Below are 133,464 nucleotides of genomic sequence, written 5' to 3' on the forward strand. Positions count from 1 at the left end.
ACATCTTAGTTAATATACCTGATATGTCTATTCTGATAAGTATGATCTAGCTATTTAGATAGATAGATATACACATTATTATATAAATCTATGCATATATATATATATTGATGCATCCTTATTTGGGTCTCAGATTTAAGTTATGGCCAGTAATTTAAAACTATAATGGTAGAACTTACTTTTACACATAAACAGGAAAAACCTCCCAAATCTGGGGAAACACAGAGGTATGATACCATCGGTGTTCATAAACAAAATGAAAATAGTGTATTTTGTTTCTAGTACAGAGTCCCAGGTTTATTTCACGTGTTTTACTTTATTAACATATATTTATTTTTTGTTTATGGAGCAGTAAGTGCTTTCTCTGAGGTGATTATTGGTACAGGTGATTTTGTTCTCAGTGCCAAATGTGGAGCTTGATTTTTGAGATATGAATGCTGATAATTGCGTATGAAAAAACACCACTTATCTAGCTTTCTACTGTACAATTTGGAAGGGACAGGTGTGTGAAGGTTCTTCTTCAAAAGACAGAACTCATTTGACAACATCAGGAAGACAATGAGAAACATTTGTCTTCCTTTTTTTAATTGTGTGGTGGCTTTTTCCTAGAAAAAAATGTTACATTACCTATGCTCTTTGCCAATTATTAAATCTGTCATTTTTCTGTAGATTCCCTAAGACTTCCGATAAAGCAAGAATATTATTCTTTTTATGTACAATGAATTCTAACAGGGAAGATTTTTGCGATGAAAAAGTCAAGAAGTTGGAATGACATTACAGGACTTCTGCTGATTTTACATAAAAATTGAAACTGGCAAGAGATAAGAAACTACTTTAAACTGCTTTTTAAAATAAAGTTATATAATCTCTGAAAGTGCTGATCAGGCTGGTGGATTTTTGCTTAAAAACTCAGTGCATACACAACCGCTAAGTCCTTTAAAATATGGGAATTCAATACAAGGTTTTTTTATATATATAAATATTTTTGAAATATAAAATTCAATATAATAGTTTTACACATTGCAATGCAAGCAAGCGTTAGAGCGCCGTCAGGTTTCATGTCATCGTTCTTAGCACCTCATGAAAGATCTGTCACAGCCTAGACTAAAAGAAACCAGTGGAAACAATCTTCAGTCTGAACCTGGGGTAAAGTTTTTAAAGAAGCTGTTTGACTAAGGAAACAGGAGTAGACAGTGAATACTGGAACTACACGTTCATGTCATGAAACGGTCACCGAGTTCCCTTTGTCGTGGCTCTGGTTTGTTTCCTCTAACGCGAGCAGCACCTAGCGGCTGGCGCGCCCCACCTCTGCCAACACGGCCGGGACCTGGAGCCTGCCTGGCCGGAGAGACACTTCCTGATCATGCATGGAATAATTCCCTAGCAATGACTGTAGATTACTATGGCTCACTTAAACTCTACAGTAATCTACATAATTTTTTCTGCTGAAGTATCTTAATTTTTTTTTTGTTTGCGAACAGCAAAATAAGACTCGTAGTATCTTCAGCTCAATTTCAAAACACGTTGGGACAAACCCGAAGCATCTAATAAGCACTTTGAATTCAGTGATATTTATAAAATAAAATAAAAAAGTAGTAGATGCTCAACATGGTTTAGGATTTATATCTTTTCTATGTAAAAATAGATTAGGTTTGAAAAGTGATGTTTAAATATTAAAATATTATTTCATGCTTGTATTCTGCCTTTGGCCTTTGTGGAAAATATACAACAGCTCTATTTATAGTTTGAAACCAGTATTCACTTTGATCCTGGAATATCTTCCTTCCCTTTTTCAGTTAAGACAACATTAAAATCCAGGTGCTTATCTGTTTGTCTAGATATTATGTTTGTTTACAGTAAAGATTTGTAATTTTGTAAACTGTTGTGCATCAGTTCTGCACTGGAATGCAGTCAATGCAGTCACTATATACCTCTCTCAAACTCAGGACGATTTGAGTGGTTGTACTGGGGGAAGAGTTGGAAAATGTCATTTGTATCCTATTCCTTTATTTGCTGCTTTTATCTGATGTGACGGAGCTTGTATCTGCTTGAGGTTGTAGAAAGTCTTGCAGATTTTCATGTTAACAATTTACAAGACTAAAAAGCAAGACCATTTCAGTCTGTTTTTATCTTGGCAGCTTCTAACACTTTAGCAAGATAGAGGACTAGGAATAGATTATTTTTTTTCCCAAAAGAACTCAGAAAAAATCATACGCTGAACTCTTAAAGACCTGGCATTGACTGTCGCAGTGGCAGCTGATGAGTTAGTTGTGGAAGTTTGACTACAATTATATGTTAAAGTTGAAACCAAGGGGTTTCCTTTTTCAATTTATTCCAGTTGTATATACATGAACATAGGTGTCAGTAATTTTGAAAATATGACCACATGTGAAAAAAATAGAATCAAGACAGGATTTTGGGGCTGCATTAGATTCCTTTTTGAAATTAATTTGCTAATGAAGTGTAGTCTACCATATTGGTTATTAATAAGGAAAAAATGAACGTATCAGTATTTATTTCCTTCTTCAGCTCAACAGTGATTTGTTAAAGGCTCTTTGGCATTGGTCTTTTCTGAAGGTTTGCACAATTACAGTTTTGTGCACTATAAAGAAGTAACTGCTTATTTACAATCCTTTTTGAGGGAAATTTACATTTTGAGTAGTGGAATGATAGCTCTTGATCTACTCTTAATTAACACCGACATTCACATTTATTCAAATACAGCTAAACACAGAGATGCGTAATTTTTATGCCAATTAGTCTGGTCAAGTGAGGTTAGTTAATTAAAGACTATTTAACTGATAAAGGAATTGCATATTTGTTTATTTTTTAAAAAAGTCTCTCACAGTTCAGCCCCTTGCATCATTTTAGAACATGCAGCACTGATTACAAACAATATGAAGGTGCTACACAACACATATCTGGAATCTTGGGGGAAACCAGGACACGGCAACAAACCTGCTTTATAAATTAATGGGAACATAAAAAAGGTCTTTTTAATGCCTAGTGGCTAGCCAGCATTGTATTACTGTTGGTTCTAGTTGAGGAGAGGTCTGGTGTTCTCTGTAAAAGCCTGAGAATATGGAATAGGTGTAGTTGTCAATTTTGATTATAAGCAGAGGAAAACTAAAGAAGCAGTGTCTGCTTGCTAGAACAGTGGGAGAGGCTTGGATGTTCAGATTGACTGTGTTAGTGTTTTGTCATAAGACATTGCCTCAAACTTAGTTTTTGAGAATCTGTGCCCACAGGAATTATTTAGAAAAACTGAAATGTGGAGAATGATCATCCACAGGAAAGCAAAGGACTCAGTATTCTGGATACTTGGGGTTGAAATTAACTAAATCTGGTCTGTGCCATTTGTCAAATTCTGGAAATGCAGAAACTAAGACAGAATTGATCCAATCATTGTTACACAAATTGGTAGAGAAATTCAGCTTTGTGTGTGAGCGGGACTCAGGCTGATAAATGGCAAAACCTGTCAGTAATATTCGTACATATTATCTGTGTGCCATCTGGTCACATCAGTCTGTATACGTGTAGCAGGTTTCTAGCATTCATGTTTGTCTTTTGGGGGGCTGATTTGTAGTTAAGGAATGTTCATTTTGTTGAAATTTGACTTTTCTTCCATAACTGCTAATGGATTGATAAAGTGAATTATTAAGTTACATGTAGCATACCTTTCAGGTGATTCGTATGAGTAGAAAACCAAAAAATAAAACTACAGTGTTAAACAGAAGTGCATTAAAACAATACAGCTGGCTTTTGAAATCTAAAAGATACATTGTACATCTAAAAAGACTGCCTCCACAGCCTTATTATAGTTCAGAGACAAAATTAACTTTAACTTTAAAAAAAATATATCTCTATTCCTTGCACACTACCTCCTGCTCTGTATCCAGCAACAGAGATCTGCTTCAACGGTATGTGTACCAGACTAGAAATGGTGCCACCTTAATGAACATGAGTAATTTGCTGTTTCCCGGAGATGGTAATACTGTGGGCTGTTTGCCAGGCAGCGCCATAGGGAAAAGCCATGCTCCACTTTGGACTGAAGTACTAAATATCAGGAGAAGATTTCAGATGTTCAGTGGAGGGGGCCTCCCTGATCTGAAGCAGACTGTTCCAGCTATGTCTGCTGAGGCTCAAAACTTGAAAAGGGCTTGAGTAGCCCTGAGGGAGGATAAGGAAAAATCAGAAGAAGAAATGTAATAATGGTTCTGTTTGCACGGAGTTTACAGGCTGCACAGCTGCATGAAGGGAATATAGTTGGAGGCTTTGCCGGTCTGTGTGTCAGTTTGGTTGAACAAATGTCCTGTAAATAAACAAGAAGCCCTAGAGAGCTTTTGCTAAACCTGGTTTTCCTATGAGCCCTCTTGCTAGCTGCTCAGAGCATGACTATTACTGTCTGTGCAGCTGATGGGGGCTTGGCTGGTAATCCATGTATCCCAACCATAAAAGAAACAGGGCAAATATTGGCATCTGGAAGCATTAAGAGGATTTGGAGCAATCAGCAGTGAATTTCAGTTTGATTAAACAATTTTCATATTTAAGAAACTTGTGTTGTATAATTTTAATCCTACATAATTCGTGCAGTTTAAGAAAAATACTGTACATGAGGTGATAACCAGTGCTGCAACACTGCACACCTTTCAGTGTGATTAAACTGTGGAATTATATGCAACATTGATGTGGAATTTGATTTGAAGCTTCAGATATTTATAGTGGTCAGATTTCTTACTCAAATAAATTCAAATTCTCTTCAATTACTTTTGCATTTTAAGTGGTGCTTTTGCCAGGCAAAGTAGCTGCTGTGCCCCTCCATTTTCAATAGCTGATTGTAGGTTTCCTGGCAATTTTAACAACTAGAGTGTGTTTAAAAAAAAAAAAAAAAAAAGAAAAAGAAAAAAAGGCAGACTTTTTTAATGTTCTTTTTACTGGTTGTGCTCCACTGTGTGTGTGTTTGATTTTATAATTTGTTGTGTCATATATCTCTAGCTATATTGTACCACATAAAAATGAAAGGAGGAAAGCACATTTTGGTTATAGGATACTCACACTAGTGACAGTACTCATTCAATATTGTTGTTATAAGCTTTATGAATAATTATATGGCACAATTCATTTTAGTACATTTATCAGAAACTAAACTCTCTGAAATCCCAAAATACCTCCTGTATCTTTCATAAAAGTTCTTTGAAGTGCTAGCCAGATCTGATCATCTGTACAGTCACTGAAAGGATCTGAACTGTAGCTGGGAGAGAGTGCCTTTACAATAAGTCAAAATGCAGTATAGTAGAGCCAGATTGCTACCAATTATCTTTGCATATTTGTTGGCATGGTTATTTGACCAGTCATTTTAACTTTTATAATGCAGTATTTTCATTAACATTTTTCTACCCCAAATTTTTCTGTTCTCAAGTACTTACAGAACCTAATAGGGGAAAAGTCCTGTTTTTCCAGTGTCTCAGTATAAACACTTTGGGAATCATTACTATTCTAAGGAAAAAGCTATATTTTTAAAAAGTATACTAGCTTCCTATAAGCAATCTGGCTGCGTTTACCTGTTTAATTATTTTTCCGAAAAAGATGGCGTATTATGAAGGTAGATTTACAAAGGTCATAATGGTAACTTTGTTAACAAATTGCGTAGGGTATTTCAAGACTAAATAATAGTATGAAAGGTGACACTGATTGTCTTGAAAATGAAGTGGGTACTGAGGGTAACTGGAGAAGAGGTTAAGGAAAAAAAAACCCCAAACAAAACACTAGTAAGTAGAGACCAGGCATTCATTAATTCATTATGTGTTCAGATGCTTTACTCAGGGTTCAGGAACAGTTGTGCTCACCCTGAAGCTACTGAAAAGAAAAGCCAGAGATTGTGCTAGAGTAACATTTTGGATAGGCTAGTACAGTAGAAGAGTGAGCATCCGTTGTAATGGGAAAAAAGGCTGCTAGAGAAGATGTGAGAACTCAGTTTGAAATAATATCTATTCACCCCAATTTTTTGTAGTACATGGTGACATATTTCTTACTGAAGAGAGAAATCTTTTTAAAATGGTTCACTCATCCATAATTAAAAGAGAATTTCACTATTAAAAAGAGGTTATTTCAAATATTTTAAAATAGTTTGTGCTTTATATAGTTGTCAAAAAATGTAATGCATTGTGGATGCCTAGGCCAATTGATCATGAGATTTAGGTATAGTTTCCAGTTTTGTCTTGACCACATCACTTGATCTGTCCCTGTTTCCAATCTGTAATGAGAATTAGTACTTCCTTTCTCCAGCCTTTTATTTGCTTTGATTTGTTTTTTCACACTCAGTCTTCATCTTAGAACTGTGTAAATGAGTTTGGATCTCAGTGTTAGCTGAACTATTAATAGAAAAAAAAAATGGTACTCACATCTCAGAGTTTTAAGCTTCTTTAATAGCAGTGGAAATTTTAGCATAAGATAAAAATATAATATTACAAATGTTTGTATTCCTTTGGGAAAAAATATGAGTGTTTAATCACAAAACCAATTACCTTATTGTACCTATGAACAGAATGGCGTATTGAGGAATGACAGATGATCTTGTTCTTAGGTCTTGCAAAGTAATTGTACAGACGTTCACAACCAGCAGTTGGCTCTACTAGTCAAAGCAATGCTTACACATACTGAAGACTTGTCTGCAGGAAATATGTAAAATATTGTTGTAAAATATGTTATATTAAAAAATAGTTATTTCTAGCACACACAGGCCATACTTGGAGGGCAGCTACGCTGGCAGACCTCTGACTCTGTATCTGTGCTCTGTTTCCTACAAATAGACTATAATTGGCATGACTGCAAGATGTTAACATTTATGTCTCTTTGCCATCCTATCATTATGACACATTGATCATTTGGAATGTGTGAGAGGCATGTATGATTTAAAGGTGTATGAGATTTGTTCATGCTACTTATTCCTTTTGGGCTCTCTGAACATGTTAATAAGTGCACTAGTAATATTAAATATGGTTAAAAATAAGGACATTCTTTGAAATTTTGCTGAAAGCTACTCAGAAGGTTTCTAATTTTAAGAACGGAACATTGATGTATTAGAGGACCAATGTAAAAATTGACCCTACCCAGTTAATTCTGCTGTTACAGGACAATTTACATGTTGGATTAGCCAGTTTCACTACTCATAGAGTTTATAAATGTCCATGAAAATGCACAAGTTCTTAAACTTTTTTTATTAACCAAAGATAATAAAACCTGATTTAACCTGTGATGATCATTCAGCTGTGAGTGGACAAACAAACACCAATGTGCTAGGATAATCTTGTTACTTGCTGAATAGGCAACATTCTTTGTGGTTTGCATGTGATTAAAGATGAAGCTTCTAGACTGAATGTTATTTAAAGCATGCACAGTATCTTTAATAATACTATTACTTTTTAACAGAATTTAAAGTATCTGTATGAACTGTGGTCTTGCTGCTACATCTACATGTAGGTCTTGCCAAGACATAATCCATTATATCTTCAACTGGAGTAAATTTTGATTCTGTCTCAGTTCCTGTTCTCACACACACACCTGGAGAACTCATAATTTAACAAGAAAAAAACCCACTGATATAATTATTGGAAAATCATCTTTTGATCTTTTTTGTCTGTAATGGCTCTGTTGAGGAAAAAGAAGTGACTAATCAAAGTAAAAGGCTGTTTAAGAATGAAGCAATACAAAAGCTCATCAACAATAGAATTCAGTGATAGACCCAGAGGCAATTTCTAAGCTATTAGAACTGCCTGTGGAGACTGCCAAGCTGCAGCAGCTAGGAAAGTATCTTTCACAGTTTGATGTGAAGCCCTGTGTTTTTCTGGCCTCTCTTCTCATTTTAAGGAGATATTGCATAGTTATTGAAGGCAATAGACAGTTTACTGTGAAATTTTAAGTAAATATATGTATATTGTAACAACACTGACAATCAAGTAGTAATGCTACTATAGTGTGTTCATTTCTCTATGCTAATTTTGAGTAGGTGTTTGAATTTTTATTAATTTTATATGGAAGTAAGACAGGTGAAAAAAGGCCAAGATAGAAAAAATGCTTATTGCATATCAGGTTGTTATTATGATTTGAAATACTTGCAGACAGAAAAAATATTAAAAAAAAACCAACAACAACTCCCAAAACAAACCCTAAAACAAAAACTGGAAAAACCTCAACTTGAAGCACTAACCTGAGACTGTACAATGATGATGATGAAGACAAAACTAACACACTTTATTTATTTTGAAGGAAGAATTCTAATTCCTTTTATTCAGTGAAGCAAACTGAGATTCATATTTTTCTTATGCATTCTAAAAATATCAGTTATATTTACATGCACTAAACATCCATGTTTAGAACAGCTACTTTTTTTTTTTTTTAGCAGTACACAAAGTAATCAGATTTGTGGCATACTGTACTAAATGTGATACAGATACAAAAAGAAAATACAGTCTTTGCATTATCCTTAGTGAAATTCTTCCAGGCTCATTTTGGGAAGATATTACAAGTGAGTTTAATAAGCTATAGAAGGGCATTAATGTGAAATGAAATATATATTCAGTAACAATGGCATATACATTAGCTACATGTATAACTTTGTGTTGTACAAGAGCTCTCTGCAAAGTACAGACTTCTATACCCCTCCTTTTTGTTGCTGTACCTTGGCATGCCTGCAAAATGCTGTCTGAATATAAGTAGGATAGAATGTGGCCCAAGAGAATTAAAGTCTTGAACTGCGTGGTATAAACAGTGGTTAGAATAAGAAATTACATGTGACAACATAATTTAACAGCAAGGTTAACCTGTGAATAATTTGTTTTACCTGGATGATATAAGGTAATGTCAAATATTTTGATGCAGCACTTAAAGAAGGAGAGCTCCAAGCAAAAACAACAAATAATGCCACAATCAAAGTCATAAAGCTCACCAGGTTATCTGTTTTAACTGCAAACCAGAATAATGCATGGTTGAATAACAGCATGTGTTTGGCATTTTCATTAGCTAACTTTTTAAACCTGAAATGAAAACAAAAATGTACATTCAGTTTTACATAAAATGGTTTTTAACCTGAGTAGAAGTTTCATGTCAAATGTTCAAGTGCTGATTTTTAAACATAAGCTTCATGAACATTTTCACTCAAAATACTGTGCAAGCACCGTTTACTGAGCAGGCATGTTGGTTACGAACTTACGAAGAATTAGCTTAGATTGCCACATTTTTGTAAGGGAAGTACTAAGTTCTGAACAGAATCTGGCAGGTCAGGTGTTCTTACTACTGTGCTCCCTTATGATGAAGATATTTGCATTAGTATGTGCTGCTTGGGGAATTTTCTGAAGGACACTCTTTGTTTCCAGCTAAACCAAACCAGTTTGGGAGGCATTCTTCTTGGGCATACTTGATCTTTTCTCTTTTTACCGAATGCAAATGCACATGTGGAAGACCAATATTTAATGTGGTAATAAACCTGTTGTTTGCTAAGTCTGGCAGACAGGTGGGTAAACTTCAGTACACACATTGAAAGATAAATTCTGTGCAAGCATGGAAATCAAAGCTGAAGTTTGTTCAAATGTAGGAAAGATAATTATGTAACTTATTTCTGTCTCTGTATACAAATTCAACAAGAGGTTAGCCAGGGACCTCTGGAGAGGGTAAGTTTCATAAGAATGATCCTGTCTTGCTGAAATTGTTACAGGCCTCTATAAATTTCACTTACACAGACAGAAGTGCATGTGATATCTTCACTGTATTTGGATAGGATCCACAGTTCTTGAAGGGGCAAATAGTGTACAAATTTGAGATTTTTACAAGTATAAAGGACTACAACTGAATATAATAATGCAGTTTAGGGTCTTTTTCTTATTTCTGAGAATCAAATTTCTGCATGGATGTGAAACTACCCTGTGTAACATATCTGTCAGATAATGAGAGCACCTCTGATCTGCACAGCATACCTTGGCTGTATTGATATCTCACTGTTTAGAATCCTGTTAGGTCAGCATGTTTTAATTAGCCTAATGATCTCTGGTTACCAGTTTAAACTACAGTACTTTCTCTACTCCGTTATGCTGGGTTCTGGACAAACCTTCTTACTATGCTTTTTTAGATAGCTTCCCTGAGGATACACACAGCAATACCTGTTGCTTTAAGAACTCACTAATGAGAGTCACTGAACCTTATCTTTTTAAAAGGGTTCTAGAGATTGCTTAAAATTCAAAGGTAAAAGTATGTACTATGTTTAAGAACTGGCACAGTGAGATTTGATTTAATGATGTTTGTTGAATTCTTTTGAGGGTCTGTAGTGAAACCAGCAGCATTCCTGTGGTTGCTCGTTTTCTAAATATAAAAAGCTCCAGGATCTTTGCTGTTTGTGGCATGGTATCTTTGATGGAAAAATTCTTTTATCACTCAATCAAGGTTTCATCAAAGTCAGTGGAGATAACAGCCTACAGCATCCACAGCTGAATTTAAAGGCACCTATCTAAATAAGAGCAAAAATGAAACAAAGAAAGTTCAGTTGTCTGTCTTACTGGTTGATAGTTCTCTTTTTTGTCATGAGTGTGAATTACACTGAGACCTTGCACAGAGGAGGCTATATGAGACAGCAGTGGTGATCTGCTGATTTTTGTTCTTGCTAGTTCTTGCATAGTTCTCAGAAGAAAACCTGCAACACAGTGGAAACACAAGGTACTAATTCCATGTGTCATTAAAACTCCTGTGTGTGAACCTCAACTGATAATTTAGTAAAGGTACTGCATCATGCAGGTGATTTGAACTGAAACTTTGCAATCTGTGTACAGTGACAGTTCTCGGATGATTTGTGCTGTAAAATTGTGCCTGAATGTCCCAAGAACGCAGAGCTCTATATATTCTTCCAGCCTCCGCTTTACTTTTTCTTATCAGCTGAGTTCTGCTTTCAGTTTAGAGCAAACTGAGTCTATGGGCTTATCTCTCTTACTTTAAAAAGATTTAATCCTTTGAAGGCTACAAGAAAGTAGTCCCTATATTTCCTGAGCAGAGCAACAACAATTTTATCTAGGTTTGGCATAGTAGTAGAAATTTTGGACAGCCTTCTGACTTCCACTTTCAACAAACACCTGTTTTAGGAGTCTAGCTTAGGACATCTTTAAAAGCCTGTTTGAGGGAGTAGCTACCAGTATTTGAAATGGTTGCCTTTAGGTTATCTCAGGTCAGTTGAAAACTCTGGCCACACTTGCTATTTCTGTACCTACTTTCTCCTCAGGTCCTCCCTGAAGGTTTTGGCATAGAAAAATATTACTAATACATTTTTTGTGTTCAGAATCTCCTGTCAAGTTTCGGTACTCATGATGCATTAGTAACAAAATAACGCAAGGCCCTCTTTTGCAAAATTGCAAAATCTCTCTTAAGATTATTTTGTGTCCTTTCATTAGTGATGCATTATTAATATTGAAGTATGACAAAACATACATGAAAAACAAGGAAAGTGCTTTAATTGGTACTGGCAGAAGGGGAAAGAAGCTTGAAGAATAGCTACACATCTAATCAAGCATATGCCCTTCAAAAAAACCCTGGGTTCTCTGGGGAGCTGGTTGAATGTGAGAAAGTATCTTTGAATTTTCTAAATTCTTGCATTGCTGGATACTCTCTGTTAAGTGCTACAGCAGCGAATTTCCAGTCACTTCAATTTGCCATTCCTGCTAACCTGGCCTATTTCTGGATCTTTGCTAGCTGTAGGACTCTGGGTGAACAGTAGTGGTTGACATGTACGTCTGTAATCACACTCTGCACAGATAAAGAGACTTGGCTACATTCAGCAAAAAATGGTTTTACCAAAGCCTGAACGCAGCACTTTATACAAAAACCACATAATAATTGACAGCTTGCCATGCTGGATGTGCTTGCTATTTAAGATACTTCGTTCTACAGTTCTCAGCTTCTGATAAGCCTTTATAAAAGAATCTGCAAAATTGGAGTTTAAGAATAAAATACAAAAACATACACTATGAATCTCTGTAGGTCAAAAAAAAGGGTAATTCAAATCGCTTAAAATATCTTGAAAGAATAGTATGTCAACTTAAAAAGAAAAACCCAGAAATAATAGCTGTGATAGCAACTGCAATTAGCAGAAAAGGAAAAACAAGGGCTATTTTGGCAAGAATAAAGAATTGAAACTGCTGCAAAAAATTCCCAGCATGAAATGGAAGGCTTACATCCAGTTCATCCATATTATTAGAAAAAAAGCTTCATTAGTCTGCCAGTGGGAGTTGTATCAAAGAAACTCATTGAAGTCTGTAAGATCTGTGGATAAATGGAAAGAGCAGAATCATATGGTAGTCTTTGTCTTTTACTGCAGTTAGAGTTTATGTAGTAATGTATACAATAGCTTTAAACTTGCCTAAGGTTAAAATATAGGAGTAGCAAACAACTTTATTACAGCTTGTACAACATCAGCATTTATAAAGCAGCTTTTACAAGTAACACTGTTGAAAGTAAAATAAATTTCTTAAAGTCTTTCTGTTGTTTTCCTAAGTAAAGCAAAAAAACCCCAAAATAAATGCATGAGAGTCAGGATATCAAGGATTTGATGATTTCATAGCAAAGCCTACTACCTCCACTCAACTCTGTGACTTGTACATGAAAAATAGCAACTTAAAGCAGATTATAGGTGGTGTTACAGATTTAGGTTACACAGAACAGCAGTTTTACTTAAAGACCTTGTCAGAGGTTTTTGACATTTTATGAAGATTAACTGATTAAGGGGCTTTTATAGGTAGTACTTTTTGTAATAAAATAGAAAACCTGATGTAAAAGACCGAGATTCGTATAATCTGCTTCACATACTTATAATGCAGGTGTCTGCACCCAAGCCTTTTACAAACAGTGGAGCTAACTACACACTTCTAGAGGACTGTTCATCTGACACGATTCATGCATTTTATCTCAGGACAGGACAAATCTCACTTGAGTTGCTGGTTTTCCCCTTCAGTTGTTAAGGAAATAAAGATAAATATTAAATAACTATTCCCCACTAACTGTAAAGAACAAAGTAGTTGCTTTACCTTGTAAAATAAATTATCAGGTAACACAGTGTCCTGGTTTCAGTTGCGTTAGAGTTAATTTTCTTTTCAGTAGCCAGTACAATGCTGTGTTTAGTGGATTTAGTATGAGGATACTGTTGATAGTGCACTGATGGTTTTACTTGTAATGTTTATACCAAGTCAAGGACTTTTCAGTTTGTTAGGTCCTTCCAGCGAGAAGGCCGGAGGGACACAAGAAACTGGGAGGAAATACCTCCAGGACAGCTGACCTGAACTAGCCAAAGGGATATTCCATACCATAGAACATCATGCTGAGTATATAAACTAGAGGAGTTGGCTGGGGCCAGGCGATCGCTGCTTGGAGGCTGGCTGGGCATCGGTCAGCAGGTAGTGAGCAATTGTATTGTGCATCGTTCGGGTGGCCATTTTTTCTGTTTGTATTTTATTTCTCTTTCCCTTTCTCCTTTTCATTACAATTGTTGTTATTATTTTATTTCAATTACTAAATTGTTCTTATCTCAACCCACATGTTCTACCTTTTTCACAATTCTCCAAGGGAGAGGGGGAGTGAATGAGCGACTTCTGTGTGTTGTGGTTTAACCCCAGCTGGCAAATAAGCACCATGAAGGAGCCTTTAATATTGCCTTTGTAAAGAATAAAAGAATAAACCCTTTAATGATGCTTAGTATGATCATAGTCACTCTGCTGATTCCATAGACAAAAGTATGTTATAGGGTTATATAGATACTTTCTAGCACAACAGTTTTTGTTATCCAAAATGTTGTAGTTCTCCTTTAAAAACACAGGAACAGAACCATGATTTAAATCTTCACTGATCTTCACTCATACAATGATAGACAGGAGTGGACAAAGACAGGACAGCTGAAATAGATGGCACCTCTTCTACACTGCTTTATCTTTCTTCTCCCCCACCCCCCCACCCCCCCCTTCTTTTTTTCTTTTTATTTTAAATTGGAAAATGGGTCTGAGGAAGACTGGTGTTGTATAAAGCAGTTTTAGGACATCTCCTGTAGTAAATCCTTCTGCTTCATAGAGAAAAGGCTTTGGAACTACAGGCTTTATGCAAGGCTCTCTTGTATCACACAGATGCCACCTTTACTGTATTGAGTTATAAAACTTTTGTAACAATTTTATTGGTGTATTAGTTAAGTACTGTCTATAAGTTTTTATAGTGTTTAGTTTCACTGTCTGAAAATTGCATTTTGACCCTTCATACTCCCTTCTTCTTCTAACACGTCACTTTCTATTTGATATAACTTTCAATTTTCCTTTTTTTAATGCTTTCAGACTTTTGTTTTAGGTTTCTGGATAGCTTGGAAAATTGTAGCTGCACTAAACAGAATTACGTTTTTTCACAGGCAGTATAAAGTTAAGTTACAGAGTATGATTTTCTTGAGTTTTTCAAGGTATGTCTGAGGTCCATATTATTGTAACCAGATTCAGGTGACTGTGATGTGCTTCTTGTTGGTACATCTCTTCCTCTAGAAATAATATATTTAAAGTTCCTGTACCCTCTATGCATCTGTCAATTCCTTGGATTGGAAGGGACCTTTAAAGGCCATCTAGTCCAACCCTGCTGCAATGAGCAGGGACATCTTCAACTAGATCAAGTTGCTCAGAGCCCTGTCCAGCCTGACCTTGAATGTTTCCAGGGGTGGGGCATCTACTACCTCTCTGGGCAACCTGTTCCAGTGTTTCACTGCCTCACTGTAAAAAAATTCTTCCTCATATTTACTCTGAATCTACACACTTTTAGTTTAAAGCCATTACACCTTGTCCTATTGTGATGGGCCCTACTAAAATGTCTGTCCCTGTCTTTCTTCTAAGGCCCTTTAAGTACTGAAAGGCTGCAGTGAGGTCTGCTTGGAGCCTTCACTTCTCCAGGCTGAACAACCCCAACTCTCTCAGCTTTTCCTCATAAGAGAGAGGTGTTCCATCCCTCTGATCATTTTTCTGGCCCTCCTCTGGACCTGCTCCAGCAGGTCCATGTCTGTCTCCAGAGATGGATGCAGTAGTCCAGGTGGGATCTCACCAGAGCAGAGTAGAGGGGTAGAATCATGTCCCTGAACCTGCTGGCCATGTTTTTTTTGATGGGACCAGGATATGATATACATATCTTGAGTTAAGAGTTTTGCATGGTTAAAGCTCTAGGTGTTTTCTAAAACCCACACTTGATCAATTTAAGATATTTACAGTTAAGATAGAAGTCAGAATTGTCACTTTGATTCTTTGGGAAAAGGGGTAAAAATGTTGCAAAGTACATGAAATATTTCTTAAAATTAGTGGTTTAGAATTCTCAGTTTGATTAGTGTAGCGGCTATAGTAACACCAGTGGTTATTGTGAAATGAGGTTGACAAAGACAATAGAAGAGGGATGTGCAATTACTGAGATAAGATGAATAAAAAGGTAATCTGCAGGAGGATTTGAGAACAGGATTATATGTCATAATTCTCTAATAGTCAATATATTATAAATATGCTAAATCTGAGCTTTATGGCTTATATACTTCACATGTATCTACAACTATCCCTCTAAGAATCAGAAATGAACTAGAATATTATTGATATACTTGTGCATATACCTCTGAGTGTTGCTTTACCTAGGAAGTCAGCCACCAGTTGCTGAAGGCTGAAGAGCCCATCGTCAGCGCACAAAAGGAGTATTACAAAACACAGTGAAACCTAGAGATGGAATCTTAAGAACACATTGAGGGAGTAGAAGTAATTTAAGACATGAAATATGTTTAATGTGCTGTGTACCTTCTGAGCAAGGGCATTACTACTTAATCCTTACTTGGTTTTCATTCCTCATAGGTACAGAGCATATGGGAATGGAGAGTATAATTGTTTTTTAATTAGTGACATTAACGTAAACTTGGCCTAAATAAAATTGGAGTAAGAACATCAAAACTTAGTTCCTATACAGGGGAATATCTAGCTTGATGTTTAACAGCAACATACAAAAGGGGAAGATTCACATTAAACAAAATTATTCCTGTGTAGATATGTCTCATGCATGATGTCTGAGTGACTTTTTATTAAATTAATGAATGAGAGAAGACTTATTATGTGTTTATAAAGAGGAACGACTTGAGACTGCATAAACAATCTGGACCTTTTTAAAAGAACTGGCATTCAAACAGTCAGCAACACACATTGGGCATAAATCCAAGAGGGACTGTAAACATTCTTAATGCACATGTAAAAATTTCGGTGGGTCTCAGTCCTTTTTTTAGAGAGTGATCAACAGAATAAAACTATTGATAAAGGTATAAAACAACAACAAAAAAATTCCAATAATTCTAGAGAGCAATTGCCATTAAAACTAATCTTTTATTTAAATAGCCTGGAAATGCCCCCACCATTTCTGAGTTCAGCTGCTGATTTCTTTTGACAATGTGCTTAACAGCAACCAAGATGTTCCAGATTTTCTAAGTCTAAAAGCCTAGTGAGATCCCCAAGTGTTAACTGTTTTACCTGCACTTTGTCTATACACTGTTCCTTTTTTCTTTTCTTTCTTTCAATGATTTTCTCTACTAAAAAACTTTTTGAAGAGGAAAAGGAAACAATCTGCATCTTTAGCTTGTAAATCTTTCAAAAGTTTACTAAGTTTTGTTTTTTAAAAAATACATTCTCTAATGTAATGCCTTTTTCTCATTTCAAAGTTAAAGCAGGGATATTTATCTGAAACAAAGAATAACTCAGTCTGATACTGTGCACCTTAGTTTTGAAAGAAAGGAGGAGAACTCTTGTTTTTCCTCTTTGTGAACAAGCTGGTTTATAGGAGCTGCAATACAAATTTCTTTGTAAGACTAGACATAGTCATTTTTGTGCTAGCATCAGCCAATATTGAGCATGTTTTAGCACAATAACCAGACAAAAGAATCTTTGTGTTAGTTATTTCACAGGAACGTTTTATCAAATGTGCTTAGTTGTATGTTGGATCCTTGCTTTTGCGAAATGCTGCTGTATGGCAAATATTCCTTCCAGTTTCATAGCAGTTATTGAATGACTAATGAATTGTGACAAATTAGATGTACTTACTAAGAATGATGAGTAGTTTTTAGGTCTGCATACAAAGCTGTATTGATATTCTATTTTTCCCTTTTCATCCTTGACAAAGCAAATTGTCAATAGGAAGAAATGCAAAACCCGGATTTTGCACCATGAAAAAGTAGTTGTAAATCCATACACCTCAGTCTTTTTTCTTTTTTTTTTTTTTTTTTCTGAATCGAACTAGGAGGGCAGAATTTTTATAGATTAAAAAGTGATTTGTCATCTGTGAAATGAACCTTCAAGCTATAAAGAAAATAACTATGTGATGGTGTAATAGAGATCTGCAAAGAAGAGAATGAAATAGAGATGATGGGTAGGAATTAGGTGGTCAGTGTCTAATACGGTAACTGGGATGCCAAAGATGAAGCCAACTGAGCCAAGGGTAATGGTTCTTCATACCATATGCAGTAAATCTGTACAGCTTACTGTGGTTACTTTACATGGTTTCAAAAGTAGACTGGACAAGTTCATGAGGAGGAAACCTTTGAGGATTACTAAATATTCAGAAATTACAATTAGTTCAGGAATTTCATGACATGACATTTAAAGAGTTAAACTCAGTCCCACTGTCTGTGTCATTAATGGAAATGTTAAAATAATACTGGTCCCAGCTAAAGACTTGTAGGGCTTTTTTGCCATAGGAAATTTGAAGTAGATGAAGTTAAAGTATGGTTCTGCATGCCCATTGGGGCTGTAGGAGTTTGAGTCCAGGAGTGTGGGGGACAGGAGGAATCGGGTCAAGTTAGTACACTAGTTCAAAAGAAAACAGCGAAGACAATTAGCTTAAGCCTTTGCTTAAATTGTTCTGGAATGTTCATTGGGCAGAACCCACATAGATGATGCAACTATTAACTATTTGCTGTTATTTGGAGACCTTCATTTACATTGTGGATACAAGATAGTTAGTTAGCTTGCAAAAATAAAAAGTTTCTTTTTATGTGATGATTCGCAATTATTTACTTTTCAAAACAGTTGGGCACTTAGATATTTATACATCAGGTAATATTTTTTTATAGCCACTCCTTGTATTTCCTGAAAGGCACTTGCTCTTAACAAACAACCAACAGGTTCCCAGTCTTTAATGCTTCTAAGAAAACTCAAAATCAAAAGAAAGAAATGTAAAGGCATGCAAGTTGGTCTTTTTTTTAGATGAGACTGACAGAATTCATAAGCTCTGTTTATCTCAATAGATGGTAAGTGTGAATTTAAAAATTATGTTTTAGTGTCAACATTATCTTGCTACTGATCTTCATAGCGGATTTGCCACAAAAATATCTCTCTCCCCTTGAAAACATAGTCACTTTATATTTACTTGTTTTTACTTCTTTTCTACCCTCAATGCACCTACAATAATCTTTAGATGTATTGCTCATTTTCTGTTCTATTTCTAAAAAGCAAGCAGTGTCCTTCTGATACTTATTTACATATATTGTTTGAATAATTATTACTATTTTGTAAAAATTCATATATACATTTTATACTACAGTATTCATAAGTGGAAGAAAAAAACCCTCTATTTTACCTCCTGTAGTTGATGCATTACCAACAGTATTGGTTTTTTTCCTTTAAGGGACTCTTTTATGTATTGTTAAAAAATATGCTTTCCAACATGTGCGTTAGCCACTGGGAGGGGATCATCCAACAATAAATATCTTTGTTGCCATAAACAACAGGCACAAAGATGATCCTTTGTTTCTGATCACCAGAAAGAAAGTTAGAGACCTCTTTCATCCATTTAAGAGAGAACTACATAAATTAGAAGACAGGCACCTAGACAAAACACAGGATTATAGAAGTTAGCTCTGCATTCATAATTACAATTGTTTCATAATTACATTGATTATAAGACTTTTGCTAATCGGATAAGGATTTACTTACCTAATATAGTTTTAGCTTTCCATGGAGCAAAAACATCAAATCACACACAAATTCTGTGAAGCTTGATTCTGTGACTGTCTTTTCTGAATTAGTGTTGCAGTTGCTGCCTTTCACACATTATTCACTCACAAAGGTAGGCGTAACCTGAACCTTCAGAGAATTTGTAGCAAATTTAGGCCTCTATTTCATCTGTTTTGTTATTTCAGGTATCACAGTCCAAGTCACTGAAATGTTTTTTTTTAACTAAACAAGCCATATGTCTTCACTACAATAAATTCTGAAAAAAAGGAGTGTGGCTGTATAAAACCACTAAAGGACTATCCTAACTAAGGGGGAGGAAAAAGGTAGTATGGAATTTTGTGTACAGTAGTAACTTGTGCTTAAAATTACTTCAGATCCTTCTACAAAATGGCTAAGTTGCTAAGCAAACTCCTATGTATTTACTAAAATTCTGCATGTTGTTGGTCTGTTTCAGCTGAATTGCATGAGTTTTTTAGTTTTCTAAGTGGGTAAGTCAGTGCTTTTCTGAGATGACCACCAGGTGGTAAAAAGGGCAGAAACAAATTGGGTAGAAAGGTTCTTCATGCTTTCAGCTGCCCCCCAGATTTAACATTTTTCTGGCTACAGTATAGCATTTGATCCCAAATCTTTCTGAAGAATTTAATCCTGTCTTTCCCAAATCTGAAATAAGAATTGCAGTTATCAACAGTTTAACCACAATGTACACCTGAAGAAATTAGTGTATGAGCTTCAATGGGTAGCCAAGAGGAGCATAAATTTATAAAAACGTCTGTTTAAATATATCCTTCTTACAGCTACTTTTCTAACCAAGGAAGAGAAAAAGACCTTTCTCAGAACAGGTCAGGTCAGTGAATAACTGATCTATTATAAGCTGGCATAGAGATGTTTCCACTTGTGAAGTTTGGAAGTGGGTCATTCTCATTCCAAGATTTTTGAAAGAGGAGAATGAAATCTTAAGGGGAACAAAGTGACTGTGTAACAGGGTGCTCTGACTGCATCATCTTTGTGACTGATCACATTATCATTTGCTCTGATTATTAGGAACAACTATATGATTTGAAATGCATACCTCTGGAGTAGCTGAATTAGCTTAATCAGTTATAGTATAATTTTCTACCATAATTTTTTTCATCTGCATTTTGAATCCCTAAATGCAGATCACATTAAAAAAGAAATTATGACTAATTTCAAAACATTTGAGAATGCTCATTCTTACATGTATGATCAGAAAAAAAAAAAAGGACATAACTCAGTAATTAAATCACCATTTGGAAATAACTGACTTAAACACTCAGTAACAGATGCTTAGCAGTTATAATATAGTACAGCTTCATTCACTTCGGTCTACCCCTGCTGAGACACTGGCCCTTGTTAATGGACTATAAATGACTCGCACACAGTAACCACACTGAGATGGCAGAAGACAATACAATAATTCTCCTGAGTCTGCTGATGAGAGTTTCTTATTATAAAGACGTTCAGTGAACCTCTTCATATTTCATTGTTTTACCATCTTGATTTCTTAATCTGATAGGATGTAATGTAGCTTTTCTGACAAGCGTATAAGAAAAATATTAAAAGAAGGTAAAACTTGTAGCTCTTTATATGCAGTATTAACTCCAAAAGACATATATACCAAATAGTTTATTTGATTTTTTTTTTTAGAGACAAACCCACAAAACCAAGGAAAATATATCACAAAGATGATGTGTGCTTAGAACATATGCATACACACAAAAGGCATGTTGAATCCTTAGGCCTAGTAAGATGGCAAGATCTCTGACAAACTAGAGTCAGTTCTGTCTGAAATTGACTTTGGTGAAATTGAACATGTGCTGCTGTGCAGAATTTTTTAGAAACTTAAGTGTATAAAAGAAAACCTGGGATACAAAGTGAGTGACTATGTTTAAAGCCTTTTCTTCTGAGTAACAGTTCTTCGGGTTAATTGTGTTAATAAACTTGCTATAGTAAGATTGCTCCTACAATACAGTTTTGGGGTTTCTCCACCTAAAAAGATATAAGCATTTTACAATCTAGTCTTTCTTTTTTATTCTTTCTCCCTTTTTCTTAAATGACAGCATAATTTCTTACATTTTAGTATGAATTGTAATACTTACTTCAGTCGTATCTCCATGAGGAAGAGTAGGGCGATAAATAGCATTGCAACACTTGACTTCAGGAGAGCTAACTTTGGCCTCTTCAAGGACCTACTTGGAGGAATCCCTTGGGTTAGGGCTCTGGAAGATAGAGGGTGGTCTAAGAGAGGTGGCTAACATTCAAGCATCACTTCCTCCAAACTCAAGATCGGTTTATCCCTGTGAGTAAGAAATCAAACAAAAGGGACAGGACACCTGTGTGGATGAGAAGGCACTTCTGTCAAAACTCAAATAGAAGAAGGAAGTTTACGGGATGTGGAAAAAGGGACAGGCCTTTTGGGAAGAAATAAGGATGTGGTCAGAGCATGCAGAGAGGTGATGAGGAAGGCTAAGGTCTATTTGGAATTAAATCTGGCAAGGGATGTCAAGGACAAGAAGAAGGGCTTCTCAAGTACATCAGTAGGAAAAGAGCGACTAGGGAAAATGTGGGCCTCCTGCAGAATGAGGTGGGTGCCCTGGTGATGAAGGACACAGAAAAGGCAGAGTTACTGAATGCCGCCTTTGCTTCAGACTTCACTGCCAAGGACGGCCCTCTGGTTTCGCAGACCCTCAAGGCAAAAGAGGAAGCCTGGAGAAAGGAAGATTTTCCTTGGTCGAGGAGGATCGTGTTAAAGAGCACTTAAGCAAACCTGACACCCACAAATCCACGGGGCCTTATGTGATACGCTCCCGAGTGCTGAGGAAGCTGGTAGCTGTTATTGCCAAGCCATTCTCCATCATCTTTGAAAGGTCATGGAGGACAGAAGAGGTGTGTGAGGACTGGAAGAAAGCCAACATCACTCCAGTCTTCAAAAAGGGCAAGGAGGATGACCCAGGAAACTACAGGCCAGTGAGCCCCACCTCCATCCCTAGGAAGGTGGCAGAACAGCTCATCTTGGAGGTCACTTCTAAGCATGAGGAGGAAAAGAATGTTATCAGGAACAGTTAATATGGATTCCCCGAGGTGAAACCATGCCTGACCAATCTGATAGCCTTCTATGATGGAATAAGAAAGTTTGCTGATGATACAAAACTGGGAGGAGTGACTAACACACCAGAAGGCTGTGCTGCCATTCAGTGAGATCTTTGGCAGAAAGGAACCGAATGAAGTTCAACAAAGGCAAGTGTAAGGTCCTACACCTGGGGAGGAACAACCCCATGCACTAGTACAGGTTGGGGCTGACCTGTTGGAATGCAGCTCTGTGGAGAAGGACCTGGGAGTTCTGGTGAGCAGCAAGTTGCCCATGGGCCAGCAGTGTGCCCTGGTGGCCAAGAAGGCCAATGGTACCCTGGGGTGTGTTAGGAGGAGTGGGGCCAGCAGGTCGAGGGAGGTGATCCTCCCCCTCTACTCTGCCCTGGTGAAGCCGCATCTGGAGTGTCATGTCCAGTGCTGGGCTCCCCAGTTCAAGAGACGGGGAGCTACTGGAGAGGGGCCAGCAGAGGCTGTGAAGGTGATCAGGGGACTGGAGCATCTCCCGTATGAGGAAAGGCTGAGAGAGCTGGGGCTGTTTAGCCTGGGGAGGAGAAGATGAGAGATCTTAGCAATGTCTACAAATACCTTAAGGGCGAGTGTCAAGAGGACGGGGCCAGGCTCCTTTCAGTAGTGCCCAGCGACAGGGCAAGGGGCAACGGGCACAACCTGAAGTTTGTGGAACAGAAGTTCCTTCTGAATATGAGGAAAAACTTCACCTTACTCCAGGCTGCATACATTGGCTGCATAATTGTATTGGAAAGTGAAGAGTTCAGTGTTTCTCATTTTTCATTATCTGGATAGAATCCCATGCATTTTTATTAATTGTGGCATCTGTGCCACAAACAGTACTTCCAACAAGACTGAGTTGCTCGTTATCGATCAACGTTTCAAGATTGATGCTTGATAGGGAAATTAGAGTAAATTTAGAAAACTGCATGAAAAGTGATTTGGAGAGTAAGGGAATAATTTATGAGAAAAGATTAAGCAAGTTAAATATGCATGTCCTAGTTGAAACACCTGTGTTGTTCTGTAGACTGTTAAAAGTCTACAGATTTAACAGATATAAACATCAAGGAGAGTGTGACTGTAATTATCAAGGCTCTGTCAGTCATCTGACTAGAATAAGGAAATTAAGTGTGTTTTTTCAAGTGTTGTCTGAAAATCAGAGGAAAATAAATGATACAAAAAATTAAAACTTTGGGCCAGCACATGTAACCTTTAGCATGCTCTGAGATCAGTCATGAAATGATAATGTCTGAAGATTCTTGGCAATTTGAGACTGTTATGACATATCATTATCTATCATGGTTTTTAAGACAGAATTTTGATTTTAAAATGGTTGGAATTACAATTATAATTAGTGTAAGTGCTTGGAAAACTTAAATTGGATGTGAATCAAGTACTAGATAACATATGCTAGGAAAAATCATGCATTGGGAAAGCATTAGCATAAATTACTAAGGTGTTTTAGGGGGGGTGTTGGTTTTTTTACTCTAGGAGTAAAATTGTAAAAAAGCCCCCAGTGATTTAGAAAACTAAATTCAGAGGAATGGAACTGTGAAGAGAAATCTATAGTACCTGAATCTCCGCTATTGGCTTTTCACATAGTAGGAGATTATTTCTAGCTGATGCAGAGGACTTTTGTTCCTCTGGGATGAAGCAAAAAGAAATACAACTCTCTTGAGATAATTTCTGGTATTTTGTTCTCTTTGATTCTTATTAGGAGAGAGAACTCAGAAGAGGAACATGTAGAGATCCTTCCAGAAAAATTGTAGAAACTACAATAATTCATATTGTCTCTGTGAACTCCTGATATTGGAAAGTAAACCACAATTACAATTGTGTTTGCAACTTCGAAATAATAATTTTCTATACCTTAGGTGGTGGTTGTAAAAATTATTTCCTAGTAGTACTTTGAAGTCAATTTGATGTATGTTAAAATCTCATTCTTTATTTGCATACGCTTATCAGTTTCTGAAATTGTTGCTTGTTGAAATTCAGTTGTGAATTTAGCCATCTTCATCTTTAATCAAGCTGTAAAAATCTTGTTAAAACATTTCCTTAATACTAAAATACCTGACAAAAAATTAACAGAAGCAGTGCTTACTTATAACATGAGTGTTATAAAGTAGAAATGTTACAAACCATTTGCCACACTTTAAAAAGTGATATTTGTTACCTCTTTTTACGTTTATTTTTTCAAGCATATATGCTTCCACATTCCCTACTGAATATTCATTTATTCTTGTGACTTCTATTACATGTTATTTCTTATTACAGTATTCTGTTGCTCACTAAGAACATTACTCAACGTTCCCTTTCTCATATACGTTGTTGTATGCTAGCAGATGAACATGGGAAGAAAGCTTTGAAAAAAAAGTCTGTTTAACTGAAGAGCTCTATTTTAATCACTGCTTGATTAGGAGTATATATATATAATCTATATAGAGATATATATGATATATTAGAAAGAGATATTTATGCTTTAAAAACATAAAAAAGGACATAGAAAAAGAACTTCTGAAATATGAAGTGATTCTTTGCACATTAAGTTCTTCTTTGTGTTCCAGAAATTTCTTAGAATTTTATCCTGCATCTTATTCTTAACTGAAGGGGTTGTCTAGATATTTGATGTGACTGGCTACAGTGCCTTTTATGACCCAGTTGAGTTTGTTGTATGTTATTGACATCATCTTTGTTGTTGCCCTAGAGAACAGCTGACATGGGATTAATTGCTTTGACAGATATGTGAGCATTTAATAAATAGTCTGGTAAATAATCATATTCAAATCATATGATACAGCCTGCCTTTTAATACTGTGCAAAGTTTTAAGCCATGGAACAGGATTCCTTTGATTTAGCTGATGCAGTCACTGTGGATCAAGTGGAAGCTTTAAAAGTGCTGCAAAGCACATGTAAATGCTTAGGTGGGCAAAAGAGTATTTGATTAACAACACATATTAGTGCCTCCTTTCTTAGTAAAAAATAAAGATTATATACTCATATTAAATAACAGAAGTTCCATTCTACTGCAAAAAGCTTTATAAACTATAAATAAATAAAATATGTTCTTTAAATGAAAAAATATAAGCATTGGAGTATAGCTTAATTTCTTCAGAAAATTTTTTTTTTGCTCCTACATAAAACTTTTGCAGTGATGTGAAGCTGAAGAATTATTTTCCTCTGACTATTGTACCCAAGATCTGGCCGCATCTTTTCTTCAAATTATCTACTCCAAATTGGATGTGAGGTGGATGAAAGTGGAAATCTCTTGGTTCACTCCTTACAGAATTGTCCCTAGTTGCCATTGCTGAGTATTAAACATTGTTCACTTTAGTATGAAAAAGCCATCTATTTCTTGGAAAGACATTTTTATTTAGATTCTTTCAGATGTTGTAGGGAGGAATAGATCCATGAAAGGACTGGGGAGGAGAGCAGTCACTGAACTCTGGGAAATGCAGGTACTGAAATTTTGTTCCTGGCAGAGGAGGCATGCCATGGGTTTGCCTTTTCCTGCTCATTAATCAATTACAGTGGCTGATGTTACCAAGCAGCTAAGTCATGATTGATGCCCACATTCTCTTTGTAAGACAACACCAAGCAGTTTTCCCTATGAATGATCCATATATTTTTGTGTGGTGTTTTTACCTGTTTGTAAGCTGGTGCTAAGCACAATCATTCTTCTGAAACATATTATGTCCAGTCATTAGGAGCAAATTTGCTATTTTTCCTTGGTGAAATAGACGTATACAAAAGCATTCATTTTCTAGTAGAAATACTGAAGTGAAGTTTAGAGAAGGGTTCCTGTGGCACCTTATACAGATAGTGGCATAGGAGTTATTCTTGATTCAATTATTATTACTATGTATACCGAATGTTTGATAGTAACTTCAATAAAAATGCTAAATGTCTTTTATAAAAGAATCACATGAAAACTTACAGAAGTACAGTAATTATTATATTAATTTTTAATAAATTCAGGGGAAACTTTTTAGAAGTTACATGCAGTATAATGTTTTACTAGGCTTTTATTTTTCTAGCTTTTTGAGTTATAGTTCTTTGAACTTGAGCACTTCAAATCAGTATTAATTCATCAAAGAAATGGAATGTTAACCCTATACTTAGTTGCCTACTACTGCTGATCTCTGTAGCTTGTAATGCTTAAGTGCCTTTGAAGAGCTGGACATCAGATACTGTAGCAATGTAAGAAAGACCCTTTTTAGGATTAAAAAAAAAAAAAGTACTGCTAGAGCCTTTGTGAAAACTGTGCTTTAACATTAAAGGTTACTTTTCATTCCCATTGTTTGGTCACACATAAAATACAGACATTCTGCATGACTGAAGTCCTCACTGGTCCTCAATCTGCCTGTTAAAGAATCATATTATGTGTTTTTAGAAATCTTCCTTAGATTTGGACTAAAACACCAATTTTCATTCATGGCTTCCATATCATAACACAAAAAAAGACTTTTGTAATCTACAATGAGATGTCACTTTATGGAAAATGTGGAGAAATAGATTTTTTATTTTTTTTTTGTTCAGGGCAATCCCAGGCTTCTCTCTTTACATACACCTTCCACAAGACCAGGTTGCTCAAAGCCCCATCCAGCCTGGCCTTGAACGCTTCAAGGGATGGGGCACCCACAACTTCTCTGAGCAACCTCTTCCAGTGTCTCACCACCCTCAGAGTGAAGGATTTCTTCCTAATAACTAATCTAAATCTACCCTTTTTCAGTTTAAAGCCATTTCCCCTTGTTCTATCACTACATGACCTTCTAAGAAGTCCATCTCCAGCTCTGTTGTTGGCCCCCTTTAGGTACTGGCAGGCTGCTGTAAGGTCTCCCCAGAGCCTTCTCTTCTCCAGGCTGAACAACCCCAACTTCCTCAGCCTGTTTTCACAGAAGAGCTGCTCCAGCCCTCTGATCATCATCGTGGCTGCCTCTGGGCTCGCTCCAACAGACCCATGTCCTTCTTATGTTGGGGGCCCCAGAGCTGAACATAGTACTCCAGGTGGGGTCTCATGAGATGATGTAGAGACAAAGATACTCTCAGCATCTGTTTTCCACCATTTCATGTAGACTTAAGGAAACGCTCAGGTTAACTGAGTTGGAGATTGAACAGGAGGGCCTTTGCATCAATTTGAATGCATTGGGGGTTTTCATATTTATTTAGTTTTGGTGGTATGATGTGGTGTAAAGCAGGCAGGCTGAGAGATGGACCATTTCTTTGTGGAGGACAAGCAATTTGCTTTCATATAGCTGAGGAAACTGGAGAATACTCAATCTTCTGTAGTCTCTGTATTGTGGTCTCAGTCCATACATGAGAGCAGATGGGCATGTGGATAAGAGAAACTTCCGTAGAGCAAATGTTTCTGTATTTAGTGGTTTGAGGTTATATTAAGTGGTCAGATTCTAGGACCATGAAAATACGGAACATTAACTCAATTTTCACGTGAGGTTCAGTTTCCTATAACAATTCTGCAAATACATCTGTGGAAAAATGAAGGGTAATTATTAAGAAGTGAACAGACACTGGAGGACATGTTGGGACAACATTTCCCATTGTGCTGTTATTTATTCATCACAAGTGTGATATATTCATCTGTGTTGTTTGTCTTGCTATTGCTTGAGCAAACCCTCAATTGTAGCTGAGGATAATATTAATCTACAAGAAAAAAACCCCTGATGTATATTAATATTCATTCCTAGGCCATATAGTTTACCTTTCCAAAAATAGACTGTATTTTGAAGGTTTAAAATACCTTATTTTATGTGGTACTGAGGTATATCATGAGAATATTAGTTACATTTTTCATGAATATGAAGTAGATTTTTCAGGTATTAAAGCAGAAAATGTAATGCTAACTAAACATGTTACGTTATCCACCAAAAGTCTTGTTCTTTGACTTGTTCCATATGACTTTGCCCAAAGAAGCCTTTTTCAGGCCCAACACTTGCAAGCTGTACTTTCCAAAAGTGTTGAAATTTGTAAATAAACAAGTAAATTTCCCTAATTTAACAAGTGAAATATTTAATGGAATTTTTTCCAGTCCCAAAAATTCGTAAGACGCTTGTATAAGAAACTGCTTAAGTAACAAAATTCACCCTCTTGCTCTGTCAATCAGTTTATTTGAAGAAATCTTTAGCAGTAACATACAGAGCACATTCTCACAGAACAATACCTCATGAAACAAATTTATTATGCAAAATGACTCCTCTAGCAAATTATTAAAACAAAGCATTAATTGAGAATTTGTTTCATGAGGACAGTCTTAATTTTTGAATGTAGACCACAGGGGAATAGGATGAAATCATAGGTTTTTTCAACCCCTAGAGTGAAGCCAGAGTGTTAACATTAAGTTGAAAAGAATGTGAGCTTCTAGCACAAGAAACTGGAGTTTTATGGGGTTGTTAATACCAATTGTAATACTCATTTCTTTTTCACAAAGCTTTGGACTGGATACTATAAACTTCTGAGCATTCTGACCCCACCCTATGGTGAACATGAATTTAAGGTTATAAATACATTTTACAGTATTCTTAAGTATTCATGCTGATCATGAGCAGAACATTTGGATGGGATTCAATTTGAAAACATTTGCAGTTTTTGCTGGTTTTTGGTTGGGACTGTACGCTAATTTGGCTGGAGACACATGCAGTTTGACGAATTTTGAGAATAATATTTCACAACTTTTTTCATTTTATGGGTGAAGACTATATCTCGCATAATGTTTAAGGTGGGATGTAGCAAATCTCTATTTTTGCTTTTATGTTTGTTTCTCCGTTTTTCTGTATATCTACACAACTCTACTTTGATTTTATTATCTGAGAATCACGTATGAAGTTAAACAATGGGAACAGCACAAAACTTTCTGCAGCTAAGAGCTATGTCTATAACCTTTCATCATTAAATGTGAAAGTCAAGAATATGTAGCAGATGAGAACAGCCTTGCATTGTCCATTGGATTAACAGCCAACCCAAGGGAAAAGAGGAGATACCGTTATGTACTCACCAAGATCATTTTATAGTTTTTGGACTGACCTTACAAAAGTTAACTGTAGAAAATTATGTGTTCTGAAGCTTATAAAGATTTTTTGACACTTTTAGACAGAGATTACCATGCATTTTTTAGAAGCATGCGAGACAACCCGAATACACCACTTCCTAATAAATCGTAAGTTAAGGTCACACTCATGGGCTAGGAATGAAGCCCTTCTTTCCAGTGAATGCTGTCTGCTCTGTTTCTGAGCCAAAGGAGACTGCCCTTGAAGAAAACTGGCATTTGCTATACATAACCAGTATCCTCCTCATACTGCTACAGGGCATGCACAGAGTATTAGGACATAAGTTCACATTACCTTTCAACAACGCTGAAACATCATATTCTGTGAGTTTAACTCAGCTCAGGTTGGGGTTAAATATTATCTTGACAACATACTGACCCAGTTAAAAAAGCAAACTGAAGAAAGACTATTCCATAATAATGTAGCTAATGAAATTTCAACTGTCCTGTATGTTTCTGCATTTCATTTTTCAGTTACAAACAGATGTGACTGACTTTGTTTTGATGTGGATAGGAATAATTGTTTTTAAACTGAGTTTATATTTCTGAAGCAAGGAGCTTTTATTTAATTGTCTCTGCCTCATGTGGTGCTGAATTAGTCATTATGCCAATATTCCATTTCCACAGTTTCTTATCCCTGTTCAGACTTTTCTTTGGAGCAAAAATTGGAACAGTTTCTAATTAGCTTTTACAATTTTCAAGTAATGTTTTAAACATGGTGGCAAACTCCCTGGGATTTTTCCCGTCATGACAGAATGTTATCATTGGAGATAAACATGGAAAATGTTCCAACTGGGTATATGCATGTGTGTGTATATGTTACATCTGCGTATCTTGTGTATATGTTACATCTGTGTATCTTTGCGTGTATTGGGGAATTAGAAATTACAATGATGGGAAAATTCTCAGAGGGCCAATAAATAAGGCCAGCTGCAAAACAATACATTTATTAGATTAATTTTCAGTAACAATACACATTGCCAATGGTTAGTTCTTAGTCACTGTCAATCATTATCAACACACGTTCAAGGTATTCTTAACAATCTTGTGAACTAGCTGAGCATAAAAAAACCTCGATACTGTGTGGTTACCACTGATGGCTATAGTCCTTGATGGTCTTGGTCACAGAAATCACGGTGATCAGAGTTGAGAGCTCTTCAACAAGGAAAGCTGGAACTGAATAAGGCTTTTTTTCCCTGCAGCCTTTCCTCTGTCCTTAGTATTTTCTGCTTCTCACACCATCCTGTCATAGTTCTTTTTATTTTAGGGTCCTGGAATTCTGACTTTTGCCAGGCATGTTTCTTGCTTATTTTGCAGGATTACAGTGGTTTTATGAGACACTTTCTGCTTTTTCAACTGACTGGGTAATTTTAGTTTCCTTGGACATCTTTCCTGCCTTGTCTATATCCTTTGCCTTTCATGCATATTTTGTTGCTTGCAGATGTTTTTCTCATTTGTGCAGCTGTACCACAAATCTCTGTATGCCCCTTTGAGGTATGTATATACATACATACATATAAATATATATACACTTAGTGGTGTTACAAAAATGCTTTTTGCTTTGTTTTGTTATTCATATTGTTAAAATGTTACAAAATCCTTATGTACTCATAGTGGTAAGGCTGGTTTAGTGTTCTAGGTTTAGGTCTAGGTTTAAGACAAACAAATATTAATTGTATCTTGGCCAGCTTCTGCTCTAGGGATGCGTCAGGCCTCTGCTTGGCTGCAAAAGTCTATCATCAAATTTGTTTTCTCCCTGCTTAGAATATGCCATTATCACACTGATAAAAATTAGGAAAAGCATGTAAAGGGGTATAAAGGGTGTGCTTTCCCTTTGAATTTTGTTTTTCAGTACAATTATTTTTTTCTTTACTGAAATATAATATACTTCACATTATCATCACAGTTTTCTTGAGAACTTGCCCGTTATAGTGTCCAACTGAGGCTAGAGGAGCTTAAATTTAGGAACTTTTAATCTGAGAGAATTTAGTCTGTCTGCATGGTTAATATTTCCAGTGACATTCTCTGATGTTATCGAACCAATGCCTCATTGGTCAGATAAAAATGAAAAAAATTTCTGCAAAGTCTGCCTTTTGTGTCTCCTGTGTTTTGTTAATCTTTTTATTTTGTATTTGATATTTACTTGACACAAAAAAATGTTACTCTTTTTTCATCTTGCTGCTCAGAATGTTCTTATTTCTTGTCTCTGTTGTCTTTGTGTTGCTACACCCACATCATGCCCTAAAACATCACCTCAGTCTCTGAATTATGTACACTTCAATTGGAATCATTGGGACTTTCTCCCAGCAGTGCTTTAGAATTAAGCCCTGAGTCTTTTTCTTTGGGTTACATTACCTCATTTTTTTATGTGGATTTCTTTGCTTGATTTTTCTGCTCAAGGTCTTCAGACCGTAAGTAGAGTCAGCTTGTGTCAAAACAGTATTTTAACAGCTAAGGCGTGTATGCACATAGTTATGTGGGTGTGTACATATGTGTCTACATATGCACACAGGTAGTTCATATCTCTACAGCGTATATCTACATGTACACACACACGTATTTACAAACACTGTGAAAATCCTACAGTTTCCTACTTGGTTCCCAGTGTTTCTTTGTCACTATAATTCTATTGTATCAAGTGCCATCTCTTTTTCCTCTACAGAGTTTTAGATCACCTGCATATTTGATCAAGGCACAATGCAGCTCTTTCCAATCTTCATAAATATTAATGATGTTAATTAAATATTAAATCAAATAGTAAATCGTAATTAAAATTAAAATATTAAATATTTATTGAAGGAGATCTAGTGTTGGTGATTCTGAGAGCAGATATCCAGAAACTATCTCCTAGTTAGTGTTGTGCTATTTATAATTGTTATGATAATGGTCCGTCAGCCACTTATGTATTTCAGACTGCTATATTCATGTTTAAGTCACATTGTTCTTTCTCCTTAAAATAAATTTGTTGAGCTATGTTGAAATCACTGATAAAATTTTAGCGATAAATTTACAAATTTACAGCTTGGGAACAATGATTATAGTACAAGACCTGAGAATTACGCTGGTGAAAGTTGACACTTGCTCCCCAGCTCAAAGACTTCTGGCCTTGCAACTTGGTCTTTGAGTAGTTTAGAACATAGTGAAAGAATGCTATACTTTAGACCTAATCATCACTTGGGGGTGGGGGGTGGGGACTATTACATCTCTACACTTTTTCCTAATCATGATTTCTACTCTTGGGATTCTCACAATGGAAAAGACAATTTAGCACTTTGACTAGTAGATATGGTTTTAGCATATCAGAGCTCGCAGGTCTTACTTTACCCTGTGTTCAGTGCTGTGAAAAGGACTACTGGTCTTTCTCTGTTTTCTGCTGAAAAATTCTTCAAGGCATGTCACCTGGTCTTGTATGTTCAACTAAATTGCCAGTATCTTGACAGTTCTGTAATCTTACTAGATCATCATTAAAGCTAAACTTGTAGCATGTATTAGCATGAATTAAAAAAAACAATTTCAGAAGTTAAAAATAAAATTTATATGCTACAGCTAGGTTCCTTGCCTTTGCTGCATGTTTTCTGTAACAGTATTTTCTGTATCTTTTCTGCAAAAGGTTGATTACTGGGGGAATTTGAGCTGTAAACCAACTGGGGCAGAAGAAAGTCCTGTTTCCAAGCTGCAGCCTCCCACTCTGTCATAACTGTCAATCTGTTTTTTCTGTGGGGATCTCTCGTTCATCATCTCAGTAAGGAAAAATAGCTGCTAATTGGGAGAGGGGAGAGCACTCAGTACTCCAAAGATGTTAATGTTCTTCACCTTGGTTTCATGCTATAGGAAGGTTGCGTTAGGAAGGTTGGGCTCCAGTAGGAAGAGGGCTGCAGATCAAGGAGGTGATCCTTCCCTTCTACTTGGCACTGGTGAGGGCACATCGGGAATTCTGTGTCCTAGTTCAGGGCTTACCAGTACAAGACAGACACAGACATACTGAATTGTGTCTGGCAAATGGACACAAAAGTTATTGAGGGTTTGGAGCATCTGACATACAAGGAGAGGTGCTGACATTGTTCAGCCTGGAGAAGAGAAGCCTTGGGAGGGGTTGTTAACAACATGCATAAATACTTTATGAGGGAACGGAAAGATGGAGCCAGACTCTTCATGGTGATATCACGTGTAAGGAGGCGAGATAGTGGGCAAAACTGAAACAACAGAGTTTCTGTTGAAGCAGAAAGAAAAAAAAAAAAAAAAAAAAAGTACTGTGCCGTTAACGAAGCACTGAAACAGGTTGCATAGAGCTGTTGCAGAGTCTCCAGCCTTGGAGGAGGTATTCCAAACCCAAATGGACATTGCAACCTCTTCTAGCTGACCCTGCTTTAGTCTGGAGGTTTGAACTAGACGGTCTCCAGGAATGCCCTCCAACCTCAACTATTCTGTGATGATATGTTTCATACCCCGCATGTCACAGGAGTTGGCATTTTTAGTGGAAAATTGACCAGAACATGTAATGATGATAGCATGGAAAAAGTCAGGTTATTAATGCCTATAATGTTTACTTTTTCTTCTGTTTATGATGCTTAATTTGAACTGCTTATAATTTTCACATATTTAACCAATTTTCAAATATTCAAAAAACCTGTCTTAGATTATTTTCTCTAAAACAGCATTTGGAAGAAAAGTGTAAAGAGCTTGCACAGTTTCTGGAAGCATTAGAAGCATAGTGCCCGATATGAAATTCTGCCTCTCTTCTTTTTCTTCCAAGTTTAAAGTGATAAAGTGTACTTGAAACCTAGAAATTCAGCATGTTTGAAAGCATTTATTTTTTTGTGGAACAGACTAGGTATCACAGGCAAATTTGAACAAAGCACTTGAAACAACAGGCCGAGTACTGAATATGCAATAAATAAATGTGAGCTCTTTTTTCGTGAACCAGGTCTCAGAATTACAAATATCAAATATTTGACTATCCTACCCTGAGTCCTCAATATCCCAAATAAAGAATATCTTAAAAGAAATAGGGAAAATCTGGGGTTTTTTTCTGTGTTAGTGTTCATAGGACTTGGGTTTTATTTGCTTTTATTTCTGCTGGTATTTTCATCCCCCTATAAAAATGTTATTCCACTTGAAGTTGTGGAGGCTGAAATAATAATAATCAGCCTAGCACAGCTACCTCTTTGAAATAGCTGATCTAACAAAAAATGAGGCTGAAAAGAATTGGAACATGTAAGTTTCTGTTAATTTTTAAATTGTGCTTTTGTAATTTATCAGCTGCCACTATATTTTGTCAGTTAATTTCCTGTACCCTAATATTTCCTGAAAAGCTAGCTTGCTGTTTCTCCTCTTCTTTTTTAATGTAGTAATTAAGAATTAAAAATAATTATCCCTTTAAATTATGTCAAGATATTTGCTTTTCACCAGTTGTACTGCAAATGGTTTTAAAACTACTATGGCATTAAATCAGAAATATGGTGAAATACTCATACTGCAAATAATACCTGCGCCACCTACCGTTGCACATTTTGATTGATACTAAAACTATATTAAACTACATTATATAGGCTCAACCTTTATTAATCTAGTATAGGTATTGTTTAGAAATATGTTGAAACAGATGAGACTAAAGGAGAATACTGCCTCTATCTGGACTAAAGCAGTCAGGTGTTCCATTTGTATCTATGTGGAAACTACTTTTTAAAAATTCAAACATAAATCGTCAATGTTTTGTGAAAAAAACAACAGGCAGTAAAAAGAGATCTTAATTAGTGTCTAAATTAGAAGAAAGATAAGCAGAAGTCTGTTGTTTTATGTCTTGCTTTGCAACGGACTCTTGGCTATCAGTAGCCAGTTAGTTTGCATACAGCTGCAGACTGAGCAAAGCGCTCGGTGAGACTGTTCTCACTGGGCTACCTCTCACAGCTACATGGACTGCTCCAGAATGTGCAAATGCATAGCAATTTAGTATTCCCTAGATTTAATTAATGGATAAGGACAAAAATATTTCTGTCATTAATACTTGCATGTCACAGTGACTTGGTTAATCTCATGTTTTTAAATCACAGAAAACTCTCAGCTATTTAATGTATACATTATAACGTTTAATGGTACTCTCTTTTCTACGTGTCCTTATTCACAGCAGTTTTTTGTAAGACTCCCAGTAATTTTTGAATGTTGATAGGCATTTTTAATATTTATAATAGATATGGAAAAGAAGTTTGTATGCACAGAAGTTTTACGAAGAGGCAATAGGTAAAAATAAGTGTACCTTTATCTGCCATGTTTTGTATATTCTCTATCATAATATTCTACCAGAGAACCAACTGGATAAAAATGTAAAAATTTAGATGCTGTTGCACTTATTGAATACAATCATTTCTATGAAAAACAAGGGGGTTTAAACTTGATTTATGTATGTTAGTGAAATCAACATGAAGTAGCAGTGTTGTTGCCATGTACATGTGATAAGTTTCTGCTATGGAGATTTCAGAATTTCAGACAGTGAGGTCAGTGGCTACCTGACCTGAATTTAGACAACCATATTAGAGAGGAAATTGGTTCTAGTATATAATTTCCTGAAACATCCTCAGGGAGTACACAGTTATGATTACTTAGTGGCTTTTAAATCAATGCAGCTGGAACAATATTTGTAATATTTGGCACCTTAAAAATATCTTTAAACATGAAATTATGGATAACATTTTGATTAATTACTCCAGTCAGTTTGTATCATGATCAAAACCAGTAATGAAGAGCTGCATGGTTTTGTGGCACAGATTCTACCAAATGGCAGTGTGGAGGTACAATAACAATGAATAACTAACTCAGAGATAGGTAACTTCTGTTCAACTTTATTTTTTAGGGTTTTGCCTCTGGAAGATGGAATAATGTAGATACAATTTGGCTGAATAACTGAAAGCAGAGTAGGTCATGCTTCATGCAGGGAATCATTATCCTGCAGATTTGAAAAGGATCAGGTAGGGAAACATTCTTGAGTTGATTGACCTTCAGTGTGCAGTTAATATGCTATCAAACGGTTTAAAACAGGGAAGAGTGACTAAATCCAGACCAGTCTATTGAGAGTTCTTGCCTGAACAGATATTGTAGAAAGTACATTATGTTGCAAAATGAAGAGAAGCAAATACAGAGGGAGAAAGAGCAAAAATATAATGTGAGCCAAAGAGAAAAGGGAAGTAAATGTTCAAGGCAAAATACAAGGAAAGACTGAATAAGTCTTAAATAAGGACTGTTAAACTTCTTCCTTGGAAGTTTTAGGTGTTAGAAGTACCTCTGCAACCAAATGATTAGGGTAAAAGAAAATGTAGGCAATAAATGTGAGTGGAGTAATATTTGAACAAGAATACTGCAAGAGTGGCTTAAGGAGTAAAATAACTAAAGTTGAAGGAGATCTTAAACTGAAATAAGACTGCAAATTGGGAAAGTATTATACTAGTAGTTTATCACAGTGAACCAAGGTAAACTTGCTTTAGTATTGATGCAACCCCTGTAATACCGCACAGAATTGAGTTAATAAAATAGACTATGTACAAAAAATAGCTATAAAAAATGTTTTTGTTATGTGACTTGAATTTGAAAATGCAATTAGATTGTGATCTTGGAAGCATTAGTAAAACAAGGACAGGCTAGCAGGACATGTAATGTCAAAGCTCTCTTACTCTGTGCTGCTACCGTGAAGAGCCGAACCAGGTTGTCCCCCAGCAGTGCAGAGGTGGTGTGTTAACTTTCCTGCTTCCTATGAAAAATTAAAGGTCCCCTAGCGCATAGATGATTCCAGACTGTTAGAATGGTGGTTTATGATTATAACTATTAGATAATAATAATGTTAGAGTTAGGAGAGCTGTAATCTCTTTTTTTCTTATGTTCCTTAAAAAGGAACATGATTCCAGGGTTTACAGGATCTCTAGGATTTATCATTAAATGAGACTAGAGGAATGGAGCATTAATGGTTTCTTTTTATTCTAACATCTAGCTTTAATCACAGTCTTTTTACTTCTTGGTATTGTCAAAATTAGAAGTTGCACATGTCTCTTTTTTTAATTAAAAATCAATTAATAAGTTTTTAGATTAATGTTAAATCGGTTAAAAGAGAACACTTCTATTCTCATTATAGACATGTAAAAATATAATATTCAGGCTTCAAAATTGCTGAATACCACCAGTCTGAGACAGTGGAATAAGCAGGTGCTCAGAAAATAGCAGCAGAATTTGACAGTCTGTAGGAGGTGCAACAAAAGGCACTACTGTTTATCATCTTTTCCTTTTCCTCTAATATTGTGTTTTCATCCTTGGCTTAATATTTACTCTTTCTGCTTATTTCTCCTGATGATCATTTCCCTTACCTTCTGCCACTTGCCATTTCTTCTGCTTTTTTACTGTGTATTACACTGTCCTTTTGCTCTCCAGCAGTCTAGTTAACTGCCACTTTCAACTTGCAAGAAACTTCCAACAGTGTTTCCTTCCATCCTGTTAAAGAAGCACTATCCCCATTACTGGAGGCAAAAGCCAGAGCGAACTTGATTTTTTTTATGCTGAAAATACAAATTAGCTACATGACACAGCCAATCATCCTCTTTTGTGGTAGGACACATCAGTTTGGGGAGATACAGTTCCTCAACCTATGCTGAAGTCCTCCAGAGACAACACATGTAAAAATACAGGAAGTCAACTTTGTTGGTAGCATCCTGTATCAACAGCATGAGATTGATTACTTCTATCTTAGAAGGTAGCAAACCTAGCCTGAGAGCATTTTAGCATCTGTTCTGGGAGCCATGGAGACGTTCAGGTCGTCTTCTGTAGTAGAGTATTAAGTAGTTGCTAAGAAGCAAAGGCAAAACTCACATCCATCTCAAACTTTAACTGCAATTTTGTCTACATAATAATTTTGGAAACAGGCCTGAGGATTTTGTCCCACAGACTATGTGGACTTTCCTCAAGATCAAAGCCAGAACTACACCAGAACATTAGCATACCATTTTTAGGTTGCAGTCAGCAAATTTCTTTTGAACTATGGAAAAAATAAAATGTTCCCTCTGGTAAGAAAAACATAAAAATGTGATTCTGTAGCTCCTTCAAACCGTTGCTTTGTTAAAATATAAACTACAGATATGATTGAGTTTGATTCAGGAGAGTATTTACTTCAATGAGCTGTGACAGTAACTCCGTTATTTTCTGCACGTTTCTCTTCTTTGGTGGCTATGTCCTTGATATCAGGAGGAAATTTAATCCTTTTAGTTACAAGCCCAACTTTTTCCCCTACATGAAATTAACAAAAAGGCAAAGCTTACAAAACCATACTAAAGGTATATGAGCCTCAAACCTAGCCCTTTCAGCTCTTTCATTCAGTTACGTTATACTAAGGAAACATAATTTTAGCTCTTACTAGCAGTTCCCATGAAAAGGCTGATTTGGCAGTACGTAGATTAAAGAGAGTAAAAGAAAAATCATATTCCGAGTAACGTGACATTGTGTGCAGCAAAACTATGTTTGAGTGAGATTCTCCTCATCTGAGCATTAATCAGCACAGCTCTGCTGATGGCATTTCTTTGATTTCCCCTGGATATTTTGTGTCCTTCAGAAGTTCCTCTGAATCCTTATTTTTGTGGCATGCATCTGGTGTGAAAATCCTGTCTGGCTAGGCAAGACAGGCAAGAACTCTTTCCTGGCCCATGCTATCCTTGCTCAAGTTTCAAATTGGAACAGTAAGTTTTAACTTCTTTCTTTTTCTGTATACCGTGTGTCGTTCACCCCGCCCCCCGCCCCTTCCCCTCTTCTTGGAGCTCACTCACACTTTTGAATAAAAGGTCAAATCTTTAAGTTCGGTTGCTTTTGTGAGGTCTGTTAGCACTTACTCCCAAAATGCATTTTACAATTGCCATGAAAGAATTCTACATACATAAATTTCTGAAAGGTCGGTAATGTGCTGCCAGCAATTCTTGGCATGTGTTCCATGTGCTGCACTTAGATAACCAACTGGTAGCTTTTTAATCAAGCTGGATGTGAAAAAAACAGAGATTCTTTTGTGTGAAGAAAGAATGATTGAGGATATGTAATACAAAGCATACATTAAAAAAATCAGATTTTAAAATTTCCACTACAACCTTACAGTGAGTGCAAACAGTAGACATTAAAATAAATGAACTTTAAAAGCAGTTCAGCTATATTATGACATCCTTTGAATAGGTTTACATAAACTTTCTTCCTAGTTATGGTATTTTAAAGATTTTTGGGGTGTCCGTGATGCATGCCAAGACTGTAGGAAGCAGCAGAGTGCATTCAGCAGTTAGGGAAGAAGAAATATTATTGAGGAAAATATTCTAATGAACAGACAATTTATCGTAGTCTATCGTGCGCACAGGGGATTGACCATGCTTTTGTATAATCTCTCACCTCAGAAGACTGCAAAATATATGTTTCATTATCACATGTATTGCAAAATCCTGACAGTAAGTCCCTTTTATATTACACCAGTGTCGCACGTTTTTTATTGGATGTCTCATATTTACTATGTATAGAAATACACCTTGAGTCAATTCAAAGCATCTTTTCACAGCATCTTTAAGCATAAAGTGCTTTGTTGTGTTTGAAGCCAGATAATGTGTTTGATAAGAGAGAGAATTTGAAAGGAAAATGGACAAACCTCTTTTTCTCTTTTGCTTACAGACATAGCAGATGAGACTAGAAGGACATAGTTCCTAAAGAACACCATTGCATCAAACGATCTGTAAGTATAAAATAGAGCCAGTATGAGAAAGGGAAAGTTTGATGACAGATTGAGTGTCTTGTCTTATAAAATACTGCAGAAGGTAAAGTGAGGGCTTGAGAACTCTAGGGAGTGCCAGCAAGAAGCAGAAGAGAAGTGCATGCACGTCTTAGAAGAAGAGAATTGAGTTTAGCGAGGCAGGTGAAACTTTAATAGGCTAGGAGTTTATGCATGGAAACATAAGATAATGTTCTTGGTTCAGAACAGCATTTTTAATATTCAAAATGTCCCACTCCGTAGGCACTGTGAAGTACCGTTTTAGAACTCATTTTTGCAAACAAGTTCAAATGAGTGCTGGGATTGACCTCTAGAACTTCATACAGGTTTGAAGCTCCTACCACAACCCCCCAGTTAAGAAACGTATCTTCAATATATGTAGATTGGCAGTTGCAAAAATGACTTGAACCTCTTTTACTAAGTTTAAAAAAGACAGGATCACTTCAGTCTGCCCTCAGATCATGTGCCTCCAGGAAAGGCTAATACCATGTAAATCAAGCCTTCATTTTTTAGGTAGCCAGAGTCAAAGCATTTGTATTGGGGGAAATTCAAGGTCTTAAAACTATGATCTGGAATAGAAAGACTAAAAGAATTTAGTAGCAAGAATTAACATCTAGTAGTGAAAAATAAACCTATCAAATCTGGATTAGTGAGAGCTAGTTAAGGATTTAGCAACTCTACAATCTGTAGCACATCAAATATGCACAGTCTTAGTTAAACCAATCAAAATGCAAAATGGTTTAACTGTGCATCTGTAAGAACAGTATTTGCTATAATTGTATTTTCTGTCTTTGTATTAAATTACTTCTGCTTTAAAATAATGGTAGTATTATTTCCAAACAATAACAGTAGGTGCGAAATAATAGGTATATACTTCAAATGAAAAAAGATACATGTACAGCAAGTATATGATATATTTAATTTAAAAGTTTTTAGTACTTTAGAATGGAATTTTCCAGAAATATAAAGTAGATTAATAAGAAAGAAGTTATCCAATTTTTAAAGGAAAACTAAGTAGCATATATTACCTGTCAAATCTTCCCAATCCTCACATTTTAATAAATTTTGAAGATTTTCTACAACATTTAACAGTTTTGAAGATTTCAAAGGCATTGAGCTGATATGAATATGGGCAGAAGCAGCAGCCAGACAGCAGAGACCAACCCTATTACTCTCTTTCTGGGAAAAAGTAGGGAGAACTGAGCCCTTGTCAATAGTATTTGACATCAGCCAGCTACTGATTTAGCCTGCTTGGTGCTGCAGTTGAGCTCCCCTCTCTTGTGCTGTTTATTGCTTGGCTGTTTGGTGTCCACCTAGATAAGAACTCGGAGAGGAATCCAGGAATACTTGGTAGGAGGGCATAGGCATCTATACCTGCCCATTAAAACTCAAAGAATGCTGGTCCTGGAGAAAAGAGGCTCAATTTTGATACCACTGTGTTCAAGTTTGAATATAGCCCTGTGGTATCGCACATTAGTACATGCAGTAAAATACAGGCCTGGGTATTAAGAGTTGTTCAGTAGAAACTGGAAGGAATTTTAAAGTGATCATTGAGATTTTTTGATACAGCTCCAGGATGAATTAAGAAACTGGTTTTTAATCACCACAGGGACTAGTAATCTCTGAGGGAGGGGAAGAAAACTGTAGTCTGGAGAACGAAACATGATGCGATTGGTAGATTGTTTTCATGAAAAAACTTAAGAGAAAATTCATCAATAGATGTGATGAGCAAGTGTTTAACCTTTAGGTTTGGTTTGTGTTCACATTCCAAAGTAGTACAGTTAGAGATGTTTAACTATTTGTGAGTGTTGAACATATGTTTACAGAGCAATTATATTTAACATCTGGAAGTTCACAAAACACTTTCCATATTCTTGTGTTATGTGCCCTTTTGTATTGATGTTTTATAAATGTCATGTTGAATAGCATATTAAATTCCAGTGTCTTTCTAAGGTACCTGAGGTGGCTGCTTTAGAAATTTTTGCAGCTGTAATAACTTCTTGCATTTAAACATACCTTGCATTTTCCAGTACGCCAACAAATTAAGGTATTATTAAAGTGCATGATTAAGCAAGTTTTTTACTGTAGCTATACCTCTGCATTTCATATTGTCAGTTTGCTGCTACTGAGATTTCCCCTCTGTGCAGGATTACCTTTGCTCGAAACAAATCATTCAAGTCAGTGATTAACAGGGGATTGGCTAATGTCGTTCCTTACATTGTGCAATTTTGAAATTGTACCTCTTTTCACTAGTGGGAAAAATAATAATAATAAAAAGGAAAGTTTCTTGAGATCTGCTTGTTTAACCGACCTCTCCATGGGGCCTGAGTGCTCAGAGCCCTTTCAGCTGGGCAGGCTTTTGCAGGACTGGGCCAAGGAACGTTACAGATGGTAGCGAGCAGTGACCTTGGCTGACACCTCCAGGTCTGCTGAAAATGCCTGTGCTGCAGTGAAACTCCCGCAGCATTTGCGAGCTGCAGGCCCCGCACGGGCGGGGGACAGGGCGCACCGGCGGGGGCTTTGCTCTTACAGCCCCCAGCGCTGGGGGAAGGCTCAGACCTTGGGTCCCCGCCCTGCAGAGGAGACGTTGTGTCCCGCATTCCCCCGCTGGGTGCCGGGCTGCCCGGAGCGCTGCGGCAGCCACCCCCGTTTAGCACCGGGCCGGTGCTGCGCGCCCCTCCCCCGCGGCGGCCGTGCCGCGCTCCCGTCCCGGCTCGCGCGGGGCAGGCGGCCCGGGCTGCGCGCGCCAGCCCGCCACCTGCTGGCTGAGGCGGGCAAGGCCGCTGGGGAGCAGCGCCCCCGGCTGGTAACAGAGGGGAAAGACCCGCAAATCGCGGGAGAAGCAGCGTGCGAGCGGTTGGTTACCTGTACGGAGTGCCGCTAGCGCCCCGTGGGACCGGCACGCTCGGGTTCCCCCCCGCACGGCGCGGGTGGCCGTGCGCCTGTCCCTCCCGGCGAAGGCCGGGCCCGCAGCCCCTGGCGCCCCCCGCGCCCGCCGGGCTGGAGGCGGGAGCGCGGCGCGGGCTGTCCCTGCCGGGCGCCCGTAGCGGGGCGGAGCCGCGCGCCCAGGCCGCCCGGTGCGCCGGTGTGTGGGCGGTGCGCGGGGGAGCGGAGCGGGCGGCCATGGCGGCGGGCAGCGCCATCCAGATCCCCAGCCGCCTCCCGCTGCTGCTCACCCACGAGGGCGTGCTGCTGCCCGGCTCGACCATGCGGACGAGCGTAGACTCGCCGCGCAACATGCAGCTGGTGCGCAGCCGGCTGCTGAAGGGCACCTCGCTGCGGAGCACCATCATCGGCGTCATCCCCAACACCAGCGACCCCACCTCCGACTGCGACGACCTGCCCTCCCTGCACAGGTGCGGCCGCGCAGGGCTCCCCCGGCCAGCGTGCCCGGCTGTGGGGGCGCCGGGGGCCCGGCCGCGGGGCGAGGCCTTTCCGCGCAGCCGCCCCGGGGCAGCGGCTTCGCCCTGCCGGGGCCCTGGCTCGCCGCGCTGGGCGAGCGTCCGTCGGCGGGGCCCGGGCCCGGGGCTGCGGGAAGGAAAGTTTGAGGAAGGAGGCTGAGGTGGAGGGTTTGAAATAGGGTCACAGAGCTTAGGCCAGCAGCGTTACAGCTTTTAAACGATAGCGCTTTTCACTTAGTAAGTAGCACAGAAGCGACCTGCTTCGCATAAAATAAAAACCAGTTGTAGTTCTGAGAGGTGACGCGTGACTAAAACTAACGTGCTGTAACCCTTACTCTCGAAACTATTGCATCAGTAGACTTAGTGAGGTCTTGCAAGCATATAACTTCTGTTGGAAATCTGCGTGAATAGGTACAGTGATCTAAAACATCGGCTAAGAATAAGGCTGGAGAACTGTAAATTGCAAACACTCAGTTTTCCACTGAGTGTAGTTCAAGCAGAAATGTCAGCGTTCCTGTCCACAGCAAGGTCCTTAACATTATTCATGAAAAAGCCATATATGTTTCTAAATCAGGTGACTGTAGCATATTACCTTAGTTTTTCTGTTAGCTTGTTCATTTTCAGGTTTTAAGGTTTGGTTGTGTAATCTGTGTTATGAAGGAAATTGTGTAATTTGGTTGCCTTCCATGATAAGAAACCGTGACACAGAAGGTTCTTGCAACCTATAGCTCAGTTGCTTCTTTGATAAGGGGCACACAAAATGTTCTGTGGAAGGTGACAAATAATACAAAGATGTGATCTGTTTTTAGGATTGGCACCGCTGCCTTGGCAGTTCAGGTGGTTGGTAGCAACTGGCCCAAGCCACATTATACGTTGCTGGTTACGGGCCTCTGCCGATTCCAGATCCTGCAGTTGCTGAAAGAGAAGCCGTATCCTGTTGCTGAAGTTGAACAGTTAGATCGGCTTGAACAGTTTACTGATCAGCATAAATCCGAAGAGGAACTGGGAGAGTTGTCAGAACAATTCTACAAGTATGCAGTCCAGGTAAATTGTTTTAATCTGATGTATCATATATTGATGTATTTATGCACATGTTTGGGGCGTTGGTTTGTTTCCTATATGCCTTTTTCTTTCTGTAGTTCTTACATTTTTCAGGGACTAGTTGAGTTCCAGTCTTTCTGCTACAAAATAAGCATTTTTATTATAGCTTGAAGTTTCAATGTCCGGTTCCAGGGTGTCTGTACAGCTCGTTGCATATGTTAGTGCTGTGGTAAACTGGTATTATTTCATATGTATTGATACACAGAATATACGCTCATAAAAGGAGTACTTCCGATTCTCTTTTCCAAGATTTTTATATATATATATATACACACAATGGATTGGTTTTTTTGTGAGGGTTTTTTTATAATTATTCAAGGGGGGGAGGGAACGACACACACCTCTGAGCCTTGACTATAAACTGATGTACCTAGCTATAAGAATTTGAGTTTAAAAGATATGTAGAAAAAGAGTCAATGCAGTGTTAACTGTGAAAGTTTTTAATGGGAAGGGGAGAAGAGATGTAAGCATTGAAAAAAGTGCTACAAACGATATTTTTTAACTTCTCAAACAGGTAGATAGCCTAAAGTCTTGATTACCCGATGCTGAGTTAGTGCCTCTTCTGTGATTTTTATTTATTTGTTTATTTCAGTAGCTTTTTGGCAAGGTACCTAGACACATTTCATACTGAAAGATGCCATCCTTTTTAGGTCAGATAGTCACTTAAATAATTTAAAAAGAAACATAGTGACCATGATTATTGTTCATTTTGTGTTCCTTACAGCTGGTTGAGATGCTGGATATGTCTGTTCCTGCAGTTGCAAAGCTGAGACGTCTTCTGGACAATCTGCCTAGAGAAGCTTTGCCAGATATACTGACTTCTATCATCCGTACATCGAACCAAGAGAAGCTTCAGGTATTATGGTCTTAAACTTTTTTAAGGGGAGTTAGGTTTTTGCTATTTTTTTTTTTTTAGTTACCCACTTTTAGATAGTTTTGAAATTACTTACACTTGAGACTTTACAGTTACAGTGTTGTGCTAAAAGTTATTTGTGTTATAACTGAGCACAAATACTTGCAAAGTTTTTATGCTGCTGTTTAAAGTGTCTTTTGTGGGTTAGCCAGGGACATCATGTTGTAACTTTTTAGAGGGCTACCTTTTTCCTGAGGCACAGTAATTGAAAAATATAATGCTGACAGATGTTTACCACAGAAAATGCAACTGAAACGTTAAGACACTTTAAAACCAGACAGCATAAAAGACTTTTTTTTTTTTTCTTCTATTTTGGAGTGCTTTGTAGTTTTGGCATCCAGACCCTTGAGGTTACATTTTGTGTGCTCTGTTCTCATTGCTTTTCTTGTTACCTTTTTTCCTAAGCCATCTATTCTATGACTCTGGTCAAAAGACAGTAACAGTAACCTCTGTGTTCCCCTCCCCCAAACTGATGATCCGTCAGTGTGAACTTGTTGACTAATTAAAACAACTTGCTTTTAGATTTTAGATGCTGTTAGGCTGGAAGAACGATTCAAGATGACTATACCATTGCTTGTTAGACAGATTGAAGGCCTGAAGCTGCTTCAGAAAACAAGAAAGCCCAAACAGGATGATGATAAAAGGGTATCGACCTTTAAATGTGGGGTACTTAAACATCCTAAATAAGTATAAAGATGCACTTTTAGACAGGCTAATGAACATGCATGATTTTAATCTGTACAAAGTTTTAATTTGTAGTCATAATGTTTCATGTTCTGTCTGGAGCTGCAGAGAACACACAGCTGGCAACTTTGGATGTAGATACTTAAAAAAGAAAATATTCTTTTTAAACTGCTAGGCTTTATTTTTTATTATTATTATTATTTCTTTTTAATCTGAGCACTTTCAGACATTGAATAAATGCTGAAGTTCCTTTAAAGACTCACTTGATGCCCAATTTACTTGCACCGTATGCACACACGGAGATTTGTCCTGTGCAGTGAAAGGTGTATCTTTTACTAATGGCATTGGAGGTGAATGATAGCTTCCGAAATACAGATAAAGAACGTGTGTTGTTAAAATGTAGCTTGCTAAGCTAGGGCAGCTTAGACTTGCTGCATCTAACTATACTTATGCTGTTTAGTAAACGTGAAAAATGTAAAATGAAAAAAGCTAAGAGAGAAGACTTACCCGTTTTGTAAAGATTAGGCTTATTCTGCTTAGTGTGATGGGCTGTCATGATATTAAGGCACCTTGCATGTTTTTGTCATGGTTTCCATTCAAAGCCAAACTGCTCTCTGGCTCTGTTTTACATTTCATAGATTGTAGCTATTCGTCCTAATAGAAGAATCAATCACATGCCAAGCACTACAGAAGATGAAGAGGAAGAAGATCACGATGATGTTGTCATGCTGGAGAAAAAGATTAGAACATCCAGTATGTCAGAACAAGCTCTTAAAGTTTGTCTTAAGGAAATAAAGAGGTAGGAGACTTTCAATTGGTAGTTTCTTCTCTTATTTTATTTTTTAAAACAAATTTTACATTCACCTTTTCTTATTTGGTAATAATGTTTCGGTTGGCTGTGTTTGAAGATTATTTTTAAAAATTTAGTAGAATGCTTGTTTTTTGCTTATAAATTTAATTATTTCATCTTTTTGGAACATCAGAGGTGATGACAAAGAAATATTAAGTGTTCTAGATACAATTTATACATTAATATAGCATTAAACTGTAAGCTCTAAGCCTCTGTTTGAAGTGAAGATCTAGGGGAAAAAAACCACTAAATAAATAACACCACGGTTGTTAATAATTAATGAATAAAACCGACCTAGTTATTGAGTTCTTTTTCCTCTGTTTTTCTTTGATGAGAGGGTAACTGTGTGCTATCCATGGCGATATGATGGTTAACAACCTCTTTTTCAGTGGGAATGCACTCCTTGTGTATGCATAGGGAACCGACTCTTTTTTTAACTTCTGTTTGTATCCTATAAATATCTTACTATTATGCAAAGACAATCTCCTAACTGACAGAGTAGTGAGTTGCTCTTCTAGTATTATGGTTGTCAGAAAGTAAGAGTGTATGCTGATGACCTCAAGTTTGCTAAATATCTGTCTTGTGGTGCAGGAGAGTCTTTCTTTGCAGTTAATTCCTAGTTAGCCTTATGAATGCTTTGTATTTATTCCCAGATTAAAGAAGATGCCTCAGTCAATGCCGGAATATGCTTTGACAAGAAATTACTTGGAACTGATGGTAGAATTGCCATGGAACAAGAGTACAAAAGGTAAACCCTTCTATTGTTGGTGATTGCCTCTTACACAGACATTTTAGGACAAGTAGCCATCATTTAAACACTGTGTACTTTGTTCTGTCTTGCGAATGTTTGTCTCGTTGTCTGATTGTGAAACTGTCATTAATATGTTACTGAAATCTTAAGGTCTGTCTGGCTTAAAGATCTGTATACTCAATAGCCTGTGTAGCTCAGCTGTACATCTAAGAATGTGAATTTTAAAAGTATTAGCAGTGTCTGCACAGAAAAGTGAAGGTGTTGTTACTTACAGTCTCTGCTAGATTGTATCTCGAATAATGAAGAAGAGAGCATCTAATTACTTTTTATACGTCAGACAAAAAAGCCTTTATACATCTCTGAAGCATTAATCTTCCTGGAGAAGGTTCTGGTATGTCTTAAGTTAATCAAGTTTGGTAAGGGATGAAAGGATGAAAAGCACAATTGTAGTTTATTTTAATAATTACAACTTCAGGTACAATAGAAAAACTGAGTATCATGTTAGCTTTGTACCATAGTTTTCAAAAGTTGTGAGTAGAGTGATGGTATTACTATGGGAACAGTATGCAAAAATGGACAGCGCGGGAAGGGCAGAAAACCAAACATGACTTCTCCTACTGACCAACACAAGTGAGCAAGATGACTTCCCAGAAAGTGTACTTTTGAACTCCTTCTAGCAGCTCCTGAAGAATGAGGCTTTTGAATGGCCTTTAAAAGAATCTGTTTTTAAAAAGAAATTTAACATACCACACCAGCAGAAACGTCTTATCTTTTGCCACCTTAGTATGTGTAGTGATGAATTGTGGCCATTTTGAACTAGAGCCTTAGCTGTTTATAACTCTTCTTGTAAATATTTTATTTAATCATCAAATTGTAAAAAGAGCTGCCTGCAGATCTTTGCAGACATCTATGGTATTATGCAAAGAATCCCAAAATGAATAAAATATTTGTTGACATTCATGTCCTAGCAGAATTTTTTTTTGGTGAAAGTTACTCTTGAATGTTGTAAAAGTGTGCCATGTCACATTTAGTTTGAAGTTTTTAATTCAAGCAAAGTCGCAGAGTTTGTATTCACATTCATGTGAGTAATGCTTTGGACTCGCTACAGTGAATAAAAATAGAAAATCTAATAGAAAATTATGATCACTAGTGAATTTTTTTTTCAGTGGTTCATGACAAAAAGTTGCACAGTTGATGATGAGAATTTAATCACAATTGTCTATATGTGAAATAACTGGTATGAGGGGTCTGCATCTGGAATGCGTAGAATTTGAAGGGTGGGTGTGTGCAGACTTGATAGACTTCAGCTGCCTTCTGCTTACTCTCTTCACTGTAGAGCAGAGAAGACAGCTGCTTTGGGCAAGAAATTCCTGCTCTGTGTAAAGCATTAGTTAATGTCCATCGGTGTGGCCTGACCGTTTATCTCAAATTATGGCAATTGCAAAAAACTAGGTTTTCCACTCCTGGCATCACATGAGGGTTTTTTTACAGTGCCAAATCACCTGAAGTCTTGTATAGCAAATAAAGGCTGCCCTTAAAGCCGATAAGATCTTGCTCTGTGAGATAGTTATAGAGCCTTATCGTAAGTAGATGAAGACATAGGGATGAATTTGGTACAGGATCAGACTTATTTCTGTGGGAAAGCAAATGCTGATAAATTTACTTGCCATTGAATTACTGTTCTAGAATAGACACCAAGTTCATTTAAACCAGATTTCAATGTGTGACACAGTGAAAAGATGGGGTTTTTAAAATTTTGTTATCAGTATTATGATCTGTCTAGCTTACAGCTCATTTCCTTATTAAAGGAGGATTACAGTACCTTTGTTTTAGGAAAACATTGTCTGAAGTATGCTTATGTCAGGGGGATTGCATTGATGTACATGCTTGAGAATATGTTTGTTTCTATTACATTGTAGAATGAATTGTATCCATTTTTAAAGGTAAATGTACTGATATCTTTTCTGTTGTCAATGATTGATAGATCGCCTTGAAATTCGTGCAGCTCGAATTGTTTTGGATAACGATCATTATGCTATGGAGAAGTTGAAGAAGAGGGTTTTGGAGTACTTAGCTGTCCGACAACTTAAAAACAACCTCAAGGGCCCCATTCTTTGTTTTGTGGGGCCTCCAGGAGTTGGTAAAACTAGTGTTGGAAGATCAATTGCGAAGACTTTGGGCCGAGAATTCCACAGAATTGCTTTAGGAGGAGTCTGTGATCAGTCTGATATTCGAGGCCACAGGTAACTACTACTTCCTTTCCTAATTGCAGTTGTTTATTTTGTTTCATACAGAATGTATTGATTATTTTCATTGTTTAGCTAAACCACGAAAAATTTTGCTTATTTCAAACTCAAAAGTATTCAGTGGTATTACTCAGCAGAGAATTTAAGTAATGGGAATACATGTTTAGTGTGGACATACAGCCTTTATTCTTTCCTTCTGCTGCTGCCCTTTATTGTCATGGGGGAGAATGGAATTTCATCCTCAGTCATTTTAGCACTTTGAAGTAAAATTGAGTAAGAAAGTCTTAACACAAACTGTTAGATATTGGATTGGATTTTTCTAGTGTTTTAAGAGGGATGTAAAGTTATACAAAGTAGCCTATGAATGGCAGTGCATGACTTTGTTGCTAAAACAGGAGAAACTGAGAGTGGTACTTAAAAGTTGGTAGAGGATGGCAACTGAGTTACTTAGTATTGCAAACTTGTTAGTTCCTTTCAAAAGAAAATTTATACAAGGACACCTAAGCTGGAATCTCAAAGGAATTTTTTGGGGTGGCTTTCCTTAGGACATTTTTGATCTTGCATCTCTTTATGTATCTAGTTCTTAGTCTTTAAAACCATTTGTTTATATTAGTCCATTCCCCATTTCTTGCAATTGGAAGCATAATGAATGGGTAACGTAGATAAATGCCAAACATCAGTGCAGCATTTTTGGTTTCATTAAACATATTTTATGCTTGTTGCATACAGTGTAGGAAATTTGGAATAATGATTTTGTTAGTGTTCTAAAGATCTGTAAAACCATGTGGTTGGTTGGGGTTTTTTTTAGTCATGTTATTGAATAAAATTTGTCCTTACAGCAGTAGGGAAGTTACTGTGGATTAAAGCTATCAGTTATTTCTTTGATGGCACGTAGCAGATAATTTTGCCCAGTGGCTGTGCTGCTACTTTCAATCATCAGAATACACCATAATTCTTTCTTCAATTCCAGGTTATCCTGTAATTTACTTTTGTTTTCAAGCATAAGAAGGATCTTGGAATTCTTACCACTTTCCTATGTCATTTTAATGAAAACTTAAAAGAAATGCCCTACTAAAAGTTCATTTTGTGGTATCAAACTTCAGACTTCTGTGTGTGTAAGCTGGTTGCATGTGTGAATACCTTAGAGGGGTGGGAGCTCACAGTCCCAACTGGAAGGAACGTGCTTGCCAACTGGGAAGTCTTGTGCTAAACATATGCATAGACTTCTAGGAATCTGGAGTATAATGTATTTCTAGGAAGCTAGACTATGATATACTACGTCACTAGACTAGAACATGAGACATGAAAAAGCAACAAAATGGTGGTTTTGTACTTGATGATGACTTGAAAATACAGGGTTGTTTTGTAAACCTTTAGTTCAGCATCCTTGATAAAATAAGCAACATGCGCTTATTCCTGTGCACATTCTTCTATGGCAAATTTGCAGGAGTTTTGTTTTCTGGAGTGTTTGACACTTGCCTAGATTTTGTAGCTTGAAAGAATCATCTATAAAGTTTGGGGGTTTTTGTAGTGTAGGTTTGGTCAACATAGCCAGCAGCCACTGGGGTTTTGTAGATAGATTTGATTTAATGCATTGTTTTTTACTGCACAGCAGCACCCTGTGCCTGCGTCTGACTGTTTTGTAAACCTTCGTAAACCTTTTCACCCATTTACTTACACACTCATGGAAAAAGAAATGAAACTCTGTCACCTTCTTTCACTATGTATTATTCCTATAATTCATAAACTGTGTTGTTATTCACCGTTTAATATGTAAGAATTCTGATGTTTTCAGATTACTTATGGTGTGGATCCTAAAACCAATTTAAAATGTAACAACATGTTGCTATGCGAACTGAAACCACCAGAGGCTGTTGAATACTAAGCGTTATAGAGCTGAGTAACTTACCAGGCCACGGTAGGACTGAAGCCTTTGTAACAGGGAAACCATGTCTGTGTAACTGACAGGAACTGTCATCAACTCTTACTCAGTTGACAGTAATTCCTTACTAGGTTTTTTTGTTGTTTGTTTGGTTTGGTTTGGCTTTCTATCTTGTGCTTAAACCTAATAAAGACAGCTAGAGCCATGTGATAATGAGGCTTTTAGAAACTTTTAAATTCAGGTGTTTGTGGCTGCCACTGTAGTATTTTTGAGAGCGTTATTAAATCACTAATACAGGTAATTTCTTGTAATTAGCTGATGGAAAGTATTTGGTAAGATGGTTTTTCTCATCTGCAAAGTACCATCTAGAATTAGCAAGAGTATCATGTGGTTACTTTTCAACAAACAAGTATGTAGTTTAAAAACAAACTTTAGAGCAGTTGATAGGAGTCCTTGGAACCAATTGCTTCTGCAAGTTTTTTGTAGGTAAAATGAAAACCCAGCTGTTGCATACTATTTTTTTAGTTCTGCAGCCTATTTTTCTGCTTCTTAGAATAAGATTTAATCAAATTAAAACCACAGCTTTTCTTAGACCTCTCTCTGTAATGTCCTTTTGCGTGAATAAATCCTTCAAGTTATTCTCAGTCAAGCAAATCCATATTGTGCGTCTGGTGGCAGTTGTGGAGAAGGATTACAGAGGTGGTCTGAAAGTGAAGGAGACATAGGCTCCTGTTCTCTGAATGTAACTGTTAAGTAGGCTGATTTTCTAATATTACATGTTAGGAGCCATTCTTTTTCTCCTAAAAGCTCCTTATTAGGCTTTAAGGCTGAAGTTAAGGATTCCATTAACGTTGCAGAAGAATGATACTGCATGTACTTACTAATGTACTAAACATTTAAAGAAATGTACTAAATGTACTAGAACATTAAGAAAGAAACTGTTGTTCGGTTTCACTCACAAGCAAATACTGCCTGAAATAGCATTCACTTTGGCTGCTTATTACTGTTACAAGATGCTGACTGATAGATTCAGCAAGCGAAGTCAACTGTTAGACTGCAGCAGGGTAGGGAGGGGTGTTTCAGTACGTGTGTGGTTCCATGCGGTGTGTAACTAGGGTAGACAGAAACACCTAGTTTTTGCTATTTCCGTGTGGATCGTGTGCCTGCAGCTGGGGTTTGTGAATTTATTTTTTTTTTTTTTTATTGGGTGAAGAGTACTAGCTACTGTTCTGCATTCCCAGAATGAAATTGTCTTGGTGCAAAACCAGAACTGCTTTATCAGACAACCTCCAGCTGTTGTTTGCATTTACTACTCATTTGTACCTTATGGTAATGTTTGCAGGTTTACATTTGTTGTTAACTTGTATTTAAAAAAAAAGTAACCAAAGCACCCTGAGGGATGATTTAGAACCTTTTCCCCGGAAGCTTACTGCATTTAAGATCTCAGTACTGATGCTTTGTTTAATACAGGAACTATATGATCTTCTCTGCATGTGTGTGTGACTTTCTATTTTTAAAAGGGAAGATGTAATTGCACCGTTTATTTATAGTCGTGCTGATGAGATCACTGTAAGGCTCTTTTTTCACTCTCTCACCTCTCTGTGCAGCACTCTTTCTTATATTACTGTTGCTTTTCAGTTTCTAGAAGTTTGGATAGTTTACTTCTGACTTAGGTCTGTGCTGAAGACTTGTTCAGGTGCATCTGTGTGAGAAAAGGCGTCGTTCCTCGCCGGTACAGCTGTGCTAGCAGAGGTGGGGCACAGGGCCCTTGTTGCAGCAGGGAAAAAAAGCAAACCTCGCAGGGTTTCACCTGTGAGAGCAGTAGCTGTGTTACACAAGTACAAGGCATAGATACATTTGTAAAGCGCTTGAGTAAACACAGCCTCCGTCCTTGCAAAAATATAGCCTCTGACCTTGTGCAACTGTGTTTAGAAATAGTTTCTTTGGTGGCATTAACTTTGTTATCTTTTCCTACAGCTTGAAAACAGCTGTAGCTAAAAACAATTTAAAACTTTTTGTCTTTAGAGCGGTACAAAGAAAGTGAGATGTGTTTTCATTGGTAATACTGGTACTGCTTTAGGGGTTCTGATTCAACACATTCCCAGTTTACACTGGGAGGGCCAGCAAGGTTAGATTTCCCAGCTGTCTTTTTGCATTTTCTAGGATACATAGCTCCTAACGACATGCTGGACAACTCTAGCATAGCTCCTAATGACATGCTGGACAACTCTAGGGTTTTTTAAAGGTACCTTTTCACTGATATAAAAATAAATATTACTAAACTACAGACCTTTTGTGGCATGAGCTCTTAAGGATTTTTTTTTAACTTGTTACTACAGAAGTGAGATAACCAGGAAACTTATCTGTGCTTCCTGTTTTGAACGGAAAGCAGCTGACTCTCTAGGTTTAATGCACAGAGAGAAACAGTGCATCAAAAAATGAGCAAAGCCTCATCATGTCATCAAAAATGCTAATGAAGAATATTGGTTTTCCTCCTTTCAGCTCTAGCTAAAATAATGAAAGTTAATAACATCACGTTCGGTGGCTACTGTTCACAAACAGCATTCAGTTTCACCAGTTACAAGGCAAAGGTTGATGTCCAGACAGATAAATGGCCATATCTGCTTGTAATTTTAATATGTTCTGGTGGTTTTATATGTAAATATCTGCAGGGTGTGTCTTACCGAAAGCTCATGTTGAGATGCGTTCCATAATAACCATTTAGAAATTAAAACAGGCTACCTATGTTGGTATATTGAAGGTATAATACTATGCTAGTGTTCTTTGTCATCCCACATATGATATTTGCATTAGCATTCTTTACTTGCCTTGGAGATCTTGAGTCTTTGAGTAATAGTGTAATAAAATAGGTATTGACCTGTCTCTAATAAATGAAGATGTATTGGAGATTTAGACTGTTACACGTGGGAAGAGTGAATAGATACCTAAGTATTTGTTATCCTAAAATTTATACTCGGAGTTTCTGTTTTATGATACCTGATCAAATTACTTAAATAAATTTAAGCATGCTTTTATTTGCAATTTAGTGCAGTAATTAAACATTTATATTAGGCTTAGCTGTTTAGATTTGCCAAGTCTAGCAATGATTGAACATACAAATGAGAAGACAGTACAAGAGGGGAAGACTGAGAACAGTCAATTGTCAGGTAGTAAAAGGAAGAGCAGAATGTTTCTAGCCACTGTCCGCCTTTCTCATCTGTTAACCCTCATTCTGTGGATTTTGTGGAACTGCTCCATATTTTCAACAATAGTTCCTTTGTTTTTGACCTTTGAGTTTCCTGAAGAACTCCTGGGCTGTATAGGGAACCATTTAATCCTTTTCATAACACTGGATCCATTTCATTTGGACTGTGGTTTCTATTTAAGTGTTTTATACGGTAGCTCATGACCCAAGGCTTACTTTGGACAGGGTGCATAAAAAAATTTTAATGATTTTCTGTCACTGCTAGAGTGTTTTTCTTATTGCTTGCTTTAAAAGCTGCTTAATTTTTATACTTTCAAAGTTGTATTTCTCCAAGGTATTGATCTCACTTGACTTGTTGTAAGTTATCTTGAGTATTTGCTTTTTTCTGCTTTTTCTTCACCACAGATCTTGATACACTGTCCTTCAGCCTACCTACTGTATGGTTTATTTTAAAATGTCAAGAAACTTGTGTACAACACTTAAGTCTTACTGGAAGATCCTGTACCTGTGAGAATCTTCCACATGTGTAAATATGTCATTAAATACCCAAATCTACTTGAATCTAAAATGACTGTGACTTGAAGTCTATTTTCAGGGTTGTTTGTTGCGGGGGAAGTATTTCAATCTATTAATAACAGCTTTTTTTAATCTCAGGAAAGAAGAATCTCTTCCTGTTTTGTGGTGGGTTTTTTTAAGTGCTTCTATTTGGAAAAACTCCCTAGAAAGTTTTTAAAAGTGGTATATGTGTGTGCATGGGTATAAACAAACAAATTTATTATTCAGAAAACCTTTTGGTACCTAACACTTACTATCTTTTGACCTGTGCAATTGGATGGTGCGGGGAGAGAAAGAATGATTATTCACACTGCTTTCCCTTGACTAAAGAAACCCAGTTTACCTTCATTTTTTTTTTATAAACCAAAGCTGTTTCTTAAAACTAGATGGAACATAGATATGTCAAAATTTTGTAGCATTCAGATAGAAGTTTATGTATATAAAAACACAAACATTCATTAAGAAAGTGTACTTTCTTTAAGCATGTGCATGAGAATGATGTACCAAGCAAGAAAGAATGTGTAATGTTTACCTAATTATGTTATCCTATTACTGGCATAAATAGAATATTGAAAAAGTCAGGCTGCATTTTCTCTGAAGCATATAAAATTATTTACTTGTGCAGTTAGCAGCTTTTGTTAAAAAACAAAACCAAAATAAATTAAAAAAAACCCAAACCAAAACAGCAACAGAGCCACCACCAACAAACAAAACCCAAAACAAAAAAAGTAACAACAAAAAAACCAAAAGCAACCACCAGATTGCTACAATGATTAATTTGGTTGCACCAGTAGAAGGTTCACTTCTGTGAACTTCAATTCTTCGGTCTTGTAGTTTTCTGATTGCATTTAATAGAATCCTCTCATTCTTTTGGCAAGGTCGACAGTGTGCAGATGGAGAGTGAAGTGGCATGCTATTATAATAGTTCTCCCATGCAGGTTCTTGATCTGTAATAAATGTTATATAGTGCAAGCCTCAGTGGAGAGGAATCCACTCGCTGCAGAGTAAGACTACACAAAAGCAGTGAGGTGATAAACTATTGCATGCTGGCTGCACCAGTCATTAGCAACTGTCTTATGAAAGAAGTGATAGGCAAACTGAAATTCTGTTGCAATTCTGGCTATTTAGAAGATCTTAAAAGCTTTTAATTTTGCCTAGATCTAGAATTAAATACAGTAACTGCATTTTTTTTTCCTTCAGTGTTTAAACGTTACGTGGAACTAACACTATTGCTGTGTGGTTTGAGTTGTTTTGTTGTGTTTTTTTATATTTAAAGTCTTCTCTAGCATCTTTTGAAATTACTCCCGTGGCATGTTTGGTTTTGTCTTTTTAAATGTCATCCTGCTTATTTTGGATTGTATTAAAACAGATCATATGGCAAAGCAGGCCTGTTCTGCATATCTGCTTTGTGAGGGTCATGAGGTAGGTACTGTAATTCAGCACTTTATGTGCCTCTGTCTTCTTGAGTGAGTGACCAGCATTTCACACTCTTAATTATATTATCTTGTTTAGTTAGGCACAAGCAAAAAAGGCTGTAATAAATGCAGCAAAGAAAGAATAAATATGCATGTAAAATGTAGTTGCTTTTGCATTGTGTAGAAAAGTTTTTTCTACCTTTGTTGAATAAATTCAGACTCATAACTTCCTTGTTCTGTTGCACTGTTCTAGTTTTTCGTTTCATGTTGAAGTGTCATAGTAAATACAATTACTTTTTGTATTAATTAATGTATGATGTATATCTGGGAACATCGACAATTCAGCATATTTGGAATTTTATCCTAATTTGTAACATGCTGTGTGAACTCTTTTGTGATGACAAAACCCCAGTATCATCCTTATTAAAATGTTACTGTTAATGAGATTCACAAATCTGCTTCTGCTTGTTCATACAGTACAAGGATGCTTGTACTGGATCATGTAAAATGCCTGCAAACCATAAAATTTAGATAAACTTTAATGCGTATGTTTTATCTTTCCAGACCAACTCGTGCACCATGGAACTGGAATTTTCATCTGCTGATAATTGCTTGTATTAGTTCAGATGCATATTCCATATTTTTATCAACTAGATTTGCAAAAAAGCAAGAACAGTTACAAAGCTGCTTACTCTTATGTTTTCCTTTATTTTTTATGTTTCTACTTCTGTTACGTGTCTGGCCCCTCTCTCCCCATATACATTTGTTTTTCACAGGCGCACCTATGTTGGCAGTATGCCTGGCCGTATAATCAATGGACTGAAGACTGTTGGGGTTAACAATCCAGTATTCCTGTTAGATGAGGTTGATAAACTGGGGAAGAGCTTGCAGGGGGATCCCGCAGCAGCCTTGCTTGAGGTAAGTGGTGTTAAATTACAAGCATTCTTTCTTTTGTAATAAAAAATAATTAAAATACTGGAATAGATACGAAGCTTCACTGGACAAATGATAGCCTGACAGTGTCAGCTTTTTTTATTTAAGTACTAGCTACTATGTTTTGACGGCGGATTTCTGTCAGTTGTGCACAATACAAATGCCTTTATAGTATGCCAAGTAAGATATATTTAACCAAAGTGATCGGCACTTAAACACAAGGATGTATTTTTGCTAAGTGTTTTCTATATTTAAAGACTGTTCAAGCCCTAATACTTGTTTGGGGAATTTCAAGACGTTGATTTTTTTTAATGACCAAATGCTGTTAGTTATAAGAAAGAGCTTTAGAGAGCCAGACGGTAGCTGGACTTTTCCAAGGTTTCCCTTTCTTTCTTGGAACAATTTGGGTATATTTTTTAAGCTTTTGATGGTACAAGCTTATGTTGGAGCTGAGCGTTTTACCTAGCATGTAATATGGAATAGCTGCATGTACTTTTAGCAGCATTTCTTCAATTAGTATTGTAATTCTCTGAACTTAAGTTTTTAATTTAAGTCACAGATCCCCATTTCTTGACTGATTATGATGTGGTGAGTGTTTGCTTTCCATGGGAGTCAGTTGTTAAGTGTGTTTTTTCTGAAATTCTGGGACTCAGACCAAGATAGAAATGAATCCAATTTTGAAGCATGTGGTGCAGTTATTTTATCACAGAGAATTTAGAGGTGTTAAAGCTGACTTGCTTAAAGACACAAGTAAAATCTGGGAGACACAAGTAAGGACTTTGGTGAACAAGATACTGTTGGAATATTTTGTAAATCCATCAACTGTTGAGATGTTATTTATTAGGTTAGTTGTTGGGATTTCAGGAGGCTAAAACTTGAGCGATTGTGAAGAAGATGAATTGAGACCTAGGCCTTGCAGGCTTCATCTGTTAGAGGAGTCTGTAGCAGGGAGCAGTGATGAGTTGCCAGAACCCTTTTTTTCTCTGGAGTATGACACATGATGATATCCCAGTACGATTCCTCATTCCACTGATTTGCATATTCAGCGTTTTTTTTCTAGCCATTTGCTGAAGAGAGGAAGGAGCCCATCTCCTCAGGTAGGGGGAAGTGACAAAGAGCATTTCCCTGCTCTGGCATCTTACTGCAGAAGGCTGTATACATCTTCCTGTGCTGGCATTGATGATGAGGGAAGGAGGGGACAAGGAACGTAATGGCACAGCAAGGCTGGATTAGGCTGAAACAATTGAGGTAGTCCGGAGCAGATGTAGCACTAGCATGCTTAATGGTTTTGGTGTTATGCACGCTTAGAATTTCCTTATACTGCTGTATTTTACACTCTCTACATCTCCTATGTTTGCTCTGGCTGTAGGGGCTACCATCCTATCACTGTTTCAGCTGAACTACTTCTGTGATTGTTCCTTACCTGTTTCAGTCAAAAGTAGTTGGGTTAATAAAAAATATTTGTCCAAATTTTTTGAGCTAGCCTGGCTCACTTTCACTGAAATGATTTAGGGCATAATCCTAGAAGCATCTCAGTTGTCAGGCTTAAGGTGTGGTAACTTCTGTAGCTGGGTAGTTGTAGGTGGGATGAAAGTGGTTCTGGTGATATTTACTTAGTGTCATTCTAATGGCTCTTTTTGACTGACAGTGCTTAATACAGTGATCTGAATATGAAAAATGCTACTTAAGGTGTCATGAGCTCATCTCTATGCTGTATGACTTTCTGCAAATGAAATGTCAATTGACTTTCTACAAATGTCATTATTTTGTTCCTGCTAGAGAGTGTAAAATTACTGTTTTGACAAGGCCAACTAGTTCTTTGAAAATCAGTGTATGAACAGGCAATGGTTTGAGAGCTCTGTTTTGATCTTTGCATGTTAATGTGAACTACTAATAATTTAAATAATGGAAGATGCCATGGCTTCACCTTTCTAAGTTTTAAAAATTATAGTTATGGTCCTTTACCTGTGTGTTTCTCAAGTGTGTAGTACACATTTCTAGGGTGCATGAGAAGTTTCTAAGTGCCAGAAGAAAAAGTAGGGGAGTGTCACAAGTATTCAAACACATTTCCTTGGTACTTTTCACTTACAGGATTTTATTTACTCTTTGCTGTTAATGGTAATGAGCTCTGTTTCCAAGATTGCTATTTCTTCTGTCATTTCTCCTTTAGATATTGAACTAAGTTGGCCTACATCTTGTCAATGCATGGATGAAAAAAATACCTGAGAATGAAATTTTGTTAGCTAGCTGACACTTATTTGCCAGGCAGTCAAAATTAGTAATGAAGCAATTATTTGGCATTTCTTGAAAAGATCATAACCTTTTTTGGAAGTGTTCCAATCATGAATCCAGATCTGTACATTAATAGTGTTAATTTATTCAACTTTTGCCTCTTCTTTTAATTTATTTTTCATACCTTGTTTTGCAATAGAGAATTAGCATTTCTGTTCTGTCATGTCAAGTGTGTGATGGTAAATGAAATTAATTTATTTTTTAGTTATTTGTGTTTGAATTTTTTATGCTTTGCTGCTGCTTTGGGATGTTTCTGTTTTCCTCATTTTAAAACCACATTCTCAGTGATATTCCACTCGGCTCCTGCCATGGGTTTTTCCAGCTGAGACTGGTCAGGTTAGCTTCCAACTGTCTGCTGGGGCAGCAGTCTTCATGTAAGTCATTGCTAATTGACCATTAGTTGCATCTGGAGAAGTAATTGCCCTATTAACCATGTCTGGGCTGCTCCCATGTGAGATCTGTATACCTCTCTACTGCTGTCTAAACATCCTGAAGCAGGTGCTTTACCTCTTCTAATGGACAAGTCATGCCTGGACATAACAGCTTAATTTTCATCTGCTTTTTGTGGTTTACCTTGTTGGAAAGTCCATCTGGAATGAGCAAAGGTGGCTATTATGTTGGAGAGCAAACAATAGTAAGTGGTCACCTAAATGGCACGTTTGTTTTTCAGCCTGTTGCTGCTTGTTTGGTAAGTGCCGTCATTAAACATAAAAGACACATCCTTTTTTCCTTAATGTGTAGGTGTGTTAAATTCTCACTGACTGTCTACCATGGAATATATTCAAGAAGAAAATTGCTATGCCCTGTAAGCTTGGAAGCAAAGCTTGATGTTTTATAATTGCCAGATATGTGTTTAGTTCTAGTGCTTCTGCAGAGTTGTTGCTTAAGCAAAACAGAATGTCTTCCTATTTCCAGTTACTGTTCATCAACACGGGAATATTTTAGTCTAAATTTAGATGACCTCTGTTTAAAACAGAAGAAAACAGAAATGGATCCAAGTGCCTGATAGTGAGTATTTGTATGCAGGGAAATTAGACCAGGAGCATAGACAGGCAATTAAATGTTAATGGAACTTATTCTGGATTTTGTGGTAATAAAAAGCTGGTACAGAGAAGCCTTTGTATGCCTGTGAGCTGTTGGCCGTAAATTAACCACGTTGTTTTGTTCACTGAATGTTCTTTTTGTACTTGATAATTTTGTATTAGTTGAGTATCTTTGAAAACTTTTGAACTTGACCTTTAGCACGGATACCTAGCTGAAGAGTAGCTCTGTTTGCTTTGGAAAATGCATATAGGCATGATACTGGTTTATGTCTTATTCTAAGAAATTGTTACCACGACAAAGAATTATTAGTCCAGAGAAACTGTAGCCCTTGTATCTCAGATAATTCACTTTTTTAGATATAATCTATGTTGGGTTTGACTAGTTTCCTTTACCTCTGTTGGATACATGCTCATTGTTTGCGCATGAGTATGGCATCAGTATTTTATATATCTTTGTAAATAATATTGTAAACATCAGTTTACCACGTAGTGGGATTCTTAACTTGCAGACTAGAAGGAGAGAAAAACATGCACTTAAGATAAATGCGACAACTTGGTCTGAGAGAATACATTGTTTTTCAGCATCTTTGGAAGTAGTTGCAAGTGCTTCAGCTAGTAGATGGGAAATACTGTGTTACCAGTGTTGAAAAAAAGAAGGGTAAATTGGGTTAGGATTTGCTGTTTAAATCAGTTTTGCAAGAGTGGGCTTTGAATGGGAGACTAATATTTCCTGTAGATCTGGTTTCTTTGAAGACAGTTTGTAGATGCTATGCTGGATACACTGCCTGTTGTTGAGTCCCCTTACATTTTAGGGCTAGTTTGTAGGATTAGTGGAGGTAAGAAACATCTATAACTGATTGAATTATGCATCAGTGTACTTGGCTAGTCAGGATACTTCAAGGCCTTTGCCTTCCTCGGTAAAGAATGGAGTAAATGATAGCAGCTGCTTGCTGGAGAGGGTAAGCAGTGAAGCTTTGAATAGCTTATAGCCAATGAACAATGGCATTCACCGAGTTCCAACTGTAGTTTTAGAATTTAGGCATATGCTTCAGTACGTTTTAAGATTTCACTATTAAGGGGAACGTATAACTTTTGTTTTATTACAGCTGCAATACACTTCCAAATAGTAGTCTCAAATCTGTGGAGTACTTCAAAATAAATCAGAAATTGTTCATTTTTTAAAAAGTTCAGCACTGTTTCTGGCATTCTGTGAAAAAAAGTATTTTGCTGGTTTGTTGTGATCATAAAACTTCTGTTCTAAAGATTTTTAACTTTTCAAAGACTGAACAGAATTTAAGAGTAGTGAAAATTCAGAATAGTTTCTTTCATAACCAACTAAGAAGTGCCCAAATTCCATTTTTTAGAATTATCAGCACTGTTCTTGGCTATAGTTCAAGCTGCTAAGACAAGGGGTGCATTCATTTGGGTGTAGGAAGATGAATTATTTTGACAGCAGGGCGCTATTTCTCAGGAGATGCATAGGTCCCATTATTTGTAACGTGAGAATTTTCCATGCCGGTGTAGCATAGGTAATTCATCATTTGGGAAGGAAAAGTGTGGCCGTACGTCAAGGTGGGGTGGAATGGAGGTGGTTCACGGGTGGTGATGTAGAAGCAAAGTGTAGATTGCCATGTACAATGAACTTCCAATTTTCAGTACTGTTAAAAAAACCCCACAAGACAGCACCTTAGTACACTTGCGATCCACATAGATTATTTATGACCTAATGCAGAAAAACAGCTTATTCAAGTAATAGCTTAAATATATGCGCCTGTTACATTAGCACACATAAATAGTACTGAAAGCAATAGGAAGACAATGCTGTTATTTAAGCCATAGTTCTACTCTGTGCAGTAAATTTTTTAGTTTGGTCAGACTGTGGTGTCGTTCTTCAGTGCTTGTTTAATTTTGTCTCCATTTTTTAATTGCAAAATTTGGGGAAAAAACAAAAATGCAAAGATTGTGTTGGGAAAGCCAGGGCTCCCCTAGAGTCAAGACTTGCATGGGATGTCATGGGTAGTAAGAAGAGCTACGATTAGGTTAGTAGTAAACAGCTGGAGAAAGCTGAATGAGTGGGGCAGATAAGGCTGTGATAATCTATGTTCTTCCCCTTGGTCTTCACGGTGAGATCTCTCAGGTTGGTGTGCTTAGAGCAGGAGGAGCTACCAGCAGCAGGTGAGGGTTGGAGTTAGGGATTACTTGAGAGAATTATACAAGTCCATGGGACCGCATGGACTGCTTTTCCGAGGGTGCTGAGAGTCCTTGAAAGGGCCACTCTGCCATCTGCGAAAGGTCGTGGAGTTAGCTTACAGGAGGTACTTGATGACTGGAGAAATGCTGCAGCCGTCTTTAGAAAAGGGTAAAAAGAACTAATGGGGGAATGACTTTTTTTTTCTTTTTTTTCTCTTCATGGGGTGTGGAATGTAGTTACAGAGTAATTGGAACAAGGCAGGATATTCAAGGTCAGGCTTTATTAATATTCGTAACTCATTTTATGAATGTAAAGTCAGATTTGACAGATCCAAATAAATATAATAAAAATGTGCATATTTTATTTACTTCTAATTGAGCAACTGCATCAATTTTGTGTTCTTTCTTGTTGAAGGTCTTGGATCCAGAACAAAATCACAGTTTCACTGATCACTACTTAAATGTAGCCTTTGATCTGTCCCAAGTCCTTTTTATAGCTACGGCCAATACAACAGCTACCATCCCACCTGCTCTGCTGGACAGAATGGAAATTATTCAAGTTCCAGGTAACACTACAGTGTTTTCATTAAATGGCTATTGCAAGGCCTTAAACAGTGTTGGGGTGTTTTTCCTGAAATGAAAAGCAGTTCTTTAGGGTAAGCCTGCCGGGAAACTAGACTGAACAGCCAGAATCGTTAAAACATTGTCAAGATGCCTCCACTATGGCCTCTGCCATGAGAATGAAATTTAGCATTGCACTTCAGAAAATTCAGTTCCAGGTATATGGAGGTACATTGTGTAATTTTCACTAATTGATGTGTTTGTATTCTAACTGGCTGTTGGCTGATGCATCTTTGTAACAGAGTCCAATAAAGAAAGAGATCTCTGAAAGACTAGAATTCTGTTCCTCTTGATCTCATGAAGTTATGAATAACCACAAATTCTCATACCAACAGCCTTTTAAATTATAGCTGGCTTTTTTTTTTTTGTTAAATTCAATCAGGTAGGATTAAAAATGGTAAGAAATTTGATTGTATCGTAGCGTATAAGGAAAAAGATGAGTAAACATACGCTTTTTCCTTTGAAGGATACACACAAGAAGAAAAAATTGAAATTGCACATAGGCACTTGATTCCTAAACAGCTTGAACAACATGGCCTGACTCCACAGCAAATACAGATTCCACAAGTAACCACTTTGGACATAATTACCAGGTAAATCTGTTATTCACTGCTTTAAGTTTTAATAACTATTTTTTCTGGTAACTAGTAAATCATTTATAAAGTGATAACCTAAGATCTGTTGGCCTCAATAGCTTCAGAATTTCAACAACTGCTAATTTATGGAATTGCTCTTTCCTGAGCTCTGTCTGGCTCTGCTGTCTAAACTAAATCATCCTTCCTTCTCTAGAGAATTCCTTGCTCCGGCTCTGCGTGTGGCTCACCGTCAGTTCTGCTGACACAATTGGCAAGGCGCTATGAATAAACGGAAACACTTGAAGCTAGTATTGCTGCCGTGTTCAGTGTGCCAAGCTATGGTGGCAGCAGACAACCTTTATTGTAAAAAATGACGTTTCTTTTCTGTCATTTTCATACAAAAAATGGAAATTAGCATTTTGATAGACCACGTTTGTCTACAAACTGGAATTGGGTTAAAAAAATTAAATGGGGTGTGTGTTAAATAGCTTGTGTTAATTAGAGCTACTTTTTTGTTGGATGTGAGAGCAAAGATATTGATCACAACATCTTTTGGACTTGAAACTAGCTCATTTTCAATGGAAAAAGTGTATTGCTGTTCAGTGAATTGAAGTATTTTATGACCAGGAACAGCATTTTGGCATTTAGTGAGTGTTATTGTCTGGTGTTTCTTTTTAATTTGTAAACTAAAAGAAAATACTCTTTTCAGGCAGTTCCTCAACTTTCAGTGAACTCGATTTTGAGTTTTAAAATAGTTCTTCCTTATAATTTTTATGCATCTGTGAAGAGCTCAGTGCTGTTAGAGCATTGTTTAGCATTTCAGTAAGGTTTGACACCAGGTGTTAATCATGTCTTCTTTCCACTTGGTTGTTTGTGTGTCTTTACAATTTTATCAGCAAACCACAATTATTTTGATAAAGCACATGACATTTTTTTTTTTTCCGGTTTATTCGAGTAGTCCAGGCTCTCACTGCCTTTCAAATATCATTTTATTTGGATGTATTTAAAAACAAAAGTGTGATTATTTAAAAGAAACCTCTCTTAGAAAGAATGTTCACCAGTAAAATAATTGTCTCTCTGCTAGATACACTAGGGAGGCAGGAGTCCGTTCTCTGGATCGGAAGCTGGGAGCTATTTGCAGAGCCGTGGCAGTGAAAGTGGCAGAAGGACAGCACAAAGAAACAAAGCCAGATCGTGCTGAAGTGGGTGAAGGAGAAGGTGTGTATCTTTTGCATGTTTTATCACAAAGGAAAATTCTAATATAGTCTCTAGGAAGCTGATTTATCAACTTTTTCTCCCTTTTTATGCATCTTTAAGGGCTGTTTTTAAAAGCTTTGCAAATAGAGTAACATTCTTATTATGCATGCTTCAAGTCATGCTGAATTATGGCTTGGGACATAAGTAATTTCAGCCTACCGGGCTGGTACTTGAGAAGTGCAATGGATCTGTTTCATATCTTACGTATGCAGTTATGATTTGTGTATGTTTCTATGTCTTCCTAGGCTTTTTTATGCAAATCTTTCACTTCTTTTCCTTTAATGAAAGACTAAGCATGGCTTTAGTTATTGTATTTTAAAAGATTCTTTAACTGTGCTATGCATGCTCTACCAGCTCAGAACTCAATCTAGTAATTTTGTTGTACTCTAAAATAAATGTCTGCTTTAAGAGCTTTAAATTAGAAAGGTTTAGGGGTTCTTTTTATGTGCCTTTTAAGACTGCACTTATTCTAAGCCTCTTGGAGCTTTGGTAACTTGTCAACTTCAGTAAGTCTGTTCTTCTTTCCCATGTATACAGACAATAATGACAATCATTCCCAGTTATCCAGCAGACAGAATGAAACCTAAACATAAAATTCTCAAACAGCAAAAGTGCTCAGGTAACTTCTTCACCAGTAAACGCAGACATCTTGCTAGTCTTGAAATAGAAGGAGGGAAGTAAGATGTCAGGCCCATAACCCAGTTCATGTGCAACTTGCAGCTGGTGACTGCTCCCTTTTTCATCCCCCAATTAATGTTCTCTTTAATAAAAATGAACATCCGTGATGAGTTTGCTGAAACATACCATGCAAAGCATAGGCAACTGTGCTTTTATTCCAGCCAGTTGCTGATGCAGGATCTCGCTGTACGCAGCGGCTTTCTGTTGGAGGCTTCAGAGTGCTCGTTGCAGCACTAGATGCTGCAGGAGCCCTCAGTGCAAGGTAGATGAGAAATGGGAAAGGACAGAATCTGAACCCGAAGTTGAACTTCTAAAATGTGGGTAGTCCTTAGTCTCAGTAAAATCCAGCAAGCAGGGTGTTGGGTGTTTTGTTTGTTTTTTAAAGACTGCAATGAGTCCAGGTGACACTTTCTGACAAGAAACGCTGCCAGTCTGTCAGAGAACAACTGTGCCAGAGGACACCAGAAAGCAACACCTGCAGAATGGCTGCTTGCTTTTGCTCCAGAATACTCACAAACTTAAAATGCTAAACGGACCCCTGTTGGTTTGATATTGTGAAAGACTGCACAACTTGGCCAATGTGGAAAAAACCTTTACGTTTTAACATCTGTATAGAACTAGAATAGTTCTGGACTGGTTTAGAGGACAAGTAAGGAGACTTATTACCTGTTCCTTTAAAATAAAGCCGTGTACAAGCCTGAACAGTGCCCCTCCTCCTTTCAGAGAGTAAATCCTGGGGGAGGAAATAAAACCAGTATTTATACAAACAGTGGTACTAATTAGAAGAGTAAATGAAGAAGAGTTTTACCCATAGCAAAAACTTGTGTAATTTGTCTCTGGAAACCTGTTTATTGATGGTCTTTCAACTTTACCTTGCTTTTTTTCCCTAACTCACTATTTCCCATCTGAAAATTAAATCATCTTTCACCTTGCAGAGTTTTCTAAGATCATAATGCCTGTGGAAGCTGTAATATCAGCAGATTGAATTTGGTCTACAAATCAGTGTTCTCTTAAGTGGATTTTCTTAGAAAATGAACTTTCTTTAAGTTTGGCTTAAGGAAAGTGAACTGTCACAGTAGCAGTGGCTGTGCACGTGGGAATGACTGTGCAGTTTGAGTTGTCCCATCTACATTAAAAGGAAGAGCTTTAAAGATGTATTTATTAATGCTTTCCATTTATATCATGTGTGTCTTGTCTACCTTCTCTCTTCTGTGCTGGATGTATTTTTTCTGAAGTCGAACACTGAGTTTGTCAACGTTTCTGTGATACCTTAACTTGCTCTTGAACCAGAACCCTGAGCCTTTGGGCTGTGGTGGCCAGGCTTATTAGCATCAAGCAGTATCAGAAGCCTTTGCTACTGTCACTTTTTTTGATAGTAGTTTTGACAAGTCATATTTTTAAAATATTTCTCTGCACTGAAGGGTAGTGTATCTAAAATGTGCTTTAAAGGTCTAATGTGATTGCTGAATAAAGTGTGTCGTTCTGCTCTTCAGGCCTTCTCATAAAAGAAATAAAAAGTAGGTTCAGAGCACAACTACCAATACTATAAGAAGAAAACGTTTTGCCATTAAAGCAAAGAACAAAAAGGAACTGTATTAGACATCGCAATCCAGTGAGGGAGGTATTTACATTGTTAAAATTAGCACTGGACTTGCAACTTAGATATTTACACTGTTAAAATTATACACTGTTAAAATTAGTGCTGGACTTGCATTTTACCAAAGCTAAGTGAAAACAGCAAGCTAAGTGCTTTAAAAGAGGGCAAAATGCTAGCATTTTAGCTTGACACACAATTTGGAGTAAGTCCAGAAGAAATGAGCTATGAAGAGTTGCCTTTGTACTTCTGGAATTGAAACTGTGCATAAGAAAAAGCTGTATTAATAGGAGTCCAAGGCACAGGTGGTTCTATAGTTAAACTTCAGTAGTATGAAGGCATGTGTAGAATTGTGCAGTCTGCAAAGTGTGTTTTATTTTGTACTAATAATGCGCTTATACCCTGCTGTATTTTTAGCAGAGTATTGTCACTTGTTGGGAATGTATGAGAGCAGCACCCTTTTAAAAAATATTTTGTTTAGTTTTCATTCAGTCTGTTGGAAACAACCAAGTATTTAAAACAAAACACAGAAATATCCCCAGACTCTTGGAAGTTGACGCAAATAACGGGATGTAGCCTATATTTATATCTTTGGAAATATTTTTTTTTTCTGTTGATTACTGGACATTTGTGCAGTTGTGAGTAGTGATGATTAATTTTTATTTCATATAATGAATGACTCTGGAAGAATAGTTAATCAAGTTGTCTCTTAATAGTTTCATTTAGAATTATTTCTTGATTATTTTTTTTCCTTTATCTGTATAAGAAGACCTATAATTCATTTTTGCTTTACACATTTGTCAGTTACTAGTGTGGGATTGAGACTACATTTAGTACATTCATATGTCATGACTTGTGAATAAGAGAGAGCAAGTTACAAGCTTGCTTTGCAGATTCTGACTTGCTAAAGCACAATTTGTATGATTTGTAGCGTATCAGAATAGTGACATGGTGCGTATTGTGTTTATTCAGCTGAGTGCCTTCTGGCTTGTGGGTTTGTAATAAAAGTTGAAAGCCATTAGGTGGTAGAACCACAAAATTTCCATCGTTATGTTGAGTAAATCAGATTTTTAACTCAGAGGAGCATCTGTTTTCAAGGCTTTGTAAGCATCAGACTTTTTTGCACTGTTTGACAGTAGGCTCTAAAAATTGAGGATACCTGCCACAGCACAACCGATGCTAGGAGATATGCTGTCAAGCCGTGTTTAGCACTTTCCAAAAATGCATGACTGAAATACAGTGGCAGCTTTGTATTGCCTTGCTCGCTGCTTTGACTCCAGAGCTTTATGATGAAGTTGGCAAGTGGAGGAGTGTTTTAGTTTGCGTCAGTCATTGAATTTGTAGAGTGAACTTCAGCAAAAACAAATGGAGTAATTTTTCAGACCTCTCCAGGGAGTCATCCTCCTGTACAGTAACACTATCTGATATTTTACTGAAACAATATCTAAGATTTATGAGACATTAATCTAGTCTTTGACACTAGAAGAAATTCTAGGAGTCACAAAAATATGTGAAAATCTCCTTCTATTTTAGTGCAACTGCCTTGAGAATACAATGCAGCAACTGTGCACATCCTATCATGATACAGCAGTTGAAACCCAGAGTGAAAAATGATTTGTCTAATTCAGACTTGAAAGGAGGTTTAGGACAGGTACTATGTAATAACTAAAAGTGATTAAATGAGGATTCTATCCATGTTGAAGCCAAGGCTTTGGAAGTATTTAAATATTCCCATAACCCAGTAATACAGTACAGTTTGTTCTACTCCTTGTGGATGGAAACAACCCTTGGGTTTGAGTTTAAATGCAAGTTTGACTGAAATGGTCAACGTGAACTGAAACATGTAGACCCTATTCTCCCTCCCCCAACCTGGGCTTAATGCATTTTATTCACAAAACTTTTATTATGCATGACTGGGGGGGAGTGTGTGTGTGCTTTTTTTTAGTATGTATAAGGGCTTTAATAGCTAGGCCAACGTCACTACTCATGCAAAAAGTGACCTGTTCTATGTTATAGCTAAAACTCAGCACTTCCAGCAGCACGGGATCTCCCATAGCACTGGGAAATGAGCTGATGAAATCTGATCAGAATAAATCCCACGGTGGTATGACTGTAGGCACTCAAGTTTGAGCTCAGCTGTGCCAGCATTAGTACACTTATCAGCTCTGCAGACAGTAATATGCGGTTCTTTCTAAAAATTGTTTGGAATGTCTTTGCTCTTTTAGGCCAAAGAGACATAAATGTTATGAAGAGTTGGGTTTATATGCAAACTTATTTTTTATCATGTTAATTTATCTAAATATTCTTGCATGAAAACCTGAAATTGAAGTTCTTCAAATACACATTGTTATTCTAGATCAGAAGTGTTGGAACGGAATTATTTTGTGAGAAGAGAAATTTTCTGATCCTGGGGGGGGAAAATAGGCATAGCATTAAATTTAAGTATACAAGTGTTTAGTAGAATTGAGGTCCCAGGAAGTTTTTTCTTTTGGAAAGGAACTCTTCTGAAAGTAACACTTCCCAAGTACCTAGTGCATAAAATTTAAGTTGAACGATGGAAAGTTGCTTTTAAGAGGTAGTTTCATGTTATGCCTGGCTTTGAATGCGGACTCTTGTCCACAAGGGCAATCCCATCCTTTCCTACCTCAATGTAGTTTTGCAGAGTGAGTTTGCTAGTTTGGAGGGGTTAAAAGAATTCTAGGTTGGTCTGTTGTGTGCTGAAGCATCTGCTAGTAAATCAGGTGAGAAAAGAGAACACGTTATGTTCCCTTTAATTGCCTGCACACTTGAAGCCTCTTCTTCCATGCTTATGCTCTTTCATATACCTCTTCATAGCAATTTGGCAAAAGAGGATATGTTATGTTAAAAGCTGTGTAAAAAATTGAGGTTTCTATTATATTCTTCTATCTTGGCCAGTAAGTATGGCTAGAAATCTCTAAGACTTATGTATTACTAGTGTTTAAGTTTGGTTTGTGAGGAGCTGAGAAATTGCTACGTGTTGAGAAAGTTTTAGGCTTTTTTATTCACTCATTTCCATAATACCTCTAGAAGAAAGTAGCAGTCTTAAATTCTTGAATCTTCGTCTTTCTGCTATGGAATTCCTTTTTAGATTAAATCCGGAATTATATGTAGCATTTCATTATCAGTATGTTTTCTTAGGAGTCCATTTTCTTACAAATCCAGTATTTACATGCAAGATTTTGTTTTGGGCATTTGCTAAGGCAGATTCTTGAGGAACATTGTCGTGATCTTTGCTGAGTAGCTGCAGATTCTGCTCTGAAAAATTTGCAAACACAATCTTTTTTTTGTTGGTTCATCCTTTTTTGAATTTTGTTTTTGTTTTTATGGAGGGGTGTTTGGGGCGGGGGGGATGTTGCTTGGTTTTTTTTGTTATTGTTTTCCAATTTTTAAATGTCAAAACAACTCATTACCATGCTGCTTTTGTTTAAGCAGTAGTGTAATAATAAATTGCAGGTGGTTCCTCCAGTGCAGTGTGGAGCTCTGTTAAGGGCACTTTGACTTCGTAGCTTATTTCTGCAACTGAACTCAAAATGTAAGATGATCCAGCTGTTGTTCTAACAAAAAGTTCTGTTTCTGGTAACGTGAATGTGTCATTTAACTTGTACTGTGGTTTATGGCTGTTCTGAAATAGGTAGGAAACACGTATTTGTCATCATTAATGGAAATCTTAATTACTTGCGTCTTTATAGATTCTCCGTGGTCAGCACTTCTTATAAAGGTGACGAAAGATGATGGCTTTTTCCTTCAAAGAAAAAGTTCATGTTTGTAATTATATTTTGGAACATCACTGTATGCTTTTATAGAAAAATAGATAATGTCGGGATTTAGGTTAATATTTTTAGAAAAAGCCTGGAGTTTGTTGTTGTTACAGATTATAAAATGGGGGCGACTCATTAGGTTATATAAACTCAAAGAAAGAGTTTCTGGTTCTTTTAATAGGGCAGGTGGCCTCAAAAATTGCCTACTGATTTGTTTACGAGAGTCTGTCTCCTTCAGCTGTGTATGTAGAGCTAGATGAAATAAGAGCAAGCAGAAATGGAGAATTGTGTGTGTTAGGTAGTACAATCTTGGTACAGAACAAACCCGGTTATTTTTAAACTCAGTTTTGTTTTAAAATAAGAATTGTCATATCAAATTACACAAGTTTTGAAGATCCATTGCATTGAAATTGCAGTCTGAGTTGCAAGAATAGCATGCAGGGTGACATTTTCTAGACTTGCTAGTATTTGAATTTATTATGTACAGAAATAGTAGCTCAACAAAAATATAGAGACATGCTGGAACAACAGGAGGGCCATCCGACTAAGGCAGTGTTTACAGTAAAGGAATGGGGTTTATGCATGGAGCAATGAGTTGTACAATGGACAGATTAGTGGTTGTTGGATAGTAACTATTAGATTTGAGTCCTGAATGAAAGCTGAGTTGATGTTATTATGGTAATCGTGATGTAGAATGTTTTCCTTGATACTGTATGAAGGCATTAGTGAGAATTGCAGTGCAACAAAATGAACTGTAAAAAGCCTTTTGTATATCAGGATTAACAAAAGGATAGTTTGTGTGTTGTGAAAGGAGACGTTCTCTTTGCATCCATTCTGAGGATTCTGCAGCACAGAACACCTCTGTTATATTAAATAGATTAGATCAGTGATTTGTGTTTTTTCTATAACTGTTTAAATTCCTGGAGCTTCATTTATTGTGTATGCATCAATAGGCAAAGGAAGACAGGGGTTTTTTTCCTCAAAAATAAAGAAGAATTCAAAGAAAGGAAGCAACAGCAGGTAATTTCCCAAAAAGTGGTGCATAAGTCTTGAAGCTCAGGATACATTCCTGGGTAATGTAGACTATTGCTTTAAATGTATCTTAGGCTTGTGTTTTTGGGGTGAGAAGAAATACCTTCACTACATGCATGTGTGCAATGGTTTTCTTAATGGCAGCCTCAGGGCAGGGAGGCACTGCCATAAAACTGCCATGGAACCTTAGAAACATCTGGATTGTTCAAGTATTTTTCATTTCTCTGATATATGTTTCACTAAAATGTTGCTTAGGGCATTTGACAAAATGGTAATGAGCCTTATGCATCTGGATCAAATTCTGTGGGGAAATGATTCCCTGCTTACATTTTCCTTCTGCATACAGTTGCTTAAGTAGATGTGCAGTGTAGGCCTAATACAAATGATGTTTCAGTTCTTGAGCTTATTCGTGCAAACAACCGGCTGTGTAGTCTGGTTTAAAACAATTTTGAGGCTTTGATATTTATATGATCCCTATTACAGTTCACTTTTGTATAGGAAACACATTTGTAGAGGAAACAGAAGTTTTAAGGAAATTCTGCAAAGGAAACAATTGTATAAGTAAGAAATACAATCATACTACAAATGGAGGAAGGAAGGAGCACACTTTTGAATCCATAACTTATTGCTTTAATTATGTCATCCCTTCTTGATGATACTTAAGTATATTGCATTCAAATGTGTCAGGCTAACTGGGTTTTGTGGCCCTTCCTGAAGGGTATGTTACACCTGTAGGTATTTCTGAAAATGCCTAATAATTTGATCTTTGAGGATTATTTTTTTTTAGTTGTTATTGATCAAGGCACCTTAGAAATACCTCACCCAACAAAGAAAAGAGCAGAGCCCTGTGTGTGAGTGCAGTATTTCAAAACAAAAACCATAGATGAAGATGTTACGCTGAAATTGCAGATAAATATGTTACACCAAAATTGTCTGAGGTTCTCCCCCCGCGCAAAGACTGTGGACGCTGTGTTCTGAACTGGCTGTTGAACAAGCAAGGGACGTCAGTTCTGTGAATTAAGCTACCCTATCTAGTGAAAGATGTCCCTGCCTGCGTGGGGGGTTTGGACTAGATAATCTTCAGAGGTCCCTTCCAACCCAAACCGTTCTGTGCTGGAGTAAAGCCACAGTAGTCATGAAGCGAAACTCCAAGTAGGACAGGTAAGGTCGGAGTATGTGCTGCGCAGGCTGCGTCCGGGTGGGCTGTGCTGCGCTGGGGTGGTGGTTCCACCTGACAGCCTGGAAGGAGGCAGCACGCCAGGGCTCCCCCACTGGAGCTGGTTTCTCTGCGATCTCTGTGTAGCAGCTTCTGTGCCTGGTCAGCTGGCGCTGAGCACCAGGGTGTGGAGAGAGGCAGTTACAGGCAGTAAGTGTTGGATACTGTGGAGTGAGATGTTACTGAAAGTAACGCAGGCTGGCGGTAAGTCACACAGGCATGTGGCAAAGCGATGTGTAAATCTGGCCATTTGACAGAACTTACTAGTGTCAGAAGTTACGCGTTTAAATCCTTGCAGACAGAGACCACAGAGAGCACGGTTGTAAATGTGCATAAAAAGAACAGCAGGATTGCCACATTCGGCTCCAGAGTCTGTATTATGCTACATTAAATGTGATCATCTCCTACAAATACTATTTTTATGCACAAATCTGATGAAAAGTGCAAAGGCCTAAATGCACTTAACGTGTTTTGCTATTTGACCTAGTTTCAAATGCATTTAAACAAGAGAGTTGCATCTCTGTCAGTGCTCTAGATTTAATGTTATCTTTGCTGAACAGCTGGAACGTGTTTAGGCTTAATAATTGAATTTGATGCCATCTTTAATTTGGCAAGATTTTTATGAAAGATGGTTTAAGCCCACTTTCATGAACAGAATTTCTGAGTTGTTTATTTTTCTCGTCACAAGTTTTTTTTAATTCCTGTGTGAAGAAAGACTGCTACAAATCCTAAATTAGTTTTTCTTCTCTTAGATTGCAAAGAGCATGTCACGGAAGACGCAAAACCAGAATCCATCAGTGACACAGCTGACCTGGCTCTGCCACCTGAAATGCCGATTTTAATTGATTTCCATGCTTTAAAAGATATCCTGGGGCCACCCATGTATGATACGGAGGTAACATCCTCATTTGTTTCTGCTTGACTCCTGTTTCTGTCTGGTTTGACTAGCTGCCTCTTTTATTGCTATTGATTGAGTTTATACAATATTAGCTTTTTAAAAAATGTTTTAGTAATGGAACTGTTTCTTTGTGTTCCACCAAGTGGGGTTTTTTTCACCTAAAAAAGGTTTTGTTTTGTTTTAATTCAGGGTACATAAATAACATAATGGCATGACTTTCTCTTAGCAGAGATGCCTGCAGCAGTGCTTAAGAATGTGGTGGTGGTTTTTTCCGTTTATAACAACTTTGCTTTTGTTTGGGGGATGTTTGGTGGTCTTGGGAAAGAAGCCAAAAGTAGAACCCAGGAATCCTGTCTCTGAGGAGCTCTTTAAGGACTGTCCCGCATACCTCCTTAAAGCCAGTCAGCGTTTTTGGGGTATTAAAACCACTTCAGTTTGCACCAGAAGTTCTCAGACATTCTTTAGATTAATGTGACGCGTAGCTATTAAAAATGTTTTATGATCACTCGGGTACCTCCAGCTTCCTGGTACCAGCTCTGTTCCTCAGCAGGCATATTCCAGAATTCTGTCTTGCCCCCATCTGTATTTTGCTACATCCTGTGAAAATGCCATCAATTGAAGTAGTTTGTTAGTTTGGGATTCTCTTTTCAGCATTTACACTGCAGTTACTCTCTGCTTTACTTCAGGTGAACCGATTGAGCATAAGTAGTATATATTGCACTGTGACAGGAAGCCAGTTGTTGATGGAATGCTAAATTCTTCTGTCTTTATCCATCCTGGAGAAGAGATCAGTAAACCAGTAAGTTATGGAGAAAATAGAAATCAAGGGACAACTACCAGATGAGGCAGAATTCAAACTTTTAAGAACTTTCTTGTGGCAATACTTCTCTCCTAGATGAGAGAACAAGACTCCGGTGGGATTTTGAGGATGAAATATGCAGGGGAAGCAGGAGAAAATGAGCGATTGTTAAGAAATTAGTCAGTTTTTAGACCTGAACAGAGTTTTTTGCTTATGAAGATTGTATCATGGAAGAGATTCTTAATAAAGAGACAGAAATGAGAAAACAAACTGAAAGGTGACAGCACTGTTGACTGTGTTAGAGGATTATGGTGGTCCAGTGGAAGCCGGGGGGAATGGGAAGCAAGGAAGACCTGGTGGCTCACTTGGCTGAGTTTTTTCACGTTGGTCATTTGTGTTCTGACTTATTTCTTTTTGCTTTTGGAAATTAGAAGAGATTGCTCTTTAGGCAAATTGCTTTATTGTAAGCAACTTGCCTTCTTTATTTTCAACCCTCAGAAGCCACTATACCCAATAATAAAATCACACGAGACAGTTCAAGGCCATTTTAAGTAAGAAGGTAGTGTGGATGCACTTCAGCGTGATTTGGAATGACTGTAGCCATCAGATCATTTGTAATACTCCTATGGAAATTTTTCCCCGTCTGTCCTATCTTTTTCTCACTACGTGACTTTTAGAAACAATTACTGGAAAATAGCATGTGGGTTTTTTTCAGAATTTTCATTTCGAAGTATGTTATATACTTCAGACATCTGGTCTTTGGAGCTAGACTGCTGCAGGATCCTTTGGCTTTTTAGTGCTTGAACTGCAGATGCACATAAAGCCATTGTGGTAAATTGAACTTAATAATCAAGCCAGTACTCTGATTTCTACAGTCTTTGTTAGTTTCATAAAGGTGCTAAAAAATAAACTGAATTTTTTTTAATTTGTACAAAAGTTCTGGTCACTTGCAATGTACTGCTAGTTCCCAGTCACGAGTAGATTTAATTCAAGTAAATATGAATTTTGGTCATACTTCTTAGAAATTAGATTGTAGGCCAAGAAATATGCTAATATGTAACTATCCTTAGATGTTCTGCCTAGTTTTGAACTTTTTCTGGAGTTGATTATTCGTTCAGGTTTGGTAGCGTGGCTGTGTTGGCAAATAATTTCTGCTATTTTGTCCTTTTTTGACAGGAGTAAGTAGCGCAAGTAAAATTTTTAAAGTGTGGTTCTCAGTTCCAAATATACGAATAACATGAGTGGTGGGTTGGGGGTGGTTTGGCATGAACAGTTGCCATGAATATGCATATAAGTATTTCCTGGGTCTGCTGGCCTGTATAAGCTGAAATAAGACTGACTGAAGCTTTTGACCTGTGTCTCAAAGGTTTTTTAAATGTTCCCATATTTAGCAGGCAAATTAAGTAGTGCATAAATAGAACTAGTGATGAATCCCCACAGCATCAATTCCTGGAGCAGCTCAGGATTTATTTTCATGTACTATTTGCTGTATTTATTAACGAGTCAATATTTTTCAGTACACACTTTATGATTTTTTCCATGTCAGTTGCTCAGATAGTCGCGTAACTCCTGCTTTAATGAATTTTCCCAAGTAACCTATTATTCCTTTAAATTTTCTCAAGTGCACCCAAGATTCTTTCAAATGAAGATTGCGGCTCCTGCCTCAATGCCAGTCATCTCAGATTGGCTGCTGGTGTTTTTTCCTGGTTTTCTAGTGTTTTGTAGTCTTCAGTGTGTGTCTCTTCCTTTCTGTATCTGGCCTTTAAAGCTTTACCTCTGACCTGCATTTGCTGTTTATGATTAGCTGAAATAAAGATACAGGGGAGGCAGCCACCAGATCAGTACTTGGATGAGACTGAGCAAACAGACCTGAAAACATGACGTGACTTAATTGATCTGTTGTCCTTCAGGGAATGCCTAAAAATAAGTGATTCAGCTTTCAGCTTTTCAGTGTGTTGCCTGTATATTTTCTGCAGAGGTCTCCCAGCAGAAAGGCATGGCAGAATATTCAGCCCATACTTGCGGGATTAATTCATTTATTGCAAAGAAAAATAATCGTATGTATCACCCTACAGAACAAATGTGGGAATAAATCACATAGCAATGCTTTGGAAGAATAATCTTGACATTAGTTTAAAGTGTAAAACATTATTGGCACCACAGGAAGGCCCGTCAGAATTAGTCTGTGTCCTCATAATGTAAGTGGAGTTGAAGTGACGGAAGCTGCAGGTCAGTGAAATTACCTGTTGTAGGAAATGAAAATGCAGATGCCATAAAAGAATAGCTCTATTCCACGGGACACACAATTCTAAGGAACAAATGAGGGTATCTTCTAGAAGCAAAACCTGTACAAAGCACAGGTTTAGATAGGCATTTTTATCTAAGAAGTATCAGTCTTGTGGTGATGTTTCTGGGAAATCCTCTTCCCTTAAAGGAAGCTGCTGTTACATAGTTTGCCTGCAGTGGTTTGCTAGGGAATGCATCGGGTGGGTAGACGAGAAAAAAGGTTTGTACAGTCAGGTGGGCAGAACCTGTGGAAGGACAGCAAAGCTGCTAGAGGCCAGCAAGTAACTTAGGACTGGTTCTCATTTCCCATTATGAATCAGTGACTTAATAGCTTTTTGTCAGTTAACGCTGACTTCCAAAGTAGCTCCAAAACTGCAGACTTGCGGATGATGTCTCTTCTTATTTATCTTAATAAGCTTGAATATTTTAAAATAGATGACTGAAGTAAATTTTAAGACTTTAGTTTGCAGTGCCCAGGCAGCTAAAATGTTTCTGACAATATTTCATCTACTCTGATTACAGCTGAATTGTAGCTGAGTTGGTCTCACCTAGAGAAATTGTCAAAGGACTGTTCATGTAGGTCAGTGACCTATTTTGCCATCATCTGACAGACATGACCAGTCATCAGCTGATCATAATAGTCATTTTTATTTGAAGTTGTTTAAAAAGTATAAGTAAGGATTTTTTCCCATTTCAATTCCTCTGACTTTTTGTGAGAAGAAATTACTCAGAGGTGCCAGGAGCGATTGAGTCTTGTGGGGCTCACTGTAACACTTCATAGGTACGTTTAATGTAACATAACGTGCTTTCCTCTAAGTATTGTATGCTTGTGTGGGGTGTTGTGTGTATTTTTAGGGATTTTTTTTTCAGAGGTCTTTTCTGAAGACAGTTATCAAAGCTGCCAGGCATTTGGTGTACGTATGCCTGTCAACACGGACCAGTTGGCATTCAGGTGAGGAGGCTGCAGCAGAGGTCGCACAGTCTCTAGCGGTACAGCAGAAGTTGCTGCCTCTTAGTCTGCCAGTTAGTGGGAAGAATGATGGTTGAAAGGTGATTAACACTTACTACACGCCTGGTTTCCCTTACCAGATCTCAGCTTCCTTACGAAAGGAGGAGGTCCCTACCTAGTCCAAGGATAGAGGAATGTGTTTATACTGAGATAAATGACGAATCTTTAGAACCATTTATTTTTTGACCTTTAGTCATGTTTGCTTTTTTCTGCCCCTGTGCTCTCGAACAGTGGAATTAGTCTGTAAACTGTTTTGAATTGATACAGTTAGAGCCAATGCTAACATCCAGTCCAAAAAAAAAGGAAAAGAAAACAAAAAACCCTGAACCAACAAACCTGGTGATGGCTGCTTTGGGATGGGAGAGGGTATGGGTGGTTACTTTTGTTTGTTACAGCTGAAACGTTTGAAACCACGACAGGCTGCCAAAACACAAGACTGTGTCAAGTGTAAAGGAGAAGGCTTCCGTGTTGGGGTATTTCAGTGTAACCAGGAAGAATTGATTTTGTTAACCTGAGTTACTAGGCAATTGCTAAGCTAATCAGAGTAAGTCACTGTAACTAATAAAACAGGGAGTGGATGTAGAAACTGATGTTAACAAAAATGAAGACGTTTGGTAAGGTGAGGCATTTTGATACAGTAAAAGTGAAATACTCTATTATGTACAACTTTTGTAAATGCTGGAAAAAGAAACGTCCATTCCAGCTAAATTATGCTATTAACAGCACGCGGCGTGATGTCGTTCAAAACACGCAGGTAACTGAGAGCCACAAGAGACCCAAGGAGAGGGGCTGTGTGGCTTCCTTTGCTTTAGCGTGCAGTAAGTACGGTGACTAACTTACCTGGTCAGCTAGATCCAGGAGCGCAGCAGCAGTCCCGCCGGCCGCTCTGCTTGTCCCTCCTGACAGCTGGAGTGCTGTGTCCGCCAGGAGCTCCTGGCCCAGCACAGCTTTGCTATAGTCAGCGCTGGTGCTGCTGGCACTGTGCCTCTGCCGTGTGCCCATTTCCCTCAAACCAAGAAACGGTGATCCTGAGCGGGGGGCACATTTCAAATCTTAGTTGTCAAACTTACAGGATGATAGCGCTTGATGGTCCATTAGAGCATTTAGCAAAGCATGTAATACAAAATCAGAAATTATAACAAGAAGCATGTATGTTTAATTTCATTTTGTAGGCCTTTAAAAGCTTTTCCATGATTAACTAATTCTCTTGCGTGAGAAACTTGTTTCTGTCATTTATCTGCATTGTCTACAGCTACAAGTAGTACTACTTGTGTGTTTGTAAATGAGCATTATTTTTTTTCAAATGTGCCCTCTTTTTTTGGCCTGTAACTAGAGGCAGCAGCTGTAGAGTGAATAGTTGTTCACTCTTACGGCACGAAGGAAGCAGTTTTCTGTTTGTGAAACAGGAAGGAGGAACTGAGCATTAACAACTTTATGGTCTTGATTTTGATTCTTTTCTTGTGATGTGGATGGATTTCAGCCTAATACTGAAATGTTAATGTTTGTCTCCCATTTAGAAAGGGAATTCTTGTTCTGGTAGTCTCACGGAAGACGATATTGTTCTGCTTAGGTAATCCACTGCTGCTGTTTGACTTGGAAAACTTCAGGCCTGTGTACTGCTCGGGGACTTCTTGCAGCAGCACTCCCAGTGGGCTTACAGAGTTTCAGTAAGGGGCTGAGAATACTTGGCAACTTACTGTCTTTGGAGCTTAGAAATCAAAGTATTTCTAATACGGCCAGCCCACGGCAGGGCTGTACAGGTATTTCTGCCTCTGGACCAAAGGCACGCGGTTGTACCGCCTTCTGTACAGGTTTTGCTGATTTTGCAGCTGGGCTGATGGTTAAAAGCAAGTCAGCTTCGCACGCACAGAGCTTTGCCTTTTCAGCGTCGGTACCAAGCCTGGTTAGTTTACTTCTCTGCTAACTCTTGGAAGGAAGCAAAATGAAAGCGTAAGATTCTGGTAAGTTGTGCAGGGCAGAACGAGTTGATGCTAGAGGAAAAAAACCCGTCTGTTGCTCTGAATTTGCAGGTAGTTACAATGGAATGTTAATTACGCTTAGAAGGGACAAAAGTAGTTTGGCAAATTTTTATGCAACTGAAATGCAGATTTCAGAATTGGAATTCTTTTAGTATGGTTCTATTGTGAGGCTCCTTTTGACTGGTTTTCTATCCAAGAAATATTTCTTTAAATTCTTTAAACAGTTTAATGAAGGATTAATCCCTTTCAGGAATTAATCAAATGGACTTTCAATTCTGCATTTCAGTAAGAGACAAAATTATTTTGAAACGGGTCTATCGCTTTATTTTACAAAGGAGTGTTTGTCTTTTGCTCTAGTCACCGGCTGGCACAGTAAAAATTGATCCAATTTCTTCTCTGCCTTGTAATAAATACATAACTTAGTACTTCAGAACATGCTGAATAGCTGTGTCATCTTTCATCGGGGTTTCTTCAACTCCTTGAAGCTCAGGAAAACAAAAGGACTTTCTGTATATTCTAAAAGAATCTCTCAGACAAAGGGAAAAGAAAAAATCAAAACCTGGAACTTCCGTGGAAAACATCCTGCCTCTTTCCTTCTCTTAACACGGCAGAGTGGGGTTTGGAGGCCTCTTACTCTCAGCAGTAGCTGGGCATAGGCAGACTCTTAGATAAGTAGATCATGGTCTTGTGTGGGTAGAGCTTGCTTAACTACTGGCAATTACTAACGGGGGTTAGCCGGATGTCCCATCCTCTTTCATGTCGAGCCTGCTCGCAGACCCGTGTTTTCATGATTCAAAACTTTATAAATGTTTGCAATGAATAAAATCAGCGCATTGTCCGACAGTAACTTGGGCAGTGCAACCACCTTTAAAAGGGCTTTTAGGTAACGTTTGGGAGCAAAGCTGGCTGGTTCCTATAAGTAACAGAGTCGGGGCAAATATACCTCTAGCAGATGGATTAAGTCATGTAAGCATTCGGTCAGGATTGACTGAAGTCCTTTGAAGAGAGTCTCATTGAACTGGTGGGGGTGGGGAAGGTTTCAGGAATGATATACCCAGATGTTTGCCGTTGCCTTAAGCTAAGCAGCCACATACAGCTCTGATTCTGCAATTAATGTTTACACATAATGCAGAATTACTGCTGCATTAATAAAAAAAAATATAAAAAAAGGAGAGATCACTTAGGCTTCACTTTTGTGTTTGAGCGGATACAGTTGCTTTGAAGGCAACTGTGAAACTGTTTTTGCAATAGTTTTGTTACAGTTGTTTTCTGAACTGTTTCCTGTGTTGTTTTCCTTCAGGTGTCTGAACGCCTAAGTCAGCCAGGAGTAGCCATAGGCTTGGCTTGGACTCCCTTAGGGGGAGAGATCATGTTTGTGGAAGCAAGTCGCATGGATGGAGAAGGGCAGCTGACTTTGACTGGTCAACTCGGAGATGTGATGAAGGAGTCGGCGCATCTTGCAATTAGCTGGTTGCGCAGCAATGCAAAGAGATACCAGCTGACCAACGGTAGGATGGGGGAGAGGGCAGGGTAGAGCTGTATTGCATTATGGAGACTGCAGGGATGCATGTAAAGGAAGCATTAATATTGCATGGAAATTAAATGTCCTAAAACTTGGTATGTTCAATAATTCAGCAGGTTGTAACATCGCTGAGTAACAGCGGAAGGTACTTGTACTCATTGTGGAAATGTATTAAGTGTTGCCTTAACGGAGAAAGGGTTTTCCAGCCATCAGTGCTACGCCGAGCAGGAAAGCAGCTCTGGAGCTCCTGGTTTGTAGCTCCTTCCCTGACTGCTGGCAGGCTGAGGCGTTAGTGGCCCGGCACACGGGTCAGTCGCGGCGGGGTATGAGCTTCTCTGCCGATTCTCCCTCCCTGCAACAACCCGGAGGGCTGGGGACAGCCTGTGCCCAGGTGCTGCTCCTTAGCTGTGGCAGACGCCACCTCTTACTCGTTCCCACTCAAGACACACAAAGCTGTAGTCTTCCTCTAAAATTAAGATGCCATTTCTGTTAAAGGAAGGTTTTCGTGGTATAAGTTTTAGTATTTTGAGCACTCGCTGGCTCTGTACGGTAGCCGTTAACGGCAGTGCAAGAGACTTTAGCAAGAAACTTTTAACTCTTGGTTTTTGCGTGAACCCCCCCAAGAGTTCTGGAAACTTGCTTGCTGGTTTCACCGTCAGCTGGAGTCAGAGAACCGTCCAGTATCTGTTGTTCCTTGTGGCAGTTCAGACAGGTGAGCCCAGGCTGAGCCGCTGTAGGAAATGCTGCTGGCGTAAGCTGTGTACACATGTACCTCCAGTCTGTGCTGTTATGTCCTGCAGGGTCAGGTAAGGTGAAAAGATCTAAATGAGAGATTTACGTGATAATATTGGTTAATGCTGCGTTTCTGGGGAGTGCTGATTTGGCAGTATGTTCTCTGAAAATTGACATTTATGATTTGGGACATTAAAAAAAGCCTTACAATTATGGGTAGAGATTCCTTGTTTTCTACATTAATCCCCACTCTGAATTTCCCAGTGCATGCAAATGCCAAGCTTATCGGTTAACTTGTTACGGTTTTGTCTAGGAACCTGGATGGAGCAAAGCCGCTTGGGTTTTCTTTTTGTTTGTTTTTCTAGGGCTTCTGCAATAGAGTGTTTTTTCAGCCTACTGTTTAAAAAATAGGGCTAAGACTTTTAGTTCTCGGGGGGGCTTTTGAAATAAAGACCAGGAATAAAATGGGTTTAGATTTTTCACATTCAAACCCTTCTTTTTTTTTTTTTTTCTTAAGCTTCTGGAAGTTTTGATCTCCTTGACAACACTGACATCCATCTGCACTTCCCAGCTGGAGCTGTCACAAAAGATGGACCATCTGCTGGTGTTACCATAGTAACCTGTCTTGCTTCACTCTTCAGTGGGCGGCTGGTGTGCTCAGATGTAGCCATGACAGGAGAAATTACACTAAGAGGCCTTGTTCTTCCAGTAAGTATCATCTGAGTAAAGACCTAAGTTGTATTAATTCTCCCTGTTCTGGATATAAAACCTGTTCGTAGCCAGCTACAAAAGCAAAGTCTTGCTGGATCGTTCCTTAGCAGCAATCCAGTCTCTTCTGGTGCAGTGGTAAGAGGCTGAGGGCAGCCAGCTCCTCCTCCTGTACCGCTCCTCCCTCTGCTCTGCATTTCACAGCAAAACCATAGCCCTGATGCTGTTTTCAGGGAAAGCACGTTAAAAGGGCTCGTTAGAAAGGAAATGCGGACATCTTAAAATTCAAGATGGTTCCAAAATAGGTATTGCAATTTCTAAACACGCTTTCTCAAACTATTCCTACGGCAGTCTTTCCAGTTTCGTTGAAAAGTTGTTTCTTAAAGCTTTTACAATCGTGTATAGGTGATTCTTGAAACCATCTCTATATATGTATTTTTAGATTTTGTTTCCTTGTATCTAGTTCAGCTGAACTGCGTTCCCATAAAGATTTTTCAAAGCCATGAGGGCAAAGGACAATTTTCAAAGAAATACCCCAGGCTCCATTTGCTCCTCAAAACTAAGTGATTAAGCAGATACAGGAGTTACCATCTCATGTCAAATGATGGACAAAGGAAGGATAATTTGGAAATACTTTGTTTCATGCAGTAGAGTAAACCAGCGAGAACATGACACGGCAGCAGGCTAGAAGCACCTCTGAAATAACCAGCGTTCTGCTAGCAGTTAAGACTGACAAGACCACCTGTTGTTCAAGGGTCCAGTGAAAAATAAATGCAGCATTAAGTGATCGGTGCAAGTCTGCCTTCCCAGTAAACCACCTGTATTGCACCAGTGACCAAATTCTGCCTGTTAAGGCGGGTGCAGAAATGAGGTACCTGCTCAACCAGGTTTGCCTTCGTTCGGAATGGCGCCTGGAATCTCGCAGAGAGCATCACTTCATGCACGCGAACGTGCCGTTAGCCGCCCCTGCCGCCTGGCAGCCGTGCGGTAAGCGCGCAGCATCGCCCCGCCTGGAGTGGCCAGCGCAAGGACTTGCCGTTCACTACTACCTCGTGTTACCGCAGCCTAAATCTTGCCCCTTGCGCTGTAACACACGGCTTCCCTTTCTGCTAAAGCCTTGTAAAATTACAGGTTCCTTCTGTAAGGTGGTCTTCACCTAGGATTAGAAAAGAGTTCAAGGGGGAAGAAGCTACAGCTGATGACTAAAAGGGAAAGTAATTTAAAACCCCTCTTTACATCTCGTTACAAACTCACACAGGTGGCTTATTGCAGTGACGCCTGGTTTTCTAGCGCAAAGCCCTCCCTGCGGTGTTGGAGCACGGGTCTGCAAGACCATTTTCCCCCAGAACCTATTACTGCCTCTGTCTTGAAAATTTTCTGTTCTAACGCAGGTACAGGCTTTCAGTGAACCATGTGAAACAACTGCGCTAGGAAAAATGGCCTTAAGGGGAAAAAAAATCCTGAAAAATAATGACTCTTCCATTATTGATACTCTTGTATCTGCATTGCTAGATTAATAACAAGAGGAAAAAAAATTAGAATGAAGTGTTACAGAAAGAGTACTGTAACTTATTAACATATTTTCCTCATTAAGCATATAATGAGCTAAAACTATGGCTGCATTTTTAATTGCTTTCCTAAGTGACTGGGGGAGGGAGAACCTTTCATTAAATTTAACTCCTGATGTGATTTGTTACACTAATTACTGTATTGGATTAGTGTCTTGCCTTTTTTTGATGTATATTTCTTCTCCTTATTAGGTTGGGGGAATTAAAGACAAAGTCCTGGCAGCACACCGAGCTGGCCTGAAGAGAGTTATCATTCCTCGAAGAAATGAAAAAGATCTTGAAGAAATTGCAGCGAACGTACGGCAAGATCTGACTTTTGTTACGGCAAGCTGTCTAGATGAAGTCCTTAATGCAGCTTTTGATGGAGGATTTGCAGTTAAGCCCAGAGCTGAGCGTTTGAATAGTAAACTTTAAGCAGACAGCCTGAGATTTCTTCTGTATCAAATGTAAGAGATCAGTAACAATCAGCTACATATGTACGAAGCAGAAGTATGAGCTAAACTTGATTGTTTAAAATGCGGGTGTAAATGCAATCAAAATAAAACTACTACTTCAGCAGTTAACAACCCCAAACCACGTTTTACCAGCATTTGCTGCTTTTTGCTATCGTCAGCAAAGAATCTTAAAAGAAATACTAATTTCCTGGTAGGTTCAAGCATGAGAAAGCTGAAGCCATTGAGAAAGTATTCCGTAGCTTACTCAGCGTAACGTATAGAAATGCCAGCAGCTGACAACATCCTTAAAGAGGACGCACCCAGGGGAATGCAAACAGGGAATGCTGTGCAGCAGGGAATGCTGTGCAGCCCCGTGAGCTGCATCCAGGGAACACGCACTGCGAGCAAGAGAGCCTCACCAAGGGGGCTGTTACCGAAAGCCATTTACTGCAAGGGGTTACTTACTTACTTACTTAGTGAGTAACATTGTGTGCTCAGGAGCAGCACGGGAAGAGCAAGGTTTCTGAAGTCTAAAAAATACGCTCGAGTGATCTGAAGAGAAGCAATAGGGTCTCAATTAAGTCCTTTCAGCGCTCAGTTCTAGTTTGTGGCAAGGTCAATGCAGACATCGCTTTTCAAACCTAAATACAGGAAGCAAGTCCAGAAGAACTGAAATGTACTAGTTCTGCATAGAAAGGGGGGGAGGGGGGGTAACACCGGAGCGCGTGTACGCACAGTTGTACTTACCGCCCCAGAGGCGGGTGGAGCGTATCTGGCAACTTTATGAAAAAGCCTGGTGACGTTTGGGAGGGACACAGTACGTACACGTCCTTCCTTCTTGCCTGACACAAAAAGTTAAATCCATTGAAACAATGCCAAAAAATACTGGATCATTAAACTGCATTAGGCACTGCATACCGGGAATAACTGCAGGTTTAAGAGAGTCTGTGGGTGTCCTATCTCGGGTGACAGCTTTGCCTCTTCTCTTCCCTTGAACGTCAGTGAAGAAGTTTAAACTTATCTAATGTAAGATCTTCGAGTTTTTCGTTGTTTGGTACAAGGGCCAAGCACAAGAGAAAACCCGGTATGTTCTGTTCTCTTCTTGCTCATTGGTTCCAAAACAAACTCAAGTGTGCTTATGAAATGCAAATCGTGTCAGTGACAAAAGCCTATTACAGAAGCAGCCAATAAATCAAAAGTAGTAGTGTGGTTTGCTTTCCTTTCTATAGATAGCAAGCTGAGTTACCTGGAATATAATATCACTGACTACTAAATTCAGTGGGTATTTCTGCACCTGATTTACAACAGATTTTACGATTTCCACAGAAGACTTCATCTAATAAAATGATAAAAAACCCAACCCTTTTGTTTTGCTATTTTAAGAATTCTACTCTTAGTCATTCGCTGGCCAAGCTCCCAGAGTAAGAGGCAACAAACACAGCATCTCAGAACACTTCTGCCTTACAAAATACTCGAACGTAAAAAGCGCACAGAAACTAGACGATCAGTAAGACACCAGAAAGGTATGATAACTGATGCACTGCTTTGCCTTTAATCAAAAACCAGTAGAGGGTAAAAAAACCCTTTACCAAACTCAATGCAGATCCAGCAACAGTCCCGCACTACTTTGCACTAGTGAGAAAGCAGACGTGCATGGAATTACAGTGCAGTGTTTATACATGTGGAAACAACCTGCATTTTTTTGAAAGACATTTCCGTAGCAATTTCGCTAGAGAAGAACAGGGAGCTGCTCCTAAGAAATGTTAAGCAATGACTTTGCCTGCCACACCACTCCGGCCCCTAAGTCCTGCCCACAAGGACTGTGAGAGGTGAGGGCGGTGATGCCGTTCTGCAGCCATGAGCGGGCATTTACTGACAGCTTTCCACGTTCCCGCCTGCTGGCAGCGCTGGCTTGGTTATATTACTTTGTTGAAATTCTTTAAATAAAATTTGAGCATTACCCAGGAGATCTGGACAATCTGCGCAGCAGCAAGCCACAACCGTAAACAACTTTTACAGTAATTTCAATACCTTAGGGACTGTTCTGCTTTACAACTGACAGTTAAATGGACCCGGTATTAAATGTGCCCCTCAGAATATTCCGTAAGAGAGCTAAAGCTTATCAAAGCCAAGAGGCAAGCAGCAGCGGCTCCTTTCCTCTGTCCACACTACAAATTGCTACGGATAGTAACTATCCCACTAGTGCAATTCATGCTTTAATCGCAGTAGCTCTGAAAGGATACTGGATAATACAACAGGACAGGCAGCAATACAGGACAGTTCAGCTGCTTTAATTGCAAAGCGCTACTGCAAACAAGAGCTACACGACGTGTCGAAACAGAACCCAGACATTAACATCCACATTTGTCAAACATTTTCCTCTTAAGGCTTTTTTTGAAGGGCAATGAAAAACAACGGAGGTAGTGCTAGTAGACGAATGCAAGATCTACTGCAGTTCATCTGTTGAAGACAAATTTGAATACTCTTTCCCAATACACCAAAGTAAATTAGTACTTTCTAAAATAAATAGCTAATGTTAAGACAATGCCAGGCTTTAATACACCATTTATTTTAGATACGGTAGTAAACTGTACAGATTTCTAGTATGTTTTCTTATATATAACAGAGCATAGTTGACTTACCAGATCCTCAAACTCTTTCGAGGAGATCCACTGAATCAGGCTTCTAATACTTTTGAGGATCTGGACCTAAGTATAATTTGTTTAATCATTCCGTCTGATGATGGACATCAAATGTTTTACACTGTGGGTTTTTTTTAAACACCAAATGGAGTTTTTGTTTACAATTACTTAGTTTACATTGCAGGAAGTCAGCATACATTAGTTATGCTATAGCATTTGTCAGCTGTAAAACATGACAAGAACTGTCTGACCATACCAGTTAGCTTCTAAAGCTCATTACGAATGCAAGTTTTGAAGTCCCCTTCACCAGTAGTCTTGATCTTCAGCCCACTCTAGCCTGAACGAAATGACCGTGGATCAGTGCAACAAGGTTTTAAGATTCACAGTTCTTTCGGGGACGCTACGCAAGTTGCACCATTCCAAGTACAGGCAGCAGCAAACAGTCCTACACAGTTTGCGTGCTTACGCAGCACTGCTCCTCTCTCATCCCAAGCACCAGACTGCGGAGGGTTCTCACAGGCTCCTAACTAGATTCTCTTAACCGAACTGCAGAGCTGAAAATCAGATAACAGCAGGCCAAGCCAGCCAAGCACGAGTGAGCAAGTGAGACTGTGAGTCAGTGTATTACTCTAAAAATATCTGAAATATTTAGCCAAGTTTCTGTCAAAGACCAGAAGATAAGCCAGAGGTAAATGCAGACAAGCTTAATTAGGTGCAAATAATTGCTGAATTTAAAAGACTGCAAACAATTAGTTGTACGTTCATAAGGAAAAAAAATGCTAGATTGCAGGATTTTTTTGAAGCATTTATCTACCGTCACAAGGTACCGGTACATCTTTTAAATGAGATCTGTGCACAGTTCAAACAGCCGAAATACCAAATTTTAAGAATTGAAACTTTCACTACACGAAGCCAACTATTTCCGTAATATTTTATTAATCAAACCTGATGGATCTTATGTTCCTTACCTGTAGAACTACTTACCTCATCATGCATCAAAATAATAACAAGAGTTGTCTTTAGAGATCAACTTCAGATAAGAAAGACAGTGCACAGTAAATAAACTATTTTAATGTGTTACAAAAGCAGTTCATAGCCAGCCTACCTCCCCAAACAGATGCCCACTACCGCTACGTTTGACAAAGATTCCTTTCAAACAGCTTGAGGTGAAACAGCTTTTCACCTTACTCTATTGTGTCTCTGCATCTATGTTTTGCAACACAAATACCATATACATTCATGGTGAAAATTTTCACATACAGGCAGTCTGCACAAAGCCCGATATCCTTCAAAATCCCTTAGGGCTGGTGAATCACACCTGCGAGAGATTATTTGCATTGTAATGTGGATCATGTCACTAAAATGATATACAAAAATCAGTTCAAGACAGTAACAACCCAAAGACGGGAAGACAAGAAACTGAGCAAGAATATCAATGTGTCAAACTTTGAGCTAAAGTTGTGTGGTTTTGGTTTCGGGGTTTTTTTTTTTTTTTTTTGGATTTGCCAGGTATTCTTTTAACGACAAATATAAAAGGAGTTAAAACATCTCATTCTGGCTGCCTTTAAAAAAAAAAAAACCAACAAACCAAACCCAAAAACCAACAAATGGTCTGGTTTTATAATTACAAATACTGTGTAAGACAATACCTTCTTTGCACTGCAAAACCAACAAATACAAGGATGCAATCAAGTTTCTAAGCATGTCTAAATTTGAAACGTGAATTTTTTTTAATTCAGAAAATTCTTAAGAATTGTTCTTTTTTGGTAGAAGATAACTCAAAGTACAACAACATCTAGACCTGTTTTTAAAGGAGCTTTCTTTCCTGATACATCTTTGACCATAAGTACTCCTTGCGAGTTCAGTACATTCACAAAATAGCTCAATTAAGAACAGTATCACCAATGAATTGACTACTGGAAAGAGACAAAATTTACCAAACATACAGAAATGTAACTTGTACCATAGCAATTAGGCATATCAAAAGATGACACCTGTAATTAATTTTAAAAAGATACAAAAAAGAGAAAAACCTGAATTACAGAAAAGAAAGTCATATTTATTTAATGAAAAACTAGAAGTTAATAAAAATTAGCAAATACACAAAAAATATACACAAACAGCAGCAATACTATGTAGTGACTTACAAAGGGGGGGTGGGGGGGAGGAGGGGAAGCAGCGGCCGGAGACCAGACTGCTCAACATGGCTTGTCAGTCAAAGGGGAGAGGAAAAAAACACAAACAAAAACACGAAACAGTATCCTTTTCAACAGTACAATCAATCTACAAACATGTTTTTAGAATTATTTTACAACATTTCCTGTAGAATCAATTCTTAATACAAAAGATGCCCATTTTGGGTGTATATATATTTTCAGTGGTTTACTGTTGACTTATTTTAAATATATTAGTGTTACTACATGCAACTGCTTCCTGTAATTTAACAGCCTTTCCTTTTATTTACCTTCATATATGTCTACCCTCCATCTACCAAATAATTTGTCTGACAGTCAAAGATGGTTACCCTAGGTTCTGCTAAATTAAATGCAACGGTTTTAAACACTGGCCTGAAGAGGTTTGATTGCCATTTCAACACATGGATATAGTTACATTGATGCCTAAATTGCCATTTTCTGCAAAGAGCTGTGCAATGCTGGTGTCAAAGACTAGACAGTCACTATTCATAATGGCTGTTGCAATTCCCTCATGAATAGATCGAGGAGTTGCTTCCCAAGTCAATCGCCGCCTATGACCATTTAACTCAAGTCGATAAGCAAAGTTTTCTGCTTGCTTGCGTGTTCCTATCAGCTGTACAATTGCAAAGAACTGCTGGTGACCATCATATTTCTCCTGTTTCTCCAATACTAGCATGAAATGAAAGCCAAAACAAGACTGCATCATAACCCAGTCAACAGCACCAGGAAGATTAATGTCTGTAGCAAGGAACACTATATCTTCGCCCTGAAGTGTTGTAATGGACTTATGTTGATGCATCAGGTGTGGCATTACAGCATCCAGAGAACCTTGCCATTTACATGAAGCACCGGGACATGGACAGGAATAAGGCCTAAACTCACACAGCTCCTCATGGTCTGCCTTCTCTGTGTGTGGCAAAGTTATCTCGCATCCGGAAGAGGCATATTTACATGGGAATAGTACAGAATTGGCAACTTTCTCCATAGCCAGGTTACGAATGGAGCCCAGCGGGCCTCGGCAAGTTGGGCAGCACGTAAGTTTGGGGCGACAGTTGCTACAAACAAGGTGCCCACTCTGACACTGAAGAATTGGTGGCAGCACATAGTCAAAACACACAGGACACTCAAAGAGACTAGCCAAGTCATTATTGGAAGCTGTAGTGCCCGTCAGGGCAGGCACCCGCTGTGATGGCGTACACTTTGAAGTACCTGTAGGTAGTGCTGTAGCAGTCTGACGGCTCATTTCTGTAACAGAAGAGAGAAAAAAGAATGAGTATCTAAACACATGTTGTTTTCCTCTATGTACAGTATTTCTTGATTTACAAAGAAGCCTCAAAAGGAGACAGATACAAATGAAAATGAACCATGTAATGCAAACTGTCAATACGTTACGTGTAGGATATCGATTGTGCCGCATACGATACAGACACTTGTGTGACACGCAAGCTTAACAAGTGAAGAAGTTCTGCTAATCACTCTGAGGTGGAATGCAACTATTGGAAGCTGCAAGGGAGACGAGTAAAGATACGCTACAAATGTAACTGAAATCCTCAAAGTTTGTTGTTCTTGGTTGGGTTTTTTGAATATTACATTTACGAAACGCTCCACCCAGATCACTTGTGTGTAACAACTGGAAGCACTATGGAACAACTGTACGGCTGAATTTTAAGTTGCTGTGTATTTAGTGAGATGAGAGACTAGCCATTTTTTAATGAAAAAATGATCATCCAGGTATGACCTTCTCGGTAATCATGTTTACTGGGAGGGGTGTGGGGGGGGGTTGTTAAATTGAAAAACAATAGAAAGGAAAACCACAGCAAAAAAGGTTACTTCACTGCTTTTTGCCCAGGATGGGACAGTGACTCTGCATTTTCCTTAGACTGTTACTATAAGGCCCACAGCTTGTAAAGCTCATCCACTGCTTCAGCTTCCTGAATGAAGCCATTTGTGAAGATAACATTAAAGGGGGAAAAAAAGCAATTGCTTTATTGAATTTCCCAAATAAGACCAGACATTCAAAAGATTAAATTTGAGAATTTTAACACATAAGTACACAAACATTTCTAGTAACTTGAAAAGGCACTGCTGATGAAGTTTTACATTCAGTGGAGTTTATGCTGAAGTTCTGTTCTTTTCAACATCCCCAGACAAAAGTTAACAGCTGTCTGAGCAAACAGCTTGCTCAAGCATTCAACAGATGCAGTGAAAGTACCGTATTTTTAATGTTATGAATGCTACACTTTTTCCTGCACCCCCTAACTCTCCTTCTTCTTGTGCAAAAGGAATTACTAGTACTACGAGAAAAAATAAACACTCCATTTTGAGAAAATAAACCTTACCTTCGTAGGTTAAGGAAAGTCAAGTAAAATGCTATCTAAAATTGGCTTCTGTTACACAGTCAAATTCTTAACCACTTCAAGTGCCTCTCTGCAAGTACACCAGCTCTGGTTCTGTCACGGATGTATAAAGCTCTCAAAATAAACCTCATCTTTTGATTTCCTTGCTACTTGACATGGAGATATCAGGCAATAGGCAAGCTTCCCATATTTAAAGTAGTTTCACCCATAAACTTACTCATACTTGGACTAGACACCTCAAAGCAGCATACTGTGCATGCTTTGTAAGACAGGCACTGTTCAGGGCACAAAGCAGAGGAGCTAAGGGATCCCAATATGCGATAACACTTAGCCCCTGACATTCGCAAAGCAATCATAGGTAGCTTCTAATTCTTCTGCAGAAGCACCTCTCCCCAGTCCAGAGCTAGAAAAACATGAGCGTCTAAGATTCGGTGTTCAGTCACTGATATTAGGAGTCTCACATGCCCAGTAACAGCATCATCTCATCCCCCCCCCTCGTCCCCCACCAAATCTGTTTATCTTGGGCTTGCTGGACTAGAAATATCCAGTTCCCATCTTCAGGAAGGAAAAAAAACCCAGAGTGGTTTTCAGTGCTGGGCCTTAACTGTAGAGATACGACAGGACTGTTTCTATCTTTTGGCCTTATTTTTCTATGTAAGGCATTGCAGCTTAGATGAAAAGCTTAAGATGTTTAAGATGTCTGTGACAAATCAAATATATGTTCTGGGGAAGTGATGCCACACCAGCTTGTTGCAAGGGGATTCAAATAATAAGGCCTCTGTGACAACCGAGCACTGCTGCTATTTTTCCCCAGCACCCGTAGGTGGGAGGCTCGTGATGGCACACTGCAGTTCTATGCTCTGGAACAAATTATACACAGAGAATAACTGCACATAGGGGAACAAATTCTGATCACACTGTTCGCTTGGGAAGAGCTTAGAAATCACATGCATATTCATATGTAAAATTCTAAAAGTGTTTCCCTTCAAATATTGTAAACACACACGTTTCAGAAAAGTTTGCATGTGCTGCTCCTTACCTGAACCTATATGTCCTGATCCAGGGATTCCCAGTAACTCACAGATAACACTGCTGAAAACCACTGCGTTAGACCAGTTCCCTAGGCAGTCTGACGAGCTGGGTGAGCTCTGGTTTCTTTAATTACACCTCTCAGAGCCCATTCAACAGTTAAATTAAGCAACCTACAAACTTTGCAAGAGACCTTATGCACAGACCTGTTTCCCACTTAAGCTTTCTAAGCTACGGATGCACTCGAGAGAAGAGCTGTACAGCCCTGCTTTATCACCGGGTCTGTATGTGACCAGCCCTCACGCAAACCCTCCGCAACACAGGACCGTCCAAATGAGCAGGGCAAGAAAATGAGGAATCTGTGAACCAGACCATTGAGATTAGCACACAAGAAAGAAACTGGATAAAGCTAGAAACTGTAATTTAACAAGCCTAAACCTGCCCAAAGCCTACATTTTCATCACTCTTGTTACCACAAAGATGAATAATAATACATCATGACGGAAAAGCCAGAGTTCATTTTTTATAGCTATCTTAAAAACTACAAGTCAATCACAAGTAAAAGCATTAACAGTGTAATAATACAGTTAATCTACCAAACCACCAAAAACGTAGTTACAAACCAAGCAAAAACAACTACAGACATATTAAAAAAGTTTAAAGATATTTTTGGTTACAAAAACTTTACTATGGGTAAAAGTCCCTATATGCGATATTTGTTATTATGTTATCTTTGCACACGCCGGGAATACGTCTCAAAGCAACAGTGCTGAACTAAAGTATGCCAGGTGTCAGCTTCAAAAGTATTAGTTTCTACAACACGAATTACTCAAAAGATTGTGCAAGTTTGAAAAATTTTAACCAACGGAGAGAGTGAAAAGGCAAAAACGTATTTTAATGATTTCCTAGTTCTAGATCAAGAAAAGCTCTGTCCGTGATGGCATCAGGATGCACCGACCTGTTGAAGCAACTATTCTCAAGGCGGTGCTGGGCACACACACACACACGCCGCCGAGATCTCCCGAGGGACGCGATTTCCCAGCTCCTACAAAACCAGCGTAAAACACTGCGCAGAACGCAACTGAAGAGTCGCTACCTTTCCCCTTCCTGGTGTTACTTCCCGGCAAGCACGCCCACAGGACTCCCTTCCAGGCACACAGAAGACTGGCGGCCGCTCTCCCCGTCATCGGCCGCCAAGGGGCTCATGGCGCTTCCGCGCAGCGCAGACGGGCTGGGGGCTGCGGGGCGGCTGCCGGGCGCTGCCCCGGCCACCCCCGCCGCGATCCCCAGCGGGACCCCGCGCCGCTCCGCGCGCTGCTGTCAGCACCTCAGGCCCGAGCCCCCCCATTTACGGCCGCGCACCCCCCGCATCCACCGGCTCCGGCCGAGCTCCGGCCCGGCGCCCCAAAATGGTTCCCCAACGTGCCCCCGCCGGGCCGGCTCCTCCCCGCCCGCGCTGCCCCGCGCCCGGCTCAGCGGCTCCGGCAGAGCGGCCCTCCCGCGCCATTGGCTGCCCCGGAGAGGGGGCGGGGCCGCCCGCGCCACTGGCTGCCCCGGGGAGGGGGCGGGGCCGCCCGCGCCACTGGCTGCCCCGGAGAAGGGGGCGGGGCCGCCCGCGCCACTGGCTGCCCCGGAGAAGGGGGCGGGGCCGCCCGCGCCACTGGCTGCCCCGGGGAGGGGGCGGGGCCGCCCGCGCCACTGGCTGCCCCGGGGAGGGGGCGGGGCCGCCCGCGCCACTGGCTGCCCCGGGGAGGGGGCGGGGCCGCCCGCGCCACTGGCTGCCCCGGGGAGGGGGCGGGGCCGCCCGCGCCACTGGCTGCCCCGGGGAGGGGGGCGGGGCCGCCCGCGCCACTGGCTGCCCCGGGGAGGGGGGCGGGGCCGCCCGCGCCACTGGCTGCCCCGGGGAGGGGGGCGGGGCCGCCCGTCGCTGCCCGGCGGCGCGCAGTGGGGGCGCGCAGGGGGCTGCCATTCGCACTCGAGGGGACGGCCCGGCCCGGCCCTGCCCGGGGCACCGGCGGCCTCCGCCTGGCAGCACCGCCCTGCCCCGCCAGCAGCGGCCCGAGGGGCGCCCGGACCCCGCCTCGCTGCCGGCCCGGAGCCCCCGTGTAGGCGGGCCCCCCAACTCCCTTTACGGGTCACCCGGACGCCATGCAGAACCAGCGCCGTTCGTGCTCCACACGTGTCACACCGGTTCTTTTTCAGCTACTTGCAGATCCACCGATCTGACCATCTCCCCTAACGAACTGTTTTTAGGAGCTATAGATTCCATTCCAAACTCTTCTCAGCCATCAATTCCCTTCCTGTTCCTGCTCTTTCACGGATACCTCACTTCCCACCATGGAGCTATGAAGTACCCATCCAACGGGAATCTTCCTCCCATTTGTATAAAGATTATTCAATTAAGCAAAAGCATAACCTCAAGGAAAAGACCAGCAGATTTGAAACAATGTGGCACATTCAAATATCCTTACGGACTATTAAAAAATTACAATGGTTATGGACAAGGGAGTTGGAAACCAAGCCAACGCGCTTGCACGATGCACACGCTGGGCTCGGCAAAGCTTTGGCATCACAGAATACCGATGATGGACGGTAAGACCACATCAATAAGTATGTAAGTACGAGTTTCAGTGGAGATAACAACACACTACGCTAAACTGTTCCGGTCACATAAGAAGTAAGGCTACAGCACCCGAGCAATGAAAATTATCTTTCAAAATGCTTTCCTACTACTACAGATTCAAGTCCTGTTGCAGGAAGGCTGCGGAAGCTTGTAGCAGCACTACAACATGTACAAGGAACGCCCGGTTACTGTTAACAAAAACTACAGACTCAATACAAGGCATGCTCCTGCTTAACCCCCAGATGTGCAATACACAAACAGCCCCACCAGTGAAAACTCAAGAAAGTTTCCAAGCAAAACAGCAAAGCTTAAGAAAACCAGCGCTAAAATGGCTTTTGAGAAACTAAGAGCACGTTCTGAAGTGTCCGAAACATGCCCTAGGCTTTCCCTCCCGCACCAAAGCGGCTGTCCCCCAAAACATGACCGCAAGCCCTTGGCCAGGTTAGCTAATGCTGTATCTCTCTGCTACACTGCGACATAAGGTACAGTGCTTGAAGAAAGAAAGCCTTTGAAATCCCAGATGGGTAAAAAAATGACAGAATGGGTAGACACAATCAATTCACTGTTTAAAAGGCTCGGCTGAGGTGCAGACATAAGGAAAGCAGTTTCAAGCATTCAAAAAGGTGATGTACCTCACAGGCCACGGAATTAACGGTATGTGGAAATAGATTGATACCCTTTTAGCTTCTCATCTTGCAAAGGTGTTAGCTTCAGACACCGTTCTAGAAATCACATCTCCTGCATTTCACTGAAACATGGGACACCTTTGACAAATTCAAGTGAACACCCTCCACTTCTCCAAAATCTTCACTCATATCAAATGAGATTAGACTTTGATTTAACACTGTAATTCGCTTTTGAGAAGGTAACTGAATATTAGTTTTAGGAAAAAACCCACAAAACTTCTGTATAATCATCTTAATGGTGGGGGGCGGGGATGATTATATAACGCTGAAGAGTGGTGCAAGGACAGAAAACAACGCCTTATCACCAATATCTGTGTGTGATGCAGTAAAATCTTTTTCTCAACAACATTTCAGAAGTAATTGAATTCAGAGATTTCCATTCACAAAGCATTCTTATTGCATTACAGCCACCACCAGCAGTACAAGATCTTTCAACTTTTTCAACTGTATACAATCATATCTGAAAATGAGACTTCTTAAAAAAAAAATACCCTGTTACAGAGCACTGGAAACATATGAAAAACCCTGACAGGTTACTTTTTTCAAGATGCGACGTAAGTCAAAGAATGTCAAAACCCAAAAGCTAAAGGACCTGTTGAAAGTACTCATTAAACAGGTGTAAATAAGAACTTAAAAGAAGATACAGAAAGATTAGTCAATATTGTCAGATACTTGTACAATCCAATATTGGTAACTTCTATACAATATTATAAACAATAAGTACTTGGTAAAATATTATAAACAGTAAATTGAGAAGATTAAAATGTTACCAATACTTCTTCAGTGGCAGAAGGAAGGCTTCATCAATGCAACAGAAAAAAAAAGAAGTGTGTGTATAGCTAGAAACAAGAATGGGGTGTGGCTGTGTGTACACATATCCAAGTACACACAAAGTACCTAACATCATGACCAAGAAACTGCAAGTGTTACTGATACAGAAGGCCCAAGTGATTACTACCTTGAGAATGAAGGTAATTAAAAAGCACATTTTGTTCTGACTAAAAAGGGGTACCAGTGTTTTTTAAGTAGGGAACTTTCTCGCATTTTCTGAAGTAGCAATAGGTTAACTACATGTTCAAAATCCTTAGGATACCGTATTTTTGTACCATAGATGCTTATTTATGAGAAGTCTTGAACTTCCGAGGACAACATCTATAGCGCTACTACAGAAACTCAAGCTTTTCAATTACATGTACTTACTGTTTCTGAAAATAATTTTCCAAGGGATCTACCTTTCCTCTGTCCCCACTTGCACTCGTGATCATCAATGTACAGCAAAAGAGAAGGGGAAAACGTTTTAGCAGACTACCGAAAACATGACATATTGCCCTTACTGTCACCAATCTTACTACACACCAGCAATCAAACACGTATCACACTAAGAGTATTATGCACAAGTGTCTCAGAGACTAGCTTGCGACTATTCTTAAAAATTAGGTTTTTTTCATTTCTATTTACATTTTAAAAAGACATTCTAGGGGCCAAGGCTTTTCCATTTTGAAGTCTATCAAATTATGTCTCTCAGCTCTTGGGAGATGTCAGATCACAAAGACCTGGCATGGTCAATACCAAATGCACATCGGCTCCTGCAAATCTGACAACACTGGACAGACAAATATACATCCCTGCATACACACAGCCTCTCCACCTACTGGCCTACTTCAAAACTTTTAGGAAACTTCATGACATAAATTATTAATCAACTACATAACACAATTTAGTCTCTACACACTCTGGTTTTGATTCGCAAATTATAAATTTTTTCAATCCTTCCAGACACTTGTTTTCTTTAATGCCCTTAACTATATACTGTTTGTTATTTCAGACACCTCAGGGTTTCTCTTTTCCTACATAATAACTAAAAGCCAGAGCAATCCAATGTAACACAATATTATAAAACAAGAAAAAAAATTTTACAAAATTGAGACAAGTCTCATGATAATTTCCTTTTCCAAAATGTCATCTATCCAGTTCATCTCCTTTTCATACAAAATTACAATGATTTCCACTACCTTGTAGTGACCCAGCCTGCCTGAAATTGCAGGTAGTAGGTTTTTTTCTTACACCTCAAGCCACTCCCTACTAACCCTTCTTTCCAATCATCAGGAAAGGAAATCCCAATGGATTTATAAATCATGGAATCAGTCATGCTCTTCGTGGCTACCTCTACAGTGAGCCACCAGACCTTAATGCTCAATGTTTCTGATGCTATCATATATGTTCTCTTGTACACCATACAATCACCAATTGAGTCATTGCTAGTGGGCAATCCAGATCATCTCCAAATTCACAGCACCATGCAAACACAAACAATGTTATTACACCCATCGAATTATAGTCACCTCTTTCTAATCCAACACAAAAACTTGAGCCTTGTCTAGCACCGTTTGCCTTCTGCTCCATCACTATCACTATTTCACCTGCTTATCTATGCCAGAATATTAAACATCAACAGCTATCAAAGATTTTCTTTCCAACACTTTGTAATGTAAAATTAAGGAGGAACAACCACCACATAAAAATTGTATCAGCAAGCAACTAGTACCATCACTATCGAGTTAATTTTTAAATGCAACAAAGAACTTCCCCAATTTAAAAAACTGAATAGCCGGTACTCTAGCCCACCGGAATTTTCCACATTCTAGAGAATCAAGATCCAAGTTAGCATGGAATATCAGAAACTATACTGCTATGATACTCCATTTTTGCAAAGAAAGCCAAGCTGAGGAACAAAGTTCAGAGAAAAAATGACTAACTGATAAACCATCAAATTTCGTTCTAGAATGAAAACTAGAAATGTCTGATCAATAGCAAAAAATTACGTTTGGTTCACTCACTCTTTTCTACATAATCAGAGAACATCTCAACTTTCAAGTCTTATATTTACATGCAGCATTAAGTAAGAAAATAGGCTCCTTTGTGAATTCAGATCAATAATTCATAAAGCAAAATAGGATGCTTATCTCCCCCATCTTTTCAGCTTGGGAGGAGAGGAATCAGTATAGAAAGAAAAAGCTAGGGGTAATATAAAGAAAATTCAAGCTATACTAAAACCAATTTATCAAATGCCACCACTAGAAAAAAGAAAACACAGCAATACAGTACACAAACTGGTATAAGTAACAATAGCAAAAACTGGTGGATATTTGTTGATCTATTATAATCAAGTTAAGCTGCAAACTAGCCAGTCACACCACCTTTTCCATTATATATAGTTAAACAAACACACAGGGGAAAAGATTCATTCTTTAAATACAAATCAAAACCAAACACTTGCATTAGAAAGATCATGGACCACTTCCAAATTGGACTGTACCATATTCTTCCTTTTTAAAAACAAGTAACTTATCCCCTTGACACTGCTGAAGCCCACCTACTACAAAGAGGCATGAAGATGGTGATACAGAAATACTGCTCGCTCGTGCTGGACCTAAAGTGGTGCTCTGTGACAGAAGTCTTCTCTTTTCTACATTCTTTAGTTCTGTATCTTCAATGCCAATATCAGCAGCCAGTCAATAGCCAGAACCTTCCTTGGCACAGGACACCTGAACCTCCAGCATGCCCACACATGGAACCTATAGCATGATACACTACGGTATGAACTCAAAATCGGCAGCTGTCCCACACTAGCCTTCTCAGATACCAAGCCAAACGTGCCTTTCTGCAGCCTGCCATAGTTTGAGCACAGTAAAGTTAACTGAGCTAAAGCAGAAGTACAGGTTTCAAAATAAAGATGTCAGAAACTACACAGCAAATTAAAACTGCGTAAGAAATACAGACGACTAAAGAATAAATAACAGAGAAAACAGTTTTTATTTCTTAGTAATATCTGATTTCCTTTCACTGTGCACAGAGTACACTGAACTCAGCTGCATCAGGATCATCTTCCAACAATTCAGCCCAGTAATTTCTATAAACACAGGTAGACAGTCACCTCTTACAAAGTTCCAGACATAGCATGTTGCAGTAAAAAGTAAGGCAGGCATACAGGACGATCAGCTACAAAGTGAATTGTAGTAACAGCACCAGAAAAGAAAGCAAATTATTTTTCATTCTACCACATACTACCATTCAGAAGTATCTAAAGCAGGAGCATTTAATTCTGCTCTACAAAATATCATAGATGAGCTCTGTACCCAATTACACTTTATGAGTAAAAAACCAACCAACCAACCAAAAAACCCTCTGTAAATGTTAACAGCAAATCCTACCAGTGTGACAATTTGGGGGCTGTTTCTTTCCTCAGTCTGATTTTGCAAAAATTATATTCTTCACTGCATACTGTAATTGCCAAGCAATATTGCATCACCACCCCTGTGTTTGTGGCAGACACAGGGAAGAGGGTGTGGCATGGAAGCGCCTACCTTAATCCAGTAAGGCTAAACTAAAAGAAGTACCTGTACTCTGATGCATCTCTACAGACAAAGCCTTTCTGTGATAACTATTCCAATTCAAATTCAAGACCTATTTTATGCTCAATAGCTTCCGTGCATAACTAAATAGTACTAGGGAGCAGACCATCAAAACAACCAGACCTGATCAAGGAGCACCTGGCCTATAAAAGAGACTGAGAATGACACAAAAAGACTCTGTAGGAGTTGGGACAGGACTACGTACATCGACTATTTTTATAAAGATCTCTCCATCTTGTGCATTGCTTAGGTTCATACATATTTCCATGTTAAATAATAATTTATTCTTGCAATCCTTCATTTGTTCTGTATTCCTGTATGCAGTCCTGGTGACAGTGGAGAAGAATGGCAATCTGACCTGTGGAGAGTGAACGTGTAAGGGAAGGCTCGGAGAACTGACACACTGATTCCAGAGTACAGATCTCGGTGCCCCAAAGTATGTCAAACATGAAATCTACACAGAAGTACAAAGTACATCCAGCATCACGGAGCACAGAGTGGTGACACTGGAAGCCTAACTTTTAACTCATCAGAAATTAGTATTTTCAGAACTTCTAGCGCTAACCTACACAGAATCTCTAGTCATTTTGAGGAAGAGCTTTTACAAGTTGTGGGTTTTTTTTTTAAATCCAGATAGTTAATCTTCAGAAGCAAGAACATTTAGCAGAATGTCAGATAAAGATGCCTTTATATTATCGCACACATGCAACACAAAGAACAAAACACATTAATGCTTAAAATGTAAAGGATCGAGTCCATATTTTTTAAATGGGCATTTCTACATTTTGGAAGTAAGATTTTCCTACTATGGATAACTAATTCAAAAGGAAAGCTATGGAAGTCTAAGATGGGACACAGGTTTTTATATTTTGTTGGTATACTGCAGGCAGAAAACAAAGACCACTGAAATTATTTACAGTGCAACCAATGTAACACCTTAGCAAAAGAAGTGCAAAAACACAGTGGCATTTTCACACTTCCCATGGTTCCAAACTTTTCAGTACTTGATTTCTTTAAACTCCCATCTTCTTGTGTTTCTAGAATCCATTCTTTGAGGCGTATGTACCTCTATTAAAACCAATACATTTAACTGACTTAAAGGTTTTCCCCACTCATCAGTTCTGAATCAACTGTTTCCGTAACTCTGCTGCACAAGTATTCAACTACCACCATTAAAAATCTTTTTTTTAACTGTTACTACAGTGTTGCTCAAACCCTCAGACTTGGCTACTGACAAGACAAGGTCACACTCCTGCACAAAGCAACAGATCTACTGCTTTTCATGAAAACATGTGTTTTAGAATGTGGCTTTATCTCACAAATAAGAGCACTTTTCCAGCAAGTATTATCAGCCCGAGGTGTAACAGAAACGGGTTGAACTGCTGACTCTACAGACCAACATGTTATATGCAAAGATTAAGCATTCCTTGAAACCTTGAAAGATTAGTGGTACTAGAGCAGTAGTCTGTGGCATGGGAGACCTGCGTTTAGTTCCTGCTCTGTCACAAGCTTCTGAGTCACCACAGGCAAGTACTTCCCTGCCTTTTACAGGCTTTAAAATACCCTGAGTAGCTGTGAGCCTCAGACACTAATGCAAAAGGGAATGAAATAAATTGGTAAGGATACTGAATTAACTCTAGACCCTGTTCAAATTTAATTCACGTTAGTAATAACTAAATATCATTATATGCTAAAGGACACTATGTTAAGTTACTTAACATCTCAGTTTGTACAGTCAGCAACTGTCAAACTTCACTGTTTACTTTCCAACTCCTACTCACAGGATAACTGCCCTCTATCCATTCATATTCTGTACATTAAAAAGACGAATTAAGGAGACACTGGCTACATCCTTCTCCCTAATTCTACTGTATTTAATCTGAAGGCCTCCTGTGACATCAACAACATATTGACATTTCGTGGAAAGCAAATAAAATAACATTTCTTCAGAGGGATCCTTGTATTAAAAAAAAAAAAAAATCCCTCTGCTTGCTTTGTGAAGATCCAACTACCCAGCTTTTGAAGCAAGTGATTCAAATTCAGCAGAAAAGGAGCTCTCAGGCAAGAGAATTATATGTTCTTTTAGTGCCATTAAATTCTGATCAGGTATACCTCAAATGCTAAGTAAAACGCATCTACTATTTCACTTATTTGTGTTGCTTCGGAAATGCTTCATGACACACAAAATTAAAATTCAACCATAATCACTCTGAAGTCAGGCCTGAGTCTGCATCAGAAAATAAAACACAAGGTATTATACATGGTTTGGATGTGACAGGAGTAGATGTTACCCTTCTGCTACTTAATGCTCTTTATCAGCACCTTCAAAATACAGTATCTATCGTTATGTCTTTCTCTGCAAAATATTGTCCTCTCTTCTGTTATGTAGTTAAATCGAAACCTGAGTCTATGCTGCAGTGCTGAATTTCAAACACGAAATTCTAACAGTGATTCACTATCTAGAGCACAACTGTAAACTTCAGTACTTATTAGCCTTTTCCTTTTACAGGAGTGTCACAAAAACACATTAGGTTGGAAGATCAAGCATTCAAAAATCAGGAAATAAAAAATCTAAAGTTTCACAGGCAACCCTAAGTCTACTTCCTCATATGCATATTAAGAATCAGCCTTCACGAAATAATCTTTTTTCACACACTCAACTCCTTTAGTAGATGAGCACCTGTACATCCATGGAAGAACTATGATTGTACAAGGAACAACAACTTTTCCTTAAATAGAACACCTGACTTTAAAATCAAGCTGTATAGGGCAGCAGCTGGTTTTAATACGCATAAAAGTGCTTTTAAAATTATTACTTTACAGGTGCTGTTGTAGAAGAACGTCTGTCTCAACTTCTATTATGAAATGCATACTTTTTATTTGTAAAATTTCCTTTCTAAAGATTATACTTGACCAAGCACGAAGCCAGACTAAAAATTTATAGTACATCATCAACATCTGCCAGCCAAATCATTCCCTAGTCACACCTATGCAACCAGTCTTCAAATTACATCCTTAAAGTACTTGCATAATCACACAGATATCAGCCACGTAGAGACGAACCCCACACAAGTAACTCTGAAGCGTGTTGACACCTTCATGCACAAAAAAGGGGAAAATTCCTGGGAAAGTCATTTTTACTCTAATGATTTTACATATATAATACATATATGTGAATATATATTTCAAAATAAACATTCAGAAATCAAAAGATTAGTTGAGCAGAGCATTTTCACAGCTTTTACACGACAACTGCACATGCACATAAGAAGGAAAGGAAAAAGACTTAAGGCTCATATATAGGCAAAAGTGAACAACTTCACATGAACTTTCAAAATAGCTTAAGTTAAACATGAGAAGTTCACACCTGAAAGTGGGGTTATATATGCTTCAATGTGCATTTGTTTGTTGATGCGTGTTTCAAACATGATTTCCAAAACAACATTAGATAATTTCAGATTAAAATATCGGATAATAAGATTGTTGCAAATTCCGAGTCCTATTTCTAGTCAAAAAAATGACAGGAGGTAGTGACATTTAAAAATAATAATAATAATCAGAGAGTCCATTTTCACAGATCTGAGGGCAGGATTAAAGTCTTGGTTCTAAACTGATAACACAAGAGTTATAGTCATTACCTTTCAAAGAGAAAGTAGCAACATTACATGTGTTAAAAGTTCTTCTAATAGCACTTTTAAGAAATACTGTAACTGAGCAATTCTTAAGAGCTTTTGGATACCATTACAAACAACTGAAGAAAATGGTTCACCCATAGCACAAAGAATAATCCACCAGATACAGGCTCCACAACTCCAAGCACGCACGCTCTGTATGTCAGAGTGCAATTTCACCATTTCTAAAACAAACAAAAGCAAGCTGCCATCAAATTGAATGGTTGCGTTGCCTGCCTTTTACCCATTAGTTTTTTTTCTCTTTAAGGTAACACACCCAGCAAGATCAGTCTTGCACAACTCCAGGAGCGCTTACATTGGCACACCAGGTAGACATCAAAAACATGCTGGCAATGGAGGGCGCGACTATTCTCTCTTAGCTGTAAGCCTGCACTTCCAGTGATCCCCAGCATTCCCACAATGACAGAGGATGACACCTCTTGCAGCAGCAGTGGCTCTTACGTCACCATGCAGCAAGCTTCTCTGGGAAGTTGGCCATATAACAGTTACCCATTCCTCACAGGCCATTAAGTTTTCAACAAAACTTGGGACAAAACTCAGTGCATTTCTCATGCACACTGGTGACAGCAACACTGCAAGTTATCACTGGTAGCCTGGACAGAAACTGTCTTTAGCTACTGCAGAACTGTAGCCTGGACATGCTATAGCTTGTGAAATGCTACATCTTCTGTAATGTCTTCTTTCCTAACACTTGATGAGTTAACAGCAACTAATCACGTATTTTAGAAACAATATTAACTGACTTTTAGAAAAATCACAGGAAAAACTAACTTTTAAAACCCACTTGAAATTAGTACCTACACATTTCAGCATAAAGCAACATGTGCCAAGATTTAAAAAAAAGAACTCAGAAACCTCGTATTTCAGTTGTCATCCTCTTGCAAAATACAAGAGACACAGAACTTTCCCTCATGAAAGATCTGTAATACAGAGTAAACTGAAACAACAAAGATAAGCCTTTTAATACACCTATATTACTAAGCTAGACAACAGCTCTACCAAGTTTTACATAAAGGAATTTATTTTCAAGCTTTCCTTTTCTTAATTGCACACTAAATTGTCTTAAAATACTCATGCTACAGTGAAAGCCTTTTCAACCTTTTGACAACCTTTACATTAGCAAAATTTAACATACAATTTTCCTTCATATATAGTTTTCCTTTGACATATTTCACATGAACACATATTTGAAAATAACACTTAAAAAGTGTGGCATTCAAAATGCTCCTCCTTTACAGCGCTCAAAAAACCAAATACAAACACTGACAAACTACTGTGGTCTTTCATCAAAGACTAAATGAATTTTTGCTGTGTTTAGTACTGTATGCAAGAACTGTAGAAAATAACTTTATTAACTTAAAGACTTAATGCCACACAAACCAAAGTTCAAAGAACTGCAGTTTCACTTTGGAGGAGCTGATGACTAATTCTCTAAGCAGCAGAAGTTATCACAACACTCTCCTCGGTTTTCTTCATGTCTCAGCAAGGTCATCAATTGTTACAAGAAAACATACAAACCTGTTTCTAGATAAGGCAAGCAAAAAAAGAAATGGTCAACAATTTTCTGTAGATGAATTTGCTGTTCTTTTTACGTCTATTTCCCTGTAGGCATATATCCAGAGTAATTTTTTAAAATGCATTTCCAGATGCAAAAGGGCAAACACAGTCTTCACCATTCAAAAAATATTTAACTTCCCCACTAAAAACACAGCCAACCTCAGCTTCTGTATTCAGTTTCTACAAACAAGTGAAAATCAGAAGCACACCATTTGGTTAGCTTATCTTTTTTATCTAGCACTTTATCTGATTAAAGTACTGTGGAATTAGTAACCAAATCTCTCATTCCTGTGGTATCACAAAGAATTGCCATTTTTTAGATTAATTCAAACAGACATATATTTAAAACACTTCCCCTGGGCATTACAGAGATGTAGTATGCAGTCTGGATTAGAACTAGAAAATACATACGTATATTGTGTGGCATAAAACTGAAGAGTATTAAGAGGGCATTAATGCTAGGTTTTGTCTTCTTTCTTTACCTAGCACAGTTAACAGCTAAACACACGATAGCACGGTATAAAACAACCCCAAGTCAATGGCTTGTGAAGATTTTTGTTACATGCAATTAAGTCCTAACAGGAAATACTCAGGTAAACCTGCAATAACATCTACCAGTAGCAACACAGTATACAGGCACATCTCTCCATTTCTAGTCCACGATGTGACACTGTACACAGAAGACATGTATCAAAATTGTATTTGTCTCATGACATTGTACATTTAAGACATGAACAGTATGTACACTTCGAAAGGGTAGACTGCTTACCGCCTATTTTTTTTTGTTAAAGAAACAAAACATTTTATTCAAGATAACAATATGTCTCTGCCTGTTGTGTGCTTCTGTTAAGAGTCAAAAGGGGTATCTCTTACTATCCTTTCTTTAATCACAACTAGTTTACACTTTTCTAAAGGCTCATTTTCCCTCAAAAACCAAAGCAACACTTTTAAAAACCCAGTAAAGACCATCCCCTGCATTTACAATGTTCATAATGTTTAAGACTCTAAACTTCAGAGAAGAGATCCTAAGCTTTAGGCCCCAAGTGATGGTTGAACTAGAGCTTGCCAGCATCCTTACTTCACTGCTAGTGTTTCTCTGCAGCAGGTAGCACTTAACAGCACCAACCAGGGCTTCAATTCAGGTAACTTCAGTCAGCAGCTGGAAACAGAATTTTCACTTTGGCTTTCTGCAGACTGGGTACATGCATCATAACCTCAGAACAGAGTTCCTCACATGTGTCCAGAATTTTCACATACCATTCATTTACCTTGCCTATTCTGGTTCATCTTAGCTCCTGAAAATATGACAACCATTAAAGCAAAACACGCACTGATAACCTTTTTGGCAAAACTCAGTCCAACTTTTAAAGCTGACAGTTACAAGAGTACAAACACTATTAGAAGCAGAAATATAGAGCAAAGTGATTCTAACTCAAAATTAAAAACAGCACGTTTCTCATAAAAGTTGCACGTACAGTCTTCCAGAATGTTTCATGAAAATACCAGAATTCATAAAACTGTCCTACTTGATTTCTTTGAGTTTTCAGACCCGAATGAGCTGCTTCCTACGTGAATATGCACACGCTTCCCCCTCTTCCACATTAGAGGCAGGTGTCTGACATCTGAGCAGTATTCTCTTTCTCAATTCACACTGAACAGACAGCAGCAACTGTACTCAAACCTAAGTATGGAAAGTACTTGTGTTATTTAAAATATTTACTTTCCTCAGTTCACACCTACTTAGCTGGAGCCACTGAATTTCTGGGCTACCTCCTCTAGTACAGTCTAATTAGACCACAGCATTAAAATCTTACCAACAGAAATAAGAGATTAATGGACAAGAAACTTACTCATGACATGCACTTTCAGTACCAAAATGCTCATCATTTTATCAGTTTCAGAATTCTTGGGTCACAACAGATTGCTAAAACTATACCACTGATGGATGACTCTTATCCTTCTGCTTTCCTTTATAATTTTTCACCACTATGAAAAGCGCTAAAGCTATTTAAGGACATGAGCTTCCACTGAAGTTAATGCAATTATCATTTCTAGCACTCAATTTTTACATCAATGTTACAACGTGGAACAAATGATGAAAGTAGAACTAATCGATTTACTATGTAGGTATACTCCCCAAAGTTACTTTCTGCAACAGATGACTAGTCCAGAGATCCAAGTTTTATCCTAAAAGCTTCTGTATTAGTCTACCTGTCCTCAAACAGCTCACATCTTCTTGAAGACCAGCTTAAATAGCTTAGGGTTGAGAACAGCCCCTTCCACTATTCCTCCCTCTCTGGAAGGCATCGCATTAGCCTCATTAGAAGGGACATAAACAGACAACTGAAACCATGTCCCACGTGTGGAATATCCCACGTCCTTCATGACCTAGTCCAATTAGCTATGAGCTTCCTAACATCCACTCATCTGCTGCGTTCAAGAAATTAAGTCACTTTATCTATACGAGTAAACTGCTCATTACGGAGTAAAGGCAGTATTTGCCCAGACTGGTTGGAACAGACTGAAGAGAGAACACGGGAGAAATATTGTATGTTTACAAATAAAATGCGAGCTTATAATAGATGTGCCACCAGTTCACCACCGGAAAAGAAACTTGGTTCTCCTCCTGAAACAACGCTTCCAATGCTTTGCCTTACGCTACAAACGCTATTGTTTCCTGTCCTTTTAAACCACAGAAAAGAAGAAAACACGTCTCCAGCCCTTTTATCTGGCGGGGGAACCCGTAGGCCGAGCGAGAATCTCCCCCACTGCTTGCTCTCACCGGATTAGAGCAGAGGGAGACGGCAGCCTTCCCAGGAAATGTCACAGAGGGGCACCCAGCGGCCCATCTACTCCCGCAACCTGTTTCCTGCGGCGGCTGGGCCCGCCAGGACGCAGGCGGCGAGGGGCGCCGCGGGGGCCCGGAGCCGCAGGCCGCCGCCGCCTCCCCCCGCCGCCGCGGCCCAGCTGACCTTCGCCGCGCCGGCAGCCGGCGCCGGGCCCGCTCCGCTGCCGCCAGCACAAAGCGCACGGCGCGGCCGAGGCCGAGCCCACAAAGGGGCAGCCCCGCGGCCCAGGCCCGCGCGCGGCGGGCCCTCCGCAGCAGCCGAGCCGGGCCGCCGCCTCAGCCTGGCGCACAATAGCCCGGCGGAAGGGCCCGGAGCCGCCCGCCGCCGCTTCCCTCCTCCGCCTCCCCTCGGGACCCGCAGGCCCGGCCGGGGAGGAGAAGGGCCCGCGCGCCTCGCCCCCCTCGGGCCGGGCCGCCTCAGCCCCCGGCGCGCGGCCCGGCCGCCAGCAGGAAACCGGCCGCCCGGGCTGCGCTTAGGCCGCGGCGGGGCCTGGTCCCGACTCCCCTCAGCGGCCGCCGCGCCGGCCCCGCGGCCGCGCCGAGGCCTTCCGCGGGGTGGGGGGCGCCGGGCGGGGAGAGGGCCCCGCCGGGCCAGCCGCTCTCGCCCCTCCGAGGCCGCTCGGCCTCCCCTCCGCGACGCGCTCACCTGTGGGCGCTGGGCTGGGCGGGACCCCGCTGAGGCGGCCTGGCTCCCTCGATGGTGCGGGCTGCGGGGCGACTGGCTGCGCCGCTCTGGCCGAGACGCTCGGTGCCCGGCGCGACCGCCCGAACCGACCGCGCGCTCCGTGCCTCTCGCTGCCGGCCGAGGAGACACCGCCAGGGGGGCGCGCCAGCTGCGGCGGAGCTCTCCTGCCTGCCAGGCGCGCTCCCGGGGCAGGCGGGCGACAGCGCGCGGCCGGCAGCGCCCTCGCGCACGCGCACCCGGCAGCGGCGCGCGCAGGCCGGGCCGCCCGGCTCCCGGCGCGGCGCCCAGGGAACAAAGGCCGCGCCGCCCCGCGGGGAACCCGAGCGCCCGGCCGCCCCCTCCGCGCCGTCACCCGTCCCTTGGGGCCGGGGGGGGCGGTCGCCTCTTACCTGTGCCGCCGCCCAGCCCCGCCAGGGTCCCCCGGGCCCCCCGCGGCCCCCCCAGCGAGCGGGCCCGGGGCGGGGAAGAGGCCACGGGCCCGGCCCTCGCCCTGCCGCGCCCGGTGTGCCGCGGCGCCGGCCCCCCCGCGCTTGCAGCAGGCGCCTTGGCACGCCGGCATCTGCGGGGTCGAGGCCTCGCAGGCCCGGCTGGGGCTGCCGCGAGAGCTGCCGATGCCCTTCCGAAAGGCGAAGCAGCCCCGGGAAGCGGCGTTGTCTCACAGGGGCCGGTAACGTCCCGCACGGGAACGTTCCGGTGATTTTAAGGGACTGCTAACAACAAACCCCTCCTCCAGTCTCTTCCTCTTCAAAGACCTGCATAATTCAGGTTAAGCCCCCGTCCAGCGATGCCCTGAATGCATCCGTAACTTCCAGCACACGAACTGGATGAAATCAGTGTCACTACCAGTGTGCGTTCATTTGCTGTGCTGGGCTAGGATCCCGTCCACCTGCTGAAGCTATTAGAAGCTCGCCAGAGGAAAGCCACCGTTTGTTTTCAGTAAAATATGTATTATGTACCTGCTAGCTTACGTCAGGTTTTGAGTGACTGAAGCATTTTCTGGGCTAGTTGGTTATCCAAGATGGTTCTCACTATCCTCCCCATTCCTTTTGATGACCAGAAAGCACTTCTTTTTGTGTAACATTCTTACGTTGAATCTGCCAAGTCTGCTCTTAATCACAGATTTTTGAGATAAGTTTTAAGGCAGCTTCTTTAAAATACGTCACTGTAGTGATGCAGTGCAATATGTACCAAACCCACTATTTAAGAATCCTCCCAAGTATAGATAATGTCAATTGTTTATCGGCAAAGGATGACAACCATAGGAGCATAACTGCACATATTTTTTTCCCTGCACAACTTGTAGCTATGCAGCGATTATTGAGCCTTTTCCTTTAAGTAATCATGAGGAGTGATACACACGGCAATGACAGCCCACCCGTAGTTGGGTTGACTTATGGAATGCTTAAGGAAAAAGGTTATGGTGAAGTATTATTTTTATCCTGGATAGGAAGGACACAATCCTGAAGCAACATGTCATCAGTATTAGAGGTTTTTTCCACCCTTAGATTTTAGTACAGAGTAGGGCCAAATATTTGATATATTTTTAAACACATGGAAGTCTATTTGGTAGTGGAAACATCAAAAAAGGTAGTCTTCATAGACAACAAGGAAAAAAGCTTCTATAATAGCAGGTAGTATTTTTAGATATGAGAACCAGAATGCTTATCAGTTCCAGTAGTCTGTTTGGCTTCATACAAAGTATCTCTGTGGTTAAAGCTTTGATCTTGCAAACACACACTAACTTTTTGCTAAAAAAAAAGGCAAGTTGACAGAGTCTTGCAGTCCTGGATCAGATCAGTGCATTGCTAGTTGGTCAGTGCTACTAAGCGTTTGCCTTTCACTGAATAGAAGCTAGTTCCTTGAGCAGTGAAAGTAACTAAGCCTAGTTTCTAATGAATTTTTTCTCCTCTCTATCCTCACCACAGGAACCTCCCACTTCACTCCGGTGTTCCTGCTAACCTCACCTCTGAAATGCCTCCAGCCTGCCCACGTGCTTTAACTTTTTGTAGCACCCCACCACACTCACACCTGTAACTGACAGGGCCCGAGAGGGAGCACCCAACAGAGCACAATCCCAGCTGTGTGCATACACCCACTGCTCCATCCCCCAGTTCACATCTTCAAGCTCTCCAGCTGGCAGACATGTTTCCCTGCCTCCCTCAATAGGGCTACTTATCTCGGCTTCCTTCCGCTACCCACCACTACACTTTTCAAGAAAGTTACAGGAACTTCAGTGTCTTTGAGACTCATTCCTCCCTTAAACGGGTGTGAAATTAGCCCACAGGCTCAAAGTTAGTAGAGAGGGCTGACTGGAACAGACCCCTAGCAAGATCTCACAAGCTTAATTACTGTGGGAAATGAGTGTTAAAAGGCCTGAAAGACATGTTAAGAGGTCACCTAATCCATCCTCCTGCTCCAAGGTAAATCAGCTATGCCTTTGTTATTCCTAATGTTTGTCTAAACAGCTCGTAAAAATCCTCCTGCAGTAGAAATCTTTAAATGGTCTTCCAAAACCTATTCTAGTGTTTTTCTGTCCTTACCATTACATTGTTTCACCCCATGATATACAGCCTAAGTCCTCCATTATAGTTTTAGTCCATTCTTGAAACACGTCAGTGAACACAGAATCCACAGAATCATTTTTTTCCCTTCTCTGTTTCTGAAAACCTTAATCTTCAGTAAATTACATCAGTTCCTTTCCATCCATAGGTCACCACTGCAAGGCCTCCGATCATTCTTGTCTTTTCCCTCCACATACTCTGCAACCTCTGCTTTTATTCTTTTTTGACTGCAGTTCTGGGAACTGAACACAGCACTCCGACTGAGGCGCTTTTAAATGCTGAGTAATAAAGGCTGACGCTATGGGGATGCCATTAAATTAGCAGTATCTGTCAATATAATAATTGCAAACTGGAGTTAGTCTTTTTAACATCAAGTTTTACTAATTCTTAATTTATCAACATTACTTTTGTATGCATTGTTTACTAGGATAAGAACCTACTTGCCACCACAGATGCATAGAATAGCACTGTGGTTGATAAAGTTATATGTCTATGTAGGCCTATAGTTTAATGGGATGACTGTGTTTCCTTACTGGACAGTAATATCTATAAGTCTTCAGTTTCATATTAAAATGTAATAAAACACTTCTTTCTCCTCTAAACTTTAGGACAGTATTACTCATTCTTAAAAGTACTATTATTTCCTATTCGTTTTGTAAAAGGGATAGACTAGTTCACACTGTTTATGTGAGTTGCTGTAATATTTTACAAAGTTCATATGTATTATTATAGTATATATGAGATTTTAAGTGAAAAGTCATTAGTGATATTTTAGGTTTCTGTAAAACACATTCCTTGTTTCAAGAGTGAAGAGAGTATTGGCGACACGTGGCAACATTCTCTTGAGATGTTGAAATATGATTACCGATGGATAAACTGGATACTCAAATTTTGTTTCTGGGGCAGAAGTACTGCTTCTGATCATTCAGAGTAACACTTGATCCTGGTAGCTAAGTGCCTACATTCTAAGCAAAGCACCCAAACATAAACTCATTTCTAAGCTTGTCTGTAACAACACTGAAGCTAGCAAAAATACACGTACATAAGCGAATTTTCTACTTACAGCGTTTTAAAGTATTTAAAAGTAATGAATTCATTTTACCCGGTTTTGAGTATCCTATTCTAACTACTTTTTTGTAATGAAATGAGAACATTGAGCCCTTCAGAAATTGGAGCACATAATGTCCAACAAAACACACTTATTTTGAGGCTAGTGAAAATGAAGTACCTGAAGGTAACAAAGCACACTAATTAGAAATCAGTGATTACACAGATTACAAAAGGACATCTAAGACAATCGTTCCTCAGAGTACTAAATACAGTATGACTTTACAGGAGAAAGGCTGTTCTTCATAGAAAAAAATGATACATTCTGTTTAAAAAATACAAATAAAATTATTTTTAACCTTATTTTTTCTGGCCAGTTAATATCTTCCCCATACATATTAGCACTTTGGATGCATTACTAATGATTTTTGCCATCTGCAGTTTCCCAGTACCACAGAAAGGAAGATGACAAACTTTCAAAGTTTGTCTCAAACATCCAGGACGATCTTAAAGACAATAATATTGATTAAGGTGGAAGATCAGTTGCTGATATCTACTGATCTCTTAATCCTGCAGCAGGATGAGTTTGGGTTTTTTAATTTATATTTTTCATTGCCAAGGCTGCCAAACATCTCTATTCCCAAACAGTTTATTTAGTATAAATGACAAGAGGCTCGGGGATTTTTTCCCTGCAATGCTACCTCTGATATCTGCAGCACTCAAGCGATTCCCTCAAATTTGGTTTCCATTAAAAAAACTGAACAAACAAAATCTTCAAAAGTAAAAGCTAAAGTTTCAGAAAGAAAATACATAGAATCCAAAGCTTGGTATTTAATATTTCATTTTGAAGCTAATGTTACGTTAGACTGGTTGGATTTGATGGTCCTGATGTACCAGCTGACTTCATCGGATACACTCATAGAAACTACATGTTATAGTCTATTATTAGTTACAGTGTAGCTATGTATTAAGTCTTCACACACTTAAAAGACAGACAGCCTGAAAAAATATCAAGACTGTATTTCATAATTATCATAATTGACTTGACTAATTTACTGATCTCAGTTATTTTATAAAGAAAAAAAATCCATTTTTGTTTTTGTTTGCATTTCATGCATTTGATTTATTTACTACTTATGTCCTTTTTCAGTATGTATAAGAAGCTGAAATTGAAATAAGAGGCAGAGGACAGGTTTTATGGAAAGATTAGGATGCAGCGTTGGGGAGACAAACAAAAAGAATCTTTTTAAAGTGAAAAAGATTACTAGCTATTTTTTAAAAGTTATTCTGGGTAGGAAAAGGTGCCTTGTTACCATTTAAATCATAAAAACATATTGAAGTATATTACAGAAGCATTTTCAGAACTGGAGATTTTAGGCAATATCAAATCTACTAGCTCTTCAGAAGCACTGTAAAAGTTTATACATGACTTGCCTTCTTCCCCAGCTTCATCCTTCCTGATAATGGCCAGCATCTTGATATTTTGTAGACATACTAGTATAAAGGAGTCATAGCATTAGGTTGCACATATTTTTTCTTTATGTAGCAATTATTTTAAAAATATATTTTAATAATCTATCAACCAATTGTAGGCTATCTAGCAAATCTCATAGGTCATGGAACTCCATGGAAATATTTATGATCAGCATGTTTCTAGCCAATTATCACCTTGCAGTTTTAGGAGGGAAGCAAGTGGCTGTCTGCCAACGTGGGTGAATTCATTCATCTAAATTCTAGTTTAGAACAAGCTCTGATTTTCAAAACAGAAGTAGTGCACTATTAGCAACAGAAGAGCCAGCACAAGCACTGTCCTCCTGAGGATCAGGATGAATCCAAGGAGAGGCTTAAGACCATCAAGTTATTTTGCAAGAATCCATAACTAGTAACGAGACAAAATACAATTCCAGTCAGCCCTGACCTATATCAGATCCCAGCTAACTAAATCCTAAAACCCTTTAAACCAATTAAGATGTCCTGAATCATTCAGTTCTCAGTATGTAAATATGCAGTCTTCATTGAACTCCTGAGTAAAACATGAGATGTTTAATTTATAACATTTAAAAAGGATATAATAGTGGAAAAAATCTGTGGACATGTAGCACATGATTACAGAAGTAAATAACTACTTGGCAATTCAGTAAGTCAATTACAGGATGAAAAAGTGACTTAAAAAGAGTGTGAAACGTACACAATAATTTCTTCAGGTTTGAAATTTGCATGTCTGTAAGGTTGAACAAGATAAGAATGTGGTTTTGAGGGGTTTTGCTTGGCAAGGTTTTTGGGAGGTTATGTCTGGGTGGAAGAAATTAGTCTTACACCATGCCCTGAAGAACAACATAACTGGACAGGGATAGGTAATTAGAAAAAATATCAAGTAATAATTAATCCATTAAACAGTTTTTTCTTTTCTTTTTTTTTTTAGAAGTCAGAGATTATTACCAGATCTGTATTAGTCTGACAGATAATCTGTATACACCAATAAGCAGGTGTCAGCTAAAGCCTAAACATTATACTAAAAGTTCTGAACCAAACTCAATGTATCTTCAGCTTAATATAGAAACAAACAGCAAACGGTGTGTGTGAACACCTGTAGCTGGTACAAATATGTTAGTTTTCCAAGAAGCATATAAACATATTCCCATACCAAGCACATTATAGATAGTTCCTATCTAAAATCTTACAGTTCATTTCATTATATTGTTACTCAGGGTTCGGGCAAGCAGCCAATATTTTGAGCCTTCCTGAAATGTTTCCATCAGGAGGAGACCCATATAGGATTTAAGTATGTCCTTGGCATAAGCCTCTTTATTTATGAAATAATTGCCTTGAACATGTTGGAGGGAAAAGGAGAGTGGCATCACTTGCTTACAAATCCATTTTTTTGCTTTTGCGAAATACCTCTGACAGAGGCTCATGGCTGCTCTTCAAGTTTTTTCATAAGAAAACACACGCTAATCCCCATTTCTATACTTGCAATCAATCTCCTGAAGCACATGATTAACGCCTTGCTCAGATCCTGCCACGTCTACCAGTTCCTACTGTTCTAGCTCTCCCAGTACACATGAATGTTTCATTCTTCCCCTGTTCAGCCTTATTGACTGTAGTCAGGCCCGTGACTGAGCACAGTCACTAACATTTGCCAGAAAAAGAGCATTTTGAGAACCATTCCAAAGAACATGGTCATGCTTCCACCCTTTTTCCCCTCTCTTCTTCCTCTATCCATACAAACATGGACAAAAAGTCTCCTGGTTTTCATTTTCTGCATGAATCAGTAAGAATGAGAGCACTACTGTGGGGAAGCTTAGACAAAGAAGCAAGGTTTGCATTCAGCTTTAAATGAAGGTGTTTGGGGAGTTTTGATTTTTCCTCGTCAGCAATTTTTCAGCAGAGTTCTGGTGGTCATCAAGAAATAAATGCAGCAAGATCACACAGTGCAGTAAGGGTCCACTTTGTTCACATTCCTATTTATGTATAAAATACACTTAAAAATCATTATCATTGTCAACAAAGTCTGGTCACCAGAAATACATCAGCAAATCATGTACTGGCTAAATATAATACCCTACATTAGGTGTTCTGGAAACGGCACAAAGTAAGGATCTTTATTATCAGGTATCCTTTGTCATGCAACATTCGTGTTAATTTTACTGGGAGTTAGTCTGAGCAGACACCACAGAGTGCAATGAGGATTATAAAATCACAGGGGGCACCTCACTGAAGAAGCTGTCGGCCACAAAGAAATCTGATTACATGCATTATCCCTGACACTTCTGATTTACCAGAGAAGAGGGAAAATTATGAAAGGCAACATTCTGTTTTTCACACCTGAGTACAGAGAAAGCTTGAGGCATTATAACGTTCTTTGATATGAATGCCTATTTCATACTGCACACGTCTTTTCTCCTTCCTACTGTAATATCATTTATCATTGTAGCACCTCTTGTTTCCAGCCCTCCCCCTAGATTGCTGGTGCTGCACAGGAAAGCTTTTGAAGGCTTCATTTTATTCAGTGAGGTCATTATAACAGTGTTATCCCTTGTCTCAAGGGGAAAAAATAAATTAAACCAGACTGGTTTGCAACAGGATAATTCAAAGAATGTAATACGACAAGAATAGGTTTGCCATCCCAATTAGCATGGTGACACTGACCATCAAAAACGTCACCATAATTTTCCTTACTAAAGATGTTGGGGTTTTAATTCCTGTTGTTGCTTGTTGGTTTGTTTTGGGGGGCTGGGTTCTTTTTTTCGGTTCTCTCCATTTTGTGAAGAGGACAGCTCCCCAGCTAAGGTGAAAGACTATTTTTAAAATTATTAGACTTGATTCATTAAAGATTAAGCATATGCATGAAAGTAAGCCCAAAATTAAATGTAACCTCTCTTAGGTAGTTATAAATAAATCCATACTTGTTTTGATTATTTTGTGCATTTGCTTAAAATTAAAAGCTCTTTGGAAGATCACACATTCACAGAGCTGTCTGAGAGAAAATTTATAGCTTGTCAGCTGCATAAAGATATCATCTTCCAAAGTATTTTTGGGTGACATGGTAACAACATTCAATAAGATGTTAAACAGCAATCCTTTGCAAGCTGTGCCTGTGTTCACTCTGATACTGCTAAAAAGTTTATTTCTTTCTAAATGAAAGAAAGCAAACACATCATTTGAACATCTGCACAGTGAAATACACATCCTTTTTCATAATTACGGAGCAAATCCTGTCCTGGCTGGCCCAGCGGGGATAAGGAGAAGCATTGCACAGTGCATCCATTATCACAAGAATCTTGCAGACAGGATTGGATTCCAACAGGCACACCCCAGGGAAGCACTTCAAGATATGATAAAATACTATAACCCTGCCTGCCTGCGTGGCCCTATATACAGTCTTAGGGGAAACCTGCAATATCACCATCATCTTATTTTAAATTGAAGGTGTATCATATCAAGCAGAGGCCTTGCCACAGTTTCAATCTTGCTATTTCTTCATATATTACTGTAACACATGCTTCCTTAAAAATTTGTGAAAAGAGCACTTATGTAAAAAATCCCTAGTTTGTTCAGAAGGAACACAAGCTCTAGAACATGGGAAATTGTTGCTACAGGACTGTTATTGCTGTTGGGCATCTTATCCGACACATTTAGAAAGGTTGGACAGGTGGTAGGGAAAGCTCCTGCCATAGCAATAAAATCAGGCATCTTTGTATCCTAAACTACACTATTCAGGAACCAATTCCAAATACATTTACTCCAGTAGTTTCAGCAAACATGTCTGTCCCTTCAGTCATCACATTACAGACAATAATTTTCACAATCAATAAATTTCATCCATGTGATTCCCATAAATGGCCCTTAGAAACGTACTACAAACCACTTATAACCAAAGCAGAATCTTCCCCAGCTGCACAGCAAAGCAGCTGTAAAACTGCTTTTAGCAAGGAATTAGGGTTCATTTTAAAAATCCAACTAATTTACCCTATCAAATTTCTTCTCATCGTTAACTGTAGAGTTCCTATAGTGCACATCCCAAGTATTGGGGTTTTGTTGTAGAGTGGGTTTTTTTGAGGCAGAGATAAATTTCAGTGTATTCCTGGAAAACAGGAAAGAATTTATTGATTCCAACTACTAAATCTGCCACCCCTCCTAGGTTCTGATTTCATTTTGTCAGTTTAGCTTCCTTTTACAATGACTGCTCTGTCTTGAAAAGTTGTATTCCACAATTCATGTTCAACTTTTCGAACTGTGCGTTGCGCTTTTCACGGTTGCATATCTTCCCTTTTCTCCTTAGTTTAGGAAGTACATTAAGAAACTACTTTAAGCCATGGCTAGTTTAACTTTTTCCTCCTTTTTAAATGGATATTTACCATAGCTCCCAATTTTATTGTTACCTTCCCAATTGCTGTCTAACACTCAGATATTGAAAAGCAAAAGGGTATCTGGAGTTTCTATCAAGGAGAAAGTACCCTTTGGGAACAAAAAACAACCCATGGCTGCTGCATCTGCTGAATTCTAAATGGAAATTAATTTAATCTAGTTAGAGGATAGACACTGGAGCTTATTAGTGCCAGACGCCTTCTGAAGTGTGTACATGCTTATCATAAATCCCCACAAACTATTTTAAATTTCATTTATCTTTGTATCTTTCTCTGTTTTTTAACTTTGTTATAACATGGCACTTAATGAAACCATAACAAAATCCTTTTACTATGCAAAACTTTTTTCAACATGATTTTATAGAGTGCGAACTGACAACCGACACAAATAAGAACAGGGTGGTAGGGGGATACCTGTTTATGTCAGTACTGCTAAAGATAGTCTCAGCAGCCTAAACTTACATGTGTCAAACCTGTAACCATATTTAAAATACTACCCACAAAACCTGCTTATCCCAAAGAGGGTGGTGAAAAGACCATACCCTAGAAAGGAGATAAATCTCTACAGATTATCAATACAAATTAAGCAGGGCGGTTATAGATTGCAATCTCTTCTGCTGATGATGGAAAAAAACCAAGCAAAAAGTCGATCTTGCCCCTAAAATTCTTGGTCCAAGTGAGGCACTTTTCTAAGCCATTCCCACTTTACCATGTTTTTACCTTGAGTTTTGAACTGCAGTTGCAATGACATCAAGATATGTGACTATACAACTAATTTCACCCAGTAGGCTAAGAAGTGCTGGTTTCTCTGCCTTTCAGATCAGTTGCTTTACGCTTTTTTTTTTTTTTTTTTGGTGCACCAGAAGAGATTATTTTAGATCAGGTACTATAACTATATACTGTTACCCATACAGACAAGCTAAAAGGCTAGTGGGAAAATATTTACTCTTTTGGAGACCTGAAAAATGTTATGTCCTTCATTAATAGGATTATATTATCTACAACATAAACTATGAGTAATGTATGCATTACAACATGTTGCTAATCCACCAAGATTCATCTAGACAAGCATAATCTGGGAATACACTTTCTAATACATCTCCTTTCCTACATACTTAATACAAACAGTACCGGTCTTCCATATTCTAGGATACCCTGAATTCAAGACAATTAACAAAAAAAGCAAAGCAGGACCTGAAATCCTGTGTCTCTATTCCCAAAAGCAGATTCTGTGTGTCCTGGAGGAAGATGGAATACTCACTACACTTTCCCACTTGCAATTTTTCCTTGTCTTCATGTGTGCATGAAAAGATGACTGATATGTTTGATTCACTATCCTTGCAGTACCTGCAAGAAGACTAGGAAAAATCCAACTCTTCATGACTCTAATTCATGGAATAACCCTCCTGAATAACCAGGACATTAGAATTTTGATGGGCAGCTCCTCATCCTTTTGATGATACAAAACTTACCTACAAGCAAGCCCCCTAGCTAAGGTGTACAAACACAGCCCACAAAGAGTTGGCTCAGTTTCTGTGATGGAAGACTGAATTTAGTTCTTTCCTCAATACAAACTGCAACTGACCACCTCTTCAAATTACAAGACGCTAAAATGTATTAGATAAAAATATGTCAGCTGCGTTTTCAGAGAACTTTCTTTGATCATAGATCCCGTTACATAGCCTTACTAGTATCAAGTCCAGTTTTGTACCAGGTTAATGCTTCTTGATTTAATGCACCCATGCCTATAAATCCTAATTATGTGCCAGGGCTTCAGTATGCCAGTTGTTCAATGAACATAAAGTTAGAAGGACACTTTCTGCCCCACAAAGACTTTTGTATAAGATGGGAGAGAGAAAAGAGAACACAGACAAAAGAAAGTGGCAAGACAATAAAAGCTAGCAATATAGGAAATACTTAGAGCATGTTGACATCTTGATATTTATCCTCTGTTTTGTAGGCATGATGAAATAAAAAAAAGGGGGACAAAAAGTTTACTGGGATTTGAATGAAAATAACAGTTTTGTAGGTGTACAAGGCCCTCTTCCGAATGAGGAATGACATAGAAAAATGTGAATATTTGAATTGAGTAATTAACAAAAAAGGCACAATCCTACTGTGTTGAGGTTATGGGAGGAAAGATTTAACCATTCAGTACCATTCAGAGGTGACAGACAGTAATGGAGGGGCTGTGAATGGATCTAAGGAGGACAGATTTTTTGCTTGATGCAATGCACAAACCAGAAGCATATGACCCCAGAAAGGGATCAAATTTGCAAAGTCACTGTCTGGGAGGGGTGGGGTGGGGGTGGGAGTTTTACCAAGATAGATGTCAGCAGAAAGAAGTATGAGAATATGTTCTTTTTCTATGAAACACAGGTACAGAACCTTAGAAATACAGCTTTTTATTTTCCTGGCTGACATACTGTATTTGTTGTGATGTAGTGAATTATGGTACTGAGAATCAGTCCTTACAGTGTGGTTTTGGAAAGCATTTCCCATTTGCCAGTTAGACGTTTAAACAGAAGAATCCCCTGGCATCACCACTGGCTTACACACAGATTCACTTACACTCCATTTTTCATGAGGTTGCCCACATCAGCCATATAACATTACTTAGAGAGGCCTTACTGATTTTTCTCCACTGTTTTTTAGCAAGACAAGGCTTCTGTTTCCTCTGGGTCCTACCATATCCTGTTCATTACTTTATATCCCGAGGCACAGAAGAGCACCTGCTGCCTTTCATTGTATTCCTCTCTTGGCTGTAAGGAGTAAATTTCATGCTTGGTGTAAGACCTTCATCAGGAGAGATCCATTTTAGCCAGAAGATCTTTCTCTGATTTGGGGAAAAGATTAGGTGATTTCTTCTGTTATATCCCTGGCCTCATGAAGAAACTGTTAGGCCTTCCCCATTCACTGAAAGTCTAGCCTGAGTTTCGTCTTCCAAAAAAGCAGATATTCATATGCTTATGCTTCTGTATAACCAGAGTTACATGTACAAACTTCCACACGACTGATTCCAGCTTATAAAAGGCCTTGGAATTCCCATGAGATGAGAATTGTGCGAATGGCAGGAAACATTTGTACCCCGTTCATGCTGCAGTAGCACAGCTCTTTACTGTCTGTGCAGCAGACATGCAGACAGATTTGGAGGGCCAAACACGAACAGCTGAGCTATAGCTAAGTGAATCTCCCAGGCTAATTCATACATTGCATTTAAAATTACTATTTCTGTCTGTCTGATGATGGTGCAATGGTGAAGAAAAAGCTGTATGGATACTCTGCATCCTAATTCCAGTTTCATGAAGAGAATGGAAACTGCTGTCATAATTTTTCTGTACGTATCTGCCAACATTCTGAGCTGTAATTCATGGAAAAATCGTCTGCAGGTTTCAATAGTTGGTAGAGAAAGGCTGAAAGTGTTAAGCTATTTTACATTTTTCATCAGTACTTTTGAGCATTAACTCTGTTTGATCTCCATCAACACAGATGCAATTTGTCATGCATCAGATAGTCATTGAGCTCCCCCGGTACTTGTTGATAGTCCTCAGGAAAAGTTCTATTTTATTATATTCCTTTACTGAAACATGAGCAAAAGCACTGCTTTAAACCTTTTCCACTTTCAGGAGAATTTCTAACAAAGCCTGTGTTAGAAACTCCATGGCTTTAGTGATTTGAGCCTAACAGGCAGACTAATTGCTCAAGTCTTTGAATCTCTCAACTGGAAAGAGATTGCTACCTGTAATTTAATTTATTAACTTTGCACATACCCTTAATTCTCTTCGGGAATGAAATAAAGGATAAGAAGGGGAATAATATATTTTAAAGCCATACATTTAACTGGTTATGAATTAAGAAGGGGAATAATATATCTTAAAGCCGTACATTTAACTGGTTATGAATTAACTCCCTCAGTCGCTGCATAATCCATCATATTTTGCTTCTTTTTTCCTCTATATATTACCGAAAAGCCTGACTAGATAAAAGGGAAACAAGGAGAACTTGTGAAAAATAGAAAGGACTGCTGATGTATACATCTGGATATGCACAGCACGAAATTAAAACCATTGTTAACATCCAGGTTTTGCTTTACCCTACTAACCTTCCTATTTGGAGAATAGCACGCAAGAGTCTACAGAGTAAAAAGGGACTATGTAAACTAGAGCAACACCTTGTGCAGGATAGACCATACACGTTCTCTCTATATTCTTAGACCTCTGTTCAAAGTGGTGCAAGTCTGCATTAGATCCATCACTTGAGAAACAGAGAACAGTGGTAGCACCTGCACCTCTTGCCTTAAGCATAATTTAAATAGGAAAGTAATACTCCTTTTAAAAACACAATTGAAGAACTTACAAATTATTAACTAATAAGGTTTTGGACTTCACAGAATCTAAATGTAGTCTCCTTTCCAGTGACCACAATTTAATTTCATCCACAGTAAGATCTGAAATTATTTCATTACTAGAGAGGTAAAATACACTGCACATCTGTAAATTAATCATGAGGGATGGAAGGAATGTTTTCATATATCTCACACAGGAAGAAGAGATTATGATAAATATAATCACTTCCCACTCTATTGAACAGTGTTCTCCAGTTTAACAGATCCAGAGTTTTCTGGCTACATTGCACTTACATCCTCTACAAATGGAACACCTCACAATACAAATTAGTAACTTCTTGGGCGACAACACAGTGATGTTTCAAAGAACATGCTTGTCATATTAACAAATTCCTCCCACACATGATGGCCATAATGTAAATCTTCAAATATAAGTCAGTTTGAATGTACAGGAACAAAAGGCACACCCTCTTAAGCTTTCAAGGGAACATGGAGGCAGTATCCATGAAGACAAAAATTTTCTGAGCATTACATTACTTGCTATCATCTTATTTTAACTCTTTGCATCAATTTGTCATAATCATCATCCTTCCCTCTCTCTCTCTGTTGTCAGTCAAGTTACAAGTAAACATGCTCACATCCTGTAATTAATATATTGCTCTATAGTGGAAATTTATGAGATTGCCAATTTATAGTGCATGAAAATACCTACAAGTGAACTTTATCTGCCCATCTGTCATCAGAACCTCTGAATCACATCTCATACTTCTGATTTTCCCCCAAAAGCTTCTATTTCTTCTGTATTTTTCCAGCATTATTTTTACAAGGCAGAGGGGGTGTCAAGGGTTCAGAATGTAAGCCAGGATAGATTCAAGTATGCCATGCAAGAACACCTAATCTCACAGCATCATACAAAGCAGAAATATTCAGCTGTGTTATGATACGGATAACCTTTCCCATTATTTCCCACAGAAAGTATGAGTGTTTGTTTAAACTAAATTTAACCATATTAAATGCATATTTCCTAATTTTATATATGTCAGAATGAATAATATTTAAAGCATTTTTATTGTTATTATTAAAATAAAAGGTATTTTCCTTTTAACGTGTATTTCATGTACTTTGACATGATCTGGGAAACTAACCAAAATAAAAGAACTAAATAGATTTATTTACACAGCGATATGCTGCCAACAAGTGTTGGATATGAAGGCCAGAAATCAAGTTCCAATCTTCTGAGTCAAATCCACAATAAAAAACAATGTCATCACTTCACATTTTCTGGAAACGTTGTCTGCCTTTTTTGCTACCCATTTGTCAGCATTCCATCAAACTTCTGCTACACCATAATGAACTCTTAGCTACCTCACATTATTCACTGTTATTAATGTAAGATCCTTCACTATTTAGGTAGATATTTTTAAGGTCTCATTAGCAAAGGTTACGTCATTAGTGAAGATTTAGTCCTGGCAAGGCTTGGTCCATTAGAAAGGCAGGCTGAGCTGTTATACCATGTGGTAATTTTGCAAGTTATATTAGCTATACTTCCACACTTAGTACAACTGTGTTTGTATTAGGTATTTTGTTGGTATGAGAAGAAAACATAATCACTAACAAACACTCACTCTGTGTGCAGTGAAACCAATCAAATGCAGCCTCTGGACTTGCCTGGAATTTGAGCACTCATGGCATCCAATTGCTTACTGTCACAAGTACAATAAGAAACAAAAACTACCTTCAGCACTTTGGTAGAAACCAGACAGCAGTGCGAAAGCTGACAACTTGAAAAGCAGCTGAAAGAGGGCAGAATCTCATAGAAGTAATTTAAGTGGAAAGCCAAGGACAGTAAATATCAGGTCCTAATCTAGATTATTATACCATTAAGATATTGTAGTATAAATCAGGATTGAAGAAGAGCAATGATGTTTAGAAATCTGCATAATAATTTAGTATTAAATGCTTTCTAGCAAGTATGAAAACAAGTTAAAAGTTAGTGATGAAATAGAATATGTTAATGTAAAATGCTTCTTAAGAAAATACACTTAATATATTCTGCTCATATCACCAACTGCAGACAGCTGTTTAATGTGATACACGCAGGATAAAAGTAAGAGGGAACTATGAAAATGCCTGCTATCTTTAACACACTATGTTTCTACAATCTACTGCAGAGAAAGCTGAAAGCCTAGAGTTTACTTAGGCTTATTTTTCAGAGTTTTTAGGAGCTCCTAAGAGGACCTCCAGATGCTGTCAGAACACCTTCAGTTTATCTTGAAATGCGTAAGCCAACTGTGCTTCAACTGCTGCTAAAAGTTTTCCACCATTCTTCCCCTGTTGGCATTACACTCCCTTCACAGGACCTGAGCTTAGCACGCTGCAGCCATTAAACTTATCTTGGCCCATGCAAGGGGCCAGTAGAACTGAATACACAGGCTATTTTAATTTCTTTATAGTCAGCTTGTGAAAAAGGTCAGTATGCAGAGTATGGGTGGGTCAAAGCCCATTGACACAGACAGCAACATTACGTAGGTGCACAGGGATGGAAGCTTGCGCGGGAAGTTGCAACTCCAGTTTATGTGTTAGAGAAAGGTCACACAGAGCAGAAGTCCCTGCCATTGGCTTGGTTGATCCTAAGAAATAAACTGATTAAAGGATGGTTGGAATCGTATCTATTTTCTGATCTACAGGCTGAAAGAGTTGGGGTGGTTCAGCCTGGAGATGAGGAGGCTCCAGGAAGACCTTATAGCAGCCTGCCAGTACCTGAAGGTGGCCTACAACAAAGCTGGAGAGGGACCTTTTACAAGAGCGTGTAATGATAGGACAAGGGGAAATAGCTTTAAACTGAAAGAGGAAAGATTTAGATTAGTTATTAGGAAGAAATTCTTTACTGTAATAATGGTGAGACACTGGAAGAGGTTGCCCAGAGCAGCTGTGGATGCCCATCCCTGGAAGTGTCCAAGGCCAGGCTGGATGGGGTTTTGAGCAACCTGGACTAGTGGAACGTGTCCCTGTCCATGGCAGGGGGGTTGGAACTAGATGGTCTTTAAGGTCCCTTCCAACCCAAACCATTCTGTGACTGTGATTCTTCACCTACTTAGCTTTCAAGAGCAACACAGTGTAATAACAGAGATAATCTGGGCATTGGGACCACTCTCATGTGAGCATGGCCACATACCCCAAGCTGCATCCCGCTTTAAGCTAAATTCTGTCCCAAGTCACAGCAAAAGCTCATGTCCATCCCACTTACTGTTTTGTCTGAATAGATCCTACTCTATACCTTTTACCTTCAAAACCTTAAAGGTTTTATTTCAGCCACGTTCTTTCTCCTCAGCTTATGTTCCAAGGAATATCAGTGAAGTTTGCTTAAGAGAAGGCTTATTTAGGTGATGCCTAATAAATGGTATATAACATTGCATAGAGTTATTTACTATGATTAGCATCTGTAGTAGTATATGCTTTCTAAAATTAAGTCTACCAAAACATGCTTTCTCTGTGGTTGAGAGATCTCCTTTTATTTTGAAGAAGATTCTCCCATTTTGCAGAAGAGCAGAGTACGCTCTGCCCTCTCTAGTATATGCTTTTATTAATATTTTGTCTTGAACTCCCATACTTGGGAGGTAGTTTCCCAAAGGAAGGCCTTCCAACTAGTGTTTGCTGTCAACTTGTGACCCTGAAGCAAACTAGCTGACACGCCAGTATCTTTCAAGGGTGACTATCTATTCCCCTGATATATGAGCACCTTGAACTCAATGTTATGTAGTCCAAATTGTAGAGATGACTAGATTATGATGCAATTCTGCTGATTTAGTAAGATTGCATAGAGGTGTATTTGGCTTATGGAACGTAGTGATGTTTTCATCTCTATTTTTGTTTTCATCTCTATTTTGAAAGTGTATTGGAGAAAAACAACCCCACTCAGACTGCTTGATTAGCTCCTTCCCCACCCCCACCCCCGCTAGTACTCTGACAGATACTAGTTTTAAAAAATGAAAAACTGCAGCATGCCACATAGCTACTATACTTTCAAAGGAAGACATTCCGCTCTGTTTCTTGCACTCTCATTTTTAATACTATTACCATCTTCTAAATACCTGCTACACTCTGAAATGATGACCCTTTCCTCCTCCTCCTCCTCCTGTTTCTACCCCAATATTGACTTCCTAACTTACACAGACAAGGACAAATTATAATCACAGTACAGTCATTAAAATCTAACCTTTTATATATACAGCACCTACAGATAACATCAATATAGCAATAAAATCATCTCCTGAGGAATTCAGTAGCACTCCTGCAGTTCCACTAAGGTCAGTGAACATGTAGGAAAAAAGCATTTGTCCCATAATAAAAATGTCCCCACTATGCATAAAAAAACTTTTTCCAGGAGCCACTCAGTCTTCTTCAAATAAACTTTTTTTTTTTTTAAACAGTGAAATTTAGGCTGCCTGTTACCTAGTTCCTATTTCCAGATTTAATATCCCGTACTAGTGAAACAGTTTTGAAAAGGTTATCATAATCTAGTAAAAAAACAAATAAAAAGAATTTTTGAGTTGAAAACTCCCCTCCTCAAATGTAGCACCACACTTATTACAGCACTTTATTTATTTGGGGTTTTTTTGGCATTTTTAGTTACATGGCAATTATGTGTATGCTTTTGTGGATGATCCTTAGAAGTTCATTGAACATTTGTACTTCCAGTTTCCAGTAAAAACATTTTTTATAGGATTTGCTGATTCTCCAGAGGACTTGCGGATACTGCCCAAAACTTTCCCTACCAGCAAGTGGTAGAAAAGGTAAAGAAAATTATTCTACCAGAGAAGAGTTAAAAGGAGTGATTTGTAGGAAGGAAGGAAGAGATATTAATCTTTCATTTCAGAAAGCAATAGCTATAATAGTATAGACTCTTGCAAAACTTTTTGCCTCTAGCATGAGTTGTAAACACACTAAGAACTGCAGTCAATGGGGAAAGACTACCATTATCCCAGCTTTGTTTCTCACAGCAGTAGTGGGGGTAACTGGTTTTGACTGGACAGTGGATAAAACTAGGATTACAGGGATCAGAATGTAGAATTTTATTTCCTTTGTGTTCACTTTCATTTTTTAAATTAAGTCTCTGCTGCAGCAGCAGTAGCTGCTAAAAACATTGTTGAGATTAAACTTAGGAAAAAAGTGTGTATGTGCGTATTTATATTTGTGAGAGATTTTCATTGGGTAATATGAAACAGCTGAAAGTAGGAATTTGTGCGTGAGGCACACATTCCTATCATCAGTGGTTAAAAACTCAAATCTCTCTGAGGCTTTCCTCTTCTGAATTCAAAACACTGCCATTGATGACCCCACTGTGCCTCACCATGGACCAAAAGTCACACACAAATAGGGTTTTACATGCTTTGCTGGCCAGGTCAAATGCTTTTCAAAAGCATTATGGTATTAGCCTGTCATTTGTTCCTGTATTATTTGTCCAATTTCTGTTAATGCTGCATGAGTAAAGAAGGGAGAGGACAAGGAAGCGTGACACATAGCTGGTACATCTGGAGTCCCTCATTTTCAGAAAAAAACTATAAAAATAATTAAGCTTTTTATTTGAAAGACATACTGCCCTATTCTTGTAGCAAAATCAACATCAAATGTAGTAGCTTTGCTCAGTCACAGAAACACAGAATAACTAAGGTCCAATCCTCTGCTCAAAGCAGGTGCAAAGACCTGGTGGAACAGGGCTTTGTCCTGTCCAGTTCTCCAAGGACAAAGATCCCATGACTTCTCCAGTCATCTCTTCCAGTATTTGATCACCCACACACTGAAAACCTTTCTCTTTATACACAATTATAATTTCCTGTCTTCCAGTTTGCATCCATTCTCTCATCCCATAGCTGTACACCCCCCTGCGAAGAGTCACCCTGTCTTTTCTATATTTTCCCATTAAATGAATGTAGAGTGCAATAAGGTTTCCCTTTCACTCTCTTTTCTTCAGGTTTGAATAACCCAGTTCTCTCAGCCTCTCCTTGTGTATCATATACTTCAAGCCCCTGGTCATCTTAGTGGCCTTTTGCTGAAGTAACTCCAATATGTCAATGTCTCTCTGGTGCTGGAGAGCCATTAAGAGGTTTCTAGTGCTCATGTACCAAACAGATGCATCTCAGTTAAATGACTCTAAAGGGTTTGAAATTCTTTCAAAAGTAGCAGTAGAATATTTTACAAGTGGATCATAAACTGTCATACTTTTACATTTTATCTCCTTCATCTTGCACAAAGCTTTCCCACACTACAACATACATGATTTAATATATATCAATACAAGAAGCTGTCAAACTTCTGTTTTCTAAAGTTTTTCTGCTGGAGTTAGGAACTGGAAACTAGGACACTTCCTGCATAAGCTTTACCTTCACTCACAGTACAAAGAAATATTAACAAGGACATAGGGACTTTGAAAAGTGTCATAGCTTTGGTGTCCTAGATTTAAAAAGGAAATAGCAATGCAGTGTCTGCTACATTGAGACTGACTCCTGGGAGCCAGAGGGAAAGCAGATGAAAAGCAACCTTTTTTTTTTTTTTTTTTAATGACAGCACAGGTTTCTAAATTTAAACCTCCAAATAGAGATCTTGCAAAGCTCTTAAAGCAATACCTTATCCCACTTTTAGAAACAATGATATATTTAAGTGCTATTCATATGTAGAAAAATAACAGCATAGGGATTACATCACCTCAAAAATACGTAAGAGGATAACCAAGCTTCAAAAAAGAAAGGCGATGCAATCATCAAGCTTCTCTTAGCTAATATTGACAAAAGCCAAATGAAACAAACCTTGCAAAGCATGGTTCCAATGGGGCATGTAGCAAACAGAGGGAGCAGAGGCAAGGCAACGGCCTCAGGTGGGCTAGTGTGCTGCAGCAAACACTGCTTCCTTCTCAAAGAGCACTGCACAGATCCCTGCATAATACTGCACATGCATCTGTCTGGTCCTAGTAGAATGCCTCACATTTTCTCCAGTTTCCTGAAGCACTCAGATGATCTCCATAGCTCCAACAGACATCGAGGTCACATACATAATAAATAAATCAGGCGCCTGCTAAATGTGCACTCAGCACATACTACAGTTTTGAAACAGTTTTGGTTGGTTGTTTTTGTTTTTTTTTTTTCAAACCAATGAACACCTGGAAGCAAAATGGGGATTGAAGACCCCTGAATCCCATCCTAAATTGCTGACTAGATTACTCGGATGCATTACCCTGCATTATAGGTGCAAAAACTTTGACCTCATTTAAGCTACTACAAAAACAGAGACACAAAGATGGCAGTGAAAAACATATTTAAAATTAGACACTGAGATATTCAGACATCATGTGCTAAATGCTGTTTTACTTACTGTCAAGGAGGGAGTGCTGGAATCAGGAAGTTCCATAAAAACTGAATATGACAGTGGCCTATGTAGTGAGGAGGAAGTGAGAACTAATCCAGCTAGCTCCTCGGTCTGTCCATAGTCAACAAAGTTCTATGTTTGTTTTGTATAATTCTCCAAAGAGTTTAACCCCAAGTGCGTAAGATTTTTAGCCCCTAACTGATAGCTAAGTCTATGAGTTAACAGTGACATGAGTCAGAGACCTCCTGCAAGCCCCTTGCATAAAAAGCTACCCCTTGCATGGAAGCATCTGACCTTTGTTGAAAGTCATACCAGTGTAAACAGAAGTGTTGTCTTTCCATAACAAGTACTTGCATAACTAGGGCAGTCCCCAGAACAGATGAATTTGAGTGCCTTTACAAAATACAGGGAAGCAAGACTATAGCTGGAAATGACTGACTCGCAAAGAATCTCTGTACATTTATTCTGCTTTCATTTATATCTAAGGAAATAATCAGAAAGGTTGTCACTTCCACTATTACGTGTCATGGTTCAAGAACATCAACAAGCTCTCCTGATTTTCTTTCTCACCAAAATAATCTTTTTTTTATTATTTTTTTTTTTTATTGTGGTATTGTCAGTCAGCCTGTCACATTCAAATCTCACTTATTGTAGCAGTTAGTGTTTCCTTCAGTTCATATTTGGTGCTTCCTTACATTCTCATTTTCTGCCCTTAACTTCTGGGAAATAATGTGTTAGTGGCATATCTAGTATTTCAGACTTCTGCTATGGATGCTGATCAATACAATTGGCAGAGTTCTTGTGTAATATAATCATAGGAAAATCACTGAAAAAAAGGGCTTTCATCTGAAAAACTTTAAGATACCTTAGAGGAAAAAAAACACATGCTGCAATTCAAAAAGAGGGGGAAAATTACAATCTATGCATAAAATGTGAAAAGAAATTACTTCTATCTCAGAAATATTGCCAGTGCTAATATTATTAATAGTCTTCTGAAAGACAGTGTAAAACCTGAAACTCCGTAATGACCCAATTAGTAAAAACAACCAAAATGAGAGCACAGAAAAGGGGTGTCTTGGTTGTATTATGGGTTTTTTTTGTTTGTTTGGGGGGGGGTTGGTTGATTTTGATTGTTGAGGGTTTGTTGTTGTTGTGGTTTGTTTTGGTTCTTTTCCGAGCTACTAATAGAAAAAGAGTGTATCATTTTAAAGAGTCCTGCTGTTATTTTGTAACTATGTATTTGAGGGGCGCAGAGAACTGCCTTCTTGACACAACACTGTTAGAGTGGACCTCTGGTCTTGCCCAGCTCACCATACCACTTTGGAACCTCGGTCCAAGGCTCAGAAACAAAAATACTGAAACTAATTCAAAAGAGTCATAGGAGGAAATGGGTAGGGAAGAATCTGTTCCTTTTCAATACAACATTTAGGAAGAGAAAGTAAATACAGCACAATCTTTGCAGTCATTT

General features: G+C 38.7%; 2 protein-coding genes and 1 long non-coding RNA gene across 8 annotated transcripts; 1 reads left to right on the forward strand and 2 right to left on the reverse strand.

Annotated features, from left to right (window-relative positions):
• Nucleotides 1–6,404: 6,404 nt before the first annotated feature.
• LOC119157972 lies at nt 6,405–42,955 on the reverse strand. Its single transcript, XR_005107726.1, has 4 exons — nt 42,809–42,955; nt 39,845–39,905; nt 13,571–13,678; nt 6,405–12,294 (listed from the first exon to the last, which is right to left on the reverse strand). It is a non-coding gene; the product is annotated as an uncharacterized LOC119157972 (long non-coding RNA).
• Nucleotides 42,956–43,018: 63 nt separating this feature from the next.
• On the forward strand, nt 43,019–86,230 carry LONP2 (lon peptidase 2, peroxisomal). Its single transcript, XM_037409510.1, has 15 exons — nt 43,019–43,299; nt 44,154–44,388; nt 45,170–45,301; nt 45,881–46,003; nt 46,681–46,841; nt 47,546–47,640; nt 49,628–49,886; nt 57,723–57,864; nt 63,820–63,970; nt 64,492–64,618; nt 65,685–65,818; nt 74,909–75,051; nt 82,428–82,635; nt 83,899–84,089; nt 85,850–86,230. Exons 1-15 carry the CDS (start codon nt 43,067–43,069, stop codon nt 86,069–86,071), a joined length of 2,556 nt encoding a protein of 851 aa, XP_037265407.1. The 5' UTR covers nt 43,019–43,066; the 3' UTR covers nt 86,072–86,230.
• Nucleotides 86,231–88,639: 2,409 nt separating this feature from the next.
• Nucleotides 88,640–111,228, reverse strand: SIAH1 (siah E3 ubiquitin protein ligase 1). Of its 6 annotated transcripts, none has more exons than XM_037409517.1 (2): nt 111,207–111,228; nt 88,640–92,173 (listed from the first exon to the last, which is right to left on the reverse strand). In XM_037409517.1, the coding sequence occupies exon 2, from the start codon at nt 92,169–92,171 to the stop codon at nt 91,323–91,325; it is 849 nt and encodes a 282-aa protein (XP_037265414.1). In that variant the 5' UTR covers nt 92,172–92,173; nt 111,207–111,228; the 3' UTR covers nt 88,640–91,322. The 6 variants fall into 6 exon arrangements, with proteins under 6 accessions (XP_037265414.1, XP_037265410.1, XP_037265413.1 ...); XM_037409513.1 differs by lacking the exon at nt 111,207–111,228 and adding an exon at nt 110,779–111,029; XM_037409516.1 differs by lacking the exon at nt 111,207–111,228 and adding an exon at nt 98,824–99,888.
• Between the last annotated feature and the right edge of the window lie 22,236 nt (nt 111,229–133,464).

The sequence above is a fragment of the Falco rusticolus genome, chromosome 15 (assembly GCF_015220075.1).
Source record: "Falco rusticolus isolate bFalRus1 chromosome 15, bFalRus1.pri, whole genome shotgun sequence".
Taxonomy (NCBI): domain Eukaryota; kingdom Metazoa; phylum Chordata; class Aves; order Falconiformes; family Falconidae; genus Falco; species Falco rusticolus.

Coding starts and splice junctions, on each gene's coding strand:
- LONP2 (XM_037409510.1), top strand. CDS start 43,067: ATGGCGGCGGGCAGCGCCATCCAGATCCCCAGCCGCCTCCCGCTGCTG. Junction 46,842..47,545: donor TGTCTTAAGGAAATAAAGAG/GTAGGAGACTTT, acceptor ATTTATTCCCAG/ATTAAAGAAGATGCCTCAGT. Junction 57,865..63,819: donor CCGCAGCAGCCTTGCTTGAG/GTAAGTGGTGTT, acceptor TTCTTGTTGAAG/GTCTTGGATCCAGAACAAAA.
- SIAH1 (XM_037409511.1), bottom strand. CDS start 95,501: ATGACGGGGAGAGCGGCCGCCAGTCTTCTGTGTGCCTGGAAGGGAGTC. Junction 92,174..95,410: donor TAACACCAGGAAGGGGAAAG/GTAGCGACTCTT, acceptor CTTCTGTTACAG/AAATGAGCCGTCAGACTGCT.